Consider the following 144,179-nt stretch of genomic DNA (forward strand, 5'->3'; position numbering starts at 1 on the left):
TAGTGCAGATTTCTTAGAGCTTAAAATGCAGATTTCTTTAGAGCAGATTTCTTTAGAGCTTGTAGTGCAGATTTCTTAGAGCTTAAAATACAGATTTCTTTAGAGCTTGTAGTGCAGATTTCTTAAGAGCTTATGGTACAGACTTCTTTAAAGTTTATAGTGTAGATTTTTGGTGGAACTTGTAGTGCAGATTTTTGGTAGAATTTATAGTGCAGATTTTTGGTGGAACTTGTAGTGCAGATTTTTGGTGGAACTTATAGTGCAGTTTTTAAAGAAAAAGATTATAGTGCAATTTGGTTAAGTATTATAGTGCAGAATTTATGTTTGCATAGTATGCAGAAATAGTGTAGCATAGAATGCAGAATCTTGATTAGTATAGTGTGCAGAATTTTGATTAGCATAGTATGCAGATTTTTGTTTATGCATTTCAAAGTTAGAATTTGTTTAAACATTTCAGTTTTTAAAGAAGCATTCTTTTATTAGAAGTATTAACAAGTGTAAGAAAGATAAAGAAAAGAAAGAGAAAGGCCAAGGCCTTAAGTAGATCCCAAAGTCAAGACTTTAGGGATTTTGGCACACAAGGTGCTTAAAGAAAATGCCGAGGCATTATATATTAGAAGTAATAAAAGATAACAAGTATTTTACTTTATTGAAGAGGCTAGTACCCGACTTCCGAGGTTGTCGTTAAATAAATCCAGGTGTCCAATTTCGAGGTCTTGGCCCTGGTAGACCGAGGTCTGCTCTTTTAGGATTGGTGGCTCGCTACCCCAACCTATTAGGGAACGCGCATAAGATGGTACTACGCCTGGGCCCAAGAAGAAAGTTGATTATTATTTTGAAGTATTAAAGTATAAATTTTTAAACAAGTGAAATAAGATTCAGAAAGTGTTTAAAATTCAGCAAGATTATGCTAGCATGATTGTATAGATTTGTTTTACATGTTTAGCATTTCAGTATGTTTCTTTTGCTTGTAGATGAGCATGAGTAATTTTCCTTTTGAGCATTCAGCTTTTAGATATCAGCATATTCACATGCATATTCGAGTTTTGTGAGTTAGATAGCGCTTACTAAGCAATTTGGCTTATAGATGCATTTTCCTCTTACTGCAGATAAAGGAAAGGAAAAGTTATAGAAAGGAAGGCGACAAGGAGGTGTTCGAAGGATGTGTGATGCCAGGACTATGGAAGCCTTGGGACTAGGAAAGAAGTTTTAATTTTAGTTTCCGCATTTTAGTTATTGTAAACATTTGAGTTGTATTTTAAGTTCATGTCATTTGAGATTATTCTGTTTAGATTGCATGTAGGATGAGTTTAGTTTAGTAAGTAGATAATTGTGTGTTTGATACTTATTTAACTGCGTGGTTGATTGATATGTGTTCCAGCCGCTTGTGGCTGAGTATATATTGCATGTATTGTTGAATATGGTCACTGGTACAGGGGAGACTCTGCCGAAATTTTTCGGTAGGGTTTCCATGTGGTTTTTAATCATACCGGTTAAGTAGAGTTAGTAGTCAAGTAACGGTCATCCTTAGGTAGTAGTAGTAGTAAGAAGGGTGGTCGTTACAATACGATCAAGATTTCAACTATTGGAAGCGATTAATGGAATGCTTCTTAGGAAGCGTAAACTTTGATTATTGGCTGATATTGAGAAAACCCTCTCAGAACTCAGAACTAAATACAAATGTAAGTAAAATCATTTGTAATGTTTTACCTAACAATGTTTTATGCAGAGTAAAAAAGTACAAAGATGCACATGAGCTTTGGATCCAATTGATCAAACTTCACGAGGAGCCGATGGAGCTTGAGGATCAAGTAAAAATCGAATATGAACTCAGGTTAGATCCAGTAGAAAAGCCTACTGAATTAGGTGTTGCGCTCAAGGTTAGTGATATTTACCAAAATACCCCTGCTAATAGTAGTTTAGAAAATATGAGCATTGATCTGGTTATTTCTGAAAATATATGTGAAAACAATGTAGTTGACAATAATTGCAAAAATACCCCTAAGATATTATCTGATAAAACAAATCCAATTAATTTAAAAAATTCAAACTTGAACCTAAACAAATCTGAAAACTCAAATGATAGAGAGGACAAGGTGAATATTGATCTAGATAAAATTAATAAATTATTTAATAATCTAGACAATATTAATCTAGAAAATCCTATCCAAACCCAGGATAATTTAATTAATAAAAAATTAAATTTTAACGATAAGAATAATCTAATAAATTCCACTAATTATATCAAGTTAAAAAATAAAGAAAATATAAGAATAAAATCAAACACTTTGATAAAATCAAAACTAAATTTAACAAAATTAAAATTAAATGTTAAGAATAACATATTAAATAAAGATAATCTGAAAAATTCAAAATTAACAATTAATAAAAGGTTAAAAGATAAACCTTTAAGGAAATATAATTCAAACAATTTAATTAATTCAAATTTAAAAATGAATAAAAACTTAAACTTTAAAAATAAGCTAGTAAAAAAAGATAATTCAATTAACCTAATAAAAGTGAAATTGAAAGAAAATTTAAATATTAAATACATTCCCCTAAAGAAAGATAATTTGACTAATTTAATTAATTCAAAATTAAAAACTTGAATCTAAATTACAAATTAAACATTAGATTTTAACCAAAACCTAACTATAATTAACCCAGAACTAAAAACTAAATTAATGACCAATAATTCAAGGGGATGTTCCAGAATAGCTGGCACCTCCAAAACTAACCTACCTGACAGGGTAACCCTAACCAACCTACCCGAAAAGGGTAACCCCAACCAACCTACCCGACAGGGTAATTAGGACCAGTTAAAGAGGGTTCAAGTTTAACTTGAATAATGGTACTGGTGAAGTTTTTTGATGATAGTACGTTGGGGAAGCTTGGGCATCGCATGTCTAGAAAGATATGACTTCAATCTGGTGCATTTGGCCAAGTGGAACCGACCGAAGCTACCTTTAAATGGATCCTAACTAATTAGACCAAGGTTTAGTACTAAGCTCCGTGGATAGGACTATTTGGAAAACCTCGAAAGGTTGGTTACTTCTAATGACGTCCAAGTGACTCACCAAGCTTAGAAGTTTATCCGAAGAATGCCTATTTGTTGAGACCAAAGCTAAACCTGAATCTAACACAAGTTAAACCAAACTCTGTAATAAAATCTAATTCATCTCACAAAATTATAGTATTCCCTGATTGATAATCTAGATCGGGTGAGATGAATAAGGATTAAATTAATTTTCAAACTAAATTAAAATTAATTAAAATTAAAATTAATTAAAATTAAAATTCGAATTTCAAATTACTTAAAATTAAATTTTGAATTTCAAATTTAATTAAAATTAAAATTTGAATTTCAAATTAAAATTAAATTCCAAATTAAATTTCAAATTTAAAATTAAATTAAAATTAATTTAAATTAAAATTAAATTTTTTTTACTTAAAAATTTATTTTAAAAATTAAACTTAATTTTTTTTAAAAAATTATTTGAAAAATTCTTTAAAAATTATTTGAAAAATTCTTTAAAAACTATTTTTAAAATTCTTTAAAAATTATTTGAAAAATTCTTTAAAAACTATTTTAAAAATTCTTTTAAAACTATTTTAAAAATTCTTTTAAAACTATTTTTTAAAATTCTTTAAAAATTCTTTAAAAACTATTTTTAAAATTCTTTAAAAATTATTTTAAAAATTCTTTAAAAACTATTTTTTAAAATTCTTTAAAAACTATTTTTAAAATTCTTTAAAAATTATTTTAAAAATTATTTAAAAACTATTTTTAAAATTATTTTAAAAACTCTTTTAAAAACTTTAAAATTTTTTTTTAAAACATTTTAAAAATTATTTTAAAAACTCTTTTAAAAATAATTTTAAAAACTTTAAAAAATTCTTTTAAAAATTCTTTTAAAACATTTTAAAAATTATTTTAAAAACTCTTTTAAAAATCATTTTAAAAACTTTAAAAAACTCTTTTAAAAATTATTTTAAAACATTTTAAAAATTATTTTAAAAACTCTTTTAAAAATCATTTTAAAAACTTTAAAAATTCTTTTAAAAAATTCTTTTTAAACCTTTTAAAAATTATTGTTATTTTAAAAATTATTTTAACTTAAAAATGATTTTAACTTAAAATTATTTTAATATAAAAAATTATATTTTTAAAATTATTTTAACTTGAAAATTATTTCAGAAATTATTTTTTTAAAAAAAAACTTTTAAAAATCATTTAAAAAATATTTTAAAAATCATTTTAAAACTATCTAAAAATTTTGTATCATTTTGAAAAATTCTTCTTATTTTTTCACTATAATGAAATTTTGTTAACTTAAAAATAGTAATAATAAATTATTTCTATAGATTATTTTCACTTTAAATTATTATTTTGACTTTAAACTCATTTTTAATCTTAAACATCATTTTAACCTTAAAATTAATTTTTAATTTGACTTAACTAAAAATTAAATCTTAAATTAAAACTTAATATTGAAATTACAATTAAAATTAAAATTTTTAACTTAAACTTAAAATTAAACTTAAATTAACCACTAATATTAATTTAAATCTAAAATCAAAACTGAATCAAACATATGTTAATTGACATAAAATATATTATAAAAATAATTTTAAATTCCTTTTAAATGCTGTTTTAGAAATCCCTTTAAAATTTTTTTTAATAATAATAATAATTATAACTAACACTTTCATTGACCAACTCAATCAAGTAATATGAAATTTAAATTATTTCACTAAGTATTAAATTATTAAATCAAGTAAAAACTAATCAATAAATTATTGATAATGCTTAACTGTTATTGAATTAATAAAATCTTATCTTATTTAACCTTGAACTAAAGTTAAGCACCTGAATCTAACATTAATTAATAATTGATCAATCAAATTCAAATAAACAGTTATACCAAGGATACAGAGATAATAATATATGTATTACTAAATTAGACAAATGTGTTAGGGCTTTGAAATTTAACACAACCAAACCTTAGTATTAAAGGGGAGATATTAAATTAAGGGGAGTAACCAATTCAGGGGGAGGTTCAATTTCTTTTAAATCCCCTAGAAAAATTAATAAATAAGGAGGATTAATAAAGGAATATCAAATTCAGGGGGAGGTTTATTTTTTAATTATCTCCTTAAGCGTTATTTTTTAATCTGCTCTTTAAAATCTCTATAGAAAATTCTACCTCATTTAAAAAAAAAAAATTACTTTGAATATTTTTAGCAAATATTTTCAAAATTTTAAGTATCAAGTTCAGGGGGAGAAATTTTGTGTGTTTCTTTTTACATCTATTTTAAAACTAACTTATTTTTAAAACACCAGTTTTCATAAAATTAAATTTAACTAAGTTTAATCCCACCTAATTTTTTTTAAAGTTGAATATTGCAAATTTAAACTTATTCAGTTTTGTAACATATGCTTGAAAATTCAACTTTCCAAACATAGCTTTTATCAAATTAGCCTTAAAAATTTATTTTGGCAAAAATTTTACTTCTAAAATTATTCTTACTTGTTTAATTTTTGCTTTGTTTTGAAAAATCGAAGTTGAAAATTTACCTTTTTGAAAAGTAAATGTTACTTAAACATGAAAAGTAAATTTGAAAAACCTGATTTGAAAATTTTTACACGCTTGAAAAGTTAAACTTGATTAACTTTAAATTTATACTTTTCAAAATTCAACTTGTCTCCCCCAAGTCAACTTGACTATTTTTTAACTTGGTGTTAAAAATTGAACTTTTATCTTTCAATTTTGAACCAAATTTAGATATGTTTCAAAATCTGATTACTTTTTACAGTAACTCTTCACTATGATTGTTTACCCTTGTTTATTTTTGATGAATGCAAAAGGGGGAGGGTTAGGTGGTTAAGTTAGCTAAACCAGAATTGAAAATACAAACTAACTTTAAAACCACATAAATGCATGTTGTTTCTTGCATATGTTTTCACTAACTTAACCAGGTTGTCATTCCATCAAAAAGGGGGAGATTGTTGGTGCGGTTAGCACTAACGATTTAACCCAGGTTTTGATGAATACCAAATAGGTTAAGTTAGTTTTGTTGTTGTCTGACACTTTGATCCAGTGTGTAGGAGAAGTCCACGTGTCGGTGCCGGATGCTGGCACGAAGTCCAGGTCGACGGTGGCCGGATGACAAGAAGTCCAAGCGGTCGACGGGCCGGACGCTTGGCGAGAAGTCCAGCCAGGTCGACGGGCCGGATAGGTGGCGAGAATCAGCTGGCGAGAAGTCCAGCTAGGTCGACGGGGTGACCGGATAGCTGGCGAGAAGTCCAGACGGTCGAAGGGCTGACCGGACGTCTGGCAGGTAAGTAAGGTAAGTCACTGGAGGAGTGATCATGAGGACGCGTTCCCGGGAAGGGAACATTAGGCGTCAATCCGGCTTAGATCCATTTCGGATATCTAAGTCGAGATCGTGACTAGATTCCGGTCTCGGAAAGACGGAATCTAAGTCATACTATTTTTGCTAATTCATACTCACTTTGTAACGACCCACCTTTCTACACTACTACTATTCTCTAAAGGTGGACGCTACTTGACTACTAACTCTACTTAACCGGTATGATAAAAAAAATCACATGGAAACCCTACCGAAAAATTTCGGCAGAGTCTCCCCTGTACCGGTGACCATATCCGTAAGTACATACAGAGTATACTCAACCACAGGTGGCTGGAACATATATTTTCACAACCACGCAGTTTAATAAATCAAAACATGCAGGTAATGAAAAGCGGAAACATAACTTCTTACTACAAAATTTTCTTATCAACTTAATAAGAAATTAAACTAAACAAATTCTTAAACTAAGTGAGTTCTTTAGCTAAGTCCAAAGGATCTCCATAGTCCACACATCACACACCGTCACAGCATCTCCTTGTCGCCTTCTTCCTTATACTTTAGCTTTTCCTTTATCTGCAGTAGGAGGAAAATAGTATCTATAAGCTAAAAGCTTAGTGAGCGCTATCCTACTCACAAAAACTCGATATGCATGTATATAAATAAAACATGCTAAAACTGAATGCTAACATGTAAAGCTACTCATGCTCATAAATAGCAAAGAAATCATGCTAACTGAAATACTAAACATGTATAGCTAATCATGCTCATAAATAGCAAAGGAATCATGCTAACTGAAATACTAAACATGTATAGCTAATCATGCTCATAAATAGCAAAGAAGCTAACTGAAAAGCTAACATGTAAAGCTAATCATAGAACTATCATGTGTATCAATAAGAAACTGAATTGATACCTAAGCTGAACTAATTAATGCTAAACTGAGTCTAACTTGTATTCACATAACTAATTTGTGAAGTTTTGAAAACTATTTACATAATAGATTAAAATAATAATCATGCTGCTGATGGGCCCGGCAACTGTACTTGCTGTGCGCGCATCCCTAACTAAACCCGGGATTGCAAGTTCCGTGTCTAGTAGGGTTTACTAGGTTATCTAAACCTAGGGACGACTGTAGGAGCCCAACCCAATGGATATCTAATCCAGTACAGTGCCACTGCTGAAAATAAAATACTGATTTCATAGCTAATTTTCTTACCTTGCTTTAACTAGGTTATCTGAACCTAGAGGCGACTGTGGGAGCCCACCCATTGGACATCTAGTCCATAAAAGCTGTAGCAAGACTAAATAAGTTATTTTAAATGCTTCTACTGCATTTACTGAGCTATTAAAATGCCTACTGTAGCATTATATTGAGCTAAGCATTTTATCAAGCACTTGGTGTGCACTAGAACACACCCTACGTACTGAAAATCTGTATACAAAGCTTAACATAAATCTGCATGCAAAGCCTAACAAAAATCTGCATATTAAGCCTATCAAAATCTGCATGCTTTACTTATAAAAATCTGCATACTATAAAGATAGAGCAAAGAAAGCAACTTGGACTTTCTAAACATGCTGTAAAATAGAGCAAAAGAAAACTAACTTAGACTTACTAAACATGCTGTAAAATAGAGCAATTGAAAGCTAAATTGGACTTTCTAAACATGCTGTAAGGTAGAGCAAAATAAACTAATTCTGAACTGTTATAACAAGGTTATTCTTGCCCTTAAACCAGTAACAAATAATCTATCCAAACTTACTAGTATACTAAGTTGTGCATGCTCATTTAGTGGCAAGGGAAACTGAATCAGCATACTACTACATGCTATAATCCTTAACATAATTGGAAATAAGCACCTTTCATGGAAACCAAGATATAAGAAGGGATATTGCTGTTATCAAACATCTACGCATGATATACTAAAGCATGTATCACTAAAATCTACTCATGTTGAATTATTTCCAATTAAGCAAAGTATAAGGAAAGGTTGCTTCTAATGGACGGTAAGGATGTATTCTACACTTACTAACATAACAATAAAACTGCTCGAGTTTATAAAATAAACAAGCAACCAAATTTGCACTGCTATTAGAAGCAACACTATAATATAAACGATTCCACACCTGTTTAAAGAAGCTAGACTAAGTTTGCACTTGCTAATAGGCAAAGTATAATCCGTTTCTGCACTTGCTAATAGGAAAACATAATCCTAGTTTCTTAATTCTTTTACACATCATGTGCATTACATGTGCAGTTGATGTAGGCTTCCAAAGATAGATATTTACTGGTTGTTTTGCTAATGTTCCTATAATGTGCAGTCAAGGTCAAGTAGGATGCACTAAAATCTGTTAAACTTGAAACCTATACAAAACCTATTCGAGAAATCCAAACATGCTCTTCTTTGTGCTCACTTCTGCCCACAGAAACACATGGACAGCAATAACCCAACCATCAATTCACGGTAGGAAACAAAAATGGCAGCGATCATCTAAAACAAAGAAAACCACTTATCTAAGGGTTTCATCTTTATCTATGTGAATAAAATCTACACCACAGCAATCATCCAATCAAGGAAAACTCACGGCAGACTCAACACAAGGAAACTTCAAACAAATCCGGAAGCAAAGAAAACAAATCGAAGCTCGGAACTACTCCTACTGCAGGTGAGAAGCAACTCACCGCGTGTTCTTGGATTCAAACCGAGGAAAAGGGGTTCTAGGGTTCGGAGACGGTGAAGATCTCGGCGGCTTCTTGGTGTTTCCGAGCTCCCCTCGTCGAGGTGGTCATGCACGGGTGGAGACCGGCCGGAAAAACCCTTCGCCGGCACCGGAGATCGAGCCCTACCGCATGTTTCTTCGTTTCCGCCGCGAGAGAAAAACGCCGTCGCGAGAGGAGGAGAGGAGAAGATTTTCTCACGGGGAAAACCTAAGTTCTCTTCTTATAACTTTAATATCTGTTAACTAACTATTGCTTAAATACAACTTGATTCGGGTTTTATTAACAAACCCGCGGCTGGTCTGTTGGTGGGCTGCGTTCTGCTTAAAGCCCAACACGAGGGATCGAATCCCAGCTGCAACCATTTTATTTCCTATCATTTTACTGTTCCTAACTATTACTTAAATATATATCGCTCCATATATAATTAACAAAATGAGAGAGCTCAGCTGGTTGGGCCGGATTCTGCTTGGGCCGAGGAGCTGGGTTCGAACCCCAGCTTCTACAAACTTAATTTTTTTTTCTTTATTTTAGTTTATTTTTAAAACTTATTCTCCTTGGTAAAAATACCAAATGAACTCCAAAAATTGCATAAAAATACTCTAAAAATTTCTAAAAATCTCTAGAATATTTCTATGACATTTCTAAATATTTTTAAGGGCTTTTAGAACTTGAAATAGGGAAAATTGGGTTGTTACACACTTTGCTTTTGCTAACAATCTGTGTTGCAGGGTAAATTTGCCTCCGGACTAACGTTTGTCTTGCAGGACGGATTCTGCGGGAAAACAGGGTCCGGGCGCCCGGAGGTTCGGGCGCCTGGGAGGGAAATTTCATCCTGATCGCGCGTCGCCACGTGGAGCTCGCTGGTTGGACTTGCCACGTCTCACCAGGGCGCCCGGAAGGCATCCAGGGCGCCCCGAGCCTCATATAAAAGATGGGTCAGAGGAGAGCTTCAGTACAACAACGAAAAGAAAAGTCTTCCACTGCTCTGCACTTCTGCGACGCTAACAAAGCTCCGACACTACGCTCCTTTCTTGTCTTTATTGTCGGTATTTGCTTGTCATTTTCATTAGCATTCATTGTACTGGTTTTTGTAATCATTATTACGAACTGCTAGTGAATTGCCCAACGAAAGTACTCACGGAGTACGAGCCTTCGAGTAGGAGTCGTCACAGGCTCCGAACGAAGTAAAACCATTGTGTCTATTTTACTTTTCCGCTGCGTTTAAACTCTTGTTTTTTGAATCGATATTCACCCCCCCTCTATCGAATCTAACGGTCCTACAGTTTGATGTTCGGCTTAGTAAGAGCTTGTTTATGTTCATTCAATATAAACAAGATTAATTAAATAAATAAGCTTGAATAGCTCGTTAAACTAAACAAACAAGCTTAGACACATATGTGTTCAGCTCATTAACGTTCATGAACAATGTTCACGAACCATTTTCATTAATAAAACTCTTTTCAATATGATAAATAAATAATAAAATAAAATAAAACAAACAAATAAGTTTAAATTATCAATCTCAATAACCAATCAAACAACTAAAGTTTTCAAATAATCAACCAAGCTTGAATTGAGAGCTCGATAACATCTAAACAAACCAACCTTGAACCAAACTCAAGCAAAACTTGAACTAAGCTCAAGCCAAGCTTGAATTGAGAGCTCGATAACATCTAAATAAGTCAAGCTCAAGCCAAGCTTCAAATAAGCTCAAGCTCATAAAAAATAAATCAAGCCAAGCTTGAACAATCATTTCAAAAGCTTAGTTCATTTTAAGCTTAGCTCGGCTCAGCTCGGCTAAGCTCGGTTACCTTATCAAACAAGTTTGAACACCCCAAAGCTCAGCTCAACTCGGCTCATTTATAGCCCTACTTGGGACTATCTGATTTTGACTTTTGGTTTTCTCATGAAACCCTAGGTCAAACCAACACCTACTATTCCCTCAACGAGGAACATATCCTCACCTACTCCTCTTATGAGAGTTTACCTGATGCCAAACCAATCCTCTAGACCATTTAGATTTTTGCTCAGCATCCGAGACTTCAGGACTTTCTGTTGAACATCTGATCCCCGACCCATCCAGTCTTCCGCCTAGTATTCATGACCTCTAGGGCTTTCACCTACTGTTCTCTACCAGTAGGATTTTCCGCCTGATGTACTCGACCGACTAAGACTTCTACCCACTCCCTTGGACCATAACTTCCTTACCTAGCCACAACTAGGGCTTTCCACTAGCCTAATATCCACTAGGACTTTTATCTTGCCTAAACTCACTTGGGACTTTCCTGCACACTCGGTCCAACTTATTAGAACCACAATGATCCTTAACTTTGAACCCTTTACCATTATCAAAACTTGGGTTCGATTATCTGGTGCTTCTTACACCGACAATCTCCATCTTTTTTATTATAGTAATACAATTCAAAGTTAAGTAAAGTATCACTAGTTAAGAATAACTAAAGACCTATACAAGTAAGAATTTTCAATTGCCTTTTTTTTTTCAAAGTTAAAATTTCTAAGTATAGAAATAGAACTTTAAAAATGTTCATGCTTTCAGAGTTAAATTTCTAAGTTAAAATTTCCCCAAAAATTTTTTTAACTTTAATCCCACTTAAAAAATAGCACTTACTGCTTTTCTTTTTGAAAAATTTTAGCTTTTGAAAGTTAGCAATTTAAATTTTAACCTTTTTCTTTCCCTTTGACATATATCAAAAATAATTTGTAAAAAAAATATAAAGAACTCCTCCTCAATTAATACCTTAGTTGAAAAGAGATTTGCAAAACTAAACATTTTGAAGATACAATTTCTTAAATAATTATTTTGTTTAACGGGGGAAAAAATTACAAAAATAAAAAATTAGGTAAAGTTAATACCATGAGTATAGCCCTAAAGTCCAAGTATAAATATAATTTGGAACAATTAATTAGTTTTTCAAAACTTAATTTGGTTTTGAAAAATTAATTTGGTTAAGAATTAATTAATTTAAAATTTAAAAATTAATTTAAATTTTGGAAATTAATTTAAGTTTTAAAATTTTAATTTAAGTGTTGAACTTTTATTAAAGTTTTGAAAATTAAATAAAGTTTTAAAAATTAATTTAAATTTTGAAAATTTATTTGAAATTTTAGTTAAAATTAAATTACTTTAAGTTTTAAAAATTAATTTAAGTTTAAAAATTAATTAATATTTTGAAAATTAAAAATTAAATTAAGTTTGAATTAGATCAATTGAATTAATTAGATTTTAGGTTAGATTGAGTAAATTTATTAATTAAATTAATTAGTTTGAGTTAGGTTAAGTAATTGATTAGTTTAAGTTAGGTTAAGTAAATTAATAGATTAGTTTGAGTTAGGTTAACTCTAAATTGATTAATTTTAGCATCTCATCCATTTCTAGATTTTCAATCAAGGAGTCTTATAGGTTTTTATGAGATGTGTGTATATATATAAATCTAAGGATTGATTTATATTTGAGTTAGACTGAGGTTTAATAGTTAGTTAGTTAAATATCCATTTCGATAATCGACTTCTAGGCTATGGTAAGACATAGGGGCCTTTTTAGGTATTTGAGTAATGATCACTCCTAGACAAAGTCTTTTAAGGAAATTTAATATTTAACTTTATTTTTGAAAATTCTTTATCTAACTAGTCATGTGTCGATCAAGCCTAAGTCCTTATCTAACCATCCTAATCAAGGATGAAATATGGAAATTAATAAATCAAGCAATCAAGCAAATCTATCTAATAATAAAGATGATCTTTCTATTGGCTCTCTTAGATCATAGCTTCAATAAGGTCTATCAAGGTAATATATTTGATTCTTGGAGATTCAATATTGATTAAGTCTAACTTGATTAGTCAAGTTAGACTTAGAGACCCATGCTTAGACTAGATTTCTATTAGTTTGATTTACTAAAGACAAGTAAGATCTAAATTGATATTTAGTCTTGTATCCGAGTCCGGATCGGTTGTATACGGTCCTTTATTTTCTAAGAATTAGATCAAGGTTCTTGGAACCCAAAGCGAACCATTTCAACGCGTCCTTAAGTTCTTGGACTTGAGTTTAATTTTCTTCCTTAAGTTGTTGGACTTGAGTTGAAGTTCCAATTTAAATTGGCTCGGTCAAAGGACTTAGGTTAGTCTCTTCCTTGAGGGTTTTGACCTCCTTTTAGAGTGACTTAACCCATATATTAAACTTAGCTAATTTTCTAGATAAGTAAGTAAGAAATTAAATTATGCAATCTAACTAACGATAGACTTACAGTGGAGTTGGAATCTTCTAAACCGGATATGGATTCATGGCTTTGCTCAAACTTAGCTTCCGATTTGTTCTTGGGCTCGATTTTGACTACTTGTTATGGTACTGGTAATGCCAGAAAACATACTTGTTCTTCCTCATCTAATTCGTCAGAAGACTCAGACCACGTTACTTTCTGAGCCTTCCTTCTTCTTTGCTTTTTGTTTGGACATTCTGGCTTATAGTGTCACTTCTGGTTGCACTCGTAGTAAGTCACTTTTGATTTGGGCTTCATGATTTGATTTGGACTTGACTTTTCATCTTTGTTTGGATTGTTAGATTTTGAGGGATGTCCTAAGACAATCACCTTATAATTTTACTATTTATTTGATAAATATAGATTCACTATTTGAATGCAAATTATATGTTTAAATATTTTTAAACTCATTTATTGAATGTTCGAAATATAATTCATAGCATGAGAGAATTTGTGGTTGGATCACAACTTGTGATTATCTCTACATATGTAATTATTAACGTATTGAAATTTCCCTAGTCGTTGAATTAGTGCATTCAAACATCATTAATTCTGTAAGACTAGCACGGATTATACTCCCTGGTTTGGCTAAGCAGCTATTTCTCACTTACTGGAGATATTGGGATGACGAGAATTAAACATGGATGCTGTTAGAATTTGAGGGATGTCCAAAGGTAATTGCCTTACAGTTTTTTCTATTTATTTGATAACTATAGATTCACTATTTGAGTGCATATTATATATTTGATTATCTTAAACTCATTTACTGAATGTCTGTAATATAATTCATAACATGAGAGAATTTATTATTAGATCACAACTAGTGATTATCTCTACATGTGCAATTATGAATATATTAAAATTTCCCTAGTCGTCAAATTGATGTATTCAGATACCATCAACTATAAGACTAGCACGGGTTACACTCCTTGGTTCGGCCAAACAATTATTTTCTCACTAGCTGGAGACATTGGGATGTTGAGAGTTAAATATGAATGCTAGTTAGGGTAACTAGTTCATTAGAGTAACTCGTTGTAAGACTTCATATGGTTATCTACATATATAGATATGTCTGTGAAGTTCTTACTGCAGCATGAGTGCAAGTTTCCTTCGACTTGAGGTATACAAGTCATCTTGGTCATGGAGACTTATACTTTGATATCTTAAGCAAGCATCTCATTGAGGTGTGAACCCGGAATGATTGTGTAGGATCGTTGCACTAGAGGGGGGGGGGTGAATAGCGCTCATGGCTTCTTCACGTTTTACGAAAAATTTAGAGTAATGCAGCAGAATAAAGTCGAGTAAAAACAATCGCTAACACCGTTTGTTTTTACTTGGTTCGAAGTCTGTGATGACTTCTACTCCAAGGCCCACACTCGTTGAGTGTTTACTTTGGGCAATTCACTATCAATTCATAAATCATAATTACAAAGATGATTACAATAACATATACTTTGAATGCTGTAAAAATTATACCAACGACTTTGGAATTCGGAGAGTTGGGCTTCCGGTCATCAGAGTCATGTCACGGTTTCACTGGATCATCTTTCAGAGCAGTGCACAGTAGAATGTTCTCGAAGATGAGTTGTTTCAGCACCTGCTCGAGACTGGCTTAAATAGCCTGCTGAAGGCGCCTTCAGCCTCCATGGAAGGCACCTCAAGTAGGGATTTTTATCCCTTCCGCGTCGGAGACGATAACTTCCGAAGCCTGCGCTGTTTATCCATCTGAAGGCGCCTTCAAGCTCCATGGAAGACGCCTTCCACCTAGTATCCAAGGCACCTTCAAACTCCTTCAAGGTGCCTTCTGCCCTGCTTCTTGCGCAGATGTAGCCAGGATACCCGAGGCACCTCCAACAGCTCCGGAGGTGCCTCCAACAGCCCCGAAGGTGCCTTGGATACAGTTCATCCGAGCCTTTTAAGTCCTTTTTGCTCCCTACAAGATACGTTAGTCCAAAATACCAAACATACCCTGCAAAACAGAGTTAGAAAAATAAAATATGAATAAATATAAGTGATTAACAGTCTCCGAGCTATCTGGTTTTGACTTTGAGTTTCACTGAAACTCTAGGTCAAACTGACACCTACTGGTCCCTCTTCGGGGAACGCATCCTCACATACTCCTCTCAGGAGAGTTTACCTGTTGTCAGACCAGTCCTCCAAATCGACTAGACTTTTTCTCAACGTCTGAGTCTTCAGGACTTTTCCGTTGGACGTCCAATCCTTGACCCATCCAGTCTTCCACCTAATTCGCGACCACCAGGATTTTCACCTAGAGTCCCCAACTCTAGGGTTTCGCCCAAAGTGCTCGACTCGCTAAGACTTTTCGCTTAGGGCTACCACCCCCTAGGATTTTCCACCTACCTAACCACAGCTAGAACGTTCCATCACCTAGGGTTACCACCCCCTAGAACTTAGGGTTACCACTGCCTAGGATTTTCACCTACATAGAATCTACTAGCACTTTTGCCTAAGACAACTTAGGACTTTCCTACAAACTCAATCAACCTTGTTAGATCATAAGACAACTTAACTTTGGACCCATTGACATAATCAAAACCTATATTTGATCATCTAGTACTTCCCGCACCAACAGATTGAGTATAAGTTGAAGTGCCCAAAGATGTTTAGATAGCCCATAGAGGATTCACCGCTCCTTGTGAGGAGACGTATACCCTATGGCCACTCATTAGGATTATTACTCAAAGTTTTTGGTCAAAGCATCACATGTTAAGAGTGCGAGACTCTTGTACACATGTACGAGTAATTTGAATCCACAGAATTAGGAAGTATTACTTGGGCTAGATGTGACATAGTCAGCCTAGTAGGGACAATGGTTTATGGTAGATAATTTAAAACGTTGTGGTTTTAAATTTTACAACAGTTATAAACCATTGTGGTATATAATTTTAATATATTTTATAATGGATAAAATCGTTGTCTTTTATCACTTTTCATAAAAAAATTTCGTTGTGATTACGTACTTTTTTACAATGTTTCTAACCGTTGTCTTTAATATTCATGTTGTAACATGATAATAACAAACAACCAATTTTTTTTAATATAAGAAAACTACCAATACAAAACTAAATATTTACTACATTCAATCTAAAATATGCCAGCTAAAATATACAAAATGAATTGTACTCATCAAACTTTGTAGTATCAAACCATAAATCACATGTTTTCCATTACTTTTCTCCATATGGCTTTTACGCATTAGCAAGGCAACTAGAACCTAACAAAGCTCACTCCTTGCATCAAAAATCTCAAGCCTCACGAATTACCCGAGTTACGTGCCTGTAATAGAAAAATTAAACAAAACTTATCAAAGAAAAATATAAGAAAAAAGAAAATTGTAGTAAGTACTAAATGAACTGTAACCAGAGAATAAATATTTCACATAGCTCTAATATCTGAACATGAGAGAAGGATTTCTAGAATTCCTGGACAACACTCAATGTCTGTAAAATGGAAGAGAAAAAACTTATTTAATACAAACTTATGCAATACAAACTTATAGTCTCTAAGAAATAAAACTTATTTAATGTAAACTTATGCAATACAAACTTATAGTCTATAAGAAATAAAACTTATGCAATACAAGCAATTTAACCAACTTAGAGTTGTCTTGGTAACTTCCATGGGAAAACTTGATTTTGAGGCCGAAAAGGCTGTTCAAGAGGCTCTGGATATTCTCATGTTGGGGAGATCCACTATTATAATAGCTAGGCGCCTTAGTCTTATTCCTCTCTATATTTGACTCTGGAAGTTTTTTCAAATTTTCATTTCCAGATACATGACAGTTCTTTCCTTTAAATACACTTGCAAATTTGCTGGATTTTGTTACATTTACATGCCTTTTCTTTAGCCATTTAGTTTGCACTTGATAGTGTTAAAAGTCTACAGGTTCTAAGCATGTTTTGCATCTGTGTGACAGAGATTCCTGTTGATTTGTTCCATGAAGTGAATCGACTGTTTGTTCAAGTGTGTCTTCTCACATCTGCATGAGGTAAAAATTTGACCCTATGTTTCTTCCTTAGTGTGTAAGTTTCTTTCTAATGAATCTTTTAGTATTCAATACCTCTCAAACACATACATATCTGTCCGATTCTTTGCTATTTTTCCAAAAGTTAGTTTATAGATGAAAAATTTACAGAATTTACTGTTTCCAATGCTGGGCATTTACTTCAAGGATCTATTATTTTGCCAACTATAATCTTAGGGCAGTTGTCAAAAAGTCATTATCGTGGTTATAGATAAAAATTGATGTAGTATCTGTCTGAAATTTCAATATTAGCAATATGATTGTCTAGAAATGTTTTCTCACTTATACATGACGTATAACATAGATGGTAGGAAAATTGAGCACTATATGGTAGTTACATTTTAGAAATACTAAGATTATGCTTTATGATGCACTGAATCCCTAGTGTTTTGACTCATGATATACTAGAAGAGTTAACATTGATTTTTTCTCTTTGTGAGATGCACTTCCTTGCATCATTTCACGGATATGCAGGTTTCAAGTTGTTCTTGTATAGTATCAAATGGACTGCAAGAAGTTCTTGAAATTCATTAAAGAGAAGAAGAAGAGAATTCTGGATCAGAAAGAGACCCCCTTGAAATGGAAGCAGAAGATTAAAGCTGCTGCTAAGGTGAAGGCTGATGCAGAAGCAAGGGAAACAAAATTAAAGGCTTCAACAAAGCACAAAAGAAGATCCTACTCTGAATCAGACAGTGATAATGAAGATAACATGTACAACATATTTTGAATCAGACAGTGACAGTGATAGTGATCAACATATTTTGGATTTCGATTACATGTACAACTATTATTTTCTCATTTTGATGTGTGTAGTTAATTTTCAAAATTTGAAGATAACATTTTCATGGATTGAATGTAGTAAAGATTTAGTTTTGTATTGGTGGTTTGTTTATATTAAATAAAGATTGGTTGTTTGTTATTATCATGTTACAACATGAACATTAAAGACAATGGTTAGAAACATTGTAAAAAGTACGTAACCACAACAGATTTTTTTTGTGAAAAGTGATAAAAGACAACGGTTTTATCCGTTGTAAAACATATTAAAATTATCTACCACAACGATTTTAAAACGTTGTCATATAGGGTAAAAAAATTTTGAGCATATAAACAACAACGGATAAAAACCGTTGTCGAATGTTTACAAAGACAACGGATTCAAAATCGTCGTCGTAGGGCAATGCCTTTTACAACACTGTCAGTTACAATGATTTTTTGACCCTACGACAATGGATAATATTTGTTGTCGTAGGCTATTTTTGTTGTAGTGATAACCTCCTAAGGGAGAGCAATTCTATGTATGGATGAGTTTTTCACTTGACCTAATGGGCTTTCCCTAATCATATGCTATGCAAGTGACCTATGTAATCTAAAGACATAAACCTAAGGGAGGCCTTGTGACAAGAGATACTTTACTGAAAACCTGAACTCTCTAAGTTACTTTTTCATTTGATATCATACTTGGTTACTGGCAAGGAAAGTACTCTGATACACATCGTGAGGTGGTATTTGGTAGTAATTTAGACTATCTTGCAAGCATAGAAGTGGAGAACTAGGATTGGGAAAATTCATAGCACAACATTCACCATTACAATGAAACCGAAAGTCTAGAACATCTTCTTGAATTAAGAGCCTTCTCAATTATCTTTTTTTTTTTTTTTCCTATTTTCACATTTTAGTTGATAATCTCAAATCAAACAATTATCGATTTTGTCAAGTTAAATTTGAAGTGTAGAATAAATTAGCATTTGATCCTCAATCCTTGTAGAATCGACTTATATAAATTTTATTACTTGACGACACTTATGCACTTGCAGGAACACATCATTGATAATGAGACATAGACTATGTCATGCTCTTATCAATTTTTATGTTTCTTGATCCCTATATAGACACATTCAATCAAATAAGCTCAATATCTCATATTGACTAATTTGAGCATGATCATGCATTCTTGTGTCCTACTTAATCAAAGGACCCATCGATATCACTTTCATCATATGGAAGGAATAGATCCTATCTACATCACTCACATTCCTCTACATAACTTATTGCATACCTAGTGATCAACTTTATAGTTCACCTTGTTACAAATGACATTTGTCGATACCAAAGTACATAACTCTTTATGTAGGGAACCGTAGTGACTTCAAGTCTAAAGACTATTCATACCAATAGTCACTATGAGAATGTTTATGACACTCATATAACGATCCATGAAACATCTCATGATAGGTCAATTCAGTACATATTCTCTAATATATCCCATGTGCCAACTTAATATCTTATATCTATGACTTGTGAGATTAAGTCATTAGTTGATCTACATGTTAGTCTCAACATATTATTATTGTCCCTAAGTATTAATGCTTGACTAGGAATAGTTAAGAATAGTGTCTATATATATTTACAATCTTCGACTATCAATTCAACTAATTGATATGTTATATAAACTAGAACCTACTACTCTAGGATATTATTATACTTATTTATCTAACATAGATCTGAAGTAAATATAATAATCATTACCTTTTATTAATAAAATATGATACAATATGTCTTAAGTCATTCAACTCTTGATTGACTCTTTGAGCTAATACTAACAATCTCCTTATGTCACTAATGTTAATCATTAAAATATATAATATCTAGTAACCTAGTGTGACCATCATGCATTCTCTTTGCAAAAGTCTTGGTCGAAGGATCCACAATCTTAGCATCGGTCGATATTCTTCATAGTCTCACATCTCCTCTATCGATGATCTCTCGAATGAGATGGAACCGCTATAGTATCTAATACCCAACACCACCATTTAAGTAAAATACATACCTTAACTGTGATTTGAAATCATCCTTGTCAATTTGAAAGCTTGCATCATTGTAACCCTTTACAACAAACTCCTCATCACCTCTAAATATCAAAAAATATTTTTTCATTCCTCTTGAGTACTTAAGAATATTTTTGACTGCTATCTAGTGGCTTTCACCTAGATTTGACTAGTATCTGCTCGTCATGCTTAATGTATATGAAACATCAGGATGAGTACAAAGCACGACATATATGATAAATCCTATAGCAGACACATAAGGAATTTGATCCATGCATCCCCTCTCTTCCCTAGAAGAGGGGCATTGAGTGTTCGAAAGGCTCACACCATATGACATCTGTAAAAATCCCTTCTTAGAATTTTACATGGCAAAAAGATTAACCACTTTATCAATATATGTACTCTGACTTAGACCAAGCAATCTGTTAGATTTATCTCTATAGATTTTGATGCCTAAAATGTAGGTTACTTCACCTAAGTCCTTCATTGAGAAACAATTCTCAAGTCAAGTCTTCACAGATTGCAGTGTAAGGATATCATTTCTAATGAGAAATATATCATCTACATAAAAGATAAGAAAAATAACTATGCTCCTAATAACCCTCTTGTAGATATAAGGTTCATCTTCATTCTTTATGAAACCAAATTCTTTTATCGCATCATTGAATTGAAGATTCTAGCTTCTAGAAGCTTGTTTAATCTATAAATAGATCTTTGTAACTTACATACCTTTCCAGCATCCTTTGGATCTATAAAACCCTCAGGTTTTGTCATGTTCACTTCCTCGAGTAGATTTCTATTAAGAAATACAGTTTTGATATTCATCTACCAGATCTCATAATCATGGTAAGCTGCAATAGAAAGCATGATCCAATAGACTTTAGCATCGCAACTGGTGAACAGATTTCATTATAGTCTATATCATGAATCTGCTTAAATCTTTTAACTACCAATCTCCCCTTTAGGTATGCATATGACCATCTATGTTAGTGTTTCTCTTAAAGACCCATATACACCCAATGAGTTTTATCCCTTTAGGTGGATCAACTAAAGTCTAAACTTGGTTAGTGTACATGGATTCCATTTCGAACCTCATGGCATCTAGCCATTCCTTAGAATCTAAGCTCATGATAGCTTATTGATAGGATGCAGGCCCGTTGAAGTCAACAAGCATTACATCACAGTGGTCAGATAAGAGAAAAGAATATCTCTCAAGTTGACGATATATCCTATCATATCTGCATAGAGCTTGTGCTACTTGAATAGATTGTTGCTCCACAACTCTTTATGGTGCAACAGATCCATGATCCACAACACTTGGTAGTGTCTGTTCAATATCCATTAAGGCCTCATTTCCAGTTTGTGCATCTCGAATTTCTTCATGGTCGACTTTACTCCCACTAACCCTTCTAGAAATAAACTCTCTTTCTAAAAAAATATCATTTCTAGCAACAAACACTTTTCCTTGTATAAGATTATAAAAGTAATATCCCTTCATTTGCTTAGAATATCCTATAAAATAATACTTATCTGATTTGCGTCTTATTTTATCTAAAACTTGACGTTGAAGATAAGCCTCATAACCCCAAATCTTCATAAAAGACATCTTGGGACTCTTCCCAATCTATATTGTATATGGTGTCTTTATGATGCCTTCAGATGGAATGCAGTTAAGTGTAAAAGCAGTCATCTCTAGAGCAAATCCCCAAAAAGAAGAAGGAAGATCTATCTGATTCATCATTGATCGTACCATATCTAATAAAGTATGATTTCTCCTTTTTGATACATCATTCCACTATGGTGTTTCAGGTGGAGTGAGTTGAGATATTATCCCAAACTCAACAAAATGGTCATGAAACTCTTAGCTAAGGTATTCTCCACGTCGATCTAATCAAAACATCTTAATATGCTTTCTAAGTTGATTTTGTACTTTATTCTTAAATTCTTTGAACTTTTCAAAGGATCCAGACTTGTGTTTCATGAGGTACACATAGTCATATCAACTGAAATCATCAATAAAAGTAATAAAGTATTGATAGCCTCCTCTAACTGCTATATTGAAAGGACCACAAATATCAGTATGTATGAGTCCTAACAAATCATTAGCTCTTTTACTGTATCCACTAAAAAAGGAGTCTTTGTCATCTTGCCTAGTAGACAAGATTCGCATGCCTCATATGATTTAAAATCAAATGAGTCCAAAAGTCTATCCTTATGGAATTGTGATATATGATTCTCATTTATGTGACCCAAGTGACAATACTAAAGATATATTTGGTTTAAATCATTAGATTTGATCTATTTATATTTATGTTATAGATTGAGTTTTCAAAGTCTAGAACATAGAGTCGATTCAGAAGATGTGCCCTACAATAGAATATTTTATTTAAATAAATAGAACAATATTTATCCTTTATTATAAATGAGAATCATTTCTTGTCCAAACAAGAGATAGAGATAATGTTCTTAGTTAAAACAGACACATAAAAGCACTCTTCAAGTTCTAAAATAAGCCTAGTGGGCAAAGATAAGGAATATGCTCATATAGCTATAACAGCAACTCTTGTGGCATTCCCTACTCGTAGGTCCACTTTGCCCTTTATCAATGATCTAATCTTTATTAGGCCCTTCACATTCATACAAATATGAGATGCATAGCGGGTATCTAATATCCATGATGAAGAAATAGATAGATTAACTTCTATAACATATATACTTAAGGCTGAAGTCTCACTTCTCTTCCTTTTTACTTCCTCCAGGTACAACTTGTAGTTCCTCTTCTAGTGTCCAGTCTCACCACAGTGGAAGTAGGTTCCTTTGTTAGGCACCCTACCTTTAGGTTTCAATGTATAAGTTTTAGGCTTGCCATTGGCTTGGATCTTACTCTTACCTTTGGGATGTCATTTGTCTTTGCCCTTTTGCACCATCAGTATGTTACTAGGCTTGACCTTCTTAAGGTTGAGTTCAGCAGTTCTCAACATACTTAACATATCAAGTAACGACTTTTTAAGTTCATTCATGTTATAGTTCATGATAAATTGACTATAGCCTTCTAACAACAATTGCAGAACAATGCAATGGCCAATTTATGGCCCAATGGAAATACTAATCTTTTAAGGTTCTCTACATACCCAATTATCTTAAGTTCGTGAGTTCCTAGGGGCTTCCTTCTTGCATCTTACATTGAAACAAAGTTTTAGATATCTCAAATCTCTCGTGTCTTGCCTGCCCTTGATATAATTATCTAAGATGTTCAATCATACAATGAGCATTCATGTTCTCATGTTGCTTTTGAAGCTTAGTGTTCATGGTGGCAAGCATAAGGCATGACACATCTAATGCATCATCTTGATGCTTCTTATAAGCATCCTTATCAACACGAGCAGCTGTAGTGGCGGGTGGTTCAGGAATGGGTTGCTCTATGACATACAATTTTCTTTCTTTCTTAGGGATAATCCTTAAGTTTCTGTACTAATCTAGGAAATTAGCTCATTAAGCTTATCCTTGTTAAGGATAGATCCGAGAGAGAGAGTATTTGACATATTTGATGACATGGTGATCTACAATATGAAATGCATAAATAAGTATTATATCTAAATCACTTAATTAGGCCTTTAATTAAATGATTCTTCTATTGAATTATAAATGTTGGTAGGAGCAAGTCACTACTAGCTCCAAATCTAAAAGTAAGCACATTCAAGTGGGATAAGATCCATATTATACCTCATCTTGAGTTAGCTTTAGCTAATCGCCAAAGACTCATATAATTTAGGTAGGTAACCATTACCAATTACATCATATGCAACTCTTGTATAGTTGGGTGAACAAGATCCATATTATACCTCATCTTGAGTTAGCTTTGGCTAATCGTCTAAGACTTGTATAATTTAGGCAGGCAACATTTATCAAGTACAACATTTATCAACTCTTGTATAAGTGACGAACAATATAATTTGTTCATTTGCCCATCATATGCAGTATGCCTTTAAGTTCTCAATCCAATAGAGGTAACTTAGTTAAGTCACATCCAAAGTTTAATAGGCGGACATCACAATTGTCCTGTCGCACTCTACTAAGATAAATCGAGTCACTTTTCTTTGGCAAGCCTAACTACAATTAATTGAACTAGTAGTGAGTATTGAACTTTAGTAGGCATATGTTAAATGACCTAATTACGATAACTAATTAAGTATGCATCACATACAAGCACAACATACATCACATATATGCATAATAAAAATGTGACATGGTTATGACCCATATCTATGATCTTCTCAAACTAATGATAAGATCGAATGGTCATCCTAGGAAATTGCATCTTCTCCAAGTGCCTCCTTGGTTGTCGTGAGTTGTTGGCCTCCTCCCTTCTCAATCACCATCTAGTAGACTAGCAGTCTTCTTACTTATACATTACAAATTTAAAGAAACCTCGAGTTCCATTAAAGGGTAGTCTAATTTTATAACTAGAAGAATATAAGAATGGAAGGTATGACTCATAGGCCGTATTATGAATTAAAACATTCACACACACACACACACACACACACACACGCACAATCATTCAATCACATTGGGGTAAAGGGTCATAACCATGCACCATGGCATACAACATTTGTAATAGATCTATGGAATACAATTATTATGATACTAAACATGATTTATAATCAAAATTATTTTATCAACTTATTAAATGAGTTGCTACCCTTAGTCCATCAAGATGAACCTGAGACCACCCTTGTAGCTGATGTACGAAGTCACAACCTTGTTGTTCTAAACATGATTGGCTTTTAACATTTGGAGCAAAAACAACATGAGTTGTTGTTCACAATTGCTTTCACCATTTTAATCAGCAAAAATTATGAATTGAAGCAAAAGCAACGTCCAACAACAATCAGAAGTTGTTGTTCATGTTTCTTTGTTGTGTGAACAAAACAAACATCCAACAACATATAATCATACAAATCATAATAAACACATGTTCTAATCTATACCACATATAAAATAGAACTACAACGAAGAATACATATACACAAGTGGCTCTGATACCACTATAGGGATCTTATATGAAAAATAATTGCATGCACAGCGAAAAAAGGATCCCTCCAAAGATCCTTGGGCATACTATATACTACGTTCTTGCTACTCTATCATATAGAATCGTTACTTTTGTTGCGTGCCCAAAGCAATCCCAACAACAACTTGTCTTTGGATGCAGATCTTAGCATGATCAATTGTTCGCACCTCTATTGTATCCACATGAACACACTCTTCCGTTCATCTCACGAACTCATGATTCAAAGAGAAACCACCTTTGTGGTGCTAGCCACTCTAGGAGGTTCGACCAAGAGAGGATCAAGAGTAAGAAGAAGAAGAATCAAATTCTATCTCATGAAAGAATTCCAAAAGCCTGTTATACTCATCCAAGGAATACCAAAGGTTTGTATATCTTGTGTCTCTTGGTCTTCTTTTGATCAATGATGAATTAATCTCTATTAATATTCATTAATCTTAATGGATTAGATTTAGTATATTGGATCAGCCATTAACCCAATAAGCTCAATCATCTTTTAACTGGCTCTTAGGGCTAATACTAACAATGATCCGCTCTTGGGCTGACACATGACCATACCTTTGGGGCATGACCAGGTTGCTGATTTTCTCTATGTTTGCTCCAATGTAGTCTCTGATCAATCAAAACAAGTAAAGAGAAAATCTATGAACAAATAAAATGGAAGTATGACATAATGATGGATTAGGGTGCAATAAACATAGATTATATATATATATATATATATAATATAAATAGATGTGTGTCAAATAATACTTAAAAATATATATAACCTATGCACATCATTAACTTTCCATCTATTATTAAAGAGTCACATGATACAATATGTGAATATAGAAGTACACATAAATGGACTAAACAGAGTATATTTTACAATTTACCATATTGGAAGATTTCATTCATCGTAATCTCAATGTAATGCATATTGAGAAGAACATTTTTGATATTCTGATAAATACAGTTATGGATATTACCAGAAAAATAAAAGATAATCTAAATACAAGAAAAGATATGCGACTCCTTTGTAAATGACTCACTCTTTATGTCATTAAAAGTAGTAGGGGCTAAATCCAAAGGTAGTTTATACATTGAATAAGGTTCAGAGATGTGTTTTTTTGTAAATAGTTGAAATCATTAAGATTTTTTTATGGGTATGTCTCTAATCTTGGGAGATATGTTAATATGAAGAAATACAATTTGATTGGTTTAAAAAGTCATGACTGTTATGTCTTCATGGAAAGACTAATTCCTATTGCTTTTAAGCAACTCTTATCAAATTTTATCTGGGGTGTCATTACAAAGTTAAACATTTTCCTTCATGATATTTATTCAACAGTTTTGAGACAATCACACATGAAGAAGAGGCATTCCAATCATTTTGTGTAATTTAGAAAGGATATTTCCACCCTCATTTTTTGATTCTCTAGAATATTATTTGATTCACTTGCCATATAAGGCCAAAGTTGCAGGTCCTGTCCATTTTTTATGTGTGTATCCATTTGAAAGGTAAAATTTTCATCTTCTATACTTTGTAGAATATGCATAAAAATTGACTAATTTTATTATATAGTAATATCTAATACAATTTATTTTATTACAATCAGATTCCTAAATCATTTGAAGAAAAAAAAGTAAAAAATAAGGCTATGTGTTGAGAAGCCTTTATTGTTAATGCATACATTATGGAGGAAGTAACAACTTTTGCATTATATTATTTTGAGCCTCATGTTTAGAACAAAAGGCAGAGAGTGGGGAAAAATGATGAGGGTCCTATTGATCCCAATTTGAACGTCTTCTTAGTTTTTAACTACCTTGGTCGACCAAGAGATCATGTAAGCAAAGATAATTAACTGGTCAAGAATGGCAGGCAGCTCACACATATATTTTACTGAAATGTCCATAAGTAACGCATATTTTGAGTAGTATATATATTAAATATTTTTATATTTCTTTTGTCGTAAACTGTTTGTGTTATAATTTTTTTTATTATAGGATTTTCCAAAACTTAAATTTTGAAATGTCGACACAAGAGTTTGATTGCTTTTGCAAGGAGGAATTTGTACCATGATTCAAAACATATGTAAGTAGATAATCAAAATTTGGTTTACACTGACTTAATTGTGACATATTTATTGGACTTTAGGTTTATGGTAATCAAATTTACATTGAGCAAGAATTGTTAATCAATTTGTCATGTGTTCCAAAAGCAATGGAATGCACTAGGCTAGCATCTTTTATATATGAATATAATTTTCATACTCAAGAGTATGGAATGAGAAAGACTACAATGAATAGTAGGATTTATGTTTAGTGATCCAATGATGGAGGTGTAATCAATTATTTATATGGTTTGCTAGATTAAATTATAGAGGTAGAATACCTGACCCAGAAATGTGAGTTATTTTATTTATGTGTCGTTGGTTTGACCATGTCAGAGGAATGAAAGTTCATCTATGGTATAATTTGGTTGAAATAAATCATAAGAAATTGTATAAGAGATATGAACATTTGTGTTGGCAAAAAAAACAATTCAAGTATTCTATGCGTCATTCCTAATTTAAAATGTGACAAAATTGATTGATGGGTTGTTTATAAAACAAAAGCTTGAAAAAAAAATTAAAGAACGTTAGGAAGACATTTCATATCAACAAAAGAAAGTTGCAAACACATTTCAGATCGAGGAATATAATATTCCAACATTACGAGATCCCAGCAGAGTAATGATAAACATGGATGCAAGTAAAATTTATAATGATGATGATAATGATGATGGGTAAGTTTTGTTATCTTAATATAACTAAAATATGATATTTTATTTTCATATGCTTAGTTGTTTTTTATGAGTAAATTTAGTTTTAATGTGTAAATTTATAAAACTTGTAGCTTAATTAATCGTCTATATCTTGTCATTCTTAACTTTATATGTTTTATCTATTGAAGCACTGTATTTTTTCTTATATGTCATTAAAGGTGACATCTTGATGTTTTGTTCGTTCACTCTCTGATATGCTAGCAAATATAGTAAGTTTTTTCATATTCTTTATTATGCATCAAATTTTTATTTAATCTATCCTACTAGTTTTGGTTGACAATGGTCTTGACGTGGTGACCATGAACGGAGTACTCTTAGGTAATCTGTTTCAGCACCTAGCACTGTACCTATGCCCCTGATTGAGTAAGACCTTCCCATGCACCTTTGTCAGTACCTTCTCATTCACATCCGCCAGTACCCATGCAGTACATTCTTCAGTACCCATGCAAGTTGCTTTGGCTAGACACTTGGTTGCTGAGATGCAGGACACTCGAGTTTGTAGTCCTTTACAAAGATTTGTAAGTACCATAAAATATTATATATTTTTTTAACTATCTTACTTATTTAACATTGTCTATTTGTAACTTTCTGTTATATTTGTAAATTATGTACACGTTATTTATGAGATTAATAGAAGAGTGAATAACCATTAGGGAGGAGCTTCAATGACATATAACCATTAGTGGAACGAATTTAAGTTATATCCCCTTCAGTTTATATATAAAATTAAAGTGAATATACAATCAATTTTTTCCCATTCTAGTGGATATTCAATTGGGACCCAAATGAAGAGTTGGAAATAAGAAGAATTTTTAAGAAAACAAATATGACGATCACATCCAGCATGTACTTAATCATGCGAAGACTAGGGTAAAAAAGCCATCCTACATCACCGAGGGAAATTAGACTAGGATCTCCAATTTTTGGGTAACCAAGGAGAGCAAACAAAGGAGTCAACAAAATAAAACAAATCAAGCTATAATTTTGGAGGCTCATCTGTGATATATGCGAGAGGGTCTATCAATATCGATGAGCATACACGCATATTGATTATTTTTTAACTCTTCCATGAATTTTTTAATCTATTTAAGAGTATTTCATTATTTCTAAGAGTATTTTTTAGACCAAGGAAATGGGAAGGGAGACATTATTTATAAACACTTTCACCTCCACATTTCAAAAAAAAAAAATGTCAAGACTTAGAGTGAGCATAAAGCTAAAGCAATTAAAGTTTGGATTAATCTTGGATCTTAATTTATAACTTAGATGCTGCTAGTTATGTACCTGCTCTCTCTGTATATTATATATTTCCATTATATCTAATCAAGATTATATGAATTTCTAAAATATTGTTATTATAAATTTATTTTAATTTTTCTCATGATAATACAAGAGAAATATGATGAGTTAGAGCTAGCATAGAGAAGTTCAAGTGATAATGATGATAATGATGGATTTGAGCCCTTTATTGGTAATAATATGAGTATATGGCTGGAGGCGAATGGGGAACCGAAAGGAGAAAGAATATTGGAAGTGGGTTATTTGAGTAGAACTCATAGAGTTGCTGGCACATCTTCTTCCACCCCACCATCAGTAAGGGCACAAAAAAACCTTGACTGAAGAGGTTAGTCATTTGAAGGGGATAGTATTGCAAAGGGATCAGAAATTGAGACAAAGGGATCAGGAAATGAGGCAAAGAGATCAAGAAATTAGTGAATTGTGACAACAACATAATTTCATAATATAACATCTTCAGTTAAGCTTCGCTCCAGCGATGATGGTGACACTGACAATGATGATAATGGTGGTGATGGTTCTTCATGAATCTATTGTGTATGAATATTATTTGTCTCAGAATTAGTATTTTTGAATATTTTTTATTTGATTAAGTTTATGAATCCTTCAGTTTTTTATTTTTGATTAGTATTGTTAATTTATTTCGAAGAGGGTTGGTGAGGCCAAGAAAAATGGTGGAAATTGAAAATCCATGTCGGAAGAAGTAAGTCTTTACATATTTAGTTTTGTGCTAGTTTATAGGATTTTCTTTCATGTTAAAAATGATACTTTTTGTTTGTTTGTTTTCTAATGTAGGAAAAAAAAGAAGAGGAAGTATAAAAGGAGAAGGAAGTGTCTACCGAGGAAGAAGAGGACGATGATATTTTTTTGTATCTTTCCATTGTTTTGAGATTGTTTGGTATGGGATATTTTCATTTGGATATGATAACTTGTTGAACTTAAAGAATGTTAGATTGGAATGTAAGATACTTTTGGATATGATGACTTGTTTGAAATTATTTAAGTTTGTTTGTTTTGTATTTGTATCCTATGTGTTGTATGAATATGATGTGATGGGAAAGTTATTGTGTTGTATGTATATATGTATTTGAAATTTTGTGTATGTTGATATGAAATAAATAGGTTTGGTTGTATTATTTGTATACACGATAAAATGTAGAAATGGGCAGATTTTGTGGAAAAAATTGGTGTTTTGAGATGAATTTTGTGACAAAAAATTTTCGTCGCAAAATTATTATAAATTACTGTGTATTACAAATCTACGACGCAACATGTTTTTGTCACAAATCTACGATGAAAATGGATTCATTACAAATTTACGATGAAAAATAGTTTTTGTAGTAAATTTGTGTTTGTGAATTGTGTGACAAATTTTGTTTTTGTCGCAAAATTACAATAAATTTTGTTACAATTTTTTTTTTTGCAAAATAAAAAAAAATTGTTGCAAAATTTGTGATGAATTTACATTATTTCATCACAGAATTTGGCAATGACAAAAAATTTGTCGCAAATGATTTTTTTTTTTTGTTAGTTAGACAACAACCTCTTATATTAGTCCCTTCATGTTGTTTGTTGTAGGTTAGTACCAAGATGTGTGATGTTGTTTACATGCATGGTGATATTTTCTTATAGGATCAAGAGACCAACTTGGAAGGTTAAAAAAGTGATTGAACTAGCTTGATTCACATAAAACTAAGTAGTGACTGTTTTTCAGCATTGCAATTAATGTTCAATTTGTCTGGAATCATGAATTGATATCTAGGATGAGGTTGGTTGGTAGGTTTATTTCTTTTAGAAATCATCAAAGTGCATGGCTCCCCCGGGTATAGCAGAGCCGATCATCACATAGTAGATTTGTAAAATTAAACAAGGATGGCAAAGCTAACATACATAGCCTCTTTTATAGTGGTTTGCTTCGGTTTCTTGATTTACTCCCTCCTAATAGTATAAGGGCAATCGTGGAGGAGACTGCTAGGATGATGAATTTCACCTTTTGTAAAAGTAATTTGTGCTATAAATCATAAATGATTATATTGGTTTCGTACCAAATTAGGCGACTCTATGATAATTATTTGAAAAATAAGAAGATTTTGGTAAGTTGAAAAATTGTCATGTGGAGTAAGCTTCTCTCTAGGCAATCAATGAGTCAACCAAAAATTCGTCCTTCAAAAATCTTGATAATAAAATCATTGCATTTCATCGTTGCAAAATTTTAAAGTTTGAGAATGTTTACAAATTTCATGTTGATTGGCAAGCCTCAACTCCTTTGATTCTGAATTGGATGTGGTTGGATAAAGAGTTGGAAATTATTGAGTTTGCCAAGCATTTTGTAGTCAGATGATTGAAGCATTTCTTTGTTCATGTTCAAGAAAGGCAGCCATAAAGAGCAAGGGGAACACCTTCAATTCTTGCTACCTGCCATTGGGATCAGATCCTCTAGTCCCCTTATCCTGATCCGCTCTTAGATTGGGATAAGGGAATTGTTAAGAGGTCATGACCCCCACCTGTTAACAGATGGGAGGTCATTGTCTCCCACCAATGCAAAGGCTGAACCATGAGTTAATCCAGCCTTTGCGGACTAGAAGATCCGTCCTCCTGCTATTAGCCAATGGAGCCATGTCACCTCACATCATTTACATTCCGAATCCCATGAGCCACCCAAGTCCACGAACACCACAACCATTATTGCCTAAACAATTACCAAAATCTATGCCGGTGAAGGTTCAATCAAAACCCAAATGGAGAAAGTTCGATCTTCATCATTTGCTCAATTAGCACACTGTTTGTGTGTGTGTGCGCGCACACACACTTTGTAGGAACAATTAATTATTTTTATCAACGCATACATTTCATAGAAATAACCCGAATAACAATTTTAGTGTAATGCTGAAAACGAGAGGAAACTTTGCTGATTGGCAGGAATGATTAAACACAAACCATTCACATTAATATTACCACTAGGGAACCTTACAGAAGGAACCATGATGAGTACAACTTAAGTGGAGTAAAGCATTCATGAACATAAATTATGATAATGGTCGCGGTAGTTTTAGGTATTCTATAGAACAAAAGGTGGCACGCCCAATATACATCTAATTAATACATGGTTAAGGTAAAAAACCTCCTCCAGGCATATTAGTTGGCCCTGCTTGAGGTAGCCTTCCCTGTGTCATGATTTGGGACCTGCCATGTCCTTGAATAAATGTTTGGCTGATTCCAGCCCCTACAATTTGTTGTTGCTGCTGTTGCTGCTGTTGAGCCGGCTGCTGCGCCTGAAGATGCTGATGCTGATGCTGATGCTGCTGTGCTTGCTGTTGAAGTTGTTGCTGCTGCATATGTTGCTGTTGGAGATGTAAGTGGGACTGTGATTGTGGTTGCAGCTGTTGAAGCTGCTGCTGCTGCTGCTGCTGCTGACTTGGGACTTGAGGTTTGAAGACTACCATATCCTACAAGAATATAAAGAAAAGATTAGTTGATCAGAAGCTAAACGGAGTGGCAAAATAAACTATTCTATACATACCCCAGGAAAAAGCATGCCAATTAATCGGCCAGCTTTGTCAGAGACAGAGAGAAGCAATGTCTGTGAAGGTAACTGGATGACTGCACACTGATGTCAACATGAAAAGCATATTAGCTTCTAGATGAGTGTGTTTCCTTAGTATGTTATCCACAAAGGATATAAAATCAATGGTAAAGAAAGTGCAAGTTAGGACTAATAGTTGGAATCACAATATCCGCTTGAGTAAATATGACAGGATGTGAAAAGGTTGCAAATGAAATAAGGGTGCAGTTTCACCATCATCAAGTTGTTTGCTCCTACAATTTGTGGTTGGTCAAGTGAAATGAGGATGCACATTACTAAGTATAATAGAATGAATAGATGGCAATAGCTCAAAAAATTGACAAATAGGAGGGAGAAGCATATGGGCAAAAAAAAAAACGAGGAATGGAAATGGATATGTATGGGTGATTTATGATTCATTTACAATTTTCTAAATTTGCCCCCTCCCCTCCTATTTTTCCATCCAAGCAAACCAAGCCTTATCTGGAGCAGAAAAGAGAATCAACATCTGAACTGGGTATACCACTTGGCCAGCCTAGAAGGAATAAGTTCAGAAACATTGAGAAAGTCTAGTACTGCAGCTGCTTCAATTTTATGTTAACCAACAATCAAAAAGGCAGAAGAAAGTGGACATCAACTGCGAAAAACTAAATATCAACGAAAGAAGGATTTTGACTGAAGCTTTATAATCAATGTGCATCTCGCTTTTATTGTACTTAAGCTGAAAGAAATACAGCTAAATCAGCCAATGTTTGAGCAATACACCTTTGGACAGAAAAGAAACCCAAAGAAATGGGAAGAACATCTCCTTGCAAACAGATATATTGATTCTTTCATACTGAGGATAAAAACTCCATAGGCAAAAAGGTTTGGCATAGCCATTGATCATACCCGTAGTCATCAGTTGCAAGTCAGATTTGGTTAAATACTTCGTTGAAGAAAGCAAAAACAGACATTTGAAAAGGAAAATATCAAGCTTTGCATTCCATGACTTACAAGCTTCTTTTCTTGCAATTGTCCAAGAAATCCATGCTGGTTTAGTGTTCGAAATACCAAAAAGTCTGCCTTCCCCACATATTGCCTGCATTTAAAGTGAACAAAGAATTAGGCAAGAATGATATTTGTAGAAAAAATTGGAACGGGAAATGGTTTATCTTAATTAATTTTAAAAACTGAGGAAATACTTGTTATTCATATGGTCTTGTGCTATGAGGCGTACAATTTGCATGGCTGGTGGCCAATCTGCTGCTAGACTGTAATTGATAGATTGTGTTAAGACTGAATTTCACAATATATGACAATAAGATTGACACTCATCGAATATCAGAAACCAAAGTAGCATTTATATTCCATCTTTTTGTTGAAAAAGCATTACTGTAAGAATGAAGCAGAATGTGTTAGAAGAATGAAAACTACTCCTGCACTTGAATCATCCTCGTTGTGATCAGGAATCAAGAGCACAAGCCCCGTACCTAAGCAACTGTATGATAAACACTAACTAGTAAATGTTGGTATGGTGCACCGCATTTCGTTATATACCATTAAGAGATAAAAACAACTTTATAACTTAGTGTGTTCCACATATAAACAACAATAGATACACGTGGAGGGTTGTTCTTACACACTATAAATTTAATATTCAGGTATTGTCCACTGCCTGACATCCCATACTATCACCTCACAATTTGATCCAATGGTGGAAATTAGCTCAAAAGTGAGACACTTCCCAAGAGGTCACCCATCCCAAAATTGGACCATGCTTAGCATGCTTAACTTTTCAAAGTTATTATAAAAAAATGTCACAGTACATTCTACATAATACATTTTAAGGTGGTCACGCTGGCCCAATCCCAGCTTGTGATTTTATTTCCACCATCAATGTCCTAGATGACTGTCAAGAGCAACAACTTGTCTACGCTTTATGCCAAAGTGAACACTTCCTGCCTTTGTCAAACTGGGTTGCTATATGTCCATCAGTTTCTGTAAGGTTTGTCCTCAAACTGCATACTAAAGGGATCCTACTATAATAGCAAATTGTAATACACCATATAGGTAGTAACATAGAGATATTATACAATTGACCAATATCTTATACAATTGACCACATAATTTTGTACAATGGTGAAATCAGCTCCAACGTGAGGAACCTCAAGAGAGATCGCCTATCACAAATTGGCACAGCACTGAGCATACTTGACTTCAATGCTCTTATGAAGAATCGAAACAATCACACTAAAAGGGCCCTTATCGTCAAACCTAGAGTATACATATTAAATGTATTTTAAGGCATGCCACACCCATGGTCGAATCAAAACTCCCAGTGCTCCTCACTTCAAGAATCAAAATCAAATTGTATCACAAATCATAAACGGAATCAGATTGAAACTCTTAGTTTGGCAACTGAATCATAGATCAATATCTCTAAGTTGAGCAATAACTCCAAATTATAGGTCAATGAGCTAGGTCATGAACATAGAAACTTAGACTAACATTGCAAATTGACAACTTAGCTTTTTTGCCGGTAACGGAACTTTTATGCCAGTAATCAAGAGAAATCAAAAACTTAAGTGATGGATCCTAAATTGACAGATAAGATTAAAATGATGAAGTTAATCATGAATAATAGATCATTCATCATCAGTTCTCAATTGTGGCAAGAGATACAAATTTGGATTGCTTCGTTAAATGAGATAACTAGTACAAGAATATATAGTGTCATGATAAAACCTTAAATTTATAACTAAAGCATACTCCCACAGAGAAGAAGCTTAGTTGGGGTACAGGAGGTTAGCACATATCAACATAAAACACATTGAGAAGATGGCCAAGAAAGAGTCGGTGAAGGGTTTGACAATGATCCGGTAGGACAAGGATCACTTGTGCAACACGTCAAAAAAGAAGCAAACAAAGGTCATTCACAATGGCAAATCTTTAATTAATACATCTTTAGCTCTTGAATTAATCCATATGAACTTGTTTCATAGGAGTAAAGTTGGATCATACAATGGAAGTATATTTTGTTCTGGTATTGTGGATTATTACACTAGGTATACTTGGGTATATTTTCTAAAATATAAGGATGATACCGTAGAGACTTTATTGGTTTTTGTAAACAAGTCAAAAATTAAAAAGGACTCAAAATCAACCGGATCCGAAGTGATTACGGTGGTGAGTTTAAAAGCCTTAAATTTTCTGAATTTGCAAAGAATAACGGTATAACTATGAGTTTTCTCTCAGAACACCCCAACAAAATGCGGTGGTGGAGAGGAAAATCTGAGCCCTGTATGAGGCAACTAGGCCAATGTTGAGTGGCTACTCATTGCCTAGTAACTTTAGGGCTGAAGCAATAAACGCCGCATATTATATCCAAAATGGGTTTTAGGTTTCCAACCAAGGTCTTTTATCTTCTAATTTATTCGTAAATACCAATTTAGTATCAATGATTTGAAGTATCCTCGAGTCTAGAAATAAAATTCCACAATTAACTCCTTTCAAATTGAGCCAACTCAAATTGCATGGCTAGAATCCAATGTGAGTTAAGTAATGCATCATTGCTAGTCTTTGGCTCAACTGGGAATATCGAGGCACTTTTATTCCCCACATGTCGAATGTTTGATCTAGTCCTTACTCCTCTGGAAATATCTCCCACAATTTAATCAAGGGAGTGATTGATACTAGTCTAATTTGATCTTGATAATTGACATATGTTATCCACACGCTCAATTGGTGATCCTCTTTCTCATATCATCGTCCGAGTCATCCATAGCTCCCCTTGAGCTTTGCCCTCTGTGTCCCAATCAATCCCTCGTCATTTATGATGCTTCTGTTAGTATTAATGGCAATAATACCAAGGCAAAGAGGAAATGCAAGTCTGAAGGAGACCGAGGGGCATGATGACAATGGAGGGAAAATGAGAAGATGGAATGACCATATATGCACTTAGCACTCAGTCATCATATTGGTTGGCATTGGTTCCAGCCATGGAGCCACAATGATAGTAGCAAACATAGCCTTTGACAACTGCATCTTCTGTTAGTATTAATGCCAATAATACTAAAGAAAAGAGGAAATGTAAGTCTGGTGATGACATGAAGGAGTCCGAGGGGCATGATGACAATGGAGGGAAAATGAGAAGATGGAATGACCATGTATGCACTTTGCACTCAGTCATCATATTGGTTGTCATTGGTTCCAGCCATGGAGCCACAATGATAGTAGCAAACATAGCCTTTGACAACTGCATCTTCTGTTAGTATTAATGCCAATAATACTAAGGAAAAGAGGAAATGTAAGTCTGGTGATGACATGAAGGAGCCCGAGGGGCATGATGACAATGGAGGGAAAATGAGAAGATGGAATGACCATGTATGCACTTTGCACTCAGTCATCATATTGGTTGTCATTGGTTCCAGCCATGGAGCCACAATGATAGTAGCAAGCATAGCCTTTGACAACTGCATCTTCAACCAGGATGTACCCAAGGAGCATGTGAGGATGCATGTGGTCACGCTTTCAAACCCTTTTTAATTATCAGCAGAGGGGTAATTTTGAAGACAAAACAAAAGTTGAGGACTATAAAAGTGAATTTAGGGGAAAGATTGAAGTAGAACTTTAGGGGATAAAATGAAATCTCCCAAACAAATAAGAGGGGATCGAAAGGATGAGACCAATTGGAATGATTAAACAGGAAGGATGTTCAATGTGTTACTTCAGCAATTATTGTCATATTGGGAATGAAGATAAGAAAACTGTTGTGTGTGAAATACTTGGTTATTGAGTGAGCTTTCTAATGCCGATATAAGGATTCCAGGGAGTTTTGCATAACATTCTCAAATCACATACAAGAGGAATGCTGAGCTTGTTTTCATCTCCCTTTATGTTGGCATTTAAAGGAAACTCAATATAAGATAAACGATATCTAGTGCTGTTGAAAACAATAGATTAACTTGTAGGAATACGTGTGACTAGATCAAGCATATGGTGCATAAAAGAACTTTAACAACCAAATGGAAAATCAAACAAAGTCAAACAAACTTACGAGTCTGATGCTGTTTGACTTCTATAACCCTGCCATAAAGAAATTACACAATGATCAAGGCAAGTAAAATTTATATATTCATGTAAAGAAAAGGACTTAGAGATAAAATAAGGTTTTCTTCATGATAATTCCCATGCAAGAAAAATTCATCCCAGCATTAATTTCAAGCATGCCCAGCAACGCCAAGATTTACCACTGTCAAATGACCGAAATATGTCATTGATGGGCACAAGAAAATTAACTTGTGCCACAAAGGGTCAACCGTTCCATTGGGATATCACGATGTTGTCATGTAGTATAATGGTTGTTTCAGCAGGTATGAGAGGTGATTGAGCGGACCATGCTGAAGAGAATCTTGTTGTCAATAATAGGAGAAGAAAAAGGAAGGGAAGTAAAATTTGATTGACAAGGGTAAGAAGCAAGCACACTGGCAAGCTAAGGAATTTGAAGTCAGCTGAGGAAGAGAAGGTTGTTGGCACATTAGCTTGAGGAGGAACCGTTCAAGTGAGGAAAATGAAGAAATTAGGTGATAAATCAAATGAAGTTTAACTTTTGATCTAGAGACAAGCTACCGAGGTGGCCTCAAGCCTTGTCTACAACTGCTTTCGCATTGTCAAGATAAGGACAAGAAAAGGAGATGGGTGGTGGAAAGGGGTTTAATTATATAACTTTATAAAAAAAAAAAAAGGATAGCCCAGTGCACGAAGCTCCCGCTATGAGGGGTCCCGGGGAAGGATCCATTGTACGTAGCCTTACCCTGCTTTTTGCAAGAGGCTGTTTCCAGGATTCGAACCCATGACCTTTGGTCACAGAGCAACATCTTTACCGTTGCGCCAAGGCTCTCCTTCTAATTATATAACTTTATAAGTTTTATAAATTATAATCATAAAGTTATATCATTGTAAAATTATAACTTTACAAAGTTGACAATTATATTAACCATGGCTTGAAATCTCGTATCGTGTTAGACGAAACAATCAAAATATATTGTTTCCATAAATCACTGAAACTCGATACCACTCAACACTAAAGTTCAAAATCTCACATTGTATTGTAATTTTAGTCTTTGACCAAAAAGATATTATTCTAGTATCATACCGACACTACAATGACTGGTGTCAATAATAGATTAAAGGTTGAAGGAGATAATGTTGGAGCAGCGGGGACCGGCAAGAAGGAGGGTGAATTGCCTGCGAATAAAAACTATACCCTCCTCAACCAATTTAAACTCAAATAAATGCAATAGTTATAAATTTAAACAAAACTAAACTATAAACAGAAAAAGGGAACTCAGCTATTTACTTGGTTACAACCAAAAAGGTTGTTAATCCAAGGCAGTAAGAAAGCGTTATGAACGATCTCCTTCTCTGAAGGCGGAGAAACCTTTTACACACTTGGAAGCACAGAACTATTGCTAGAATGTAAGTACAGGAGTTGTAGTTCAATTTCGTTGTTTTTAAAAGCTGCCCGAGACCCTCCTTTATATAGGGGTTCTAGAGCTTATCGGATGACCTGATCTTCGGGATCAGGTTTTGACTCGAGAGGGATCGGTCGACCGATCCCCAGGTTCGGTCGACCGAACCTGCTGTACCTGCCCAGTCTTCCGTCCAGGTGCAGTCTCTGTGGATCGAGCTTGGGTTCAGTCGACCGATCGGCCAACGGTCTCCAGCTGAGTTGGCCCGATCAAATTGCTCGACTGAGTCTCTGGATAAACTTCGGTTCGGTCGACCGATCAGGAGGTTCGGTCGACCGATCACTTCACCGCTGGCTGATGTGATGCTGACGTGTCACCAACGGCTGTGCTCTGATGCAAAGGGGTTCGGTCGACCGATCAGGGTGTTCGGTCGACCGAACCATTGACAAGTCAACTTCAAGTTGACTTGTTCTGGTTCGGCTTCCTCGGGTGATTTCGGTCATCCAGAATAGGGCTCACCCGAACCCAGTTCCCGGCCTTCTCCTCGAGCAGTCTTCCGTCCCGGCTTTACGTCCCTCGAACGCCGCGCACGTTCTTCACGCCCACCGGTGTACTCTTCCGCAGCTCTCTCGTCCTTCGGACGCACCAAGCCCGTCGGCTCCCTTCCCATGCCGTCCTTCTCGCTAGCTGCGTCTTCCGCTTGACTTCCTGTGCTCCTAAGTTCCTGCACACTTAGACACAGGATCAGACAAACAGGACCTAACCTAAACTTGGTTGATCACATCAAAACTACCACGGGGTCCAACAATCTCCCCTGTTTTGATGTGCATCAACCCAAGTTCAGGTTAGGGTAAAAACAAACACATAGTAATTTAAAGAAATTACTAAACTAACATTTTAGAAATAAATTTGCAATCTAAAGTAATTGCAACAAAATAATTGTTTAAAAAAAATTTAAACTCCCCCTTAACTGAACTTACACTTATCCTCCCCCTTTGATCACAGCAAAAATGAGGTACAAAAAATATTATCAAAGTCTTTTGAAAATAAAAAATATTGTCAGAGTGAAAAATTTTATTTAATTTTTATTTTTTATTTTTGTTTTAAATAAAAAAAAATTGGAGAATTTCTAAGGAAATGTTAAAAAACTTTTCAAAGCATTATTTAATTCTAATTTTAATGCTTTTATCAGAAAGGTAATTAAACATTTTATTTCGATATTTCGACTTCCAGGTCGTGGCGAGGCACTAGGCCTTCTTTGTTATTGGAGCAACAACCACTTTCTTAGACAAAGCTTCATAAAGAAATTCATTGTTTAATTTACTCGCTCTTAAGCTCTAACTTTTATAGTTTTAATTTAGTAAAGATTTTAGAAGCCAGTATAAATTCCTTCCTACTGGATTACTCAAAAATTTAGGGGGAACATAATTTTTGGGAACTTTTCTAAGTTGTCCCTGATGTTTTCTAATATACTAGTTTAATTTTTCATAAATTCTTAATTTTGATTTGGAAAATTATTTAAGCATGCATCATGATTTATCAATTTCGCAATTTCAACTTTTAATTTTTCATTTTCTAATTTTAAACTATCATACAATTCTAGTGGGCATGCTTTTGCTAAGTACAATTTCAATTCAATATTTTCTTTTTCTAACTTAGCTAAGTCTTTAGAGAGAGCTATAATAAATTGAAATGACTGTTTAGGTTTTAGTGCACGTACCTCACTTACCTTACTTGGTGAGGCTCCCCCTTCATCGTAGCTTTCCTCTTCTGATGATCCTCCCCCTTCATCTATGCTCATTTCTGAGTCCGAGTCATCTTCAAGGAGATGGTTGGCTACCAGTGCTAGTCCCGAGAAAGCTTCGGCTTCTGACTCGGAGGATGAAGAATCGTCCCATGTAGCCTTTAGGCTCTTGCGTGTAGAGGACGTCGGTTTTTTAGGCTTCTCCTTGTTCTTTTTCTTCAGTTTGGGACAGTCATCCTTGATGTGCCCTTCCTCATTGCAATTATAGCATCGGACTGTCCTTCTGTTGTATTGATGCTTCCTCGACTGCGATTTAAATTTATTAGTTTTCAGAAATTTACTGAAACGTCTTACCAATAGTGTCGTTTCGGTTTCGTCGATCGATGCTTCGGAGTCGAGATCGTCCTTTTCGGCTTGTAGGGCAATGTTGAGGTTCGACTTCTCTACTGGTTTCTCTAAAAGTCGAGACTCGTGAAGTTCAAAAGTAGAAAATAAGTTTTCTAAACTACTTACTTCAAAGTCCTTAGAGATGTAATATGCATCTACTAAGGACACCCAGTCTGGAGTTCTGGGGAAGGCATTGAGCGCGTATCGAATGGAATCCCGGATCGTTACTTCTTCTCCAAGATTGATTAGTTGAGTTATTAACTCCTTAATCCTTGCTTGGAGTTGCGCTACCTTCTCGCCATTGTTCATCCGGAAGTTCGTTAGTTGTGTCCGAAGGATGTCGCGCCTCGCTAGTTTTGCTTCCGAGGTACCCTCGTGGAGCTCCAAGACTTTATCCCAGAGGTCTTTTGCAGAGTCGTAGCTTTCGATCCGATTTACCTCCTGGGGCGGAAGAACGCTGAGCAAGTGGAACTCAACCTTTCCGTTAGCGACTAAATCATCCTGCTCCTTCTTCGTCCATTGGTTTTCTTCTTTGTCTTTTGGAGCTGCAAAACCATATTTCATTGTAATAAGAATGTCAAAATCTGTTTTAAAGAATACCTCCATTTTTCGCTTCTATGTAGCGAAATCTCCGTCGAACTTCGGGGGATGAATGCTCGCGCCGGCCATTGTCCTAATCTTTGTGCTTCAAATGGCGATTAGTCCCTCTGAGGCTGTTGGGCTCTGATATCACTTGTTGGAGCAGCGGGGACCGACAAGAGGGGGGGTGAATTGCCTGCGAATAAAAACTATACCCTCCTCAACCAATTTAAACTCAAATAAATGCAATAGTTATAAATTTAAACAAAACTAAACTATAAACAGAAAAAGGGAACTCAGCTATTTACTTGGTTACAACCAAGAAGGTTGTTAGTCCAAGGCAGTAAGAAAGCGTTATGAACGATCTCCTTCTCTGAAGGCGGAGAAGCCTTTTACACACTTGGAAGCACAAAACTATTGCTAGAATGTAAGTACAGGAGTTGCAGTTCGATTTCGTTGTTTTTAAAAGTTGCCCGAGACCCTCCTTTATATAGGGGTTCTAGAGCTTATCGGATGACCTGATCTTCGGGATCAGGTTTTGACTCGAGAGGGATCGGTCGACCGATCCCCAAGTTCGGTCGACCGAACCTGCTGTACCTGCCCAGTCTTCCGTCCAAGTGCAGTCTCTGTGGATCGAGCTTGGGTTCGGTCGACCGATCGGCCAACGATCTCCAGCTGAGTTGGCCCGATCAAATTGCTCGACTGAGTCTCTGGATAAACTTCGGTTCGGTCGACCGATCAGGAGGTTCGGTCGACCGATCACTTCACCGCTAGCTGATGTGATGTTGACGTGTCACCAACGGCTGTGCTCTGATGCAAAGGGGTTCGATCGACTGATCAGGGTGTTCGGTCGACCGAACCATTGACAAGTCAACTTCCAGTTGACTTGTTCTGGTTCGGCTTCCTTGGGTGATTTCGGCCATCCAGAATAGGGCTCACCCGAACCTAGTTCCCGGCCTTCTCCTCGAGCAGTCTTCCGTCTCGGCTTTACGTCCCTCGAACGCCGCGCACGTTCTTCACGCCCATCGGTGTACTCTTTCGCAGCTCTCTCGTCCTTCGGACGCACCGAGCCCGTCGGCTCCCTTCCCGTGCCGTCATTCTCGCTAGCTGCATCTTCCGCTCAACTTCCTGCGCTCCTAAGTTCCTGCACACTTAGACACAGGGATCAGACAAACAGGACCTAACCTAAACTTGGTTGATCATATCAAAACTACCACGGGGTCCAACAGATAAAGCAAAGGAAAAAAACATTGTCTATGTTGAATGGTATCATGTTTCGATAATTTACCGGAATAATATATTTTGACCGTTTCGCCCGATATGATATAATATTTAAAACCATGCTCGGCATGTCGGATCACATTAGGTCTATTGTAAGCAGCCTTCCATTGCATTTTCCAAGAGGTTATTCCCGCGACTAAAACTTGTAACCTCGAGGTCACATGACAACAATTTTACCGTTGTGCTAAGCCAAAGCTCTCCTACAAATTTGATTTTGTTAAAGACAAAATAAAAATAAATAAGCAGTGAGATAATAATTGTACCTAAAAGAATTCTCATCTCATAATGTCAACTTTAACCCAAGCCATGGATAGACTTAATTATCGAAGAAGAATCTTCTACTAATAAGAGTAAGAAGCCTATAATTTACATTGCCTATTCTCTTGATATATGGGTTTCCTATATTAAAATAAGTTAAAAACAGTCTATAAAAATAAATTTTACTATTTTATTAAAAATCTGGAAATTTAATAACTAATTTTGATGAAGCCTAAAATTAAATTATATTAATGTCCTTTTTTCTTTCCACACTAGAAATAATTTAAGACTTATTAATAATTTCTTTGGTTGTTTTACATAAAAAAATATGCATTGTCATGATTCTCTTTGGTCCCACATCTTAAGATTAGCAACACCACGAGCGGACAAACTTCTATAAATAACTTGGGTCAACGATATTAGAAAGCATACCTTTCTCTGCTTTTTGGCTAAGATTAAGTGTGATATTAAATTAATTTTTTATGTGGGAGAGTCTGTTACAGTAGCTTACTGCTAAGGTTCTCGAGCGTCGTCCTTGCGTTGCACTACTGCATGGGCCTAACGCACCCGACCAAGTCCAATTTATGGGTCTGGGTACTAATTTACGCGTATTCATGCATTATATTACACATACAACGCGTGTGCGCGATGGCTAGTAAATAACAAAATTTCATGTGCTTCCAATAGGTGTTACTTCTATGGTATAATCTACTTCAAAAGTTTTAAATACTAGCTGTTATGAATAGTGGAAAATACTGGTTAATACTCATCTTTATACTAATATATTGGCATATAGTAGAGTCAAACCAATACAGTTTGTTGCATAGTATTTTAGAATCCTTGAATCATGATCAACAAGAGAAAATTGCACGATATCATTACAAACATGAATAAGAATCCAAAGCTTACTTCAAGTTTACAAATAAACACAGGTAGCCCTTGTCTCTGTCCAGACAATGATCCCTAAACAAATAAGTTACAGCAGATTAGGATAAGCATTAATTCTGACAGTGAGATACTAATGAATAGGGAAAGTATATAAGATTGATATAGACTTTAAAAGGATGATATCTATATGGTAGCTTTACCTAGCAAAACGACAACAAAGTTGAGCGTTAATGAACATATGAGAAGCACTCTAATTTTTAGTACGAATATAAAACTTGCACAAAAGAAAAGGCATTTGTAAAAGGTAAATGGGGAATTTATTCCATTATTACATTTTATATACGATATTCAAAATTTAACTATGACACTTAAAAAACTTTACTCTTTCCAACATAAGTTTCTAGAATCATACGAGAACAAGATTCAAGGTATGCCATTTTACTCCTTAAAATGTAGCTAGCAATCAACTCATTACTTAAGATGTTCAACTTTTAAGCATATGATAATCTTGGGAAAACAGGAAAAGAACACCACCTCCCAAATTTTAACATATTTGGACTGGGACTGTTGAATATTTGGGGCTTGCTGCGCCAAAGGCATGTTGATTGCAATATTATTAGCTACCTCAAGTGAATGTGATCCAGATTGCTGAGACATTCCAGGTGTTGGGATCATGGTTCCAGGCCCAGAGGAGACAGAGCTGGATACAAGATTGTTTATCATGTTTTGGTTTATTGTTATTCCAACTTGGCTTATTTGTGCACCTGATGTTAATGTTCCTTGTCCAACATTTGATGCTGAAAGACCCATTAGTGTGGGTGGAATGCCAATACTTGAGTTTCCACCTAAATTAGAATTGACTGATGCAAGTGAACCAAGTGGTGAATTTTGAGCAACTTGTGACATAGCCATTGGTGGTCCTGACCCCGGGACTGAAGAAATGGTTGAATGAGCAGATGATGCCATACCGCTAGAGATCATATTCGACATGTGAACTGCAACAGGTGTTCGATGTTGGGAAATCGTATTAAGGATGTTGACATTAGCTGGAGCAGGAACTGCAGCACGTAATGGCTGTGAGAGAGGATTTAATAATGGTTTGATTTCCTGTGTGGTGTCAATATTTGCATTCATTTCCTGAGAGCTATGAGACGGAGAAGAATTCTGTAGGTTGGAAACTACTTGAGGAACATTAGTAATTGATGATACATGTGAAAAACCTGGACCAGACACCATAGAAGAGACAGTCATTGGCTCCTGAAATGAGAAAACACAAGTCATCTGATTACTTCTAGGAAAAAAAACATATTATTACAAAAAAAAAAGTTGTCAAAATATTAACTAGGCTAAAAATATGAAACTACTCAAAGTTCATACCACTTTTACAGTTGCAGTTGGGATGCTTCCAACAGTTATTGGTTGACGGGGCATCATAGTTCCATTAACTGGAAAAACAAAGAAACAAAAAAAAATTGTATCGATAAAAAGATTAACACAAAATCCAAAACAACCATAGTACAACGTAAACACAACAAACAAGATCAAATGCAACATACTTCACTGTATGCATTTGCTTGCTTTTTGCAACATAAAACTAACTCAACAGAAGTTCAATTGATATGACAAAGAAGAATGGTGAACAAAGAAAGTAAGTGAGAAGCATTTATTGTTGGATTGAGAGAGGCTAGAGGCGAGGCGAGGTAGAGGGGTGAATAGTCAACCACTTTCATTCTTGAAAATCTACAAAGAAGACTAGTGCAGTGGAAAAAACAAACAATAAAAGAAAGCAATTAAGATAAATCGAGACAAATTTTTAAACTAGTTTGGAACACTGGTTCCAACTCCATAGCCTATGATCCTTCAATGGATCACTCCTCGCAAAGTGAGTATCTTTTCCCCTTCTCGGTTAACTACAGGAGATAGAGAAATCTCTTGAATTCTTCTTACAATGTTTGGAATTTAAGTACAAGAAGAAGAGTAAGAAACATAAAGAATAAGAGCAAGGGAGGGAAACACAATAGACTGAAGATTGAAAATACATATACTTTCAATAGTCTTCCCATGCCTCCATAAACCTATATTAATAGCCACAAGATTTTGCTCTATTGTATCCTTCAATTTTCCTTTCTAGCTCATGATCAATCAACTAGATCATCCCCATTCTACTGCTGACTTGATTTTGTCATCTATTATGCCACAACGGCTACTTCAGTCAATTGGGTAGGGTCATCAATTGACAAACTGAACAGTAGCTCATAGGTATCTGGCCATTGCATGTCGTTGATGTCAAATCATTGACTCTCGTTTTTGTTGATCAGTTAGTTGACAAACTAGCTTACTGATCCCAAAGAGAAACATTCTATAAATTTTTTTTTAGCCCTGAACCAACTGACTAAGATTATCAATCGCTAACCAGTCAATTAACCATCCAACAAAAGCATTCTATAAGTTTTTGTTCAGCCCTAAGTCAACTACCTAGTCACCTCATGTACCAATTGATTAACATATAGTTTCAATCAAATGTACTCTTAACTCTCGCCACTTCTAAGAAAAGTCCCCTCCTAAGTCTATCCCACCCATACCTCATTGTACAAGTTTGCTCCACTCAGCCTCATATGAGTTTTCCTATATGTCAAGAGGCTCCACACCTCCGGGATTTCACCATGCCAAGAAGACTCACTTTTGAGTTTTTCATGCTTAATGACTCCTCACCTTTAGCACTTCATCGTCTTGCCTATATCCGGTCCTCCTTACCTATTAGGACTTCAATTATCCAAGTATTCGGTCCATAACCTATTTAGACTTCCACTTGCCATGTATTTTCCACTTGCCATGTATTTGGTCCTCAATCTACTTGATAATTATCTAATCCTCATTGACCTAAGTTAAACTTTCCTGCACCTTAACTTGACATATGTGAAATCACAATATAACTTACTCAAACAACAAAACTAGGAGAGACCAAAATTTCTGTTCAACCGAAATAACTGACTAGACCGATAGTTCAGAAATTCAATTTGGTTTATTTAGAAGTTCGATTTTTTTTTAAAAAAAAAATATTGATTATTTCAATTAAATTGACTTGATTTTGATTTTGAAAATTGATTAAATCGATTAGACTAATTTTTTTATTAAATAATTTAAAAATTTTATAAAAAATAATTTTTTATTAAATTAATTAAATTTTTATTAAAAGTTTTATTATTTTTTAACAATTAGTTAATTCCATTACTTTCGAATTAATCAATTTTTTATCAATTAGGTTGGTAAAAAAAATTCAGTTAATTCAATTTTAACAAAATTTGATTCGCTCAATTCAGTTTCAACCAATTGCTCACGCCTAGGCAAAATCTCAAGGGGATACTAATACCAACATTTATAATATATACAATGTTGTCAAAAGCATGAGGCGCAAAAAAGAGCTCAAAGGTCTTGTAGCTTAAAGCACAAAACGAAGCGCACGCTTTACGAAAAGAGTTTAATAAACAAAAGGACTAATATATCTATTAAAAGTCTTTGAAAATATCTTTGAAATCGAAATGACCATAAATAAAATATTCTTTATTAAGCTGTAAATTATTAAAAAAACTAAAACAAGTCAAAAGATCAAAATAATCATCTTCTTCATCTTCATTATCCAAATCCACATTATCAGCTCCATCGCTTGATTTGTATCCATTAGTATCTTCTTCTTCAATTTCGTCATTAAGGTTAATCTCTTCTTCATTTACAAGACTAGTTTGAGCTGAAGATTGCTTTCTTTTTACTGATACAGATGATGATACCCCTTTTGAAGAAGACACATTTCGAGATCGAAAGTCATACGCACTTTCACCAACCCCAGACGCTCGTGCTACATCACTCCAATGCAAATCTTCACCTTCATAGACAATCATTATCATTGTCTTTATTATTGTTATCCAATTTTCCGAACAATCATTAATTACTATCTATCGTTGACAAAGTAATAGGATCAATCTTATCTCACACGTAATATCTTCTCCTTAAAACTCTGTTGTACTTGATATATACCAAATCATTCAATCATTGTTGAGACAACCTATTTCTTTTCTTAAAATGTATCTACAAAAAAATTAAAAAGTCAAAAAGTTAAATCCATAATATAAATTTTAATATATATTCAAAAAATTCTAACTTATATGTTAAAAACACTCCAATTACGTTCACGACATGAAGAAAAGCATGTGAGGTTCAAAATCTTCATTGCAAATATTTTTAATTCAGGTGTTGGTGTACCATAAGAAGACCACCAATCAGCTTGAAACACAAAAACATATAAAATTAATTTTATTATTGGAATATTGATAATGCATAATATATTATTTATGAATTTACCTGGTGATTTTGAAGTTCTTTGCCTGATAGCCAACGACAAACCAAAAAGTCCTGCTTTCTTGTATTTTTCTAATTGATTTGTGATCTTATCTTATAAATCCTCACCTCTCACCAATCTAGATATGCACTTGTACTGTTGTACAACACCCCATCACTTCTATATCATTTTCTATTGGTTTGAGTAAAACACTCTAGATTCAAGAAATATCTGGATACGTGCAAAGGTGAGTTGAACATTCATCTTTTGTCAATGAATTCAAAAATGCTACGATATTTTTCTTCATTATTGTTAAATGACACAGCGATAGCTTCTTTGGCTCTGTCCATTGACTCATAAATATAACCAATAGAAGACATTTTTTCACTATCTACCAGTCGTAATACTTTCACCAATGGACCACCAACTTTTAATGCAAAAATCATAATTTTCCAAAAAGAATGCATCAATATCACTTCTGCTACACACTTTCCTACAAGGCTACAACCTCTTAAGAAAATTGACTATTTGCCCACTTTTCAGAGATAAACATCTTTCTCATATTTGCTTGATGTATGTGAAACCGCTTTAAAGTCAAAAAAGCAATTGAGAAACATGTCTTTGCAGTTCTTTCCATGTCTTTGTCTAGTAAACTGTGAAGACCGGTCAAATCCGAGAAGTTGTAACTCACAAATAAAATGAGTAATGGAGGCAATCATGGGGGCGTGGAGATAATGGGGTTAGTGGAATCATGGGGATATAGAGATAAGGGGGTTAGTGGGATCATAAGGATGTGGAGATAAGGGGGTTAGTGGGAGATCAAAACCTCACCCCTATAAATACCCACACTTATCAAAAGAAAATATTCATAGCAAGAGAAGACAGATTCCTGGAAGAATTATTTTAGCAAGAAGGAGAAGTCATCGCCGTATCAATCTCTAAGAGTGCGATAAATGGGCTTATTATGCAAATTATGAGTTCCGAAAGTGAGTTTTATTTTCTAAAAATTGTTTCACTACTGTTATTACCGATTGTTGGATTATTAGTGATTATTGTCATTACTAGATTTTAGGCATTAAATTGATCATGAACTAAATGATAGGGATATGTATTCTGAACACTATTGATTACTGAATTATTACTAATTACTGACCTCTCCTCTATGAGGGATAATTCTAGAAAGCTGATATCAGTTTAAGCAAAGAACATGATTTAATTTCAGTGCCTACGTTAATATCTGTGTTGAGATTATTCTTATTTTACTACTGAAAAACTATTGTTTTTCAAGAACTATAGTATTTATATTTTATCCTCCATTTGTTGAGTGACTTCCAAATCACTCACCCCTTACAATCCATTTTGGTTAGAGATGAAATTGGAACCAAGAATGAGATCAAGGATAGTCAGCAAGTCGAGTTCTGAGGATGGTGAATCCGCTCAAATTATTGACAAGAAGATTAGAATTCTACTACAATAATAAACTCTTAATTTAAGTGAATGTAATTTAATTCGTTCAAATGGTGAAAACAGTGTATTGTTTATTTTGGGAATGAAAAGAATAGTTTCCTTTGGTAATTACTATACAACTAAGGTTGGTTGTTTTCAAATTTTGGGTTTGAAAGCAACGTCGATGTCAGTCACCGATCGCAAGGCGTAACATTAAAGTGGGTATCAGAGCCCGGTTCCCCATAACCGGGCTAGGTAGAGTTTTGCTGAGAAGAAAATAGCTAGAAGGAAACCCCCGCTTAAAACGACTCAATCCGACCTCGTAATCCGATCGAGTTGGATAGGTCGACTGAAACACACACTATTTTCAAACTTCAACTTTTACAAAATTCCATCGTTTAAGGGTGATGTACCCATTTTTCTAAAATTCCTACTTTAACCTTATGAAAGCTTGACTTTCCACTAGTACCTATTTTCATATTTATACGATGACCTTATGAAAGTTTTGGTAAATTTTTAAGTTTATATATATATATATATATATATAACATTCATTTATATTAATTGAATGGAAGTTTGAATTTCAAAACCTTATCTATTTTGTTATCTAGTTGTATGTTAGCAAGTTTTGCATGGCAACCATTATCTCTTTTTTTTTTTTTTTTTTTTGTACCTTAACTAATTTGAATTCCAATCGTTATCCATCGTTCCTGTTGATATGTTGACATTATGAAATTTTTTATAATAATTCAAGTTTTATATATATACACACACGATACAATAAACATTCAAACCATTGCCCAACCTAGACGGAGGCATTACATTTGGAGGTGTGGGACAATGGTCAATGTAGCCAATGTAACCAGGTAGTTAGAGAGAGAGGTCGAGGAACTAAAAATTTCCTTAGAGTATGAACGACAGGAGATGCCGAATTCCTGGAATTAAGAGACCACCTCCGAGCGGATGTAACACAATTTGCCTTCTCTCACCGCGTTGTAGAGAAACAACTCAAAGACACACTAGAGGAGTTACGAGAGGCCCATGAAATAATTAGAGGACTTGCTGCTCTCAAAAGTTTGCTATTAGAGCAAAAACAAAACCTACAACAACAGATGGATCATATCCTGCAGGAGTATGATGGTTACTACAATCAAATGAAGAACCGGGTGTTAGAACTTCAAGGCGTTATTCAAGTCCTTAGTGATCAAAACGCGGACTTAATTGAAGTCATTGAGCAATAGCAAGGAGAAGGCGATAATAAGGAAGAGGAAGAGGATCCCGAAGAGGACCCTATGGAAGAAGAGAATTTGGGAGATGGAGAGCTAATAAACTAGGCAACAGACATTTGAGAGTTAGAGTAGATTACTTCAAATTCTAATATTATGTTATTTTATTTATCTATTTATGTATTAAAATCATTAAAATGATTTTTTCTACTTTGTCCTAGTATTACATTATGCGTCCCAACAGTTATTCTTAGAATATCATGTTCTTATAGGAAATGGCACCACGAGCTAACGTAACCCACACTACGCTTATGCAAGAGAAAATGACATCGAAGCAAGTGGTAGTAAACAACCACCACCAAGAGCACAAGGCCTAAGTCGCGAAGACCTAGTGGCTATAGCAATAATAGTGGCGACCACACTTCAAGGGTTTGTAAATCTGGCTACTAATCAACCACCACCCGTAGCCCCTCAGCCCAATGGGACTAAACACTATTATGAGTCCCTTCAGAGGACAAGAACTCCGAGCTTCGATGGGAACTCAGACCCGAAGGTTGGGAAAACTAGTTGAAGGAGATAGAGAATCATCTCTGATTGCTAAAAGTTCCCCAAGAAATTAAACTAGAGGTTATAACTCCATTCCTAGTAGACAAAGTTGCTAAGTGGTAGGAAAGCATTGCACCTTCCATGTCTTAAGAGGGACCAATCACATGGCAAAGATTTCGGGAAGCCTTTTTAAGGCAATATTTTTCAACTGTCATACGACTTCAGAAGCTGACTAAATTTGACAATCTCACTCAAACTCCGGATATGTCAGTAGTGGAATATTCGTCCAAGTTCCACGCACTAGGAACCTATTCTCCAACGATCATGATAGACGAGACATTAATGGGCTCGAACAATAGAATCCAATCGGCCCTTGCAGTCTTCGATCCAAGGGATTTTGAAGAGTTAATGGGGTAGCAATTCGAGCCGAGATCGATATCAAACAGCGAGGAGAGAATAGATTAAAAAGACCCCACACAAGTTAGGGCTCCTCTAGCAATGGACAAATGTTCAAAAGGCCAAAATTTTCAAACCACCAACCCAGAGGACCTGCACCTCCTCGAACCAACCAGGAGGGCCAAGGCATGCCCCACTTGCGGATTTGCACACTCTAGGGAGTGCCGCAAGAAGGCAGGAGCGTGCTTTGAATATGGACAAGTGGGGCATCATATCACTCAATGTCCTTATCCGGAGTGAAAGGATGGAGATTCAAGTAATGGTACAGGTACAAGGGCTCAAGGAGATAACACAATAGCCGCAAATACCTGTGTATATGCCATAACCTAGGAAGAAGTAGATGTAGCTAATGACGTAGTGGCAGGTACCATTCTAATCAACAATCTACCTGCTTATGCATTATTTGATTGTGGTGTCACGCACTCATTTATCTCTACAAGATTTGCGAAGTAGGGGCTAAAACAGAAAACCTAGAAGAACCTTATAAAGTAGCGACACTAGCAAATAAAACTTTAGAAGCACACTCTATATAGGAGTTGTAGCGCCCAAATAACAAATCAAGAGTTTATGGTTGATTTGATCCAACTCAATATGGTAGAATTTGATGTGATTTTTGGGGTGGATTGGCTAGCTAAAAACCACGCATTGGTGGACTGCCATGCGAAGACCGTTCGACTGCAAACCCCGGATCAAAAGGAGATTATTTTCCATGTTAAAGTTAAGGAGCAAAAATCTCTTTTATCCTCATCTCAACTTTGAAAACTATGAAATGTGGGGAAGAAGTATACCTTGCAATGATAAGCGAGGTCAAAGGAGACTCCGAGTTAAGAATAGAAGATATACCGATAGTAAGGGAATTCCTAGATATTTTACGTACAAACTACCAGGGTCACCTCTTGATCGAGAAATCGAATTCGAGGTTAATTTAATGCCGAATTATGCCACACCAATTTCAAAGGCTCCATACTGAATAGCTCCAGCGGAACTCAAGGAATAATTCCAAGAACTACTAGATGAGAAGCAAATAAGACCACCAAGTACATCACCATGGGGAGTACCAGCATTATTTGTAAAGAAAAAGGACAACGGCATGTGATTTTGCATCGATTACTGGGAATTAAATAAGATCACAATTAAGAACAAATATCCTATACCAAGAATTGATGACCTATTTAACAAACTCAAAGGAGCTAAAGTGTATTTAAAGCTCGATTTAAGGTCGGGAAACCATCGTTTAAAAATCAAAGGAGAGGATATCCCGAAAACTGTCTTTCGAACGAGATATGAGCATTACGAATTTATGATAATGTCATTCGGATTAACAAATGCTCCCGTAGCATTCATGGATCTTATGAATCACGTCTTCAAATCATTCCTAGATAAGTTTGTGGTAGTATTCAACAACGATATCCTTGTCTACTCATCAAGTGAAGAAGACCATATAGAACACCTCCAGCTTACACTCGAAACTCTTTGTGAGAAACAATTATATGCCAAGTTCAAGAAATGTGAATTATAGCTAAAGAGTGTAACTTTCCTGGATTATATCATATCGGTGAAGTATCAGTGCACCAAAAGAAGGTGGAGGCAATACTAGAATGGCCACAACCGACAACTATTATCAACGTTCGAAGCTTCTTAGGATTAGCCGACTACTCTAGGAAATTCGTCGAAGGATTTTCCTCAATAACCATACCTTTGGCCAAACTCAGACAAAAAAATTCCAAGTTTAATTCGGATGAGAAATGTGAGAGCTTTGAAACCTTAAAAAGAAAACAGGCGTCGACACCAATATTGGTTTTCCCTTTAGAAGGCAATGGTTTTACCATCTATAGCGATGCTTCGAAAGGAGCCCTAGGATGTGTGCTTATGCAAGAGGAGGTAGAAAATGGTATACATCGCAATAATACACAACAAAAAGGAATCCAAGAGCAGATATTTTCAAATTAGCAATATCTATTTAGACAACCAATTCCATTAAATGTTGGAACAAAAAAAATCTAACCTGATGGGTTAGCAGTTGCAGGCAGTCCTGAAATAGAACCAGCAGATGACCCATCTATCTTTCCAATTCCTTGATTTGAGATGCTCTGGTTTGGCAATAAAGAGCGGCTTAGAGCAGCACAAGCCTCCACAAAGGTCTCTGAGAGTAAAACTAGAAATTGAGGATTTCTAATGTGATCTACTGATGGATCTGCAGCCCGAGGATTTTTCTTTCCCTGTATAACAACAAATTTTTATCTAATTGACTAGCTTCAATAGACAATGAACTCGCAAAACAATAATAACACAAAATAGTATCTAATAGACCTAGTTGCTTTGCATGAACACAATGAAATGCTGACAAAAAACTGCAAGAAAAATATGAACGGTTGAGGAGACTAGAAAACAGAGATACATTGGATAATGAGGATTGTAATATAAATGCTCGTTTTAGATACACAAAAAAAAATAATAGTCATGGTATAAAATCTCAAGCCATGCCGACATTTCAGTCCCGGACTGGAATGATATAATTTCGGTACCGTATTGTGTCGTGCCAATATAGTTTCAATATTTTTTAAAATATAAAATATATTAACTAAAAATAAAAAAATAACAAATAAAATAAATTTTAAAAATATATATATTAAATTAATGGGATAATTTTATTAGATTTTAATTAAACCTATTTAAATTATTCCAATCAAAACTAGGAGTTGATTAAAATTATTAACCTAAATTATTTATTAAAAACCTTGCCCTTGTTCCACGCCGACACAATTATAGGCGACCCGGCGACACGTCCAAACTCATCACCGAGCCCAAGTGGCACATCCGGACTCATCTTCGTGCTCGGGTGACACCTCCGGACTAATCATTGACCCGGGCAACGCATCTGGATCGAAGATAGGTCGCATCGATCAGGCCAGGGTGACGAGGCATGCTTGTGTTGTTGCCGGTCCATGGGCGGAACAAGACACAAGCGAAACAGCTTGAAATTTTAATCCATGCTAATAGCACATTGAAAGAGAATTTATTAAATAATGAAGTTACAAGAATATGGAACTTAAGCGTTGTGATTTTCACAAAGAGCACATGATGTTGTCTTATTACAAAAAAACTATTCATAAATCTTAGTTATTGGTCGAGAAAGAAGAAATTATATAGTAAAAAGTAGTATATAAACAAATCGCAATTCTGGCTGCTTTGTGTTAAATATTAGAAGAATCACATTAACTTCAATATCATTTATATCTAGCACAAGTTTGGAATTTTGTGCCTTTTCCATCAGCTCAGATGAAACTTAGCATACTGGCCGCTGAATGAAACCAACAATCATAGAAACAAATATTAGACGGTACCTAGTATTGACCGATACCCTAGCCTTGTTTTGTCCAATACCACCCAAGATGGCTTTGACTCTAAAAGAGGGTGGAACAGAATTCAACCATGGAACAGGAAGGTTCCATTCAGAAGACTGAAGGTACAAATGGACTAGGCTTCATGTGAAAAAGGGAGCAAAGGAGAAAGCTTTAGTTACAAAATCTTCAATTCGACAGAGGGTTTTTCTATGACAATTGAAGCGAGACAAAAAAGTGAAAAGAAGAGGTACGTGATAAGAGGTGGTATACACTCAATCACACTAAATTAGTTAGCCAATATTATATTAATTAGATATAGTATATGATATATCATTAATGTAATATGTCATATTAATTAAATTCAGTAGATCATATATCAGTATATCATTATTTATTTGATTCATAATACATCTATTATTACAATCCAGATGATATAGCATCAAACTAAAAAAATTGTAAACGTAGAATCCATTTGCTCCTTGTTGGTTTCTTTAGCTTAGATTCTTTCTTCAATCGGATGTTTCTTCCTGCAGTCTAAAAATTTCTTCACCCCCGAGATTGCTCCCAACCTTTCTGATGCTGTTCTTCCACCAAATCTCCCCCTTGTATTGATGTTGCAGCAAAGGATGAACTTATGAGTTTTCTTCTTTCTTCTTCATCTTTGGTGCTATCCTCAGGATATTCTTCATCTATGAAGATTTTTATTTACCTTCTTCATATAGAATCTGCTCGTATCTCTGCATCGTTGAAGCAGATCTACTGTTTTCTTCCATGCATTTGCAGCCATCTGTTGGGAGCCTTTTCCTTTGCTAGATTTCCTCCCAAATGACAGCTGTTTTTAGTCCCTACATATAATCGCAGCAAATTTCCAATCTAAAGAATCCCCCCATTCGTGAAAGCAGGCCTTCTACAATCAATATATCAGCTGAGTATCTATGTCTCTTTGCTTAGCAGACTCTAAACTTCAGAATGTGCCACCGTCATACCCAGTTCATGAAGTTACTTTGTATGGCAAATGTATATGGTTAAAAATATGGATTCTAAATTTTAGAACTCTGAGAAAATGTTCTGTAATATGTTCCTTTTCTCTACCCTAAACTTACATCTCATCCTATTCTATGTCACTTTAGCAAATAGGCCCCTCTAATCTATTCAAAGTGTTGGTCAGGACTCTCCTCACTTTCTGTTGCCTATATACCCAAATTTTCTTTGAATCTCATAACAATTGACAAGCACATTAAGTTAGTCTGAGTTTCACTGAGGATATTGATTCAAGGACCGATAGAGTATTTAGCACAAGGCAAGAGTCTCAATGATTATATAATTTCAGTGGTTGCACATTCATTTGCCCGTGGCTGCTACCTGTTTACTTCAAATTCATAGCCATCTAGGGCATCCTAGTCTTCATATCCTACAAAAGATGGCTCCTAGTCTTTTCCAATCTCCTGCATCTCAAATGTGAATCCTAAAATATTTTCAATTCTCATTTCTTCTCAATATCCATTTTTCAATTCTCAATTCTCAATATCCATTTTTAATAGTCTTATTAAAGCTTTTAGAAGTGCAATGCCAAGGTATACTTTTCTCAACCCTAGCAATTCTTCCTCACTAATTTGGTCATCCTCCATCTTATATCTCAATATATGCCAGCAAAAATGTGTTGCTTAGAGGAAAAATAGGCATGTTGTTGAAACAGCTCATACACTATTACCTTATATGGGAGTTCCGCTTGAATTTTTGGATGATGTTATTTGAACTATATGCTACCTTATAAATTCATGTCTTCTTTAGTTCTTCATGGTCAAAATCTCTTCACAATTCTTTTTCCTTATGATGGCCTTCACTTATTTCACCTCAATCTAGGTGTTTTTATTCTGTTTATCTTTTATCAGTAGATAAACTACTCCTAAATTTGTCAAAGGTATATATATTGGCTATTCATGCATGAAGAAGGGGCATTGATGCTATTCTTCTACTTTGAAACCATAGATTAAAATTTCGAGATGTTTCACCCGATACGAGTGAAACTTCTCGTTCTGTCAAGGACACAACTCGACGGATGCATCGTGCAGGCACGACGATGCATTTGGATACATTGCACGAGCCCGGCGAGCATCCGAATGCATCGCATAGGCCACGCATGCCCGTGGTCATCACGGAACAAAGGAAGGAGGGGTGATAGGCTTTAATAAGTAACTTAGGTTAATAATTTAAACAACTCCTAGCTATGATTGTGATAACTTAAAATTGGCTTATATTTTTTAAAAATATATTTAGATTAAATTTTGTATTTTAGTTAAAATATTTTATATTTAAAAAATACCTAAATTATATTGGCACAACATGATACAGTAGCAAAACTACATCGTTTCGGTCCGGAACCGAAATCTTGGCTCGAGATTTTAAACCATATTTGAAACAAATCTTTATTTATGTAGATGATAACTTCTCTAAGTCTACTGTCTTCCCCACTACCACACCATCTACTCTCAAGTCTTTTATAAAGTTTCATCATGTTCCAACCCCAATTCTTCTACTCTCTTCTCCACTACCACACCTTATACTCTAGTTTTTTATAAAGGTTCTCCCTATTCGTACTCCAATTCTTTCTATTCCTATTCCGTTGTCTCTCCCTAATTCACTATACTCTCCTACAAATAAAACAAAACCAAAGCCTCATCCACAAAAACCCTACACAGAAGATCAAGAGTTAAGTTTGTCATACCCATTTGAGATTCTGTTGCTATTGTAGCACCATCTATTGTCCCAAAGTCTATCTCCGACCTTGATCTTCTTATTGCTCCAGGAAAAAGTATTCATATGTATAGCAACTCACATCCATTATCTCGATTCATTTTTTATGCCTCCTTGTTTCTGCAGAATTTTGCTTTTATCTCTGCTTTGGATTCTGTTAAGAACACCCAAACTATCTCAAGCTCTATCTAATCCAAGGTGAAGAGTAGATAAGATTAAATAAAATAGTATCATTGGATTCTAATCTTACATGGGACTTCATTACTGTCACTTATAGGAAATCTAATGTGGGTTACAAGTGGGTGGTTATGATTTAAACAACTGATATTTCCATTGCACGACTAGAAATTCGATTAGTAGAGAAAGAGATACTCAGAAATATAGTACTTTCGCAAAGGCATATTCAAATATAAAGTGATGACCATATATATGCACATCTTCTTTAGGTCAAGATTATCCCAGTTTGTATGTTTTGATTTAAAAGTGTCCACTCCAAGAAAGTGTTAAAGGAATAGACCCAAACATTAAGTGTGATGATGAACCAATACAACTAAATAGAATAAAAAAAAATGGCCCTTGTCATCAGGATCATATCAAGAGAACACAATCAAATAACCAAAAAAATTTATTGAACCATTTAGACAAGTTATAAACAAAGCAAACGCTGAGTGCCAAATGAGGTAAGGGGTTAGAAGATAATTGAATCGACGCAAAATTAATGAAGCATTCAATTTACTAAAGCCAATCAATATTTTAAAAAGCATAATAGGTGTTATGCAATTGGCCCACTCATGGATCTACTATCTCAACATCAACTAAGTTAAGGTTCATAGGAGTATCGACTATGTTAGTCAAAATTGCAATCAATGCCTAAGGATCTTAAAACCTTATGATCCAAATCCAAACTGACTTTAACAATTCAAGTTCTGAGTAATATCTAAATTGGGCTACAATTTTACGATTCTACAATCTGATCCTAAGTTGCTTATAGTTCCTACACAAAATCTTGGTTCCCACCTCCTTAATTGGAATATATTTTTATTCAATTAAACATTTTAACAATTGAGATTTAGTACAACAAATAATTTTTTTCATGTCATATCATTTGAGAATGCTTGATAACATAACTGTTGTTGACTTCAAGTAAGAAAACCTTTTAATTGTTGTAATTATTAGTCATTGAATATTTATGATTCATCTTTATTGAAGTTATTACTTGTTATATATACATGGAACACTAAAAATTATATTTTTTTTCATTTATTTACAATGAGTAATTTGATTTATTGATATTGGAATGATAAAGATTGAAATATTCATAGTAATATTGTATATTAAAGGTCAATAGGCATTTATTTGTAAACTATTCTTAGTAAACTTTATAAGCTTACGATCCTATGCCGATGGCTTAAAATCTCGAGTCGTGCCGAGATTTTGATATTTTTAATAAAATATATTAACTAAAAATTTAAAAATAAAATAATCTAAATATTTAAAAATAAAAGATATAAAAAATAAAATAAAATATTTTTTTAGATGGTCGTCGGGCTCGCGCGACGCATCCAGACACATCGCCAGGCTCGCGTGCTACGTCCGGACACATCGTCGAGCTCGCTCAATGAGTCTAGTAACGTCGTCAGGCTCGCTCGACTAGTCCAAAAGCGTCGTCGAGCTCACTCAACAAGTTCGGATGCGTTTCGAGCTCGCACGACGCGTCCGAACTCGTTATTGAACCCGCTTGACGCCTCCGAGTGCCGACATTGTGCCGGTCCATGGGCGGATCCAGATGTTCCGCTAGTATCAAGTGAAATGACTCGAAATTTTAATCTATGTCTATGCCTCAATCCTACGATTTGTTTTTATGGAGCTCTTCCTGTTCCTAGTTCTTCAAGCAAATTAAAAGCATATCAAGTTTGTAGTTTCTCTATGAAAGATAAATGTCTAATCATGGAGAGCAACCTATTTGCTAAGAAAATACTTAGATTTCTCAAAATCTTGGTTTCATAGTGTTAATAAAGTTATGGTTTCAACTTGTAATTCTTGTATCATCATCATTGTAGGAACTACTAATGTCATCAACATAAATAATGAGATGAATACATGCTCCAAACTGGAAAAAAAATTGATAAAACTCTGACTAATCTAGTGTGCACCTAATCATATGGAATTAGAGAAGTGCAAAGATGAATTTTACCAAACTTAGTAAATTGTTAGATCCTATACTAAAACACCTACAGCTTAAACACAAGCATTTTCTCATAGCAACAAATCCAAGAGATTATTCCATGTATACCTCTTCCTTAAGATTCTCATGAAGGCATTATTGATATCCAATGAGGGAAGTGACTAGAAGCCAAAGGAAGCCAGAATCACACAAAAATAATCCTAGTCATAAGAAAAAAGTATCAATGTAATCAACTTCATAAATTTCAGTGTACCCTTTTCCCACAAATTGGGTTTCAATCAATGCACAATACCTACAAATTTCTTCTTTGCAATGAGTACCTACTTAATACATATGTATACTTGGGAGAAAGAGGAACTAGCTCTCAAGTGTCATTAAAATGCAAGATATCATGTTGTCAATCATGTCTTGTCTCTATCTCAAATCAGAAAGAGCATCTAAAAATAGTTTATGAATGGAATGTGAAACCAAAGATGAAATAAAAAGGTAGAATAAATAGATGAAAAAAAGTATAAGAGATATTTTGAGAAAGATGTGAAGTAGTGCACTTGTTGGTGCCTTTGTAGAGAGTAATGAAGGTCCAAATCAAAGGTCAGATCCAGTATTAACAAGGATTTGAGTAGCAAGTTGGCATTTGTTGGTACCATACTTGAGTCTTCAAAGGTATGAAAGAGGTCAAGAAATACACCTTGGCAAGTTGGCATTGTTGGACCGCGTTGGCCGGCTAGAAGGGGGTTGAATAGTCTGCACAAATAAAAACAAACTACCTTTCACGAACTTTCAAAGTAACACTTGCATAAATTAAATAAACAGAAAATAACAAAAAGAAGAGGCACCGGATTTGACTTGGTTACAACCGGAGAGGTTGTTAATCCAAAAAAAATGATCGCACTAAATTCTCCTTCAAGCGGAGAAGCCTCGGTTACAACAGTGTAAGCACAGAAAGAAGGAAGTTAAACAAAATAATAGAAGCGCACAAGTATTGTTACAATTTCTTGAATCGAATTGAAAAGCTTCTGGACCAAGGCTGTATTTATAGTCTTAATCGTGGCGCCTGGAAGGGTTCAAGGCGCCTGCGAAGGGATAAAATTTTATCCCCTTCGCAACGGATCGTGTTTGACCGCGATCCGGTCAAGATTCAATTTCAAGCACCCGAAATGTCTCCGAGCGCCCGGACTGGTTCCGGGCGCCCGGATCACTAAAGTCAACAATGTTGACTTTTGGTCCGGGCCTTCTGTCCCGGTGCTGCTTGCCTCGGTCCGGGTCTTCCGCTCCAGCTCCGCTCGCTTGGGTGATTTCAACAAACCGAAATAAGGCTCACCCGAACCCAATTTCGAACTTCTCGAGCAACCTTCCGCTCCGGCTTCTCGTCCCTCGGAAACGCCGCGCGCCTCCTTCTCGTCCGCCCGCGTACTCTTCCGCAGCACCTCGTACCTCAGACGCACCGAGCTCGTCGGCTCTCTCCCGTGTCGTCCTTCTCGCTAGCTGTGTCTTTTGCTCGACTCTCTGTGCTCCTAAGCTCCTGCACACTTAGGCACAAGGTTAAAACACGACAGGACCTAACTTAACTTGTTGATAACATCAAAACAACCTTGGGGTTCCAACAATCTCCCCTTTTTTGATGTGAGCAACCTAAGTTAAGATAGGAAAAATAGGCATAAAAGTAAAACAAATAATATTACAATAAAGTGCAAAAAATAAAAAATTGTAAAGCAAAAAATAAAAAAATTGTAATGTACCTCCCCCTAGACTTAACATCTTTCTTCTCCCCCTTTTATCACATAAAAAATTAGGGTAACAAGAAAATTTCTAAGGGAAATAATTTAGAAAACTTTGGAATTTTTGAAAATTATCGATATCAAAAATTTGCAATAACTGATTTCAATACTTAGAAAAAATTTCTAAGTTTAGACAAATTTGTAAAAAAAATTTGCAAGCATAAATATTTTTGAGAACTTTTAAAAAAAAAAATTCTAAGTTAAAAATTCTACAGTTAAAAAAGAATTTTAAGTAATTTTTAGAAAAAAATGTTTTAAAATTTTTTTTTTAAAGCATTATCTAATTTTAATTTTAATGCTTTATCAGAAAGTTAATTAAACATTTATTTCAATATTTTGGCTTTCGGGAAGTGACAAGGCACTAGGCCTTCTTGGTTATTGGAACAACAACCACTTTCTTAGACAAAACCTCATAGAGAAATTAGTTGTTTAATCTTCTTACTGAAAGCGCTAAGTCTAATTAAAATTTAGATTAAACAAGACATTGGAACCCAATACAGGTTCCAGCCAACTGGATTAACTAAGAATTTCTTAAGGATATACTTCTTTAAAATATTCCTAATTTGTCCCTTGTGAAATCTATAATACCAATTTAGATTCTTGTATTTTCTAGAATTTGTATTTGATGAACAAGGATGATTTTTCAGGTTATTTACTTGTATTTTCAAATTTTCATTTTCTAATTTTACTTTGTCTAATTTTTCTAATGGGCATGATTTAGCTAGAATTACTTTTAAATTTTTAATCTCTTTTTCTAATTTACAGCAATCCTTAGTTAATAATTTAACAAACTTAAATAATTTATCGGGAGGAAGGGATTGTACCTGACTTACCTTGTCAATCTCGTTATCCGTGTCTCCTCCTGAACTGTTGTTTTCTTCCAACGTAGCTCCCCCTTCATCGATGCTCTCGATGCTCATTTCGGATGAGCTTGAATCGTAGTCCTCGTCTTGATGACTCGCCATTAATACAAGTCCGGAGAAAGCCTCGACTTTCGATTCGGACAACGTATCGTCCTACGTCGCTTTCAGAGTCTTGTGTTTTTGGATAGGCTTCTTTCCTTTGTCTCTACCCTTGTTCCTTAGCTTGGGGTAGTTGTCCTTGACGTTGTCTTCTTCATTGCAGTGGTAGCATCTGATAGTCCTTCTCTTTCTAACCTGCGGATAGTTAGTTTTTCTTGATTTACAAAGTTTCTTAAAATGTCTTACCATCATTATCATTTCTTCATCGTCGAGAAAGGATTCTGACTCCGGTTCGTCTCTCGATGCCTTTAGGGTGATGTTGTACTTTGTCTCCTTCGTACCTGCACATCTCGATTCATGCACTTCAAATGTGGAAAATAATTCTTCTAAGAAAATAGTTTCTAAGTCCTTAGATATATAAAAAACATCTACTAATGATGCCCATTTAGTATTTCTAGGAAAAGAATTCAGTGCGTACCTTAGCGAATCTCGATTACTTACCTTTTCTCCGAGATTCGGCAGTCCGGTGATAAGCTCCTTAATTCTCGAGTGCAGATGCGCAACTGTTTCGTCTTCATCAAGTCTCAGGCTGGTGAGCTGGTTGCGAAGCAAATCCCATCTTGCGAGCTTGGCTTCAGACGTTCCTTTGTGCAACCACAGGAACTTTTCCCACAGTTCCTTTGCTGAGTCGTAGTTGCCGATCCAGTTGACTTCTTGTGGCGGAAGGACGCTCAGCAGATGGAATTCTGCTTTGTCGTTTGCTACGTAGTCAGCCTGCTCCTTTTTCGTCCACTGGTATTTTTCTTTGCCCTCCGGTACTACAAAACCAAATTCCATAATTAAGAGCAACTCAAAATCCGTTTTGAAAAATACCTGCATTCGCTTTTTCACGAACTCCCCCTCGAACTTCGGTGGATATATGCTCGGTTCAGCCATTTGTTAGGTGCTTCAATCGACGGTTAGTCCTACTGAAGCGTCCTGGCTCTGATACCACTTGTTAGACCGCGTTGCTGGGCTAGAAGGGGGTTAAATAGCCTGCACAAATAAAAACAAACTACCCTTCACGGACTTTCAAAGTAACACTTGCATAAATTAAATAAACAGAAAATAACAAAAAAAAAGAGGCACCGGATTTGACTTGGTTACAACCGGGGAGGTTATTAATCCAAGGAAGATGATCGCACTAAATTCTCCTTCAGGCGGGGAAGCCTCGTTTATAGCAGTGTAAGCACAGAAAGAAAGAAGGAAACTAAACAAAATAATAGAAGCGCACAAGTGTTGTTACAATTTCTTGAATCGAATTGAAAAGCTTCTGGACCAAGGTTGTATTTATAGCCTTGGTTGGGCACCTGCGAGGGGATAAAATTTTATCCTCTTCGCAACGGATCGCGTTTGACCGCGATCCGGTCAAGATTCAATTTCGAGTGCCCGGAATGGCTCCGAGCGCCCGGACTGGTCCGGGCGCCCGGATCACTAAAGTCAACAATGTTGACTTTTGGTCCGAGTCTTCTGCTCCGGTGCTGCTCGCCTCGGTCCGGATCTTCCGCTCTAGTTCCGCTCGCTTGGGTGATTTCAACCAACCGAAATAAGGCTCACCCGAACCCAATTTCGGCCTTCTCGAGCAACCTTCCGCTCCGGCTTCTCGTCCCTCGGAAACGCCGCGCGCCTCCTTCTCGTCCGCCCGCGTACTCTTCCACAGCACCTCGTACTCAGACGCACCGAGCCCGTCGGCACTCTCCCGTGCTGTCCTTCTCGCTAGCTGCGTCTTTTGCTCGACTCCCTGTGCTCCTAAGCTCCTGCACACTTAGACACAAGGTTAAAACACGACAGAACCTAACTTAAGTTGTTGATCACGTCAAAACAACCTTGAGGTTCCAACAGGCATAGCCACTTCTTGAGACTTTAATGGATACACTAAACTGAGTTTTATCTCAGCATAAAAAAGAACAAAAGAAGGAAAAGACTCGTAACACTCTTTCAATAAGATGAGACATCATTTCTAGAAAAATTAGTAAATATAAAAAAGTATTTGAAAACAAATTTTCCAAGAAACTCGACTACCAATCCAGATATCAAAGTGTACCAAGGAAAAAAGTGCAAAAAAGCACATTATGAACACAATTCAGAAATGACGATAGGACATGGTTTAATTGGCAAGGCACGCATTCTAGACTTTGAAGATTAGACTAACTAGAAATTTTCTGCATTTAGTAGGCTAGGATGTTTATGATGACTATGAATTTTGATTGCACAAGAATTAACTATAAGAAGAGTTGAGCATGTAGTCACTACCAACTGATACAATCCTTAACACGCATGTCCTATACAAAATTTGAATCAGAAATGAAGATTATCGAACAATTAAGTGACTTAGTGTGTTTGCTCAGAGATAATAAATAGAAAGAAAAAATAGGCATGCAAAGGATTGAATAAAGTTGCAAAGATAGTGTATAGGTAGCCTACCAACACATTTCCCAGAGGAGAGTGACTCATCTGCTACGAAGTGGCATGAATAAGGTTAGATGGTGGTGTAAAATAAAGAAGAAATTAATTTTATCAGACATACTCGCAAAGGCTCTTAAAGATAGAATTTAGATGTTTGATCCATAATCTAAGTCATATAAGCAGTAGAATTATCTTCTTAAACCACCAATAAGACTGACATAATGCACCTGAGAGGTTAGACACTTAAGACATCTTAAAGATACTCTTCAACTAATATATCAATGGTAGGTCTGTTTACGAGGATACCATTCTGGAATGCTTCCTTATATGGAACCATATTTAGAGGAAGAGCACCGGTCTCGTAAAAGTTTGCACAAGATACACAAGATGGAGTTGGCTGCTAGCTTCACAGCACCAAGAATAAATCTGAACACAGACTCTGTTTAGAACCACCAAATCTAACAGAGGACCAATTAATAAATATCAATTGAAACCAGATATATTCTGAAGGAAGCACAGCATAGGTCTCCACCAAACTTGAAGGTCGCATCTGTTTTGAATTATTAAAAAAGAAAATGAAAATGAAATGGTAGAGAAAGTGATGTGATGCTGGATTTATGGAAATAACAACGAAGATCCAGAAACATTCTTGGATACAGCCAAGCAAATAAATTTGTTGCTGAACAGAGTCTTTGTTAAAGTGAAGTTGTGAAGAAGAAATCCTATGACAAATCTATTTCTGGGAAGATCTTGCAAGAACAGAAGGCAGAAGCAGGAAGCAAAAGGCAGAAAAAGCAATGCAGTTTCCTGGCAAAGAGTGTCACTATTCAAAATATGATGCAAGAAATAATGTACAAGATCTCCGATAATGTTGATCTCATGATTTCTGCAAGTAGGAGTTGGTCTGACATCAGGAAATGGGAACAACGATGGGAAAAAAATCCAAAGGGCACCACTTATTATGCTTTTCGACTTTCAAAAAGAGTCAAAACAGCGCCCTAATACACTTATATAGGAGTTGTTCAGCTATAGTCGTAGTTGCTACAATGTGTAGCAACTATGGTCATAGCTATTATAATGTGTTAAAGTAAGCCGGTTCAACTTCTACTTTTCGGTCCAATTTAATCAAAATTACTACACATAAAACCCTCATGTATAAAAATACATTTTGCCAACTTGGTCAAAATTACTCGAACTTGAACAAAAACGCTCAAATTTGGTCACAATCGCTTTAACAATGTCGTAGTAGCTATGTCTATAGCTACTACAACTAGTAGTAGCCATGGACATAGCTACTATAACGTGGATCAAGTTGTAGCAATTATCATCACAATAAAATTGCTCCAGATTGATCAAAATTACATCAACATTGTTGTAACAGTTATAGCCGTAGATGCTACAACTTGTAGCAACTTCAACCATAGCTACCACAATAATGTTAAAACGATTTTAATCAAGTTAGAGTGATTTTGATCAAATTTAAGCAATTTTGACCTAGTTGGTAAAATATATTTTAATATAAAAGTATTCTGTGTTGTAATTTCGAGCAAGTTAGAGCAATTTTGTTCTATGTTGTATCAGCTATGATTGTAGTTGGTACAACAACACTAAAATAAAGGTATTTTCAAAATGAAAAAAGAAAAAGTCATACAATGTTGTTTTGATTTTTTTTTTTTTTAAAAAAAAGGCACCCTTCTAATGAAAAATGATAATAAGAGGCGCCTTTTAATTTTTGCCCAAGAAAGAAACCCAATGATGTATGGAATTAGAAAAAATCACAAACTAAATTGAATCACAATGCAATGATGAAAAAGAAAATTTGCAATAGGAATAGCCTTGGCGAGAAATCATTAAAGGCTCTAATACCATGTCAGAGATAAAAAAAAATATTAGTTTTTTATAGGTAGTCCACTCTACATTAATATAGATTATCACCATGAAGTCTATATGATATCAATTAAGCATTATTCTATTTATAATTAGATCCCAACACCTTTAAAGTATTGCACAATTATAATAATTAATCCTCTCAAGGGAACAAAAAAACAAAATCCATTTATTTGTGAAGGGAGCTAGACAAGTGATAATTAGGATTTTTATTTTATTTGGTTCAACCTAAACTAGTTCAAGTGAAACACATGTTCAGATAGTTGGATATTCGCAATTGCAGCTGCATATATAATCACATAGATTGTATATCAATGCTAATCAGACTATTGGCACCAACCACATATACTATACGGCCCCTGCTGCAAACACCAAAGTAGCCACTTTTTAATCCATAAAGTCAGCATCACCAAGTGATCCAACACAGACATAAAATTGTTTGACAACTTCACAAGATTGTGAATGAGAGGAAACCATAGTGTCAACAAATACAGAACCCAACAATGAATATTATTGTAACAATTAACCCTAGAATTTTTATACAGACTCAACATTACTGCTAAAGTCCTAGTGGTGCTGCTACATTGTGCAACTAAAGACAAATAATTAGAATGGGTAGGGATAATAAGAACATGAACGAAGAAAAAGGATGATTGTTTCTCTCTCCTGGCTCTTCTGATGCCTTGTTGAATGGAATAAATGGGAGAGAATAAACTTGAGAAGCAATGTCCTAGTCCATCTTATTATATATATACACAAAAAAGTACATATATGGATATAAAATTAGTGATTACTTCCACAATATTCACAATATCTACAGTACAACCCTTACAAGGTCAATTGGCCATAACAACTAAGGGATTTAATGTTGAGCTGATCCAATTAAACTAAAGGGATAGGCGTAAACCAGGTTAAACAATGAGGCAACTGAACTAATCTATCACAACCTAGAGGCTGAAACATATTGGTCACCTGAGATGTGTCACTCTGTTGCTTTTCAGTCACCCTTGTAGATGCAACTGCAACTTTTTGTTTGTTCAACATGAGCGGATACATAAAATACAAACGGGTAGGAAACACATTCATCAAATGCTCTATTCAAGGACTGAAGTGTTGTTCCATGACAACAAGAGCAAAGCATATCGTTCCACCTGGGGGCCAAAATCATAGGATTGGATGCTCACCACCTGCCATCGCTCACCGCCCACTAGCACTTACCATTGATATCCAGATTAAATGTCATTGTCGAACCATAGATCAAAAACAGCAAATAATTACTGAGGACAAAGCCCAACAAAAAGTTAATAACCTAAACCATTAATTTTCAAACTGTAAACCAGTTAATCCCACAGGCACCCTCTTGATCCTGCCTTCTGAGAACAAATCCCACAGGCATCAACAAGGGTTTCTCCTCCTCTAAGTGAGCGTTTTTGTCTTCCTCCCTCCTACTTCATAATTGGTGCCACCAGGACACAGTATATGCATACTTGCATAGCATAGGCATGGTATCATTCTAGATGGGGGTACCCAAGTCAAAAATGATATACTTCAAACTTTGGTTCAAGCAACAGAAGTAAGAAAGTAGCCATGTAAATCCAATCATTATCAACTGGTGTAGTATGCAAGGAGCAACATAGAATCATAGAAGTTCATAAGAAGAGAGGAATAGGAATCTTACGTAGTATAAGCTTCATTCAAGAAAAGTAAAGACTGTACTTAGTAGCAGTCACTGTATAGTAAGGTATATAAATAAATAGTCCATGCTTTACATGAATATTGACCGAGCCAACAATTTTCAGGCAAAGTATCAAGTGATTTCACATTAAAGAACTTAAAATTATTAACAAAAAATATATGTATGACATAATTAAATGACTTGTGATGGAGACATGAATACCCAATTATATATTGATCTCAATTTAGGTAGTTGTTTAGGTGAAATCACGGACAATGAGACAAAGCACTGCAAAAGAGTAATCAAGCATATCAGTAAAACAGGAAACAGAACTTCCTACTAGTTCACTACCACACATATGGAACAAAAAATTATGTTGTATAATGCCTTTATTACCTGGCTAAATGATTTTGCAACAGTCTCAGCATCAGCAAGGAAACTCTCTGTTTGTACTTCAGTATTCTCCTTGTGTTCTAAACTTGAGACAGGAGGTCGATAGACAGGAGTAGGGAGAGGGTAGGGATTGCTAGCAGCAACAAGGATACAATGTTTTTGTACTTCAGGGATTTGATGATTGTCTGAGGCATTTATAGAGACTGGAAACATCTAATATTTCAAATGATGTATATGTATTAGAAGAAAAAAAAAGACAACCATTCACTATGAAGAAAAAATATTCACATAAAGAAATCAGTATTTGACACGCACAACAAACGAATTCCATGATAACATATGGGACAAGGATTGCATATAAAAAGGCAATAACAAGGTTTTTTGAGTGTCAATATGACACAATACTTACCAACATGAGATCTGTATTAGTGGCAGAAGTAGGAGTAGCCATGTTGGTCAGTATTGGGTTTCAGTTTTTTTACTAATTTACTTGAACATTGTGTTTCGACTATGTCGCTAGATTTTAAACTATCAAAACAAAAATTCAAGAGGGTGATTTGGATGACAATTTTAGCAAACTCTTATAAGACAATTATTTTTCGGACTTGCAACTTCATGTTGTTAAAGCTTAGACTAATTTTTCATATAAGTACAACAACAACCAAGGTTTATCTCACTAGGTGAGGCCGGCTATATGGATCCTTTTATGTAATTGAGCTCTATCTCCTACTATATCATCATCTATATTTAAATAAATTTTATTTTATTTTATTGTTGCTAACCAAATCTATTTTTATCTTCCTCGTTTGATATACATGTTTGTCATAGTTTCACATCGCCTAACTGGAACATTTATTGGTTGACTAAGTACATACTCATACCATCTTAAATGTGTCTCTTGGAATTTTCCTTCAATAGATACAACTCCGACTTTCTCTCAAATGCTCTCATTTCTTATTCTATCTATCCTCGTATGTCCACACATCCACCTTAGCATCCTCATCTTTGCAACTCGTATCTTCTGCTCATGTGCTCGAGTCATACCCTAACATTCAGCTTCATATAACATAGTAGATCTAACTGCAGTTTTGTAGAACTTTCCTTTAAATTTTAGAAGTAATTTACGGTCACATAAAACACACGGCGCTCTCCTCCATTTCAACCATCCTGCTTGTATACTATATAGGACATCTCTCTCAATCTCTTCATCATTTTATAAAAATAATCCTAAATATTTAAAACTCTCGGTTCCGGGCAACTCATCATCTCCCATCTTAACAAATGTCTCATTAAGTCTAATATTACTAAATATAAATTTCATATATTATGTCTTTAAACCTCGCCCATGATGACCGGTCATGGCCGGTCCCAAGCCCGGATAAAGGAGGAGGGTTGCGTTAGGTTGCCAGCCAGCGTCAAACTATGGCAAATATTTCATGAATGAATCCATCAAACTATTATGCTAATGCTAGGTTGTTCCCCGGAAGGAACGCGTTGCAGGGTCCGACTATAACGTCTCGGCAAGGACCGCTACATCTCCAGAACTCGGGTGTAGTGATAAATATGCAAGAGTTCGCGTTACAGGGTCCGACTGTAACGTCTCAGCAAGGACCGCTACATCTCCATGAGAACTTGGGTGTAGTGTTAAATAGGCAAGAGTTCTCACACCATAGGTTAGATCAAAACAAATATGATAGGAAAACTAATAATCTAAGATTTGGAACTTGGAACATAGGAACTCTCACTGGTAAATCAATGGAGGTAGTAGATATGATGATTAGGAGAAAAATTAATATTTTGTGCGTACAAGAGACAAAATGGACAGGTGAGAAGGCAAAGATGATAGAGAACACGGGTTTTAAGTTATAGTACACTAGAAAGAGTAAAACAAGAAATGGAGTGGGTATTATTGTAGATAGTTTGTTAAAGGATGAAGTTGTAGGAGTAGTTAGAAAAGGGGATAGAATTATAGCCCTTAAGATAATAGTGGTGAAAGAAACTATGAACATAATTAGCATATATGCACCACAAGTAGGATTAGATAAAGCTACCAAATCAAGGTTTTGGGAGGACTTAGATGAAATATTACAAAATATTTCACCAAATGAAAGGATTTTAATAGGAGGTGATCTAAATGGACATGTCGGAGTGAAAAATGAGAAATATGAGGGGGTATATGGGGGTTATAGGTTTGGAACGAGAAATGAGGAAGGAAAACTATATTAAATTTTGCGATAGCATATGACCTTATATTAACTAATACGTTTTTTTAAAAAATAGAAGAACACTTAGTCACGTTCAAAAGTGGGAATAATAAAATCACAAATTGACTTCCTTATAGTTAGAAAAAAAGATAGAAAGATTTGCAAAGATTACAAGGTCATCCTTGGATAAAGCTTAACTACCAACGTAGTGTTGGATATACGCCTTAAACATAATATTAATAGAAAGAAGATATATACGACTGCTAAAATTAAGCGGTGAAAGTTAAAAAATAGAAAGCAAAATATATTTAAAGAGACGGTAGAAGTACAAATATTTCGTGAAATATACACTCTAATACGACATAAGTTAAGATGGTATCAAAATTGAAAATAATAGCTAAGAGTACTCAGTGAGTCAAAAGGACATGCACCATAAGGAATCTTGGTGGTGGAATGAAAAAGTACAAGAGAAAGTGAAGGAAAAACGAATAGCTTATAAGGAATTATATATATGTAAGAATGAGGAAAACTTAAAAAAAATATACAATAACCCAGAAAGAAGCTAAGAAAGTAGTGAGTGAAGCAAAAATAAAACTTTTGAACGGTTATATCAAAAATTGGATCTAAAAGAAGGGGAAAGAGACATTTATAGAATAGCTAAAGTGAGAGAAAGGAAAACAAAAGATCTTAACCAAATAAAATGTATTAAAGATGAATGTAATAGGGTATTAGTAGCGATGGAGAAATAAAAGAGCGGTGGAAGAGGTATTTTCATCAACTTTTTAATGAAGGTTTAGGAGACCAACTTAATTTGGGTAATTTAATTAGGTCGAATGAGCATGAAATTTTAATTTTTATCGTAGAATTCAAACTTGAGTAAAACAAACTTTAAATGAGATGCACAATGGAAAAGCCGTTGGACCGGATGATATTCAATAGAGGTATGGAAGTGCTTAGGAAACAAGGTATTGAATGGCTTACAAAATTATTTAGCATTATATTGAAAACAAAAAAATGTCGATCAATGGAGGATAAGTACTCTAGCTCCCTTATATAAGAATAAGGGAGACGTACAAAATTATGCAAACTATAGGGTATTAAACTAATGAGTCATACCATGAAACTTTGGAAAAAGTAATAAAAAAGATTAAGGAAGGAGACAACGGTGAGAAAATCAATTTGGGTTCATGCTTGGAAGGTCGATAATAGAAGCTATACATCTTCTTAGACAATTAATTGAAAAATATCGGAGCAAAACAAGATCTACATATGGTATTCATTGACTTAGAAAAAGCGTATGATAGAGTCCCAAGAGAAATTATATAGTTAATTTTAGAAAAGAGGTGTTAGCGTAACATATATTGAACTAATTAAGGATATGTATGAGGATGTAACGACCAGAGTAAAGACTTCAGGTGAAGAATGAAGCATTTTCAATAAAGATAGGGTTACATCAGATCTCTAAGTCCCTATCTTTTTACACTAATTATGGACGAACTCACTACGCACATTCAAGACACAGTACCGTGGTGCATGTTGTTTGAGATGATATTATTTTGGTAGATGAGACACGTGAAGGAGTAAATGCTAAGCTAGAATCTTGGAGGGAAACACTAGAAGGGAAAGGTTTTAAGGTTAGTAGATTAAAGATAGAATATATGGAATTTAAGTTTAGCAATATTAGAAGTAATGAAACAATTGTTAAGATAGGAGAGGTCGAGTTGCACGAACCAAGCGATTTAAATATTTAGGATCATTTTACAAATGATGGAGGATTGAGAGATGTCTTACATGGAATCAAGCGGGATGGGTGAAATGGAGGGCGTCGAGTGTTTTATGTTGTTCAAATACCTCTTAAACTTAAGTCAATTCACTTCTATTTTTGGATTTAAATACTATTGGGTTATGAAGTGAGCACACAAGCAGAAGATGAGAGTCGTAGAGATGAGGATGTTAAGGTGGATGTGTGGGCGTACAAGGATGGGCAAGCGAGAATATTAGAGAGAAAGTCAAGGTTGCATCTACTAAAGGAAAACTCTGAGAGACGCATTAAGATGGTATGGATACATACTTGACGACCAATAAATGCTCCAGTTAGGCGATGTGAAACCATGACAAATTAATCGAGGAAGAGGAAGACCAAAAAAGACTTGGTTAGCAACAATAAAACAAGATAAAAGTTATTTAAATATAGATGATGATATAATAGGAGATAGAGCTCAATGGCGTAAAAGGACTCATACAGCCGACCCCACCTAGTGGGAAAAGGCTTGGTTGTTGTTGTTGTTGTATATTATGTCTTTATTCTACTAAGCATAAATTTTTTCCCTTCTAGTATTTTCCGTCAAAATTCTAGTTTAGCGTTTACTCCTTCACGTATTTCATCTACCAAGCCAATATCATCTGCATATGCACCATGATACTGTGTGTTAAATGTGTGTAGTGAGTTCGTCCATAATTAGTGTAAAAAGATAGGGATTTAGAATTGATCCTTGATATAACCCTATCTTTATTGGAAATGTTTCAGCTACTCCGCCTGAAGTCTTTACTCTAGTCGTTACATCCTCGTACATATCCTTAATTAGCTTAATATATGTTACATTAACACCTCTCTTTTCTAGAATTCTCCGTATAATTTCTCTTAGGACTCTATCATAAGTTTTTTCTAAGTCAATGAATATCATGTGTAGATCTTGTTTTTGCTCCCAATATTTTTCAATTAGTTGTCTAAAAAGATAGCTTCTATTGTCGACCTTCCAAGCATCAACCCAAATTGATTTTTGGTCAATCCCCTTAATCTTTTTTCTATTACTTTTCCATAATATTTGATGGTATGACTCATTAGTTTAATACCACTATAGTTTACATAATTTTGTATGTCTCCCTTATTCTTATATAAAGGAACTAGAGCACTTACTCTCCATTGATTAGTAATTTTTTTCGTTTTCAATATCATGTTAAATAAATTTGTAAGTTATTTAATACCTTGTTTCCCTAAGCACTTCCATACATCTATTGGAATATCATCTGGTCTAATGGCTTTTCTATTGTACATAATATTTAAAGCTTGTTCTACTTCTAAAGTTTGAATTCTACATAAAAATTTAAATTTCTATACTCATCTGACCAACCTAAAATTGGTCACTTAAACCTTCATTAAAAAATTGATGAAAATACCTCTTCCACCGCTCTTTTATTTCTTCATTGTTTAGTAGTACCTTATTACATTCATCTTTAATATATTTTATTTGGATAAAATCTCTTGTCTTCCTTTCTCTCACTTAAGTTATAATGAAAAAAAAAACAAGGATTAAAGTATCATCTCTTTTCAAAGTTTCATTGGATAGTCCAAACTAAGATTCAAAATTTTGAACCATATTAGTGTTTTACTCTTTGACCAAACGAAACTATTTTGATATCATGCCGACGTTCCAATATATTGTTGGATAAGGCTGTCAATGTGATAGAGGGGTATGAAAACCACAACTCACCAATAGTATTGATTACTCTAAAAAAAATAATGCGCATGAAAATAAGAAAACAACAAACAATCAAATGAGTGGAATGCCTATGATTTACTTAGTTCACAACCCTTAGATTGCTCTATTCAAGACCGATGCACACGAAATCCACTACTTTTTTTCTTATTCAATAAGAAGAAACCTCTTGCAACAGCAACAGCCAACAAGAAAAAGAAAATATAAGTAAATTGGTGAACAATGAAGGTTTTAAGGAATCAAAGTGCTGGCACGTATTTCAAAGCAAATCTGAATCTTTTCACAGGCCTTGAGTCCTATTTCTAGCCTTTAGCTCGAATTTGTTGGTTAGGCAACCATCAATTGACTATTGTCACACATCAATCTACTCGACTGGTCTGAATCATGCTCGATTGTTGTAGTCAATCCCAATCAATTCTTGAACTTCCAGTGCTCCTCTAGTAAGCTCTAGTCGATTTTGCCAATCGACTCAAAAAAAAAATTATTCGGTTGTTACAAAGCGATCATCGACAGTCGACTCAACTCCTTACTCATAAGTGATACAAACTTAATACCCAAACAGTCTAAATCTGAGGTCTTCGGATTACCAGTCGACTGCATCTTACCCATCAATCGACTAATACTATCCTACTACCCGAAATAGACCAAACTCAAGATATGAGACACCAATCAACTGAATATTATCTATTAGTCGATTGTTGTTAGGCTTCGATTAGTTCTAAGGTAGAGTCCTCCTAAGTTGTTTGTCTAACCTCCGACCCATGCATATAGATCACTCCACTCATTTTACTTAAAGTACCTTCACGTCTTGAGGTCTTCCATCATGAAGTTGCATCCCTCGAATACTTTGTGCTCATGGCTCCTCTTTAGCCATTCTTCTCACCTTTGCTTATGCAGATCTCCTCCTCGACTTCCCATGCTCAAATGCTCCTCGTCATACGGTGCCTTGGACGTGTCATCCTATGATCTTACGGACCTTGAGTCATCGAAGCCTCGTACACTTGTATATTTGGTAGACCAACTTAGCACATACATCAAATAATCACAAAGCTAACTTAAACCCTTTGTCAATATCATCAAAACCATCACAACCGGAGATGAAAATTCTAACATATATGGTGTTGATAGCATATTGGAGGTGGAAGATGTAGAAAAAGAAAATTATGACTATATAATTAGCTCAATGTTTGCTTTTCATCTGGAATCCTACGATTTTAGCATTATCTTTATACTGAGACAACAACAAAATGTTTATCTTAATTTTAACATGCCAAGCACATGATTGACACCAAGGAGGCATATTTATTTTAAATCATGTCCTAAACAATTCCATTTTAAGAAAATGTGATACCAAGTTATGTTAGTCGACATGAAATAAAATTTATCATTCTGTCCATCAACTGGCACTAGACTCTTTTGTAAGTGCACCTGGCCACTAGGTGAGACTATTAGGAGAGGTCACGCAGCTAGGCAAAGATATCATGAGGTCGTCATGACTGCACAAAGGCCTCACGACTAGGTGTGGCAACTGTGACACTACTGCGACCTCGCAGAGTCCTTGCGACAAAGCGAAGGTCCCGCGAGGCTGTCATGAGGTTGCGGCAATATCGCGAAGACGAGGCCTAACCGTGACCTCATAGCAGCCACGACATGATGACAGGCTACTACCACTAACAACGCCTTAAACTTTTTTTCCCATTTTTTCTCCCTTTTTCCATCATTGATAATTTTTTGAACTCCCTTGTTTTTTCTAAATAATCCTAGATGACCATTTTGGGTCCTATGCCAAGATGTCAAATTTTTTCCTTTGCCTTTTAGGTAGGGACGGAGTGGTGGGTATTCTAAAATTCACTAGCAAGAAGATAGGTTATTGTCACTCATTCATCAAATTGAGGACTATTAGTTTCTGCAATCTTAGACATCACATACTATGGAAAAAATACTCGCTCTAGAAGTTTACAGAACAGAAAGAAGAAAAAAAGATGTTCGCAATGAAGGCCAACAATAAATCGGTACAGAATAGAAACTTGACAATGAAGGCCAAAAAAAACCAGAGATATCTCAAAGGCATAAAACCCTATAGCTCTAATACCATGACAAGAAATGTAAAGTGAAATTCTCGTACTTTTTTATTACACACAGAGTATATATACATTGTGCATTAATTATTATATATAAAAATTAAAAAATAGAAAAGAATAAAATATTTTATTCCTAAATTGGATCTCAATATAAAGGGATTTTCATGACTAATTTTAGTTTTCCTACAAAAATTAGAAACTATCCTAAAATAGTTGTATACTTTTCAACAGTTCTATCCTTGGGGCTTTGAATGTAAGACATTTCTACCCATAGGTAGAGAGACCAAGAGACGAAGTGATAGGTAAAAGAGAGAAAAGAGGTGTTTCCTCTAGGAGCACCGGAAGGGAAGGAAAAGCATGCTTCTTTAACAAGTTTGGGAGATGAGATAAAAGCCTAACAAACTTATTTCACTATATTAGTCAAAGATTTGAACAGAAATGGACATTAGTAATACAAGTAAAATATTTTGCATCATCTGATCTAATACAACTTTGTAGGTATAACAAAAGAACAAGTAGCAAGAAGAGCAAAAAATCACTATATAAGACTGGTAAGTAACACACTAAATTGATATATGAAAGGAATCTGTGAGTTCATCACTTACCATTAATGCTTCAGAAAGGCCTTCAGCAATGGCAGCTTCACTGAAACCACCACCAGAAAAGCACATTGTTGATAGCCACTGGAGGAAAATATCCAAGTCTTTTGTCCAACCACTCCGTTGCACCACAAAATCTACAAAAAGGGGATTTGGACTCAGAGAAGACATTAAAAAAATAAAACCCAGTGTTATAGAGGAGGTTTACTAATCCAAAATATTCAGGATTATGGCATAAGATTAAAGGGACAGCAAAGGCTTTTACAACCACGCAAACACTAGCTCAAATTTGTGAATTGTTGTTGTTCAAAGCAAAACCTAAAATCTCGTGTTGATGGAACCCCACGAGTTAGGCCTTTATATAGAAAAGAAGATATACACCAAGAGACTCAAATACCCTTTTACTTATTCTAACACTCCCTCTCAAGCTTGAGAATATAGATTATATACACCAAGCTTGTTACATATGTAGTCAATCCGGGGACCTCTAAGTGATTTAGTGAATATATCTACTAGCTGATCATTTGAGTTGACAAAGCTAGTAGATATTTCTCCAGATATGACTTTCTCTCTGACAAAGTGACAGTCAACTTCAATATGCTTTGTTCTCTCATGGAAGACTGGATTTGAGGCAATATGCATAGCGGCTTGATTGTCACATATGAGTGACATTTGTGTAACCTCTCCAAACCTTAGTTCATGAAGCAACTGTTTTAACCATATAAGTTCTTATCTAGCAATAGTCATAGCTCGATATTCTGCCTCTGCACTGGATCTTGCCACAACATTCTGTTTTTTGCTTTTCCAAGAAATAAGGTTACCTCCGACAAATATACACAATCCAGAAGTGGACCTTCTATCAGAGGGAGATCCTGCCCAATTTGCATCAGAATACCCTACGACTTGAGTATGTCCTTTGTCTTCATATAAAAGACTCTTTCCTGGTGCACCCCTGATATATCGAACAATGCGAGTTACTGCATCCCAATGTTCTTTGCATGGAGAGCTAAGAAACTGACTTACTACACTCACTGCAAATGAGATATCCGGACGAGTGACAGTAAGGTAGCTTAGTTTCCTTACCAATCGCCTATATCGTTCAGGATCTGAAAGTCCCCCTGATTTGGTAGGAGCTTGACATTAGGATCCATGGGATTATCGACTGTCTTTGAGTTTAACATTCCTGTTTCTTCCAGGATATCCATTGCATACTTCCTTTGGGATATAATGATCCCATCTTTAGACTGTGCCACTTCTATCCCTAGAAAATATTTGAGTTTGCCGAGATCTTTTGTCTGGAAATGTTTGAAAATATGTTGTTTTACTTGTGAAATTCCAAGATGATCATTACCTGTGATGACAATATCATCAACATAAACCACTACATAGATACAACCAGTAGATGAGTGGTGATAAAAAACAGAATGATCAGCCTCGCTTCGAGTCATGCCAAACTGTTGAATTATGGTACTAAATCTACTGAACCATGCTATGGGTGACTGCTTGAGACCATATAAAGATTTCCGCAAGCGACATACAAGACTAGAAGACTCCCCCTGAGCAACAAAACACGGAGGTTGCTCCATGTAGACTTCCTCGAGCAGGTCACCATGTAAGAATGCATTTTTGATGTCCAACTGATGAAGGGGCCAATGGCGAATTACAGCAATAGACAGAAAAAGACGCACAGAAGACATCTTGACAACAGGAGAAAAGGTGTCGCCATAATCCAATCCAAATACCTGAGTATAGCCTTTAGCGACAAGACGAGCCTTAAGCGGATCAACCGTGCCGTTTACACCAACTTTCACCGTAAACACCCATCGACAATCAACCACTGACTTCCCAAGAGGTAGAGGAACGAGGTCCCAAGTCCCACTACTTTGTAAGGCACTCATTTCATCAAGCATAGCCTGTTTCCATCCTGGATGGCCAAAGACATCACTTGCAGTCTTTGGAACAGAAACAGATGACAAGAAAGGCAGACAATAATAATAGGATGGGGAAAGACGATGATAGCTTAAAGAAACATAGTGAGGAGAAGGATTACGAGTGGAACGCATACCCTTTCGAAGTGCAATAGGAACATCAGAGTCAGGAGATGGGACCGGAGGAAACGACGAAGGACTTGGCTCCAAAGATGTGCCCACAGCAGTGTCAGTGTTGGTCGGCGGCAAAGCAGAACGAGGACGACGCTGATAAACCTGCAAAGGAGGAGACGAGGCTGGAGGTGATAGAGGCGCCTCCGGAGGATAAAAGATAGTCACTGGTGCAGGTGGAGAGGGAGAAACCTCGGCCTGTGAAGCGGAAGAACCAAAAAAAGAAACCGACTCAAAGAATGTGACATCAGCAGAGATGAAGTACCGACGAAGAGTAGGGGAATAACACTTGTACCCTTTCTGAGACCGTCGGTACCCAAGGAAGACACACTTATGAGACCGAGGAGATAGTTTGTCAATGCCGGGATTAAAAGCATGAGTAAAACAAATAGAACCAAAGACCCAAGGTGGCAGAGGATGAAGGGACTGATGTGGATAAAGTACCTGATGAGGTATTTTACCTTGGAGAGTGGATGAAGGCATGCGATTGATGAGATAACACGCAGTAAGTACGGCATCACCCCAAAACTGATGAGGGACATGAGAATGGAGAAGAAGGGTCCGAGTGGTTTCAAGGAGATGACGATTCTTGCGTTCTGCAACCCCATTCTGTTGAGGGGTATAAGGGCAAGACGTGCGATGCAGCACACCATGAGATGTCAAGAAGGTATGAAACTGAGTAGACAAATACTCGCGTGCATTATCACTTTGTAAAGTTCGAAGGGAAGTACCAAATTGAGTTTTTATTTCAAGGAAAAAGGATTCAAAAATAGAAAACAATTCTGAACGATCCTTCATTAGATAATGTACAACGGGAAAAATCGTCTATAAAAGTAACAAAATACCTTGACCCCATTGTAGAAGAAACACGACTCGGACCCCAAACATCAGAATGAACCAAAGCAAAAGGAGACATAGCCCGACTCTCAATACGAGGAGAAAAAGAACTACGAACATGCTTACCTAATTGACACGACGCACAAGATAAAGACTCTAAGTGAGAAAGGCTAGGATGCAACTGTTTCAACTTATTAAGACCTGGATGTCCCAACTGAGCATGAATAAGAAGTGGAGATGCCGCCGCCGAACCAACAAAAGAGGGTTGTTGAAGCCGATATAGGCCATGAAATTCACATCCGAAGCCAATCATCCTCCCCGTACTCCGGTCCTGTAAGGAAACAGACGTGTTGGTAAAAGAAATGACACAATCAAGAGATCGGGTAAGTTGACTTATCGACAATAAATTAAAAGGAGCGTCAGGAACATAAAGAACATTATGAATTGAAAGAGATGAAGAAGGATGAACAATACCAATACCCTGGGATTGAGTTTGGGAACCATTGGCCATGGTGACCATTGGTAAATTATCAGAAGTAGTGAGAGAGGAAAAAAAGGATTTATTAATCGGTGGCCCCTGAATCAAGAACCCAAGGACCCGAAGAACGAGATATGCCAGCAAAGGAAGTACCAGCGTCTGCAATGGTAGCAGTGGAACCCGAAGCCTGTCGATCCTCAAACCATTTCAGAAAGTCAGTATAGGAAGGTGTTAAAGTCGAATCAGGTGTTAACTGTGAAGTGGAAGCTGAAGGAGCAACAGAACTCGAACAATCTGAGCAGCACGAGGACGACCATGTAGACTCCAACATTTATCAATCGTGTCACTGGTCACACCAAGGTGTCCTTTGCCACCCTTGTGAGGTGGAGGTCTTGTGTCGAGAGACCAAAGTCGACGAGTCGACGGGAACAAAAGAAGGCATTGTCAAGACTTTGGGTCGGGACACGGAGAAGAGTCGCCCGTATTTTCCATGGTAGCACGCCCGGGATCCGTTACTGACATGAGAATAATCAGGCGGACTATAAAGCCAAAGACATAAAAAATTTCTTCCGATTTTCAAGCTCTTCAACAGGATCGGCCGCAGGTGGGAGTAGTTCATTGAAGTCACAAAGAAGGCTAGAAACTGAACCCAGATAAGTTGACATTGAATCCTTAATCTGATTGGTGTTGAGGATAGTCATGAGATCTTCACAAACTTGATAGAGTCGCCGAGAGGTGTTTGTAAAGAGTTGTTGAGCTTGTGTCCAAACAACTTTGCAGGTTTTGTGAGTATGGAAGACATTCCTAAGAGATGAATGGATGGTGGCTCGGATAATACAACACAACTGAGCATCAACCTTCTTCCACAGAGGACGATCGGCGTCTTGAACATCTTGTTCAGTTTGAGTGAGACGTGTCTCATACCCCTGTCCAACAAGCCAAAGTTCAATGTGAGATGCCCATGAGATATAATTTTTACCATCCAACTGCTCAGAAGAGAGGGGTGCAGTAATATGGTTGGTAAAGATTGAGGTATCTGGCTTTGGGGCGCCAGATGTAGCCATGAATAGAACTGTGAACCAGACTGTGCTTGCTTTTGCCAGAAGTGCTTCTTCTGGCGTCAGGCGCTTGTTGGCTGCTGATGACAGAGCAGAGCAGAAGGTTCTTGGCTGCTGATGACAGAGCAGAGCAGAAGTGTTCTGTGCAACAGAAAACGGCAAAGGCTCCTCTTCCGCGATGCATCAGGTCGAAGCGCAGCGTAGTCGAACGCAGAGACGGGAGAAGGATTGGGGTTCGTGCTCAATCCTTGGTCGCGAGCCTCGAAGAGGAGGGCGAAGAGATCAAGGAAGAAGCGACGAAGATATGGTGGATACGAGGCTGAGATCGGCGTCCACGAAACAGCAGGCCATCGCCGCTGGAGAACTCGCGCGGCAGAAAGAGACGGCGCTCGCTGCTGGAGAAAGGCCCGTCGCTGGAGGGCTGTCGCTAAACCCTGCCGGAGAAGAAATGTCGCGAACCAGAAAAGGAGGGAGGCGGGGAGAAAAGGACGAGGAAGGAGCTGCTGTCGCGCAAACCCTACCCGCGAGAGAAGAAATGTCGCGAACCAAAGAGGGAGGGAGGCGGCGCGGGGAAGAGAAAAAGAAATTAGGGTTTTGGCTCTGATACCATGTTCAAAGCAAAACCTAAAATCTCGTGTTGATGGAACCCCACAAGTTAGGCCTTTATATAGAAAAGAAGATATACACCAAAAGACTCAAATACCCTTTTACTTATTCTAACAGTTGTCTTCTATTGAGAACCTTGCGCTACTCCAACATGTATTTGGCAACTAAAACAGATGTTAATCCTCTATCCATGTAACAGATTAACGAAATGCATATTTATAAAAGAAATTTTGAAATTTCAGTTTGTGTCCTGTAGCAAATTACTATCAGTCTCAATGTGAGGGCAGTATGATCTCACATAGCCAAAATTTCACTGTTTCACTCTGGTTGTTTCATATGTGCATGAAGGATACACAAGATACAATCAAGGTTTAAGCAAATGCTCCCATAATCCCTTATTGATCTAAATATATATTAATTCTCTCTTTACTGTCTTGGAGGCTTTTAGAGCTTTTGAATGTCTGGCAATTACTTACAGAGACATCCCTCTCTCTGTGCAGTGGGTACGCTGCATATGCTTTTTAAAACCTTGAAGGTAATTTTCTTGCTGTGAATTACCTCTCTCATATTTATTTATATCATTTTTTGGGCAATCGTCATTAATTACTTGGATAACTATCTAATGCCGAGTGGGTAAATGTTGAAGAAGAAACAATCTAAAGATGTTATTTGAGGAATGGAGGGCACTTGGTGACCGACAACCATTGGTATGCACAACATTAGGATTTGATTTATGGAACTGGGAGGCAGCCAACACAGCTTCCCCTCTGGTCAAGAGGTTGCTGCAGATACAGGATCTCATATTATCGGCCGCTGGATCATTAGAGGTTGCTAGACAGAAGCTAGCAGAATTGTTTTTTTGAGATGGTGGATGGCTTAGGCATATGATTTCTTTAGGCAACCTAGTCCTAAGAAGGTACGAGTCTGGACAGTGTAGAAGACATGTATAGCCGATTCATGCAGTTACCCTCTAGATGTTGGCACTAAGGAGGCAACCCATGAAAAATAGAAAAGAGTAACTAGAGGATTGGCAGTGCACCTTCTGTCAACAAGTGCTAGAGTTACAGAAGCATATATTCTTCAGGAGCCCCCCTATAACGAAGTTATGGAGGGTGAAAAATTGGCTACAAATGGGACAAAAGATGTCCACATACCAGCGGATGATAAGGGTCTTTGGGAGATATTATCATGGGAGTAGAATGTTGACAAAGGCTCGTCATCTTGCCTTGTCTTCTATGGTACACCATGTATGGATGGCTAGAAATAAAAGTTTCTTTAGTGAGAGTCAGTTAGATTGTGAAAAGATTTTCAAGAGTGTGCAAATTCATGTATACCGGTCCTTGAGAGTGTACTTACTCTGATCTGATTCTTTGTTCACTCCTAATGGCCAATTCTTATACTTTTGGTTTGAGTTATAAAATTTACTTATAAGAAAACATTAGGAGTTGATTAATTGCAATAATAAATCTCAATTCAGCAAAATCATTCACCTAAACACGAAGTCATACACCTGAACTAAATTTTATTGCAAACATCTGAGAGTTTAATCAGAAGTATAAAATGGTTGTACAAGAAAATCCAACATGCAACAAAGACAGAAACTAAGAGAGCTACTAGTCCTGACTTCTAGATTCCAAAAAATGGAAGAACAAAGGAACTTTATGTCTATGAAAAATTTGAAAGTTTTGTAGATGATGCAGAAAACCTAGAGGTTTACCTATTCTATGTACCTCCAGAGCTCGATATGAAAACAAGCATGAAAGGGTTGGCCAAGGATATATTCGAGACCAGAGCCATGAAATTTACAATAGTATTACCATTGGGCTACAGCTGTAGGAATGCATACCCCTTCTGTATGTCTATTAGCATAAAATATATTTGAGCAGACACTGAGTAAACATCCGACATCCCCATTGATCACTTGTAAAAATTTTTAAAAATACACATACCAGACACTTAATTCCACTCTGTGTGAAAATTATAGCTAAGATTTAGTAATGTAGCCCACGTTGTGTCATGTTAGGCCTCCACGTTGCAAAGAGGTCGTCAAGGATGGGTGATTGATGCAAAAGGATCCGTAAATTTTTATTATTATTTTTGATAAATTTTACCTTTTTAGTATTTAAAGTATTTTTAATACTTTAGGTATTTTTGGCAATTTCTATCTTGTATTTTTTATTTTTTGGATTTGAATCCGTTTAGAGATTTTAGAATTGTAAGTATTTTTCCTTTTTATTAGGATTCCTTTCCTTTCTTTACAAGTTAGGAATTGGATTCTAGGAATTATTTCCTTTCTTTGGTATTAGGGTATGGAGTGTAGACATCTGTATAACGGTTTATGAAATTAAATTTTCAATTATTAAATAATATTTTCTTTTTTCAGAAAAAACTAGAGGATAGTGTTTATCTCTTCTTACCTTCTTCTCAAACCCCCTTCTCGTCAGTCCGCAGGATAATCACTATCTTGCCCGATATCAATTGGTAGCAGTGTCCGATTAAGGAAGTGGAGTATCAAATCCAATGGAAGGTCGTCGTAGTCATGTCACACAGAAGGGTCGCACCGTGTTCGTATCACTGAAGACGAGATTGAGGATTTACAGAGGCAAGTCACAGATTTAACTCAGCGTGCAGTGACGGTGACGTAAAATCTTGAAGATCGTAAGATATGTGGCCGAGAGGATCGACATGGAGACCTTAGATGTCAAGTTGATATACCCGAATTTTTTAGTACGTTACAAACATAGAAATTCATTGATTGGATCAACAAAGTAAAGCAACTATAAGCAAATTCCAAATCGGATGAAGGTGAAGTTGATTGTCATTAGACTCAAGGGTCAAGCATCGGTGTGGTAGGAGCACTTGCAATGCTCACAAGACAAACAAGGCAAAACCAAGATCAAGGATAGGGAGAAGATGAAGAAAAAGATGAAAGATCAATTTCTTCCTTTTTGGTACACTCAAACTTCATTTCAAGGATGATTAGGTTTTGTCATGGAGAACAATAGCTGCGACGCCCAAGATGATCTTGACGAGTTCGAAGATAATTTAGAAGAAGTTGATGAGGTACTTTATGGTGATTCGTGAGAGTTTGTTGATTAAGGAAGACGTGGGAGACGAGACTGAGGTGATTAGTGAGCCGGTATATGACGACTATAGAGTGGACGAAGTGCTTAATGATGACCCTTAATTCATTTCCGGTACTTCTGAACCGTTTATCAAATTATATCAAGCAACCGACTGTAGACCACTTGAGGAAGACCTAGAAGGCTAGACGGAAGAGATTTGTGAACCAATATACAATGATGATGGAGTTGACGAGGTACAGCAATATTTTCAGACTTTGCTGAATTTATTCTAGAAGATTTTACTCCCTTGTTCCAAAGTCAAATTTGCCTCCTCAAGCTGCATATTGCATTAATTCCAAAATTGCTAGACCACCTCTTCCTAGTCCAGCTTCTCCTATACTTTTTGTTGGCAGCAAAGAGTGACAACGTACAAAGAGGATATCTAATGTCTGAATTTAATAGAGGAAGAATATGATGGTGATGACCTAGTTCATCCTACTACAGAATTTGATCCAAAACAAAATAAAGAATCAAATCCTCTAATGATACTGATTGTTGAAGACGAGGAGTGCTCGAAGGACGTGAAGTTGGACAATAGCCACATCCACGATGTTATGCTCGTCGACGGAGAGGATTCCCAAAATCCAACAACTGTTAGTAGATTTTGTAAGGAACTAGGGCGCTAAATACACTTAAGCGCAACAGAAAACTTCTAGTTCCTCCAGAAGATCCATGCGAAGGGAAAGACATGTTACAATCTATACTAAATTTATATCATGATAGTATACCTTTGATGCGTGCACACAAACTCCAAACAGCTTGGATCTCAACACGATCACACGTTCGCGCCTCTATGCAATCTACACGAACAAGTGTTCGTTTGTCTCACAAACTCACAAAGTGGAGAAGGCAACCACGTAAGGTTGTGCTAGCAACCTTGATAGGAGGTCTCGGACTAGAGGAGAAGAGAAGACGAAGGAGAATGAAGAAGTACACCAAAATGAGAAAAAAAAATACTTAAGTATTTTCATCAAATGAAAATATTTAATGAGCATTAATGAATATTTACACTCCATTGAAACTCTTCATTTTGAATTCAATTTCGAAAATTGAATGATTCATTGAATTTCGAAATTCAATAAATTAATCTCCATTTATGGAAACAACCTCTTGCAAAAAGCAGGGTATGGCTGCGTACAATGGATCCTTCCCAGGACCACGTATAGCGGAAGCTTCGTGCACCGGGCTGCCCTTTAATAAATTAATCTTCATTAATCCTCTTAGTGAATGAATTCACTTGAGTCTAATTCAAGTCTAATTCACTTGAGTCTAACTCAAGTCTAATTCAATCGAGTCTTACTCAATTGATCCCATGCAATTTCAAATATAATGAATCACTATTTCATTAATTCGTATTGACTCCTTGAGTCTAGTTTAATTGGACTCAATCAATAATTAGATCCAATTGAGTCTAACTCAATAAGTCCAATTCGGATTAGACTTAATCCAATGATTCATCATATGAACCCTTCTCCAAATCTACTTGTTCTTTGTGTGTGACCCAATACGTTCTCGTAACGTTGGCAATGTATCCAAATCAATATTTAAATACATAAGCAATGAGTGACATCTAGCAAGGCATCATTGCTACCCAAGGACGAGAAAGTCGAGATCTGACTTAACCTATCTATGGCTATTATCTTGTATGACTTGGTCCCTCTATCTTTGATATCTAGATTGATCAATGAGGCATAAATCGTGTCATCCTCTTATCAACCTTTTGTGTTTCTTGATCTCTAAGTAGACACACGCAATCAAATATACTCAATATCTCATATTGACTCATTTGCGCATGGTCATGCTTTCTTGTGTCCTACTAATCAAGGGGCCCACAGATATCGCTTCCGTTATATGGAAGGGATAGATCTCATCTACATCACTCACATCCCTCCGCATAATTCATTGCATACCCAGTGATCGACTTTATTGCCCACCTTGTTACAGGTGACATTTATCGATACCAAAGTACACAACTTCTTATGTCGGGAACCGAAATGACTTCAGGTCTAAAGACTATTCATACCAATAGTCACATGAGAATGTTTATGACACTCATATAATGATCCATGAAACATTTTCATTGCGGATCATTCAGTATATATTCTCTAATATATACTCATATGTCAACCTGATATCTCATATCCATGACTCGTGAGATCAAGTCATCCGTTGACCTACATGCTAGTCTCAACGCATTAATATTGTCCTTGTATATTAATATTTGACTAGGAATAGTTAAGAGTAGTGTTCCATGTATATCTACAATATCTCACTATTAATTCAACCAATTGATATGTTGTAGATAAGAACCCACTACCTAAGGACATTATTATACTTATTCAATCGGCACTGAACTGAAATAAGCATATGTATAGTTATTTAAGAAATTAAATCTTTGATTATTAAATAATATTTTATTTTTTCAGAAAAATCTGGAAGGCAACGGTCATCTCTTCTTATCTTCTCCAAGCCCCCTTCTCGTCAGCCCGCAACGTCAATAATCGTCATCAAACAAACTATGGTGTAACAATGGAGTTAGTTTGATCCTTAACTAAAAGGGGAAATGAAAAATCGGTACTGTGTAAACAGAATCAAAAACAAATGGCCAAATACAAAAATGCCCCGAGCTAGGAATTTGAAAAGGCTCTAACTATAGGTGCAAACTTAATTTGCCAGAAACTAAAAACACTTCAGCAATTATTTTAAAAAATAAAATACAATAGTTACAATCAATCAAAAAAATTTTGCTAATTCATATGGCATGATATGGTGTATAACATGGTTTAATCCCCATCTAGATGTTTCTATCAAAATATTGTAAAACAACCAAAATTCTGCAAAAGGATATATAAAACCAATATAACTACTACGATGATCATTTTTTCATTGATTTGTTACCAACACATATATCTGGAAATTCAAAATGCTGTTAAGAAATCACTATTAATCACTTGTGGATATAATAAATTGATACCATTATAAGGGCCATGTGTGTTGAATACAACCAAAGCGAGCTCAGGGTTTGTTCCACTAAGTTTCTGCAATTTGAAAATACAAAAGCAAGAAGATAATTCACTATTCATGAGAATGTAAATACATACAATATAATTAAGTCACTGGATTCTAAATGTTACAGATAAGCAAGTTATATTCATTTTTTTTTTTTTTGTATTAGCAAGCTATTTAATGGACAGAAAACTATTGGATCGACAGATAATCCCATTTGAAAGTTGAAAAGACAGTTCTAACTTGGCAAAATGACCATTTGACCTAAGTCACCTAAATTTTCTGTTGCAATTCCATTTGACTGGTAGTGATGAGCTGCCTAAATTTCTTCAGTTACCATGTCTCTCTCAACACAGTGGCACTCCAAATTGTCTCTTCTCCACTTCGCTCTCCCTGTTTCTCCACTCCCTCACCATGTATCTTATTTTCCTCATCCTCCAGCACCCCCTCGTTGGGCGCCCCTTCTGCTTCCTCCTTTCTTTAGTTGACTGGCTCACCCATTATCCATTATTAGTGACACATCTTAATAGAATTAGATGTCAAAATTAGATCCATACTACATATCAAAGGTGCATCTAATATATGATAAGGCACAATTCAAATGAATTAATACTTCAAGTGTCAATTGGTATCAACTAGCATGGACGAATCATATTGTTGTAATCATTGCTGAACATCAATTTTATTCCTTTTAAAAAAAATTAAAAGTTAATTGAACAAAATCAATCATGGTTTAAATTTTCATACTCTCCTAGGAAAAACGCGAAAATGCGAAATTTATCATTCCACCTGCCACCCGACATCGGCACCATGGGTCAAGCATCGCGATCTCGCAATGACCTCTACGGTTATAGCAACCTCCGTACGAAGGCAGTCGCTACTCGCAGGACGTTGCGCGGCATGTGGACGTGAGGCAGGGAGAGGTCGATCACCGGTGACAGGAAACAGGAAGAGTGGTGTCAGTGTCGCTACTGCTTGCATGGACGGAAGGGCAATGAGTCAGGCGTGCGACAGGGACACGAGAGGTCGCGAACTTAGGTTTTCTAATTAAACTTAGGTTAATAATTTCAATTAATTTTTTTAATATTTAGGTTAATTTTTTTAATATTTAGGTTAATTTTTTTATTTTTAGTTAATATATCTTATATTTAAAAATATCAAAATCATATCTACACGATATGATACGATACAAAAACCGTATCATTTCAGTCATAAATCAAAACTCCAATACGATACGGATCGAGATTTTAAATCATAGAACCAATGCAATATTTTGAGTTTTTTAGATTCATTTAAAGTCGTAGTAGGGCTCGGTTGAGTGCATCCGTACGTGATTAGGGTTAGGTGAGTTCACAATAAATTAGTTTAGCATTGAACTAAGTTTATTCTTCGAGCACTCAGTCATGTTTGGTTGATTTTAATTGAGGTTTTGGGATGTTAGGATTATTCATATTCCTCTCCTCTCACACCAAGTACTCCACTCCTAGACCTTCACTCTCCCTTCCCCCTTCACATCGCCATCCATCGTGAACCCCTCACCATGCATGACACCAATCGAAGCCAACGCACATGCTGCTCCTCCTCTCTTTTCCTTCAAGAGCCCACCCTAGCATTTTCTCCCTTTCTTGATCTCTCCCAATCTCCCCCTCCCTTTCTCTCTCATGGGGCCACTCATAGTGTCACGTTGGCCATCTAGGGTCAGAAGCAACCCTGTTCCCCCTCTAGCGGACATCCTCCCTTTTCTTGATGCACCACAACTACCTTTGCTCTTGCTCTTGTAGATGTTGGTGATTTGTCATCCTTCAAAGCAAGTGTTTTCACTTCTTTCATTCAAGATAGAGAGTGTGAATCCTATCTTCTAGATAAAAATAGACAAATTCAATTAGATTGGGTAAGCAAAGCCTTTATTCCTTGTGAGATTCTCTATTTTATCAAGTAATGAATTTTCTTTCTTCTCTAGATTGATTTCTAGTGGTAGTAAATGTACTTCAAATATGGATCGATTTCCATATCCAACCATGCTCAATTTCATTAAAGTAAGAGGGAGTTGTTGGTTTTCCTTGCTTGTGTTATTACATGGTTACTTGTATTGATTGTTCGAATCGGAAATCCAAGTTATGAGCGATCATAATGCACCTTTTTTATCGTCCTCATGGTTGAGGTAAGAATTTGGTCTTATTATATTTTTGTTGGCTCTGCTTTGATGCTTATGTTGTCATATTTTATCTTAGGAGGAATTAAGATTTTTTTGTTGGTATTGAGGGTTGCGTTCTTCCATCTGAGTTGTGGTATAGTAATTGGATCAAGATTGAATCCAATGATTTTGAGTATTAGTTGATCCCTAGAGTGTTGTTATTTGGTTTAGTATAATCTTGAGTCTTTTTAAGTTATCCTTATAGTTTTATTTATAAATGCTCAACCAAGAGGAGCACACTAACATTGTAAATTTTTAAATCTTTATTTGATACATATTCAAGATGGATACTTGTTTAAATCTTATTAGTAGATCCATATATATGAATTAAAATGTGAAAGACTAAATTTATATGGTTTCATATATTATGGAATATGTTTTAAAAAAGGATTAAAATGTTACTTAACAAGTGAAATGTGTTTTAAATAAATTAATTGATGGTTTTGACTGTGGGTTATATATGATAATTTTGGGTAGGACAATCAATATAGTCGACCTCACCTAGTGGGATAAAGTTTAGTTGTTATTCCATGTTTTTCTCATACGTGGATTTTATATTGTTGTCTTCTATGATTTTGTTTTCATGCAATTTTTTTCTTTCTTTACTTTGCACTATGGGTTCACTTTCCTTTTTTCCTTTAACCTTCAAATTCTAATACTTAAGGCAATCTTGGAGGTTGGTTAATATTATGGGACGGTTTTACTCAAAGATGTTCAGTGATAGAGTTTATTCAATTTATTTTCTTTTGTGCATTTTAGTATTTTGGTACTTTAGTGTATTAATTGTGTTGTCTACTTTTGTTAGTCGTGCCATCGTATACTTGTGTCATGAGTAAAGTAGAGTTATTATGTTGAGTAGAACATCTTTCTATAATACTAAATAAATTGTTAAGTACTCATGTTTGTTATAGTCTTATACACCCTTGGGGGTATTACTTATGGTCAGTGTTCTAAATGGTGGCCGAGGCGGCCATCTAGGCAGAAGGCGGGCATCAACTGCACCGCCTTTAGCATAGGCAGTACTTTAGTTGGTCGAGTCGAGGCTAGCGAGGCGAGCGAGGCGAGCGAGGCCAGACGTGTCGCGCAAGTCCGACGATGAGTCCGGACTCGTCAAATGGGCCCGGATGCGTCGCCGGGCCCGGAAACGTCGCTGGAGCCCAGCGACAAGCCCGGACACATTGCCCGAGACCGACGACAGGCCCAAACGTGTCACCCGAGCTCGGCGAGGAGCCCGGCCATGTCGCTCAGGCCGACGACGAGCTCGAAAGTGCCACCCGAACCTGGCAACGAGCTCGAATGCGTCGCCCGAGCCCGACGAGAGCTCGTATGTGTCGCCCAAGCCTAATAACGAGCTCGAACACGTCACTGGGCCAACGATGAGCTCAAACGAGTCACCCGGGCCCGATGACGATCTCAGACGCTTCGCCTAGGCCAACAACAAGCTCACAAGCGTCGCCCGGGCTCAGTGACTCATCTGAATGCATCGCATGGTCCAACGACACGTCTGAACTCGTCGTGCAGGCTAGCATAGTGGTAAGAGGAGTTTGGTTAGGATTTAATTAAATTACTTTATGTTAATAATTATAATCAACTCGTATGTATGATTGAATAATTTAAATAGGCTTAATTAAAACCTAATAAAACTATCTCATTAATTTAATATATATTTTTAAAAATATTTTTTTATTTTTAATTCAACCAACTAGGCAGTACCGCCATTTATAACACTGCTTATGGTTTTTGATGTAATGATGGATATTATCCGAGTAGAGAGACTATCCCTTATATAGGGATGGAAGCTTGTAGATCGTGACAAGCTATGTTTATAGACATGTGAAGAAGTCAATTCTAATATTGAATATTCTAAGAACATTACTTAATATAGATCTTAAAAAATTATAGGATTGAGGTCACTAGGGTGTTACAAGAATCAAAGTTGTCATATGATACGCCCTCAATTTGGTATTAGTGAACCATAATCACTAGTAATGATGTTTGCAAATTGTTCTAACTTATTGCTCCAAAAGTTTAATACAACTAATTAATAATTGTTATATCCTTATATTTTAAGAAGCAAGCTAAGCAAAAGAGAAGTTTTAGTCAATCAAAGCATGTTGAGTGTTAATACAACACGGTATTGACACATAAGACCAATAATCCAAATATGGATATTTAAACACTCAAATGAATGTATAACATTTACTACATTTCCTAAATGAAAATTCAATGGATTATAATCTTGTTTGGTATAGAGTAGCGCAGCCAAAATTTACCATTCCACTTCTAGATTGAGAAGCAACACAATAGAATATGGTGATAGTGGCAACGACAGCAACAGCACATAGTAGCATAGACAATGAAGTTTTTTTTGACAATGGTCATAAAGAGATAAGAGGAGAGTCGAGAATAAAGCATCTTGTAACACAATGGTAAAGAGTAGTAGCGTCTCAATGAATCAAGCAAAGGTGAAGCATTTCACTAGATGAGAATGGAAGTACTTATTTAGGATGAGTATGCTCCATCACGATAAAGTAATAGTCACCACACCTTGCACAGACAACTTCTTACAATTACAAGAAAATAAGGCAATTTTATTTATGGAATACCACATACTACTACTACTCTAGAAATTGTTGTTCCATGAAACATGATCACTAAGGAGCTTGATTAGGACAGCAATGGCAGTAGCTTTTTCATGTATACTAATGTCTCAGTCAACTCTTCATGGAATTGATTATATTTGGCGAAGATACGGTGGAAGAATCAAAACCTACAACTAGTCGTCAATCTAGTTAGAACTCAAATTCCAATCATTAAAAGTATTCATGATTCAACTTAAACTTAACACAGCCAACCTTCAGTCACAGGAACAGATAAAGTTTATTCGAGAAATTTGAATAGATGTGTATGATTCAATAGTCATGGATGATCATTTGAATATAGCAATATTTGATGATTACTTAATTTATACCTCACCTTTCTGCTTCACTCGTATAAATCAGTTAGCAATTGAAGGTGTAACAGGTAGGTAAAAGCATATTGAAAAAATGGTGATTATTGTAATCAATGGTCTTTTAAGATATCTGAATGAATGCTATTAGTGATATAGAACACTGGCATGTAAGTTGTAAATCAATCTATACAATGAACATATCAAGTTCCAAAAACACATTATCAACAAAGAATTAGCATGAAATACAGGCAGAATAATTGTTACAATCAATAATTGAACAAAAACGATAGCTTACAAACTCCAAGGGTTCCTAAAAACTCTCATTTGTTAGAAGCATACCTGCCCAGTTAACTCATTCCCATAATAGCACCTACATTAGTCCAACATGTTCATGGATCAATTCTCAAAAGTAAAAGCTAATGGTAGCCAATGCAGAAGCACTAACAAACACTGATCTGATCCATAAAAGATAAAACATTAGATATCAACCAAGTCATTCAAAAAATGAGTATATAATAGTTGTTAGGTATGTGAAAGGAGTTTGAGGCACAGCCCACCAACGAAGGGCTAAGTGAAATGAAAAACTAAACAAATATACCATATAAAGGTGGTGAGAAGTTATAGAAAAGAAAGAAAGAATACAGTTAAAAAAAATTAAATAAATGGTGAAAAAGAATAATGATGACGAGCATGTGAAGTGATTGACCATTATAAAAGACCAACTATTTCCTTCTTATAGTATAAAATTACAAATGCTACACTTTGTGATTCTTATTTCTGCATTGTTCAAATAATTGGAAAACAATATTTGATAGCACTGAGTAGATCTACATACCTAGTGATTAGTGATACAAGAAACACCCACAATTACTCTCACATAGAGAAGTGATTCAAGACGGCCAATTAGAAATTCTTGCAATAGTATGATATGCTTGAAGGTTGTTGCAGAAAAACTATGATTCTTGTTTCAGATGTGGACTGCAATTATAATCAATTTTCTTCTTAACTCAAACCCAACAGTGGCAATACAGCACACTGTTAAAATCATAGCATTCCTTCCATGTTGACATTGGTCATTGTTAGCTTAAATTTCGTGCCTAAGTTATCAATAGCATCACAAATCTGATGATAAATAAATATACTGATGAAGTTATAAAAGCCATATATATAGAGTTAATATTATCATGATAGCTTAAATTACAAAAGAGGAAAATTTAACAGTGTCATGTAGCAAAAGCTCAGAGCACTCCTAAACATCTCGTTAGACTTCTTAAAACCTCTAGAAAATCTTCAACATTTAGCCAGCCAAACCATAACCTACAGAAATCAGCCTAACCCTGCATATTTTTATGCTCAATTCAGGCAAACAATTGGTAGGATACTGCATCAATCATCAGCACAGTGATCCATGGACTGGTCACCAAAATAGCCATACAGAGTATCAATATAAGGTTATGTTTATTCTCCATATCTATCCAACAGCTATATCACTCATGTTTCTACCTGAAGGCAACATTCAATGCATTAATCAACACATCCATCATGAACCTTAGCAAGTGATAAAGCAATGTTTTCCGTCCTCATACTGATTGAAGAGATCTTTGAAGCTTAAGTTGTGCAAATATTTCTAGCCTATTTGGCATCAATCCTTGGAAGCCAAAGAAGCCGTTACCTGGGATCAAATCCAGAAGAAGCAAGCCAAGAGGAGCATCTATAACTGGGCAAATATAAAACCCCTTGATTTGGCCCTAGTCCTATTTTCTCTTCCAGTTGATTTTCAAGCTACACCCTTGTATTTGAGACTTTTCATGTTCCCATTCACACTTGGTCGCAAGCACTGAATTATTGTTTTTGGTTTTGCTTGTAAATCCTGCATTGTGTTAATTCATCACTGTTCATGGGCTGTTATCAGTTGTTGCAAGGAGCAATTACGAGAATGTCATCTTCCCAAAGGAAACTTAGTGTTTGCCACAGAATGTGGCTTAACAACCACCCAAGGTGAAGTAAGAAAGATTTAGCAAATAAAACACCAACTTGTTTCAGTCATGAGAACATAGAAAAATGGAATCTTTTGCAAGTCTAAGTAAACATTTTGTTTCTTTGTGGAGAAAGGGTGAGGGAAAGAAAGAGGGGAAAGGGAGGAGAGAAAGGGAAAAAGTTTCATTTTGTTTTCTTGGAAGAAATGTAGGAAGGGAAAGAAAGAGGGAGCAGGAGCAAAATAAAGGGCAATCCGGTGCACGAAACTCCCGCCATGTGGGGTCCCGGGAAGGATCCATTGTACGCAGTCTTACCCGACTTTTTACAAGAGTTCATTTCCAGGATTCAAACCCGTGACCTTTAACAACAACTTTACCATTGCGCCAAGGTTCCCCTTCTAAGCAAGAGCAAAAATATTTTTCCAAAATTGAGAGAAAAGCCATTGCAGCTGACTATGGCCAGATGATCCATAAATATAAGAGAAATTTAATAAACATTTGTTTTAGTATTATTTATAGACTTTAAATAAAAGGGCAAACATGGCTGGATGATAATTGTGCTTCAAACTAGTATGATTATTCATTTTATTATGTTACTTAAAAAATGATTGCTTTAACTCCGCCCATGACGAACCAGTCATGGTCGGTTCCAAGCCGCAATAAAAGAGGAGGGTTGCGTTAAGTTGTCAGTCAGCGTTAAAGTTATAACAAATATTTAATAAATGGATCTATTAAACTATTGTACTAATATTAGATTGTTCCCTAGAAGGAACGCGTTACAGGGTCCGATTATAACATCTCGACAAGGACCCCTACATCTCCAGAACTCAGGTGCAGTGCTAAATATGCAAGAGTTTACGTTACAGGATGTAATGTATCGGCAAAGAAGTTACATCTCCATGAGAACTTGGGTGTAGTGTTAAATAGGCAAGAGTTCTCACACTATAGGTTGGATAAGAACAAATATGATAGAAAAACTAATAATCTGATATTTGGAACATGGAACATAGAAACCCGGTAAATCAATGAAAGTAGTAGATACAATAATTAGAAGAAGAATTAGTATTTTGTGTGTACAAGAGACAAAATGGGTAGACGAGAAGGCAAAACTGATAGAGAACTCGAGTTTTAAGTTATGGTAAAGTAAAATAAGAAATTGAGTGGGTATTGTTGTAGATAGTTCGTTAAATGATGAAGTTGTAGGAGTAGTTAGAAAGGAGATATAATTATAGCCCTCAAAATAATAGTGGTGAAATAAACTATGAACATAATTAGCATGTATGCACCGCAAGTAGGATTTGATGAAGCTACCAAATCAAAATTTTGAGACGACTTAGATAAAATGATTTTAATAGAAGGCAATCTAAATAGACATGTCGAAGTGAAAAATGAAGAATATGAGAGGGTAAATGAGGGTTATGGGTTTGGAACAAGAAATGAGAAAGGAAAAACTATATTAGATATTGCGATAGCATATGACCTTATATTAGCTAATATGTTTTTTTAAGAAAAGAGAAGAACACTTAGTCACGTTCAACAGTGAGAATAATAAATCGCAAATTGACTTTATTATAGTTAGGAAGAATGATAAAAAGACTTGTAAAGATTGCAAGGTCATCCCTGGAGAAAACTTAACTACCCAACATACGTTAGTAGTGTTGAATATACACCTCAAACATAGTATCAATAGAAAGAAAATATATACAATTCATAAAATTAAGTGATGGAAGTTAAAGGATGTAAAGCAAAATATATTTAAGGAGAAGGTAGGAGTACAAGCATTAGGTGAAATATACGATGATTCTAATACGACATGGGATAAAATGGTTTCAAAGTTGAAAATAATAGCTAAGAGTGTACTCGGTGGGTCAAAAGGACATGCACCACTAAAGAATCTTGGTGGTGGAATAAAAAAGAACAAGAGAAAGTGAAGGAAAAATGAATAGCTTATAAGGAATTATATATTTATAAAAACAAGAAAAACTTAAAAAAATATATAATAGCCAAGAAAAAAGATAAGAAAATAATGAATAAAGTAAAGAATGAAACTTTTGAACGATTATATCAAAAATTGGATATAAAATAAGGAAAAAGAGACATTTATAGAATAGCTAAAGGGAGAGAAAGGAAGACAAGAGATCTTATCCAAATAAAATGTATTAAAGATTAATGTAATATGGTACTAGTAAACGATGGAGAAATAAAAGAATGGTGAAAGAGGTATTTTTATCAACTTTTTAATGAAGATTTAGATGACCAACTTAACTTAGGTAATTTAAGTAGGTTAAATGAATATAAAAATTTAAATTTTTAACTTAGAATTCAAACTTCATAATTAGAACAAGTTTAAATGGGATGCATAATGGAAAAGTCGTTGAATCAGATGATATTCCGATAGAGGTATGGAAGTCTCTAAGGAAAAAAGGTATTGAATGGCTTACAAAATTATTTAACATGATATTGAAAATAAAAAAAAAATGCTTGAGACGATAGGTACTCTAGTTCCCTTATATAAGAAGGGAGGAGACTTATAAAATTGTTCAAACTATAGGGATATTAAACTAATAAGTCATACCATAAAACTTTGAAAAAAAATAATAAAAAAAAATTAAGGAATGAGACCACAGTGATTGAAAATCAATTTGGGTTCATACCTAAGGTCGACAATAGAAGTTATACATCTTCTTAGGCAATTAATTGAAAATATTGAGAGCAAAAACAATATCTGCACATGGTATTCATTGACGTAGAAAAAACTTATGATAGAGACTGAAGAGAAATTATATGGAGAATTCTATAAAAGTGATGTGTTAACGTAACATATATTGAACTAATTAAGATATGTACGAGGATGTAACGACTAGAGTAAAGAGTTCATGTGGAGTAACTGAAGTATTTTCAATAAAGATAGGTTACATCCATGATCAGCTCTAAGTCTCTATCTTTTTACACTAATTATGGACGAACTCACTGCACACATTGTACCGTGGTGCATGTTGTTTGCAGATGCTATTATTTTGGTAAATGAAACACGTGAAAGAGAAAATGCTAAATTAGAATCTTGGCGGGAAACACTAGAAGGGAAAGGTTTTAGGTTTAGTAGAATAAAGACAGAATATATAGAATTTAAGTTTAGCAATATTAGACATAATGAGATAATTGTTAAGATAAAAGATGACAAGAACCGAGAGCTTTAGATATTTACGATCATTTTTGTAAAATGATGGAGATTGAGAATGAAGTCTTATATAGAATATAAGCAGAATGGTTGAAATAGAGAAGAACGTGACCGTAAAGTACCTCTAAAACTTAAAGAAAAATTTTACAAAATCACAGTTAGACCTGATATGCTAAATGGAGCTGAATGTTGAGCTATGACTCGAGCACATGAGCAAAAGATAAGAATTGCAGAGATGAGGATGTTAAGGTGGATATGTGGACTTACGAGAATGTACAAAATAAAAAATGAGAGCATCAAAGAGAAAGTCGGAGTTGCATCCATTGAGGGAAAAATATGAGAGACACGTTTAAGATGGCACGGGCATGTACTTAGATGACCAATAAATATTTTAGTTAGGCGATGTGAAACTATGACAAACACGCATATCAAACGAGAAAGATCAAAAAAGACTTGGTTAGCAACAATAAAATAAGATCAAATTTATTTAAGTATAAATGATGATATAGTAGAAGATAGAGCTCAATGACGTAAAAGGATCTATATAGCCGACCCCACCTAGTGGGATAAAACTTGGTTGTTGTTGTACTTAAAAAATGATTGCTTTCTTTCCTTTCAAGAAAACAGAAACAGAAAGTTTTACACATTTTTTTTCTCCAAGGAAACAACATAAGATAATCACTTCATCGTTTCTCTTCTACCGACTTTATTTCCCAAGAACATTTCTATCTTTTCCAATTTTATTTCACGCCCTAGAAACATGGCATAATAAAATAGCTTATGAAATCCTAGAAAAGGATCCTAGGTAAAGAATGAATTCATTTGAGGAACCTCTTTAACTATTTCTGCTCCAAGTTGAGTTAATAGCATGATAACTTAATTATTATACTTGTTAAGTAGTTGAGCTATTGGTTGGATCTTGTTAAGAGCTTAACACTTCAATTATATATTCATTTGAGGAACCTCTTTAAATATTTCTGCTCCAAGTTGAGTTAATAGCATGATAACTTAATTATTATACTTGTTAAGTAGTTGAGCTATTGGTTGGATCTTGTTAAGAGCTTAACACTTCAATTATATAGATAATTGAAACATTCAAAGTGATACACTAGGCACTAAATTTACATATTTGATATGTTGGTATTAGTTCATAAAACCACTTAGTTCTTGTTAATCTAGTTAGGTGATGCTTTCTAATAGAAAACAAATACTATGGAAGTTCTTATTAAACTTCAAAGTGCCACCTCATAGCATCAATGAAGTTGCACTCAGTAATCAAGAATTAACATAAAAAATCACACTAGTCCATATTCTTTGGATGGTAGAACCAAGCAACTATTACCAGTGTCCACAAATGTCACAAAGTCCAAAAAAAATCCTATACAATGCAATAAAGTCTAGTAGGAGTTCATTTTCCCTTCATCATAATACATCATATTGCATATTGATCTTTTTCCAGAATGTCTGATATCTTAATAGCTGAAGTTTTTTGCCTATATAATTTCAAACCTTGTGCAATACTCTTTTCTTTCTAGCTCTAGTGAAGTTGGAAGATAAAAAACCAAGCAGTAGTAGACAGTGGCGAGAAAAAGGGAAATGGGCATAAACATATGGTTTACAACAATCATGAAAAAAATCAAAATTTTGTATTGTTATTTTCTCCACCTTTTATTCTGATTTTTCTCCTTAAATCAGAATAATATAGTAATGATTCATCTATTCCACCTCCCTCTGCTCTTCTTTTTCCTCCTTTAGAGAAAAAAAGAGGAGAGTTGGAGAAATTTGACCTACACTATCTGAGCTCCATTGGTTTCAATTGATTCCAAGTAGAAATCAAACTCTATTGGTACAAATGTACCACAAATCTTATATTTTATAACAACAAATAGTGTACAGAAGCAAAATGACAGATGATTAACGAAGTAACCAAGAAAATGCAGTATTTGCCTCCTAATACTTTTCCTACACTTTCTTGCGTTGATCAAATACCCTTACCCATTTCAGACAAAAAGTAATGTGTTAAATCATTGAAGCACTTCTCTCTCCTAGCCATAAATTCAATTTGTTAGTAAGTCACTTTGTATTTACACATTTCGTAGACTTGGCCAAGGTTTTTAATTATCACATAAAACTCTTCAGAACTCTTCCTTCACTAAAAAACAATTGAATAAAATCCTCGTAGAACTATTTACGCAGACTTGGCTTTTAGATGAACTAGCTTTCGATCGTCCCAAGACGGTTTTTCAGAACGCACGCTCTCAGCTATTGGTCTCTAGAAAGCAAGGAAGTAGCAAAAACATAGGCATAAATTTTGTTTAATTATAAAGGAAAGTGGAAGGAGAAAAGCTTCCAAACCCAAGGCTAAAATTCAGGAAGCCAAACGAAGGAAGCGTGTTCAGGAGTATGGGAAGGGATGGCCGACCTGATGATCTTATCGAGGTAATCGTTGAGGATGGTCTGCCAATAGGGGCCAAGGGCAGCCGTCCCTTCCACCACCACGATCAGCTGCTTTTCCGCCATTCTCCTCCTCCGGAGGGCTTCAACAGCCGACACGCTACGACAGCTCGCTGTTGACTTGGTAGGGAGAGAGAGAAGGGAAGCGAACAACCGCACGCTCGCACCCGATTGATCGAGTCACTCGTAACAAACCTAGCAAGAATTTCTTATCGTCAAAATATCTAAATATTTTTTAGAATTTTGTAAACTATAATAATATACAAAGAGATAAAATTGACCATTAAATTTTATCCCATAAAATTTAAATTTATAAATATCTAAAAATTTATCATCATTAATCAAATTTTTTTGATCGTATTTATCATAATTTTATATTATTTAATTGTAGCATATTAGTTATATATATAAATTCTTACCTATGTCTTTCGATTTTTTTTTAATAGTACAATCTTGATTTTGTTTTTATATATAATGATATATACAACAATTAACAATGCAATAATATTTACAAGAAATTATAAATATTTTGTTGGGATCTTTGTTGTGGTGCAATCTAAGCGTAAGTAGAATAACGGTAGGTGAAAGATTGAGCGGGTCGTAGAGAGGACGTCCAGCAGAAAGTTCTGGAGTCTCGGGCGCTGAGCAAAAGTTTAGTTGGTCTGGAGGATCAACCAGCAACAGATAAACTCTCCTGAGTGGAGTAGGTGAGAACGTGTTCCCTGGTGAGGGAACAGTAGGCGTCGATTCGACCTAGGATTTCCAGTCGGGAATCCAAAGTCAGAACCGAACAGTCTGATGACTATCAAATTCTAAGTCTTATTATGTCCTAACTTTGTTCTGCAGGATATGTTGTACTAACGTATTTTGAAGGAAATAAATTGGAGTGTTTGTCTCAAGTAACCTAGAGAAGACCCTCTTGCAGCAAGGCGCGAGGGCGCCCTCATGGAGCTTGAGGGCGCCCTAGATGCTGAGCAGAGGGTGCCCTCATGGAGCTTGAGGGCACCCTGGACACTAGCGCGAGGGCACCCTCATGGAGGTTGAGGGCACCCTCAGGTGGATAGACTATGACCAGGTCAAAGCTCATCCACGCTGCGGATTCGGCGCGGATGAGGGCGCCCTCCATGCTGTTGAGGGTGCCTTCCACAGGCTATAAAAGGCAGTCTTGAGTAGCAGCAAGGAACAACAACGAAAACGCGATACATCTTCCGTGCACTGCTCAAAGAATCACCCGATAAAGCTGAACAAGACACCGACAACCTGAAGCCTCGAATTCCCTATTCTTAAAGTTGTTGGTATATTTTCTTACTGCACTTAATTGTTGTACTCTAAAATTGTACTCTTGCAAACTTATAGTGATTGCTCAAAGTAAACGCTCAACGAGCGTGAGCCTTGGAGTAGGAGTCGCCCCAGGCTCCGAACCAAGTAAAAAATCCTTGGTGTTTGCATTTGCATTGTTTACTTTTCTGCTGTGTTTACTCGAATGTTTTTCGAAATGAAAGTGAAAGCCACGAGCGCTATTCACCCCCCCTACTCTAACGTTTTCGATCCAACAATTGGTATCAGAGCGGGGTTGTTCTGAATTAGTACAACTATCGTTTGAGCAATTTTTTGCTTTAATCGGTACGCCTTTCGTTTTTACCCTCCAAAACTGTCTTTGAAAACTCATTTTCATCTTTTCACTATTGGTCGGTATTAGCGAAATATCACATTTTCAAAAATTTATGATAATATTTTTTTAAATATTTTATTAATTTTTATTAAAAAATAATAATTGCTATCTTTTTTTCTCCCACACTACTAATCCAAGACCAAGTCTTGGGATATTTGGTTCTTTTTCTTTTTGTGTGCAAGAGTTTTCTCCTAAATGACCCATCAAAAGGGCTACAACACAGATCGTCCGCTACTCTTCTCCGGAGAAGATTTCGAATACTAGAAAGATCAGATAGAGCACCAATTAAAAACCCAAGAGGAGATATGGACCACAGTTCAGATCGGATTTATACCCCCCACTGAAGGAGGTGTGCCCATCGCCTATGACAAGTGGGATGCACAAACAAGAAGAAAATTAGAGGCAAATGCAAAAGCAACATGGACTCTCCTATGTGGACTAACAAATTCAGAGCTTGATCGAGTTGGAAAGTTCAATAATGTCAAGGAGCTTTGGAAGAAATTGCTCAAGCTTCATGAGATTCCTTCAGAATCAAAAGATCAAGTCGAACCAGAGTTTGAATCTGAGTACGAATCTCTAGAGTCAACCTCTGAACCAGACTCAAAAGAATCGGATGAGATCGATTTCATAGCACTGATGGCCAAAGAAGAGATACCTGAATCTGAATCCAAATTCGAGATGACAACAATCGAGTGGGAGAATCCCATCATGGATCTAAAAGGTAAGATTGTAAATTCAAATAATATATTTCATATAACCTGTTTTAAGTGTAGGTGTAAAATACGACACCCAAATAATAATTAAAAATAGGGTTATTTGACAAATACTTTTATTGGATTTTTCAAGAATTTTTAAGAATTTTTCTAGAAATAATTGGAGCTCGTATAGCGTAGTTCAAGGGGATGGATCTATTGGGCTTGGAGAAAGCCTCTTTGGAATATCAAATTATATGGGAGTTGATTGGATTAATAAGCCTAAGTTTTCTATTAAAACCTAGGTTTCTTATTCTCCTAATCTCCCTGCGCCGAATCCCTCCCCTCCCCGTGCCCTACCTCTTTCATCGCTGAAACCCATCTTCTTCCCCGAGCCACCTTGCGATCCCGCCACCGCCGCACCTCCCCTCTCCTCCACCAAGGGCTGGCGGCTCCATCCGTCACTGTCGTCGGACGTCCGCCCCTCTCTTCCCCTCTTCCCCTCGCGATCTCCTCACCAAAATCGCCGAGCCACAACCAACGATCTCACCTGACGTTGTGCCCTAGCATGTGGCCGCACCGCCCTACGTTGAGCACCAGTTGCCAGCCGAGCCTTCCTTCTCTCAGCATTGCCTTTGCTTAGCATCGCTGGCACCCGACGTCAAGCCACTGCTGCCCAACGCCAACTCTACGCCGATTCTTCCGCCGCAGCCGCCAAGCAGCGCCGCCGCCAGGGCATCTCACCAAACCGTGCCCTAATTAATCCATCGAGTAGTCCTTCTTTTGTAGGATGGTAAGTGTTTTGGTTCTGGTATAACTATCGATTTTTCATGCTTATGTTGGTGTACATCTAGAGGATGGTGGTGAAATGCTACTTAAAGTGGGTCTTGGTGAGTTATGGATCTTGGTGTTAATGCTATGTTAACATTTTTGGGTTTGATAGTGGATGAAGAAGGTGAGGATCTGGAATAATTTTATGATCAAATTGCGATTTATGTGTAGGAAATCAGAACTTGTATTATTCTGGTAGTTGCTCTTCTAAAATTTACCCAAATGAAATTTAGCTGGTATATGTACGGTTAGCAAATTATTAACTAACTGGTTTAATTGGTTAATTAATTGGGTGATTAACTAAGATATGAGTTAATTATGATAATGAGGAATTGATGAAATTGATTAACCATAGATAAGTTAATTGAATAATAATTGACTAACTACTCATATAGGTAAATGTAGTATATTGATTTATGGATTAATGTTTGGATAACCTATTCAATTGATTAATCGATTTGGGGATCAGCTAAGGGTAAACTAAGTAGTTGGCCTAATTAATTTGATAGTTAACTAAATTATTTGATTTACTTAGGTGTAGGAGCAATTAAAGGTTACCTACGGATTAATTAGTAGAGTAATGGAAGATGGGTAGATTGATTGTTATGTATATTATAGATCCTTAGTTTTGCTTCGTATCTTGTATTTGTAGGATTCGAGTTGGATGTGATCTTTGGACTTGTTGCAGACGGTTAGCTCGATTTACATTTAAGGCGGGTACTTCTTGCTTTGTTTCCTTTTAGTACTTTGACCTTAGTGCATGAATTATTTTGGATAAGGACTGTTTACCTTGACTCCACTCTTACTTTCCTGCGCTTGATACTTCCACGCAATCTTTGAGAAATTCGTTCCATATCTATACAGTCTCTTGTTGTTGTCCATCATCAGTAGCAGATACTAGATACCATGTTTGTATGCTTTGACTGTTATTTATCTATATATTATGTTGAGCATGCTGGCTTCATGTAGCATATCTGTTTCCGCTTATATATATATGATGTCTGTTGCATTGTTTGCATCATGTCATTGCATGCATGCCGCATCCTCGGCCACTCGAGAGAGTGGTAGCTGGAGTTGATGTCGCTTGTCCTGTCGTGCCGCACTCGGCCACTTGTGTGAGTGGTAGCTGGAGTACAAGCAGCAGGGACCCCATCGCAGATGTAGCTAGTTAGCTACTATGCAACTGTCCCCTCGGCCACTCGTGTGAGTGGTAGCTGGAGTGGTGTATAGTCTGTCACTGACCCGGCCTCTCGACCATACAGGGGTCATGGGGCAGAGAGGTGGGCGGGAGTGACCATCCGTGCATACGCTGTTGTTATTATATTTGTTTTGGCTGCTGCTGTCTATATATGCTGTTATTGCTTACTTACTGTCGTTGTTCACATATGCTGATATGCTTACTTGTGTTGAGATATGTTCTCGTTGTAGATGTCTAGTCATTGAAAATTGGTATATACCTTGCTTATTACCTCTGTAGTTATGAACAGTAATGTAGCAGATTAGTACAAGTTCTGACCTACTATACCTGGCCTAGGATATGTTTTCATGTATGAGCATTTGTTTTGGTTCTTTTGTAGTATCTGCTATTTCTGTATGAGACTGTATACTCTTGGCTCACTTTCTAGTTATATGTATGTTCATGCACTATCTCTTTCCTTACCCGCTGAGTTCCAATACTCACCACCCTGTAAAAAATGGTTTTCTTTCGCCAGGTAACAGGTAGATGAGTCATGGATGCTTGGAGAGTCCCAGCTACCAGTCCCACGACACACTCGAGGATAGTTTCTTTTTCTGGTTTTGGTTGCTAACGTTATTTATGTTTTGGTTTTGTGAACTTGGTATTGTATGCTTCGATATGGATTTTGGAGTCCCGTCTGGTGGTTGCAGACATTTTTGTTAGTGTCGTTGTTAGTTTTACGTTCGTATCATTTTATGTCTTCCGCTGCTATGTGTTTACGTTCAGCCATGTAGGCTTATTAATTGCGTGGTGATGTTGTTTATATTTTGTATATATATTCCAGCCGAGTGTGGCTGATGTATAGTTTGTATGTAGTAATGCTTCAGATTGTCACTCGTACAGGGGAGATGCTGCCGAAATTTCTTCGGACAGGGACTCCTTTGGGGCGTGACAGTAGGGAGAGAGGACACTATAGAAATAAGTGCTCTACTCATAAGATTCGGCCGACATAATCGGAGGAGAAGGAGAAATCGATCCGGAAAGGGAAGAAGCACATTGAATGCTCCAAGTACAGACGAACAGGTCACTGCAAATGACAATGCTCAGAAAGAAAATCTAAGAATCCAGGGGGAGAAATCAAGGTAAGTAAATTTACATTACATGAAAATCTAATTTTTGCAACACATGTATGTACCCTAGCTAATTCCCCTTACTCTAGTATAGATTTCTCTAGAAAATTAGATATGCATGCTAATAATACAATGAATAAATTTGATTCAAATCTAAATAAGAATAACTCAAAATTATTTAATAAACATAAGAAATTAACTTTTAGAAAATTAGATAAACAAAATAATATTTTAAAGGATAAAATATATAAGTTAGAAAAGATTATTAATAATTTAACTAATCCATAAAATCTAGACTTGGGTATCAAGTCTAAGGTAAAACTTAAACTCTACGAACCAAGCTATAATCAAGTACCTTTTAATTATTAAATCTAAACTTAAACTAAAGTAAAACTAACTTAAATCTAACCTAAACTAAATTAACTCTAACTCAAATCCAAACTTAAATAAAATCTAACCTAAACTAAAATCTAATCTAACTTAAATCTAACCTTAAATTCAATTAACTTAGATCTAAATTAAATCAAATTAAAACTCAAAAGTTAACTTAATCTTGTTAACTTAACTAATAAATTGTTTGACTTGGTTGATCCATGCAAATTACTAGGACCATGCATATGCTAAATTGATAAATGTCAATCATGATTATGAATTATATAATCTAGAAAGGCTAGATAATGACCTAGCTAGGCATAATTTACACTTGACTAGTTAGACTTAGGGGTTTCAAAAGGAAAATTAAATATCCAATTTCTTTGAAAGGCTTTGTCTAGAAGTGATGGATGATCTCATACCCAAGAAGGCCTAGTGCCTCGCCACAGCCTGGAAGCCAATCTTTGAAATGTATATTTAATTGACTAATTAAAAAATCTGAGTTTAACCCAAATATAAATTAATCCTTAGACATAATTTAAATCAAAGATAAAATTAACCATCTCACAAAACTATTAAGGCTCCCTGTTTGAAAATCTAGAAAAGGGCGAGATGGACCTAAGCTTAAAGTAGTTCCAAATTAATTCAATTAAATTAACTTAATTAATTTTGAAAAATTAATTTCAAAATGTCTAAATCATAACAAAAAGTTAATTATTATTAAGTTTCAAATCATAATTAATTTCAAAAAGTTAATTATTATTAAGTTTTAAATCATAATTAATTTCAAAATTTTAATTATTATTAAATTTTAAATCATAATTAATTTCAATATTATCAAGTTTTAAATCATAATTAATTTCAAAATTTTAATTATTATTAAGTTTCAAATCATAATTAATTTCAAAATGTTAATCTAAATTTCAAAATTATAATTATTTTTATAATCAATTCAAAGTCATTATTTACAAGTTTAATGATTTTCAAAAATCTTAATTATTTTTAAAGGATAATTTATTTTTCAAATTATAATTAAATTTCAAACTATCATATTTACATCTAAATCATATTTAATTTTCAAATCATACTTAATGATCCGGCGGTAAGAACAAGGGACCCCCGTTCTGGGAAGTCAACACCACGTGGAAGTCAAAGGTCCAGGTGGTCCATCGGAAAAGGATGGATTGACTGGACGCTCAAGAGAAGGTCGGATCGATCGGCCGACCGGACGCTTGAGAGAAGGTCGGACCGATCGGCCGACCGGAGAAGAGTGGCTGACCGACCGGATGGCCAATCGGTGTTTAACTGACGGCCAAAGGGCGCCCCGATGGGAGTCGAGATTTCGGCGCTCGATTGAGCAGGAATGAAGGGCCGAGCGGAAGTCACGCTCGGCCGAAGGCACAAGGTAACATACTGCTAACAGTCTCCGCAAAGCACATTACCGAGAATCTCCCAAGTAGACCATTATATATGTCCGGCCGGACGTAAGGCGGGGGTTGGCCGGCCGAACGCTCGGCAGGGAGTAAGGGGAAAAGGACAAGGGACAGCTTTTTCGGACAACGAGCATGTTCTGCGTTCAGGCCATACTCAAAATCCTACGACAGAAGGATCCGTTGTCCCATCAGAGACGTGCTCAAACTGTAGTAGTATGGGGTCAGGTAAGCTCCTCTGACAAGCCCACACTACGGTATGGGAAAGGACACGTGTACACCTTGGTATGTGTACACTCGCTTATCCACAACCCTATATAAAGGCCCTCACCCTTCACCGGAGGTACGCGTGCTACAATTTTCGGAGCCACTTCGTTGTTCGCTTACCTGACTTGAGCGTCGAAGGGTCGTCGCCGGGAACCCCTTCCCGGCCCGACTTCTGTGCAGGTTCGCCGGAGGTTCGTACGACCAATCGGAGATCTACGTCAGCGACTCGGAGAGCGCCACGTGCCCAGCGTCCGTTGATTCAGCATTCGGACAGGATCAATTTGGCCAAGCCAGCTGCGAGCGAGCCGCTTTGTATCTACTTGTCTTCAACCGAGCAAACAGTCGGCTCGGCACTAGTGAGAGCGAGTGGAGAAGAGCCTGTATATTTTTTGAGCCATATTTTAAAAGATGCTGAATCTCGCTACACCGGGCTCGAGAAGTTGGCTTTCGCTTTGGTCCTCGTCGCTCGGCGCCTCCGTCCCTATTTCTTGGCTCATACCATCATCGCCCGGACGAATAGTCAATTGGGAAGAGTGCTGTTGAATCCAGAAGCGTCCGGACGGCTCATCAAATGGACGACAGAGTTGAGTGAATTCGACATTCAATACCAACCCCGTTCGGCGATAAAAGCGCAGTCCTTGGCGGATTTTGTCACTGAAGTACAAAGGCCAGAGCCCGAAGCCATGTGGAAGATATTTGTGGACGGATCGTCCACTCGGCTCGAGAGCGGTATTGGTGTATTATTGCTGTCTCCCCAAGAAGAGAAGATGCATCTATCCGTCCGGCTTGATTATAGAGCTACGAATAATGAGGCAGAGTATGAAGCCCTTATAGCCGGCTTACAGGCCGGACGGGTGATGCTGCATTCAGACTCTCAGTTGGCCGCTCAGCAGCTCATAGGTACATTTGAGATTAACAACGCTCGGCTCAAACTCTATGCCGAAGCCTTTGAAAAACTCAAGGCCGACTTCAGAGAGGTTATTATCCAAAAGATACCCCGAACAGAGAACCAGGCGGCCGATGAGTTAGCCAAACTTGCAAGCTCAATAACGCCGGTCGCCATCCAACAGCCAATTGAACAAGTATCTTTGGTGGCGCACGTCGACCGGATGGAGGACCTCATGTTTCCGAGCGACTGGAGGACACCCATCATGGAGTTTTTGCACTCGGGCGCTACACCATCCGATCGGGATGAAGCCCAGCTGTTAAGAAGGAAAGCCGGCCGGTTCACACTCATTGGAGATCAATTATATAAGAAGGTCTTCTCTCGCCCGCTGTTGAAATGCGTGAGCTCGGAAGACTCGGCGTACATCCTCCAAGAAGTACATCAAGGATCATGTGGAGGGCATCCGGGCGGACGATCGCTGGCTAAGAAGATCCTGCTGGCCGGATACTTCTGGCCAACCTTACAAGAAGATGCCGCTCGGACCATGTTGACGTGCCTTTCTTGCCAAAGGTATCATAACTTCTCACACCGACCGGCGGAAGAAATGAGAGCAACTACTGTGTCCTGTCCGTTCGACCAATAGGGAATGGACATTGTGGGTCCATTTCCCATGGCAACTGGGCAGTGAAAATTTCTATTGGTAGCGGTCGATTATTTTTCCAAGTGGGTGGAGGCCGAGCCGCTAGCCAAGATCACCGAGCAGATGGTCAAGAAGTTTATTTGGCAGCACATCATCTGTCGGTTCGGCATCCCTCGCCGACTGGTTTACGACAATGGACGACAATTCACTGGAAAGTTGCTCGAAGATTGGTGTAAAAGTTATGGCATTGAGCAACACTTCACGTCCGTAGCATACCCCCAAAGCAATGGTCAAGCTGAAGTAGCCAATCGGGGAATTCTTCGCATTCTGCGCGCTCGACTTGACCATTTGGGAGGAAGTTGGGTGGATGAAGTGTCGGGAGTCCTATGGGCCATCCGAACGACTCCAAAGGAAGGAACGGGCGTCACGCCTTTCCATCTGGTATACGGCGGCGAAGCGGTGATTCCTGTCGAAGTCGGTGTCGAGTCCGTCCAGATCCAGAATTATGATGAGGGCAACACCGAGCGGAGGAACATGGAGCTGGATTTGGTTGATGAGGAGCGAGCCAAGGCGTCCGTCCGGCTAATGGCGTACCGTCAACGAATGAAGCAAAACTACAACCGGCGTGTAATCCCCAGATCATTTCAGGTCGGCGACCTTGTCTGGAAGAAAGTAAAGCCGGTCGGCGACGTTGGCAAGCTGGAAGCTCCTTGGGCGGGCCCCTTCAAAATTATCGAAAAGCTCCGTTCGGGTGCTTATTATTTGGAGGATGCAGACGGGCGGCAGCTAGATCGACCATGGAGCGCCAATCATCTCCAGCCGTATAGAGCGGGATGAGAGGTGCGCTAATGTAATTTCTCATGTACTTTGGTCGCCTATGTATTTGTAATGCAGGAAGCAAAAGACAATTAAGGATGACGCATGGTTTCGCCGAACGACAGGGTTAAAGTTAGCCTTAAAGGCCGTCGAGCTCCGATGTTAAAAATCGAGAGACGAGCCGGCATCTATAAACCCTCCGAGCGGAAAACCGTCGAGCTCCGACGTTAAAAATCAAGAGACGAGCCGGCGTCTATAAACCCTCCGAGCGGAAGACCGTCGAGCTCCGACGTTAAAAATCGAGAGACGAGCCGACGTCTATAAACCCTCCAAGCGGAAGACCGTCGAGCTCCGACGTTAAAAATAGAGAGACGAGTCGGCGTCTATAAACCCTCTGAGTGGAAAACCGTCGAGCTCCGACGTTAAAAATCAAGAGACGAGCCGACGTCTATAAACCCTCCGAGCGGAAGACCGTCGAGCTCCGACGTTAAAAATCGAGAGACGAGCCGGTGTCTATAAACCATCCGAGAGGAAAACCGTCGAGCTCCGACGTTAAAAATCGAGAGACGAGCCGACGTCTATAAACCCTCCGAGCGGAAGACCGTCGAGCTCCGACATTAAAAATCGAGAGACGAGCCGGCGTTTATAAACCCTCCGAGCGGAAGACCGTCGAGCTCCGATGTTAAAATCGAGAGGAGCGGCGTCTATAAACCCTCCGAGTGAAGACCGTCGATCTCCGGCGTTAAAAATCAAGAGACGAGCGGCGTCTATAAACCATCCGAGGAAGACCGTCCGAGCTCCGGCGTTAAAATCGAGAGCGAGCCGTCTATAAACCCTCCGGCGGAAGACCGCCGAGCTCCGGCATTAAAAATTGAGAGACAGCCGGTGTCTATAAACCATCCGAGTGGAAGACCGTCGAGCTTAAAAATCGAGAGACGAGCGGCGTCTATAAACCCTCCGAAGGAAACCGCCGAGCTCCGGCGTTAAAAATCAAGAGACGAGCCGTCTATAAACCCTCCGAGCGGAAGACCGTCGAGCTCCGATGTTAAAAATCGAGACGAGCCGGTGTCTAAACCATCCAAGCGGAAGACCGCCGAGCTCCGGCGTTAAAAATCGAGACGAGCGGCGTCTAAAACCCTCCAAGCGGAAAACCGTCGAGCTCCGGCGTTAAAATCGAGAGAGCCGGCGTCTATAAACCCTCCGGCGGAAGACCGTCGAGCTCCGGCGTTAAAATCGAGAGACGAGCCGCGTCTATAAACCCTCCGGCGGAAGACCGCCGAGCTCCGACATTAAAAATCGAGGGCGGCGTCTATAAACCCTTCGAGCGGAAGACCGTCGAGCTTAAAAATCGAGAGACGAGGCGGCGTCTATAAACCCTCCGGCGGAAGACCGCCGAGCTCCAGCGTTAAAATCGAGACGAGGCGTCTATAAACCCTCGGCGGAAGACCGTCGAGCTCAGGAATCGAGAGACGAGCCGGCGCTTATAAACCCTTCGAGCGGAAGACCGTCGAGCTTCGACGTTAAAAATCAAGAGACGAGCCGGCGTCTATAAACCCTCCGAGCGGAACACCGTTGAGCTCCGACGTTAAAAATCGAGAGACGAGCCGGCGTCTATAAACCATCCGAGCGGAAGACCGTCGAGCTCCGACGTTAAAAATCGAGAGACGAGCCGGCGTCTATAAACCCGCCGAGCGGAAGGTCGTCAGGCGCTGACGGTAAAATTCGACGTTAAAAGGCGAGCAACCGGAGTCTATAAATCCTCTGGACGGATAACTTTCTGCAAGGTCCTGCTCGGTCGTAAAGGCCGACCTCTGATCGGGTCTGCCGATAAGGCAAGAATAAAGAAAGCGTGGGGCCGAGCGGCTCCTTTATAAAACGCACTTAGCGCGAGAAAATTAGGACCGGCGCAAAAAGTTAAGGATTGGATGCTGGTCGAACAAACAAATAACAAAGAGATAGAATTCATTTACACCAAACGGTGAATAGACAAAAGTGATAACAACAGTCTTCGCCCCGAACGGCGGGCATACAAAAAATAGCAGAAATTTGAAAGAAGTTTTACAAACCCTTCATTCACTATCACCAAAATTAAAGAGAGAATCGGGGATGGAGCCCATCATGACCGCTAGATCTTCGGGGGGGGGGGGGGGATCGCCAGCTCGGTTGGTATGTGACCCTTGCTCTTCAGATATTCGACTGTCACTTTGATCGCCTCTTCAAAAGTTAAGGACAACTTGTTGCTGAACTTTTCGCCAAATTCATCCGAGCGGACGAATGCTTTGCGCGCTTCCGCCAACCGACCGGGCTCCCCATCTTGATATTCTTTAAGAGTGGCTCCGGAAGCGTCAAGGGCCACCTGGAGATCTTTCAAAGCCCCTTCCGCTTTAACCTAGTCGGCCGAGCGGCCCTCCCGTTCAGTCTTCAGCAAGGTGTCCAAGTCCTTTACCCGCTGCTCTAGCCCCCCGGTTCTCCACCTTCATGATGTCCATGTCGTCGATGGCTTTGCGCTTCCGGGTGGTCGCGGTCTTTATCTCCTTGTCCCGCTGCTTGACCAAAGCCTCAAGTCGAGCCACTTCGCTCGACAAGTCGGAGGACTTACCCCGTTCGGCTTCCAGCAGCTTTTTGGCCTTCTCCAGAGCGGTCGTTGACTGTCTGCTATCTCCCGCGGCTTTGAGCTTTTTCAGCTCGTCCTCCAGTTCGGCTAGGCGATTGCTGATGGCAATCTACTCCACCCAATTCTGCAAATGGATAGGAGCAAATTAGAAACTAAATCCAAATAACTAACAAGGCAAAGAACATACCCCGGTCGCCTGTTGTAAATTGCTGTCGCCTAGCTGACCGGGAGTCATCATTGCAATTCGGAGTCGAGCATCCTCCCAGGCTTTGGCGAGAGGACCTGTAAGGGTGATCTGTTGCTCGGGAACCACTGGCCGATCAGCAGCTGCAAAATATTCCTCCGAAGAAAGGCGCAGGATAGTTTTTATCAACCTTGGGCCGCTCGGATCACCCTGGGGCGCAGCGGCCTTACCGGACAGCTCACCGGTGGAGGAAGAAGGATGGTCGCCCAATCGCCTAAGACGCCGCATTGTTCGGGGAGGACTGGAAGGCGGCACCTCAGACGTAACCCTTGGAGAGCCGAGCGGCATGGGGGTACTCTCTATAGATACCATCCCGGATAGCACTGAAGCTTCATCGCCCCGCTCGGATTGCGGTTCATCAGATGGAGTTGGTTGAGAGGCTGGCTCTGGCCGTCTGCGCTTCCGAGTTGCCAGGGGGCTTCGTCAGCCGAGCGGCCCTCTACCCCGACTTGAGTAGAGGGCTCTATATCGCCCGCAGCCTCGCCGAGAGAGGCAGAAGCGTCTAAGGCTTCGGGGACACTCTGAGTCCCCTCACCCTCTTCGCTGGTCGGACCAGCTGAGGCCAAGCTCCGCTCGGCGACCTCCCTACTCTTGGCCGCCTCGATCTCAGCGGCTCGCAGTTTCAACCGCTCGGTAGCCTTGGCGCGCCACATGACTTCGGCTGCAGAAGCAAAGAATAAATCAGTTAGAACAAAAGAAAGAGGATGATAGGAGAACTTACTCATGCTGCAAGGCAGATCGGTGGGAATAGAAGACAAGCCGAATATGTACATTACTCCCGGAAGGAGCAGCTTGTTGATATGGTAGCGCTGGCCGATCAGTCGGTCGACTGCATGAAGGTAGGCCGGATCGCCCCTAAACTTGCCGAGCTCCGGCTGTGCTGGCATCGCCGTCTGCCATTTGATACGAAAGGCCGGTGGCTCGGGAAAACGCATGTAGAAAAAATGCTCTTTCCAGTGTTTGTTGGAGCTCGGCATGTTATCAAAAAGGACGAAACCTATCCTAGATTGGAAAACAAAAGTACCCCACTCGGCTTGCTTAGGGTAGTAGAAGTAGTGGAACACTTTGGGGTCTAATGGGATGTTGTTCAGTTTAAAGAGAACTACCACCCCGCTCAGCAGCCTAATGGAGTTCGGGACTAGTTGGCTGAGCGGGATGCGAAAATAGTTGCACACTTGTAAGAAAAACTTATGTGGAGGAAAGCGTAGCCCGGCTAAAAATTGATCTCGAAAAAAGAGGACAGTGTCGGGCGGCGGTTCATGAGGCTGGTCGGTGGGGGGGGGGGGTGGTTAATACTATGTGGTGGTCGGCAGAGATTTCATAGGTCCGAGCGAGGTGCAGCGCGTCCTCCTCGTCAAACCGGCTCTCCATGGTCGTGTACCAAAGACCAGGAGCATCGGCGGTCGGCTGGGAGGTGCTAGTCATGGTCGAAACACAGTAAAGAATTCGAGACAAAAAGAAGGGTTCGAACAAGAAAGAAAAGGTGGCAGACTGAAGGGGACAGCTAACAGAAAAAAGAAGAGGGAGGGAGCGAGGAAAAGAAAGGCTTACGAGCAAAAGGGATGATCGAAAGGGGCCTAGGGGTCGTCAGGGAGCTGAGACACGAGGTCGCCGGAGCAGAAAGAACAGCAGGAAGTCGGAGGTCGACGAAGCAAGAATGCGGCGGAGAGAAGAGGTCGCGAGATTTATAGCGTTAGCCTCGAACGGCCTCAGCCGTCCGATTCAGGTCGTGAAGAACGAGGCAATCATCCATCCGCTCATTTCAAACGGCAGCTGTCCCATCGGATTTAACGCCACCGCCATGCGCTGACAAAAGCGAGATCGCCACGTGTCAGCAGGACACGGGTCGCATTTAATGAACGCCCCTTATTGCGCAGTGCATGTGCTTGGCAGTAAGGGAGAGGATTCGGCATGGATGCCAAGGGAATACAAGGCACGGGCAAGACATCGCCGAACGGATGACCATCCCCAAGCCTGGCCGAGCGGACTATTGTAGCGGCCGTTACTCAGTCAGATCGACAGTCCAGTCAATCGGACTTCGCTTCCTTCGACTAGACTTGAAGGGGAGGCAAGTGATCCGGCGGTAAGAACAGGGGACCCCCGTTCTGGGAAGTCAACGCCACGTGGAAGTCAAAGGTCCAGGTGGTCCATCGGAAAAGGATGGACTGACCGGACGCTCAAGAGAAGGTCGGACTGATCTGCCGACCGAACGCTTGAGAGAAGGTCGGACCGATCGGTCGACCGGAGAAGAGTGGCTGACCGACCGGATGGCCAATCGGTGTTTAACTGACGACCAAAGGGCACCCCGATGGGAGTCAGGATTTCAGCGCTCGATTGAGCAGGAATGAAGGGCCGAGCGGAAGTCACGCTCGGCCGAAGGCACAAGGTAACATACTGCTAACAGTCTCCGCAAAGCACATTACCGAGAATCTCCCAAGTAGACCATTATATATGTCCGGCCGGACGTAAGGCGGGGGCTGGCCGGCCGAACGCCCGGCAGGGAGTAAGGGGAAAAGGACAAGGGACAACTTTTTCTGACAGCGAGTATGTTCTGCGTTCAGGCCATACTCAAAATCCTACGACAGAAGGATCCGTTGTCCCATCAGAGACGTGCTCAAACTGTAGCAGTATGGGGTCAGGTAAGCTCCTCTGACAAGCCCACACTACGGCATGGGAAAGGACACGTGTATACCTCGATATGTGTGCACTCGCTTCTCCACATCCCTATATAAAGGCTCTCACCCTTCACCGGAGGTACGCGTGCTACAATTTTCGGAGCCACTTCGTTGTTCGCTTACCTGACTTGAGCGTCGGCCCGACTTCTGTGCAGGTTCGCCGGAGGTTCGTACGACCAATCGGAGATCTACGTCAGCGACTCGGAGAGCGCCACGTGCCCAGCGTCCGTTGATTCAGCATTCGGACAGGATCACTTAATTTTCAAATCAAAATTTTAATATGTAAAATTATAATTAATTTTCAAAATTTTAAATGTTTACTCATTTGAAATTCAAACTTATTAAAAATTCAAACTTATATTTTAAATCTCAATGTCAATATTTTTTAACTCCATCTCACACTCACTCATAAGCTGAACATGCCTGATAACCTAGAATGGATGAGATGGAAATTAGGAAAATAAAGAATAATCTTTATATTTTTTTATTACTCATGTTTGGACTCTAGGACTTTAAATATTTTTTTAATTAGCTGGTATTAATCAAAGGGGAGTGTAAGAAAGTTTTTTTGAATTAGTTTTTTTTAATATTTTTAAATTATTAGTATTTTTCAAACTTTCAGTTTTATTAGTGTTTAAACAGATATTATTTTTAGTGTTGAGTTAAAGGTTAATATTGAATTAAAATTATTTTTTAAATTATTTTTAAGCTTAAGTATTTAAATAAATTTTTCTTGACAAAAATTATTTTTAAAAGCTTATTGTTTATCAAAAGTATGTTTTATCAAAAGCTTTAACTTAACTAAGTTGTCTATGAAATCTTTTTAAAGTACTTACATGTGTCTTTTCCACATCTTTTGAAAGTTAAGTACTAAATTTATCAATGTTTTCTTAATAAAAAAAAGTCCTAAATTTAAGTTTTAAACGCTAAGTATTTTCAAAGGATCTCTAATTTAGCTAAGGTTCTAAATTATATTTTTGCAAGAAACTCCCTTTCAAAGCTAAGTGTTATTAAAATCCTTTTCAGCTACGTTTTTTTTAACTCAAATTTGGCTAAGTAATTATCAAAGCCAATTTTTTTTTTAAAACTTAGTCAATTTATTTTCCAGACTTAGCAATTTCGCAAAGTATTTTCTCAACCCAATCATTTTAAAGTTAAGTTTAAGCTAATTTTTTCAACTAAGGACTTTTCACTAAGTTTTTTTCAATTCCTTTATAAAGCTAAGTCCTTCACTATGTAAATCCTTGACAATATTTAGGGAAGCTTCCCTTCAGGGGGAGCTTAAAGTTAAAAATAATAATTTTTTTTACAATCCTCTCTCTACTTAGTATGCTTTTTGATTTATGTCAAAGGGGGAGAGATAAGTCAAAGTTAAGAAAGTTAATAATTTAAAAAGGGAAAGCATAAGGGGGGCACAAAGTTTTTTTATTTTTTTTTGTTGTTTTTTAATTTTTTTTCAAAATTATTGTATTTATGCTCATGATACTTATGTTTAAATTCCTTAATTTTATTGTTATGTATTACTTAACTTTGAACCGTGTTGTCATAATCAAAAAGGGGGAGATTGTTGGTGCGGGAAACATCCGACGATCAACCTATGTTTTGATTATAACAAAGGGTCCAAAGTTAAGTTATTTTATTATCTAATGTATTTGAATGAGCTTGCAGGAAAGTCCTAAGCGTACTTAGGCAAAAGTCCTAGCTGCGGTTAGGCAGGTGGAAAACCCTTGGGGTTGGTAATCGTAGGTCCTAGGGGGTGGCAACCTTAGGTGATGAAAAGTCCTAGCTGCGGTTAGGTAGGAGAAAAATCCTAGGGGATGGTAACGCTAGGCGGGATGTCTTGGCAGGTCGAGGGTTTCGGGCAAAAGTCCTAGAGTCGAGTACTCTAGGTGGAAAGTCCTGGTATCGCGAACCAGGTGAAAAACTAGGTGGGTCATGGAGTGGTCGCCCAGTAGAAAGTCCTGGAGCCTCGGGCGCTGAGCAAAAGTCTAGTTGGTCTGGAGGATCAACTGGCAACAGGTAAACTCTCCTGAGTGGAGTAGGTGAGGACGTGTTCCCTAGTGAGGGAACAGTATGTGTCGGTTTGACCTAGGATTACCGGTCAGGAATCCGAAGTCAGAACCGGACAGTCCGATGACTATCAAATTCTATGTCTTATTATGTTGTTCTGCAAGGTATGTTATACTAACATATTTTGCAAGAAGTGAATTGGAGTATTTGCCTCAAGTAACCTGGAGAAGACCCTCTCGTAGCAAGGCGTAAGGGCACCTTCATGGAGCTTGAGGGCGCCTTGGATGTTGAACAGAGGGCACCCTCATGGAGCTTAAGGGCACCTTGGACACTTGCGCGAGGGCACCCTCATGAAGGTTGAGGGCGCCCTAAGGCGGATAGACTTTGACCAGGTCAGAGCTCATCCACGCTGCGGATTCGGCACGGATGAGGGCACCCTCAATGTTGTTGAGGGTGCGCTCCACAGGCTATAAAAGGCAGTCTCAAGCAGCAACAAGGAACAATAATGAAAACGCGATCCATCTTCCGTGCACTACTAAAAGAATCACCCGATAAAGCTGTAACAAGACACCGACAACCTGAAGCCTCAAATTTCCTATTCTTAAAGTTGTTGGTATATTTTCTTACTGCACTTAATTGTTGTACTCTAAAATTGTACTCTTACGAACTTATAGTGATTGCCCAAAGTAAACGCTCAACGAGCATGAGCCTTGGAGTAGGAGTCGCCCAAGGCTCCGAACCAAGTAAAAAATCCTTGGTGTTTGTATTTGCATTGCTTACTTTTTCATTGCGTTTACTCGAAAGTTTTCCAAAACGAAAGTGAAAGTCACAAGTGCTATTCACACCCCCCCTCTAGCGCTTTCGATCCAACAGATATTGCCGAAGATTTGTAGAGGAATTTTTCTAGCATAGTTATGTCGTTGACTTGACTAACTATGAAAGAGATAAAATTTACTTGGACAGAGGCTTGCGAGATCAGTTTTTAGGAGCCTAAGCAAAAAAAGCTGATAACTACACCTATTTTGATATTATCTTCTGGTGAAGATGGATTTGTATTCTCCACAAATGGATCATATCAAGGATTAGGTGCAGTTCTGAAGCAGCATGAATGGGTAGAATCATGTGCTTCTCATCAGCTGAAAGATCATGAGAAGAATTATCTTATTCATATTTTAGAGTTTGTAGCCATTATTCTTGCGATAAAAACTTAGAGACATTATTTGTATGGGATCACTTTCGAGGATTACACTGATCACAAGATTGGTGCAGAGTTTCCGAGTTAGGATTGATAGAGTAGAGACCAATAGAGCGAGGGGCTCTAGTGTTCATGGTCACTTAGTCATCTATTGTTGAGCAAATTTAGAGGGCTTAAGCTAGTGATCAATAACTTTGGTTTATATATAGTAGAGTAGTCTCATGACAATAGACAGAATTCTTGCGTGATGAGAACGAGATTCCTTACTACCATGGGAGATTATGTATTCCTAGATCATATCCCATCCAGGAGGATTTGCTCCAGGAAGCATATTGATCTGGATTTGAGATACATTTCGGGTGGTATCTGATGTATAGAGATTTGAAGCTCTCCTATTGGTGGAACAACACGAAGAAAGCCATTATGGATTTGGTAACTCGATGTCTAGTATGTCAGTAATTGGAGGCTGAACATCAGAGACCAGAAGAATTGTTTTAGTAGATTGAGACATTGAAATGGAAATGAGAGCATATTACGATGAATTTTATTGTGAGGCTATTGGTTAACTAAATTTGCTCACTTTCTACCGATTCATGGGGCATATTCTTTGGATCAGTTAGCATCATTGTATACCTATAAGTATTATACTAGATAGAGATTTGTGATTCACATCATGATTCTGGCAGAGTTTATAGCAGGATTTGAGTATATAGCTCTATTTTAGTATAACTTTCCACCCCTTAGATAGATAGACAGTTTGAGCGCATTATACAAATGGTAGAGGATCTGTTGATAGTGTACGTTATGGATTTTATAGGTAGACTTTACTTATTATAATAGATAGAAATATCAACTTAGTGGAAGTATAGGAGCTCATAACCCAAAGAGTCATCACTATATACTTGGAAGAAGATAATCTTGTAATTTTATAAGGGAACCTTAATCCCTCACGGTTGGAGATTTGTTCACGATACTAAGATAGAGTGATATATGAGTATGCTATTTAGTTTTTATCCATAGATGAAGATCCCTGAGTTTGAACAGTAAATTTAGGGATCAAATTTTTTATTAGTGGGGGAGAATGCAAGATACAATAAATTAATAATGTGTTATTGGAGAAATAATCATATGAAATTTTCTGAGAATGTTTAGGTTTCAGTACTGTTCCAGGTGACAAAAGGAGCAAAAGGACAAAAGGAGCAAAAATTACCTCAGGTGAACAATACCCGAGGCGCCTTCCAGGTGACAAAAGGCGCCTTCAGTACTGTTCATGGAATGCGCCTATAGGAGCATGGAAGGTGCCTTCAGGAGCAAGGAAAGCACCTTCCATCGGATAAAATTTGACTTCATGGGTGATAAGGATTAACACTTTTTGGGATAAATTTTTATCTATAGAAGGCGCCTTCCGCACCTTATAAAAGTGCTGCTCGACCAAGCATTCTTCACCAACTCTTCTATGAGCTTCTACGCATCTATTTGAAGTTCCGATTGACCTGGCTTCCTGCTGTTGCTCCACTACGACATTGCTATGTTTGACTACTGTTAAGGAGCTATCCAACACCGAGTGCAAGATGATCATCTTCAAAAGTGTTGGGTAATAAAATTAAATACTGTACTTACTTTCAACAAAAGGAAAAGTGTAGGGGGTTACACTTGTTCTAACTCTTTTTATACTTGATTTCCTCTTCTAGTGGTTCCGGAAGAGGTATTTGGTGAATTACCTGTCGATAAGTTCACGAACCTTAGGTCTTGGAGTAAGAGTTGCCGATGGCTCCAAACCAAGTGAAACCGCCTGCATTCTTATACTTTTTTGTTTCTATTTTTATTTCTACTACACTTACTTCGATTTTAAAAAAGAAAATAAAATTTTTTCAAAACCATATGATTCACCCCTCTCTCACGTGTATCTTGATGTAACAAGTGGTATTAGAGCCCTGTTAGCTCTGAATTGGTGCAACCACCAATCAAGTCGGGAGAATTATTTTTTTATTTTTTTGATTCTCAGTTTTTCATATTTTATTTGAATTGGTAACATTTAGATTTTCAAATAAATCTTTCTCATTCAGTTTTAACTCAATTTGGTACAACACCACTCGAGTCTTCAAGATTTATTCTTTCTGAAACTCTGCTAATCCAAGATCTAGTCTTGGGACATGTCTTATCATTTGTTTTGCAAGATAATTCAAATGGCCCAACTTGAGGGATACAATATAGCTCGTCCTCCTCTCTTCAACAGAAATGATTTTCCTTATTGGAAGAAGAGAATGGAGGTCTACTTGAAGACGAAAATTGAGCAGTGGTTCACCATTCGACAAGGGTACCATGCACTTGTAGATAAAACAACTAAAGTACCACTCGATCTAGAAAGATGGAGTCCAGAAAAAAAAAAAAAAACCTAGATTGACTCAAAAGCATTGAACATGATCTAGTGTAGACTCATGAAACAAGAACTCAACCTAGTCAGCTTACACGAGAACGCAAAGGAGCTATGAGACAAACTCATTGAATTACACGAAGAAACTAATGATGCCAAGGTAACTAAACGAGACCTGCTTCTAAATTCATTATTTAATATTAAAATGTAGGATGGAGAAACTGTAAGCCAACTACACACGAAGATCAAGGATATCATCAACGGCCTGCACATGATCGGACATCACCTCGAAAACCATGACATTATCAGGTATGCTTTGAACTTTTTCCCTTGAACCTCACTATGGGCATCAATCGTAGATGCCTATAAAGTTTTGAAAAACCTTTCAAAATTAAAACTAGATAAATTATTTTATGAATTAGAGTTTCATGAACAAACTAATGCCACAAAAGTCGAGAAAGAATTGCATTTCTTACAAGTACTTCAAAGGGAGTTAAACCCGAAGCAGAAATTGAGTCCGAATTAGAATCAGATGAAGAAGAGAAACTAGTGAACATGGTAAAGAAGATGCTCACTAGACGCAAGAGAAACTTCACCAAACGTGAGATGAAGAAGATGTCCAAGTCCGCATCCAACAACTCAAAGGCGAATATCATGTGCTACGACTACAATGAGAAGGGGCACTTCAAACACAAATGCCCAAAAGAAGACAAGATCAAGAAGATAAAGCAAAAGAAAGCACTCAAAGTGACTTGGGATGAGTCTTCATCAGACGGATCAGAAGCAGATGAATCAAAGCAAAACAACTACCTCACTCTAATGGCAATAGGAGGTGAATTAGGTCAAGAAGAAGAATTTGAATACGAATCGACCAACAAATCCAATTCAAATGAACCAACTAGGGTAACATTTAATTACACTATAAATTTTTTAAAAAATTACTTCCTTCTTAAACAAGAAATTAACAAAAACTGAGGAACATGCTAAACTCCTCCTTAAGGAAAATAACATCCTTATAGAACAACTGAGCTTGGCCTCCTTAACTGACCAAGTTTAAAATAGAAATTTAACTCAGATTGAAAATCTTAAGGAAGAAAATTCTATTTTAAAAAGTTAAGTTATTAAAGGAACAGTTGAAAAAGTTTACCTCAGGATCCAAGTATCTAAACATGATACTTGGATCCCAAAGAGTTGTGTACAATAAATCTAGACTTGGGTACAAGTCTAACTCAACCTTTAAATCACTCCTAACCCTAACTCAAAATAAAAAAACTAACTAAAGCTTGGGTTTCAAAAGCATATCTAACCACACAAGTAGGACTCAATCAATACTATGTACTAAAAAAATAAAATATACTATCTAAATAAAAAAAAACAAATAACTCACTCGTAATTTCAAAAATTAAACCTTCAAAACTAAATTCAAATCTAAAGAATCAAATCAAATCAAATAAATCAAAAACTAAACCTAAATTAAATAAAAATAAAATTAATCTAAACTCAAACTATAATCAAGTCTATTATAACTATAAAGTAAATCGACACAAACCTAAAACCAAAACTCAAAGTTCAATAATTTTGGTGAGTCTCCAAATTAGTTGGCACATTCAAAAATAATAATTTATCAGGCTAGGTAATTAAGACTAGGATAAATAGAGACAAAAGCTTAACTTGATAAATAGCACTAGAGAAGTTTTTGATGATAGTAGATTAGGAAAGCTCTGCCTATGCATGTCTAGGAAGATATAACTTTGACCTGGTACATTTAGCTTAGTGGAACTGACTGAAGCTACCTCTTACTAATCCTAACTAGTTAGACTAAAGTTTTGTATTAAGTTCAATGAATAGGACTATTTGAAAAACTTTGAAGGCGTTGTTACTCTAATGATATCCAAGTGACTCACCACAGCTTAGATGTTTATCAAAAAAATACCTATTTATTGAACCCAAAGCTAAACCTGAATCTAACACAAGTTAAACTAAATCCTGAAATTCAACGAAACTCATCTCATGAAATTATAGGATTCTCTGATTAAAAATATAGATCGAGCGAGATGAATAATAATGAAATTATATTAAATTTAATTCAAATGAATTAAATTAAAATTAATTAAATTAAAATCAAGTTAAATTAAAAAAAGGTGGAGTCAAAACCGAAGGCGCCTCTAATACAATCGGAGGTGCCCTCGGAAGGGCAGGAAAATTTCCGCCCCAACCGACTAAAGGCACATTCAGTCGATTGAAGGCGCCCTTTATAACACATGGAAGGTGCCTTCAATCGAGCTGAAGGTGCCTTCAGCTTAATTTTTTTATAGCAAACAAAGGCTTTCTCTATTCACATTTGTGTTCACAGCAAGGCACCTTCTAACCCATTTTCCCACCATTTCTTCCCTTTCTCACTCTAGAATTCCAACAATGCCTCCTTAGTACACACTTTAACTCAATCTATCTAGTTATTTTTTCCTATTTGTATGTTTTTTTGAATATTTGCATGTATAAACAACTTTAGGAAATGACGAAATATTATTTCATCCCAACCTAGTTCGAGTAGTATCTCCTCTGCCGATGATAGATTTCCCATTGAGCAATATAGGCTAGATTTCCTAGAGCATTCGTATATTGCACTAAAATCTAGATTTTTGAGTAGGTCATTTTTCACCTAATACTACACCCCAATTATAGAGATTATAGATTATTATTAGTTAGATAGACTAGTCTACTATAGTCACTCAGTAAACTTAGACTTATGTGTCTAGTTTTATAGCAACTTAGTTAAGATCGATGACCTGACATACTCCACTAGAGTGGGTAGTAAGGACTTTACATTCTCACCTTCTTTATTGTATGATAGTTTAGGTTTTAGGAGGTTTGCATGCCCATTTTTGTGTTACCCTAGTAGGGATTTACCATTTGGTGAACTCTACTCCCATATTACATTGGATAAAATCTATATGTATTTTTTAGGGAGAAGAGACTACCTATTGTGACTAACTTCACGTCTCTCTCTCTTAGGGTTAAGGACTATGTCCTATATCGAGTCCTGACCACCTACATTTTGTCAATCACATCTTGCGATATTGCGATGATGCAACCCTCCCACTCTTTCTTCCTGTATGCACTATGCCAATGCCTAAGCATCGACATTGCATTACACATGTTTTAGAATGTCATTCATGCATCCAGTCTCATCACTAGGCGACAAGTTCATATGTCATATTGTCACATTTTAACTAATATATTTTTGATCATAAGGGTAGACATGACCCATGATACATCCACTTCCCATAGCGCATATAATGAGATTGGCCAGCGCTAGCTAGCATTAGTACATAAATATGTCACCACTCAGGAGGGATTGGCTTAGAGAGTGGGACCACAACTAGAAATTCTAGCCAAGGCTGAGGAGGATTTTCCACCTATCATTCCAGCCGAGGGAGAGGAGATGCCATCATTAATGGCTGAAAAGCTCTTTGGACCTCTTCCGACCCAGCCCTTGACCTCGACCTAGCCCTCGACTTCGCTATCCATAGAGGACCGACTTGCACCACTTGAGGAGTCTTTCGGATAGATCCAGCAGTTAGTCTCAAATGGATTGAGTGCTCTCCGGGGAGAGATGACCATCGGATTTACCTCTCTTTGAGAGGAGATGACTATGGGATTTCTACAGCTAGACCTGCAGATGCAGTCAATTCTTCTAGCTTTGCGAGTGCCTGAGCATCCCCCACCTCCACCTACTGATGAAGACTAGACCTGATTATATTCAGTGTGTTGCTATATATTGTGTATTTGTGTGACTTGATCTATATAGTTAGCTACTTTTTGATCACTTTATTTGGATAATCTAGGAAATTCCTTCTTAGAGTAGAATATGTTTTTCCTCAAAATAATTTTCAAATGGTTTGCAAATTCTAGGAAAATTCTTTACTTATATTTTCCAAAATTTTCCTAGTATTTCAAAATTAATTTTGGCCTTATCCTAGATCACACTCATAGAAAGTATGATCCTATAGATCTAGGTAATGAGCATCTCACAAACACACTAGGTCTACCTTGATTATGTATTTAAAAATTTAGAATGACGTGAGATGCGTAGGCCTCTTAGCTGGACTTCAAATGCTATGTTAGTGTATCAACATAAGTCTAGGTAAAAAAAACACTAAAATTAGAGTGATCAAGTTATGTAATCCATTTTATTCAAATATTAGATGGATATATTTACTTAGTTTGACTAACCAAGTGAATATTACTATCTTCTGATAGTTAGTTAGTCACTAACAGTTAGATATTCAAGGTAAATTTTTAGATGAATATTTTTTTAAAATAAAAATATATAAAGTTCAGGGGGGATATTTGAAAATGGTTTTCATAATGCTTTATTTCCTGTCCAACTACATTTTGCAAACTAAAGATGATTTTGAGACTTACTCATTTTTTTAAAAAGCTTTTCAAAAGTCTTCTTGCAAAAACACACTTTCAATTACTTTTAGCAAGTGTTTTGAAAATACATTGAAAAATACTTTGAAAGATGTTTTACAAATATTTTGAAAATTTTTAGAAAATTCTTGCACAAATTTATATTTTTAAACTTATTTTACTTAGCAAAATTTCTTTTAAAACACTTTAAATTACTTTACAGTATTCGTGCAACATTTTTTTAAAAAAGAGTTTTATATCTTGTAAAATGATTTCTAAACTTCTTTCATAGTTTAAGCTTTGCAAGATGATTTGCTTTAATAAATTAAAATATTCAACGTGTTGTAACCTTTTTGAATCATTTGAAAATTTCTTTAAGAATTTTTAAATCCTTCCTCCTATAAAACCTGCATGTTTTTTTTACTTTAAAATTTTATACTTACTAAAGTTTTGTTATAATTTTCATAATCTACTAGATTTGTCTGTATTTTTTTTATGAATGTCAAAGGAGGAGGGTAAGAGTTAAGTAAGAAAAAGACAAAAAAAATCTTAAAATTCTAAACAAGGGTAAGGGTTAAGTAAGAAAAAGATAAACTAAATCTTGAAATTCTCAACCCTATAATGATCAAGGAAATAAAACAAAAATTAAAATTATTTAATTTCTCTTGAATCATGTTTCCTTTTATTGCATATCTTTTTCTAACTCTAATGCATGTTGTAATTGCATCAAAAAAGGAGAGATTGTTAGTATAATTTACACTAACGGTCTAACTCAGGTTTTAATAAATGACAAGTGAGTTAAGTTAGGTGTTATCATAATCTAATACATTTACCGCGTGTGCATGCTTGACTAACCTGAAGGGTCAAGAGGATCTAACACTAGGCAGGAAGTCCAGTTAGGATGTGTAATCTTCTATTGGCGAAGTCCAAATGTGGGATTATAGCAGGATGTCAAGATGTTCGATTCCCGACGGGAGGAAATCAAGATGTGCTATTCTGGAAGAAAGACCTGGTGGGTTAGATTAGATGTCGAGGAGGCAACTTGACACTTGATAAATGAAGGTAAGTCACTAGAGGAGAGTAACTAAGTGAGGACGCATCTCAATTGAGGGGACAATAGACATCAGTCCAATTTAAGTCCATTTCTAAAACTTAAATTGAGACCATGACTAAATCTTGATCTAGAGGATAGGGTCTAAGTCATAAACTAATTATATTATTATTGTACTAACTTTGTCTTGTAGATCATTATTTATTGTGTTGAACTAACATGTTTTGTAGGGCAAAAGGAGAAAAAATTAACTCGGGTGAACAGTACCCAAGATGCCTTTCAGGTGATGGAAGCCGCCTTGAGTACTATTCATGGAAGGCGCCTTCGGGAGTAGGGCTGTAAATGAACCAAGCGTTCGTGAACAAGCTTGGTGTTCGGCTTGGTAAGAGCTTATTTATGTTCCTTCAATATACATAAGATTAATTAAACAAACAAGCTTGAACAGCTCGTTAAGCTAAACAAACAAACTTGAACACATATGTGTTCAGCTCGTTAACGTTCGTGAACAACGTTTGTGAACAATGTTCGTGAACAACGTTCGTGAACAATGTTCACTAACCATATTTATTAATAACACTCTTTTCAATATCCTAAATAAATAATAAAATAAAATAAAATAAATAAATAAATTTAAATTATCAATCTTAATAACCAATCAAACAATTAAAAGTTTCAAACAATCAAACAAGCTTGAATTGAGAGCTTAATAACATCTAAACAAACCAAGCTCAAGCCAAGCTCAAACCAAGCTCAAGCCAAGCTTGAATTGAGAGCTTGATAACATCTAAATGAACCAAGCTCAAGCCAAGTTTCAAACAAGCTCAAGCTCATAAAAAATAAACCAAGCTAAGCTTGAACACTCATTTCAAAAGCTTGGTTAATTTTAAGCTCGGCTCGGCTCGGCTCGGCTCGGTTATCTTATCAAACAAGCTTGAACACCTCAAAGCTCGGCTCGGCTTGTTTACAGCCCTATCCGGGAGCATGGAAGGAACCTTTCATCGGATAAAATTTGACTTCATCAGAGATAAGGATTAGAACTTTTTGAGATAAATTTTTATCTATGAAAGGTGCCTTCAGCCCTTTGGAAGGCGCCTTCCACATCTTATAAAAGTGTTGCTCGACCAACCATTCTTCACCAACTCTTCTACGAGTTTCTATGCATCCGTTTGAAATTCTGACTGACCCAGCTTCCTGTTGTTGCTTTGTTAGGATGTTGTTGTGTCTGACTACTACTGATGAGCCATCCAACATCGAGTGCAAGCCGATCATCTTCAAAAGTGTTGGGTAATAAAGTTAAATATTGTACTTACTTTCTGAAAAAAGGAAAAGTTTAGCGTGTTACACTTGTTCCAACTCTTTTTGTACTCTATCCCCTCTTCTGAAAGTTTCAGAAGAGGTATTTAGTGGATTACCCATTGATAGGTCCACGAGACCTGGGTCTTGGAGAAAAGTCGTCGAAGGCTCCGAACCAAGTAAAACCGCCTGCGTTCTTATACTTTTTTGTTTCTATTTTATTTCTGCTTCACTTACTTACTTTGATTTAAAAAAAATAAAAGTTTTTCAAAATCACGTGATTCACCCCCTCTCACATGCGTCTCGATTCAACACTTTGACCATAGTGCAAGATCTATGTTTAGATAGCTTCTATATTTACCTTGACTCTATTCATTCTTACTTCTTAAGATTGATCTTTCATTTCTTGATCTAGTATTTTGATCTATTTTGATGTCATATAGTCTCATTATTATCTATGCTATTTATGACCATTTATGCTTGTACTATTATGCTAGCGATACTATATCATACCATAGTTGTAGAATATTGAACTAAGTTACCGGTTTGATATCTATTCATGCTTGTGTATTTATAAGATCATATCGTAGTGTAGGATACTGAGTATCCTACTTGACCTTGTCTATTATTTAGGCTAATGCCTAAACACTAGTCAGGTTAGACCCTTCTACGTATTATTATATTGTTATACCCTGTCGACCATTGTCTTCCATTCATTATTGAGAGAGTCGTTAACAATCGTTGCTATATACTATCGTCTATTGTCTCTCACTCTTGGTTGAGAGAGTCGTTAGCAATCATGATATATATGACTGCTCATGAGATCATTCATTGTAGCAAGTTCACGTGTGATCCATAGCTAGAAAGCTATGTATATACCCTGTTTGCACACGAGACCATTCGTAGTAGTGAGTTCGCCCGTAAATAGTGACTATTTAATTACCTTGTTTGCCCACAAGACCATTCGTGGTAGTGAGTTCGCCCGCATACAATGACTATTTGTTTTCCCTGACTATCTATGGGACTATCCATGGTAGAGTGTTCTCCTATAATCAGTACTAGTTCTATACTTGCTATATGTCGGTCATGTATTTATTCATGCAGGTTGGGATATACCATATGTACTCTCAATTTATTGATCACACTTGGTTGAGTAGGTTAGTGGATGATTATTATTGTTGGCTATGCTTTAATTAATAGACGATTATAGTGGCACACTTACCTTTGTAGTAAGTATTTACCTAAAACTATATACCCTTGCTCTTCTTATATTATTATCATGCACTATCTTCTATTACCCGCGGAGTCATTTGAACTCATTACCTATTGTATTTTTTTTCTTCATGTAGCAGGTAGATGATATATGTATGGAGTAGCTTGGAAGATCCTGCCTGCAAATCCCACTTCACATCGAGAGTTTGGTTTTTGATGTTTCTTTTACTTATATTTTAGTTTTTTGAACATGTTCATGTAATAATTAACTTGAGTGTGGATTTTTTTTCCTTGTGTTGGCCTTTTGTTTGGTTTGATAGTTGTTGTGTCAAGCCGGGCTAGCTTGTAGTCCGTTGTGTTTTTTGTCCCAACCGTGTGGACTACTATTTATCTTGCCTGTTTGTGGTTATTTCTAGCCGTGTGGCATGATATTATTATTCTTATTCAATTGTGTGGCTATGTATCCAAGTTTTAATTGTCATTGTTACAAGGGAGGTGTTGCCCAATTTTTGTTGGACAATCTTACCCTCAGGGTGTGGCATAAGAACCTTAAGGTGACGTGGGATGAATCATTGTCATTCGAATCAGAGATTAAAGATGAAGCAAGCTCATCTAAAATGAGCATCGAAAGCATCGATTAGGGGGGGGGGGGGGAGCTACTTTAGAACACTGCAACAATGAAAGGGGAGAATCAAGCTTTGGCACAGATATAGTAAGTGAGGTATGTCTTTTACCTACTGATCAGTTATACTTAGGTATTAAATTAATGTATAAATGTTTTCAAAAGTTAAGGTCTAAATATGTTTAAATTAAAAAAGGATAATACTAAATTTAAAACTATTTTAGCTAAAGCATGCCCATTAGAAGAGTTTTGTCATGCCCCGTGACCTAGGCACATGACACCGGTGTTGCTCGTGAATATAAATACTCGAAAACAACAAGCCTCATAAAGTGCATACCAAACTAGTAATAATATAATAAAAATATTGTCTTTACAATCCAAAAGTGAAAGCGTACAAATAAAGATAATATGAACTAAAAGGACAAATCACTTGGACACGGCTTGATTACCAACCCCAAAACATCTCTTGCTCCTCCTTCTCAACTTGTTCCTCGTCTTTATCTAGCGATGGGAGTAAAGGGGGTGCTTGGGAAAACACTCAGTAAGTGGGGTCGATCAAACATAGCATGACAGAATATAAAACATAGCAAGACATTCAGAATTTATGACAAAAATATATTTCATGAAACATAACTTAATCAAAAACATATACTCTTAGCAAGACATTCAGAATTCATGACAGAAACATAACTTAATCGAAAATATAGTACTGTTAATCATCTTGTTTTAATTTCCATGGTATTACTAATCAGTCCCTTATATGTAATTCCTCTAAGGGATGAGGCCATATATCGATTATTATTACCTACCGCATCAGGGTCATAATTTGTCATATCTTATCATGTTTTTAGAAATTTTCTTTACTGATCAGTCCCCTATATGTAATTCCTCTAAGGGGTGAGGCCATATATCGATTATTATTACCCACCGCATCAGGGCCATAACTTGTCATATCTTATCATATTTTAGGAAATTCCCTTTACTATATCTAACTTGAGTCATAACAGTGCATCTTGGAATAAAAAGAAATGAATTTGCAATATAAAATAATGAAATGTAAACATATTCTGTAGCTACACTCGAAATGAAAAGACCACTTACCTGGTAAGAAACTTCTTCGATTTTGGATAGAAATTTTATGGGACTTGAACTTGCACTTGTTGATCAAAACTTGGGCAGAGACTTGCACGAAATGTGGATGAGGTTTGGACGAATTTCTGCAGCACTTGGACAGGAAGTTTTTCAAAGAATTCAAGTGTGTCTTTGGGAGACAATGCCTTGGCTATTTATAGGCCAACCATGGCTAGATGGAGGGTCATCCATTAAAAAGGTTAGGTGAAAGGTCATGGCTAGATGAAGGGTCATGGCTAGATGAAAAGTCATCCATTAAAAAGGCTAGGTGAAAGGTCATGGCTAGATGAATACTTATCCATTAAAAAGGCTAGGTAAAAGGTCACCATACCATTACAACTTAGCACACGAAACATAGGCATAGCTACAACAAGTCCAATTTACATAAAAGGATTACCACATGACTTATTATGTTATCATGATAAAACCAAAAGAAACATAGGCATAAAATTTTAACATATGACTTACTAAGTCATCTTGTTAGAAAGCAAGAAAAACATAGATATAACTAGAATAAAAATTAAAAATAAAATAAAATTAACATGTGACTCATTAAATTATCATGATGAAGAGTGATACGATTTATGATAGATCGACCGAGCGAATGAAGAAGGGGATCAGGTTAAGAGAGATAGGAAGGATATATTGTCGGCCAATTGCGGACCGAGCGAATATCTAGGCACACATATATGCTCAGATGGGGAAAGATCGCCCGAGCTCCATGCATCCATACATGCTCAACCGGGCAAAACCCACCCGAACAAGAAGACATTTAGCCTTATATAATATTCTCAGCATCTTACTGGTCGATCGCAGGTCGAGCGAGCACCCCCATGCTCGTATTTGCTCGTCCGGGCAAAGCCCGCTTAAGCATAAAGGCATTTAGTCTTATATAATATTTTCAATATCTCACCGGCCAATCATAGGCCGAGCGAGCACCCATGTGCTCGTATATGCTCATCCGGACAAAGCCCGCCCGAGCATAAAGACATTTAGTCTTATATATAATATTTTCAGTATCTCACCGGTAGACTATAGGTCGAGCGAGCACTCACATGCTCGTATATGCTCATCCGAGCAAAGTTTGCCCGAGCATAAAGGTATTTAGTGTTTTATAATATTTTCAGTATCCCACCGGCCGACTATAGGCCAAGCGAGCACCAACGTTCTTGTATATGCTCGTCCAGGCAAAGCCTGCCCGAGCATAAAGGTGTTTAGCCTTATATAATATTCCCAGTATCTCACCAACCAACCGTAGGCCAAGCGAGCACCCATGTGCTCGTATATACTTGTCCGGGCAAAGCCCTCCCGAGTATAAAGGCATTTAGCCTTATATAATATTTCCAGTATCTCACCGGTCGACCGTAGGCCGAGCGAGTACCCACATGCTCGTATATGCTCGTCTGGGCAAAGCCTGCTCGAACATAAAGGCATTTAGCTTTATACAATATTCTCAGCATCTCACCGGCCGACAATAGGTCGAGCGAGCACCCACGTGCTCGTATATGCTCGTCTGGGCAAAGCCCGCTGAAGCATAAAGGCATTTAGCCTTATACAATATTTCCAGTATCTCATCGGCCAACCGTAGGCCGAGCGAGCACCCACGTGCTCGTATATGCTCATCCGGGCAAAGTCCCGCCTAAGCATAAAGGCATTTAGCCTTATATAATATTCTCAGCATCTTATCGGTCGACTGTAGGCTGAGCGAGCACCCACGTGCTCGTATATGCTTGTCCAGGCAAAGCTCGCCCGTGCATAAAGATATTTAGTCTTATACAATATTCTCTGTATCTCACTGGCCGACCATAGGCCGAGCGAGCATTCATGTGCTTATCTATACTCGTCTGGGCAAACCCCGTCTGAACATAAAGAACAGGTCCAACAAGGAGGTAATCTAAATAGTATACACGGTCGGCTTGAACGACCGGTTGGAATATATTCAACAGGAAATATTCTCAATAGTGCATATAACTGGCTTGAACGATCGGTTGGAGTATATTCAGCAAGAAATATTCTCAACAATGCATACAACCGGCTTGAACGACCGATCGAAACATATTTAAAAGGAAGCACTCTCAATAGTATATACGGACAGCTTGAATGACCGACCGAGATATATTCAGCAGGAAGCACTCTCAACAGTATATATGGCCAGCTTGAGCGACTGGCCAAAACATATTCTACAAGTGACGTTCTTAATAGTATACACGATCGACTTAAATGATCGGTCGAAACATGCTTATCAAACTATTTAGCGGGAAATATCTTCCAAAAACTTCTTTAATTATGATAACGTGTTATAAACAATAAAATGGGCACATCTGGGGGTATAAAAAAGATTCTTTAAAGGATTATTCCATGAAGTATAGAAGATGACTTCATTTCCTAACAAAATCTAACGAACCGGGGACCACCTCACGACTACGGAGGTCATGTGAGGTGATATAAAAAGTGGGATCTTCTCCATTGGCAAGGTACGCAAGTTCTAGCATCAGAACTCTATTTTCACTTCAGTCACTGTTCTTCTTCTTCTTCATCTTCCATCTTGGAGAGGGACTGACTTGAGAATCAGAGAGCCTAGTCAAGGATCCTCACTCCGGTCTTAGGTCACTAACGCTTTGTTCGCTCATCTCACTGTGCGTAGGAGCGTGAAGGAGTTATTTCAGATCATCAGAGTTCATCTTCATCGGAAGTCATTGTCACTCATCAAAACCAACGCTCATCTCCGCAGATCTCAGACAGGATCAATGAGCATCTACCATAGATGCCCATAAGGTTGTCCTAGGAAATGATTTTAAAGATGACATTATCAAGTTGTGATTATCGACTTGTTCTCCGATTGCATGCAAATCATTAAGGATTTTCTTGAACCTACTATGGAGTTGACTTACCGAATCATTTTCCCTTATCTATATAGTTTGGAGTTGATTTAGCAACAAGTCCTTTTTAGTAGTCTTTGAGTCCGTTGAACCTTCATGAAGTTTAATGAGCCTTTTCCAAAGCTCTTAAGCACTTCTAAATGGTCCAAACTTACTTAGTTGTTCCTAAGTTAGAACACATTTCAGTGTGGTTGTAGTCATAGGATTAGCTTGAGCTTTCTATTGGTATCACTTGTCTAGTGACTAAAACTGGTTAGCTCATAGTTTAAGTCTCTAGTTAGGTCAAAATCTACATTGATTATTATCTAATTATCAATATCATTCATGAGATAATACTCCATTCTTCGAAGGAAATTCCCTTCCAATAGATAAAATTATTGTCATTGAATAGGGAAGAATAGATTATGTTGTAACCTTCTTGCAAAGTCATAAGATAGAAATTTCTCCAAGATTATCAGAAATCTTGGGTAAGTAGCATAAAAAAATAGCAAATAAATGTTTAAGTTGATTAGATCTAGGTCAGGTTAGGGGTTTGATTCAGATTAGCCTTGGTTGTGATTAGGGCTGAGGTTTGGTTTGGGAAAGGTTCAAATTATAATTATTGTAGATTTTTAGTTAGGGTTTGACCCGACTCAATGATGCAAATCTGATCCTAAGTTAGATTCAGGTTTTGCTTTAGTAAGTCAATTAAGTGTTTCTTAAACTAGCTTTAGGTCATGGTGAGGCACGGGAGCACTCTTTTGAGTAGCCATTTCCTAAGACAAGGCTAATAGAAGAACATACAAATTTAAACAAACTTAATATAACTCCTTGGTTTCATAAGGTTAGAATGGGGTGAGTTAGTTTTAGTTAGTTCTAATTAATTAGATGCATTATGTAGAATATGCCTTATCCAGCCTAGACATGCACTAAACTAAGTTTTCCTAGCGTACTATCAGCTCAACTCGCTATGATACCGATTTGTAAGAATGTGTCTATGCTAGAGGGATGAATAGTGTATAGCAAATTTGAGAGTTGATAATATAAATTTTCTAAATCGATAAGCAAAATATGCACTGGAAATAACCAAAAAAATAATAAAAAATAAAGTTTATCAAGTTTTCTAAATTAGCTAAGCAAAATATGCATGCACAATATAAATAATATAACACTTAAGATCTAATATGACAAGATTAATAACATGCAAACTTAAGATTAAAATATAGCAAGCTTAAGAGAATGCAATACTTGTTGGGAGTTTCTACACGCATTTTAAAAATTTTGTTTCGAAAACAAGAAGTGGAAGTATAATAATTTCCTGAATTAATACAACATGCATCACACATATACAGGGTTCACGCGTGTAGACATAATCATAGAAAATAAAAACTTCTTAAAGAAATTATACCTTCTGTATGATGTTTATAGGAAATGACATCACAACAAAACTTTACCAAGTTTGCCTCTATTGGTATCTAAGCTGAGATACCCTCGGGACAACTTCGCTAAGCAATAAGTTTTCATTTCCGATTTGGTATTGCCCAAAGGGAGGAGATGATAGATCCAAGAGAGAATCCCGACTCAATTTTGTTCCCATCGACGGGGGCAAACCGGTGGCACAAATCAAGAAGTTAACAACCCTTAGGCTACTGTTCGACTACCCTAGAGCTATTGTTTGATGGCTAGACGGTTGTTGTCCAATGGTTGGGAGCCCAGCAGCAAGCAACAAGCCGATGGAAAGCAAGGGACAATAGTTCCTTGCTTGATGTTTAGCAACATAGAAGCCATAACAACCCCTTGGTTGTTGTTCAGTAGTTGGGCTACTGATGGGAGATGATTGGGGAAAGGATGAAAGGCTGGTAGCAACAAAAGTGGCACTGGCGATAAGGGGAGACAACAGAAACAAAGGTGATGATGCTTTGTTTTGGCAACGCAAGAAGAGGGAGAGGGAGAGAAAGAGAAAACCTAATCCTATTAAGTTATCTCCTTAATTATTTCCTTTTGTTCTATAAAGGGATATTTGTTGGAACCCCAAGGTTGGTTTTGGTGTGATCAACAAGTTAAGTTAGGTTCTGTTGTTTTCTAACCTTGTGTCTAAGTGTGCAGGAGCTTAGGAGCACATGTACTCGAGCGGAAGACGCAGCTAGCGAGAAGGACGGCACGCGGTGCGTCCGAGGGACGAGGCGCTGCGGAAGAGTACACCGGCGGACGAGAAGGAAGTGCGCGCGATGGTTCCGAGGTACGAAAGCTGGAGCGGAAGATTGCTCGGGGAGCAAGAGACGCAGCTAGCGCAAAGGTCGGCACGGGGTGCGATCAAGGGACGAAGTCTGTGGATGAGTACGCTGGTGGACGAGAAGGGACACGCGGCAATTCCGAGGGACGAGAAGCCGGAGGGAAGCACGCTCAAGAAGACCGGAAGATGGGTTCGGGTGAGCCCTATTCCGGATGTCAAAGATCACTCAATCAAGCGGATCCGGAGCAGAAGACCCAGACCGAAACGGGGACTTAACGGAGAAGTGGTCCCGGACAAAAAGTCAACCGCAGTTGACTTTTTGCTCCGGGCGCCCGGAGCTGTCCGGGGCGCCCGGAATGCTTCCGGGCGCCCGGACCCTGATTTTGACCAAGATCGCGATTATCCCCCCCAGGGCGCTCGGAACCCTTCCAGGCGCTCCGACCAAGGCTGTAAATATAGCCTTGGTCCAGAAGCTCTTCATCAGTTCAGAAATTGTAAACAACACTTGTGTGCTTCCACTGTTTAGATTAGCTTCTGTCTTTCTGTGCTTACACTGCTGTAAACGAGGAGCTCTTAGTGCGATCTTCATCCTTAGATTAACAACCTTCCCGGTTGTAACCAAGTCAAATTCGGTGCCTCGTTTTTATGCTTTATTTTCTGTTTAATCTATTTTTTATGTGTTAGCTTAATCGTACGAGAAAGGGTTGTGTTTGATTTTTCAGGGCTATTCAACCCCCCCTTCTACCCCGCCGCATCGGTCTAACAAGTGGTATCAGAGCCGAGGCGCTTCAGGAGGACTAACCGCCGAACGAAGCAACAAGATGGCCGGATCCAACATCCACGCACCAAAATTCGAAGGGGACTTCGCTAGCTGGAAAAAAGCGAATGGAGGTATTTCTTGAAACAGATTATGATTTATTACTAACAATGGAATTTGGCTATGAAGCACCAGAGGGCAAAGCAAGAAATCAATGGTCAAAGAAGGAGCAGGCTGACCACGTGGCAAACAAGAAAGCAGAATTTCATCTGCTAAGTGTACTTCCAACACAAGAAGTCAATCGAGTCGGTACCTACAACTCGGCAAAGGAGCTTTGGGAGAAATTCCTTGAGTTACACGAAGGAACATCCGAAGCCAAACTTGCAAGACGGGATTTACTTCGTAACCAGCTTACAAACCTCCGATTTGAAGAAGGTGAAACAATTGCACATCTACACTCGAGGATTCAGGAACTCATCACTAGACTTACGAATCTCGGAGAAGAGGTAAGTAACCGAGATTCGCTAAGGTATGCCCTAAATTCCTTTCCTAGAAACTCAAAATGGGCATCACTAGTAGATGCCTTTTACATTTCAAAAGATCTAGAAAAAATTTCATTAGACGAATTCTTTTCAACTTTTGAAGTGCATGAGTCAAGATGTGCAGGTCAGAAGGAGCCCAAGAATAATGTCGCCCTTAAAGCTTCGAGAGACGAACCTGAGTCAGAATCTTCTCTCGACGACGAGGAAATGGTAATGATGGTAAGACGATTTAAAAATATTTGTAAATCTAGGAAATCTAACCATCCGCAGGGAAGAAAGAAAAGAACCATCCGCTGCTACCATTGCGATGAAGAAGGGCACGTCAAGGACAATTGCCCTAAACTGAAGAACAACGGGAAGGACAAGGGTAAGAAGCCTATCCAAAAGCGCAAGGCCATAAAAGCGATGTGGGACGATACGTCGTCGGAATCAGAAGTCGAGGAGTTCTCCGGGCTCGCATTACTGGCGAGTCATCAAGACGACGACTGCGAATCAAGCTCTTCCGAAATGAGCATCGAAAGCATCAATGAAGGGGGAGCCACGTCCGAAGAGAGCAGCAGTTCAGGGGGAGAAACCGACAACGAGATCGACAAGGTAAGTGAGGTACGATCTCTTCCTCTTAATAAAATGTTTAAATTCATTAAAATTTTAACAAAAGATTGCTGCAAATTAGAAAATAAAAATAAAGATTTAAAAGCAATATTAGCTACATCTTGTCCGTTAGAAATGCTAGATAAATCAAATTTAGAAAATGAAAAATTAAAATTAGAAATTCAAAATTTAAAAATTCAAGTAGAAAACTTGAAAAACTCTGCTTGCTCATCTAAATCCAATTTTAGAAGGTTCAATAATTTGAATTGGTATTATAGATATCACCAGGGACAAATGAAAAATATCTCTAGAAAATATGTCCCTAAGAAATTTTTAGTTAATCCAGTAGGTTGGAACCTTTATTGGGTTCCTAAATCTTGCTTAGTGTAAATTTTAAAATCAAAGTTAGCGCTTTAAGTGAGAAAATTAAACAAAAATTTCTTTATGGGCTTTGACTAGAAAGTGGTTGTTGCTCCAATAACCAAGAAGGCCTAGTGCCTCGCCACTGCCTGGAAGCCAAATATTGAAATAAATGTTTAATTAATAAAGCATTAATACTAGAATTATTTAATGCTTTAAAAAGTTATTTAAACATGGTTCAAAATTTTGACTTAAATTTTTTTTAAATAATTAGTTTTTTTTTTAAATTCTATTTTCAAAAATAACTTTTACTTAGAGTGTTTAGAAAATTTTCAAAAACTATTTTTTCCTAAGTTAAAATCTTAAAAAAAAAATAATAAGTAAATAAAATAAATCTCAAAATTCTTTTACTTAAAATTTTACTTAGAATTTATTCTGCTTTTATTGATTCAAAAATATTTTTCAAAATATTTAATTAAGTTTTATTGATTGTAAAATTCTTTTTCTAACTTAGAATCTTTTGACTTAGAATTTTTTTTTAAGGTAGCTTTTCAAAATTTTCTAAGTCTTTAACCCTTAGATTTTTTCTTGGAACCCTATTTTTTTTTGTGATCAAAGGGGGAGAAGGATAAGTATAGGTCTAGGGGGAGGTAGCCTAAAACTATTTTTTTTTCTATCTTTGTGCACTAAATTGTAAATTTAGTTAGTTTATTTTTTGTCTAGTTAACCCTAGCTTAACTTGGGTTGATCACACCAAAAAGGGGGAGATTGTTGGAACCCCAAGGTTGGTTTTGGTGTGATCAACAAGTTAAGTTAGGTTCTGTTGTTTTCTAACCTTGTGTCTAAGTGTGCAGGAGCTTAGGAGCACAGGTACTCGAGCGGAAGACGCAGCTAGCGAGAAGGACGGCACGCGGTGCGTCCGAGGGACGAGGCGCTGCGGAAGAGTACACCGGCGGACGAGAAGGAAGTGCGCGCGATGGTTCCGAGGTACGAAAGCCGGAGCGGAAGATTGCTCGGGGAGCAAGAGACGCAGCTAGCGCGAAGGTCGGCACGGGGTGCGATCAAGGGACGAAGTCTGCGGATGAGTACGCTGGTGGACGAGAAGGGACACGCGGCAATTCCGAGGGACGAGAAGCCGGAGGGAAGCACGCTCGAGAAGACCGGAAGATGGGTTCGGGTGAGCCCTATTCCGGATGTCAGAGATCACCCAATCAAGCGGATCCGGAGCAGAAGACCCGGACCGAAACGGGGACTTAACGGAGAAGTGGTCCCGGACAAAAAGTCAACCACAGTTGACTTTTTGCTCCGGGGCGCCCGGAACCAATCCGGGCGCCCGGAGCTGTCCGGGGCGCCCGGAATGCTTCCGGGCGCCCGGACCCTGATTTTGACCACGATCACGATTTACGCGATCTGAACGTTGGGGGATAAATTTTATCCCCCCAGGGCGCCCGGAACCCTTCCAGGCGCCCCGACCAAGGCTATAAATATAGCCTTGGTCCAGAAGCTCTTCATCAGTTCAGAAATTGTAAACAACACTTGTGTGCTTCCACTGTTTAGATTAGCTTCTGTCTTTCTGTGCTTACACTGCTGTAAACGAGGCTTCTCCGCCTGAAGGAGCTCTTAGTGCAATCTTCATCCTTGGATTAACAACCTCCCCGGTTGTAACCAAGTCAAATTCGGTGCCTCGTTTTTATGCTTTATTTTCTGTTTAATCTATTTTTTATGTGTTAGCTTAATCGTACGAGAAAGGGTTGTGTTTGATTTTTCAGGGCTATTCAACCCCCCCTTCTACCCGGCCGCATCGGTCTAACAATATTTATATATCTCTTCACAATGACTTGGGGATCAAGTTATAGCCCAAATCTAAAAACCCTTTAACACAACCCGATCCATTAGCATTAAGTATGGTTCAAAAACCAAACCATCTTGGTTTATAACCAAATCAATTTTGGCTCATAACTAAACCAAATCAATTTGTTTTATTACTAAACCATAATGAATCCAACCTTACTGTCAAGAGGTGTGCCCCATCATCGCTTCTGTTGCAATAAATATCTTTTATATTTGCCCCTCATCTGGTCCTATCAGACTTAGTATCCCTCTATCTAAGAATCTAATTCTCAAACTTATTTTAAGTCATTCGGATATACTCATAGTGTGTGTAATCCAATAGGCTCCCAGTTATGTTGATCATTCATAATTATCTATTAATTATGAATCAATCATAAGTGACACCTAGTAGTACATCAAGACCCCCAATTAATCAAAAAATTATAGTTGATCTCAAAACTAATTCTAAACCCTTCAACAGCTATAATTATTAGTGTGTCTATTCTTTTGACTCATCTTATACCCACTTGTTCTGGATAGGTCTATGTGTTAGTCCTCACTAGGCTGACTATGTCACACCTTGCCCAAGTAATAACTTGTTATTTTATGGATTCAAATTACTCAAACACGTGTCCAAGAAGACCATCCTTTTAACACGTTTTGCTTTAGCCAAAGACTTACAAGTAATAATTCTAACAAGAGGTCATAGGATATACGTCTCACTATAAAAGGAGTGGTGAATCATCTATGAGCTATTCAAAAACCTTCTAGCATATGAACTTATACTCAATCATTCTACACTTGCACCTCCTAGGAGATGATTGCTAAGATGTCAAAGTATAAGCCTCCATGACCAAGATGACTTGAATACCTCAAGTCTAAGAAAACTTACACTTGAGCAACAGATAGATCTTCATCGACATGTAAAGAACCATATGAAGTTTCATAGCAGGTCACTTCCAAAGAATTAGTTACCCTCAACCAATATCCATATGTTAACTCTCAATATCCCAATATTTCCAACTATTGAGGACTGATTGACCTAACATATGCTAGTTTTATAGAATTGATGATGCCCAATCTCATCAATTCATCAACTAGGGAATATTTCAGTACTTATATAATTACACATGGAGAGATATCCACTAATTGTGATCCAGTCATAATTTCTCTCATGTTATGTATTATATTATGGACTTCATTAATTAAGTTTAAGATCAATATCCTATACACATAGAATGCATACTCAAATAAGAAACTTTACTTATCTAATAAATAATACAATATCTAAAGACTAAAAACACCTCTGAAATATAACACACTCACACTTGGTCTAATGTCAATTACCTTGGTATCGTATACCAAAGAACTCGATGTGACTCTCAAACTTAGTTTGTGGTAAAGCCTGTGTCAAAGGATTCGCTAGGTTTCTTTCAATGATAATTTTCTTAATTTATATTTCTTTTCTACTTATGATCTCTTTGATCAAGTGATAATAGCAAAAATAAATGTTTAGATTGTTGATGAGATCTTAGTTCCTTAGCCTATATAATTGCCCCATTATTGTCGAAATAAACTGGTAATATTTCAATAATGCTCAGAACCACACCAAGTTCAGTGATGAACTTGCTACTTCAGAAGCTGTAATGTATTCCACCTCAGTTAGAATCAACAATAGTTTCCTATTTAGAACTTTTTTAACTTATTGCACCTCTATTTAGAGTGAATATCTTTTCAGACTAGGACTTGGAGTCATCCTTATCCATCTGAAAGCTGGCATTAGTATACCTTCATATTACCATATCATCATCTCCATATACCAAGAACACATCCTTTATTCTTCTCAAATACTTAAGGATTGCCTTAACATCCACCCAGAAATCCATTCCTAGATCCAACTGATATCTACTCATGA

At 36.9% G+C, this 144,179-nt stretch overlaps 1 protein-coding gene, 1 long non-coding RNA gene and 1 pseudogene across 3 annotated transcripts; 1 reads left to right on the top strand and 2 right to left on the bottom strand.

The window, feature by feature from the left end:
- Positions 1–32,345: 32,345 nt before the first annotated feature.
- LOC122045557 (mediator of RNA polymerase II transcription subunit 25-like) lies at positions 32,346–102,540 on the bottom strand. 2 transcript variants are annotated; one of them, XM_042605822.1, is made up of 15 exons: positions 102,315–102,540; positions 95,078–95,108; positions 89,560–89,623; positions 78,389–78,519; positions 70,005–70,214; positions 69,831–69,896; positions 54,584–54,797; positions 45,949–46,016; positions 45,106–45,828; positions 44,593–44,646; positions 38,021–38,049; positions 34,167–34,235; positions 33,979–34,063; positions 32,941–33,027; positions 32,346–32,866 (listed from the first exon to the last, which is right to left on the bottom strand). In XM_042605822.1, the coding sequence occupies exons 1-15, from the start codon at positions 102,410–102,412 to the stop codon at positions 32,528–32,530; spliced, it is 2,268 nt and encodes a 755-aa protein (XP_042461756.1). In that variant the 5' UTR covers positions 102,413–102,540; the 3' UTR covers positions 32,346–32,527. The 2 variants fall into 2 exon arrangements, with proteins under 2 accessions (XP_042461756.1, XP_042461759.1); XM_042605825.1 differs by lacking the exon at positions 69,831–69,896.
- LOC122049738 lies at positions 44,112–44,255 on the top strand (annotated as a pseudogene).
- Positions 60,969–64,056, bottom strand: LOC122045558. Its single transcript, XR_006130016.1, has 3 exons — positions 63,848–64,056; positions 61,550–61,605; positions 60,969–61,061 (listed from the first exon to the last, which is right to left on the bottom strand). It is a non-coding gene; the product is annotated as an uncharacterized LOC122045558 (long non-coding RNA).
- Positions 102,541–144,179: the final 41,639 nt, after the last annotated feature.

This window comes from Zingiber officinale, chromosome 2B (genome assembly GCF_018446385.1).
Source record: "Zingiber officinale cultivar Zhangliang chromosome 2B, Zo_v1.1, whole genome shotgun sequence".
Classification (NCBI taxonomy): Eukaryota; Viridiplantae; Streptophyta; class Magnoliopsida; order Zingiberales; family Zingiberaceae; genus Zingiber; species Zingiber officinale.

Coding starts and splice junctions, on each gene's coding strand:
- LOC122045557 (XM_042605822.1), bottom strand. CDS start 102,412: ATGGCGGAAAAGCAGCTGATCGTGGTGGTGGAAGGGACGGCTGCCCTT. Junction 34,064..34,166: donor CAAGACCATATGAATAACAA/GTATTTCCTCAG, acceptor CTTTAAATGCAG/GCAATATGTGGGGAAGGCAG. Junction 32,867..32,940: donor TTGGCATGCTTTTTCCTGGG/GTATGTATAGAA, acceptor ATATTCTTGTAG/GATATGGTAGTCTTCAAACC.